The sequence below is a fragment of the Centroberyx gerrardi genome, chromosome 4, assembly GCF_048128805.1.
Source record: "Centroberyx gerrardi isolate f3 chromosome 4, fCenGer3.hap1.cur.20231027, whole genome shotgun sequence".
Classification (NCBI taxonomy): domain Eukaryota; kingdom Metazoa; phylum Chordata; class Actinopteri; order Beryciformes; family Berycidae; genus Centroberyx; species Centroberyx gerrardi.
In genome coordinates this window covers 14,307,913-14,449,116 of record NC_136000.1, presented here as the reverse complement: position 1 = coordinate 14,449,116, position 141,204 = coordinate 14,307,913, and the positions used below count along the sequence as shown (strand labels likewise).

The following is a 141,204-nucleotide window of genomic DNA, read 5'->3' as shown; positions in this document are numbered from 1 at the left end:
GTTATTGTTTCATATCATCCACCTTTAAACAGTCTAAGCCAAGACATCAAACCCTAGGATTAATTTTACATGCAAAACCTGAACCACCTTCTAACAAAGTCTGTCAATGAAGACAATTCACATGCAGCGTGTTAAATGGCCGTATTGATTGTTATTGATTATTTTTTGTTCTTTTTCTGTGGACACAGTGACGGTAAAGGCATGACTCACAGGGCCTGTGTTTGGCTGCCTGAGAGGCTGAGTGCAGAAGGCTCTGGTGGGAAGCCAGACGAGGATTCGGAGCCTGGAGCCAGTGAGTCACAAACCCCTTCACAGCAAACGTGATCACATGCATTTGGGAGACGCCCACTCAAAACATCCAGCCCATGCTCCCCGTCTCCCTCAATTGACAATCATAATTAGCCAAGTCAAACAGAATTAAAAGCAACATGTTTCCCCTTCTTCTTCACCTCTCTCCCAACTCCCCTCCTCTTTCCTTCTGTTTTCCCCTCTGTCTGCAGAATGGATAGGTTGCATGTGAAAATGCACTTTGGGATGTTTACAGAGCCAAAGACGCCGCCCAGACAGTTTAACAACTGGGTGCAAATCTGTCTGGCTTTAAATGTAGAAGGACTTCTTGGAGTGTCCTCTGCGCTTGCTAAAATGAGCATGTTCCGTACAATTTATAAAAACCTTACTTAATTGCAGCTGGGTAAGTAGATTCTAAGGGCATTCTGCGGTCAAGCGATCATAGAGGCGCACATGTGGTTTTATGCTCTGCTGTCAAAGTGAGGAGCAGGCAGGAGAGGGGCAACAGCAGCCCAGTGTCCAGGCCTAAAGAGAGATGGGTTTACTTCTCGCTGCTGTGCATTTAATCACATCCCGCTGTGAAGAATGCGCACCGCAGACCCCAGTGTTCCCATAAAGCCGGTGGAGGTGACACGCCTGCTGGGACAGCGAGCCGCTCATGTAGAATTAAAATCGTGCTGTTTGCCACTGCAATCCTTTAAACATCCCATGAGCAGTCTCCTGTCGTCTCGCTCCCCAGACCCACATCCTTCGTGACCCCGGCCTCTGAGACGACCATGCACTTCCTACAGTTTCCCGGCAACTCTCATTTCCCTTTTTTGTCTCCAAGGCTCCCCTGTCACTATGGTGTACGTCACATCAAAGGATAGGAAACAAACATCTACATTTTTTCTTCGATCAAAGAGATATTTCAGGCACATGTAGTGCTTAGAATAACGGCAAAAGCCTGCACAGATATTAGTCTAAAATGGAATCAAAATCTCCACAAAATTCAGATTTCTAGTGTCTACATTTATATCAGTAGTAAATGTTCAGAAATACCTAAATGTCTTTTCTTATTGCTCTTTGAGCCCTATTTTCCTGAACATCCTGACATCCTTTTTGTCTTTGTTGCACAAACACAAAGCGTTTTTGAGTGTTAAATCACAGATTGCTGTGGATTTGTTAAACGCGTCTTCTGTGTGAACTTGAGGAACATTTCTGCACTGAGAAGAATCCAACTCCAATTCTTTTGCAGTTGGCATTCACATAAAGGACAACAGCGAGCAATTTTCATTCTCCTCACAAAGGGGATGTTTTCACACGCACAAACACACACATACATACACGGCTCTTTTGTTGACGCATTCTTCTGTCAGATGAGTCACACGCACAAAAACTGGCACTGTGATTTACAATTTGTCAGAGAGGCTGGCTGATTCTGTGCCCGACAGAGACTGGATGTCTCCCACTCTCATTCATAAAAAATAAAAGCCAAATCAGAGGCACATACCCATTTCATTATAGGGGCATACGCTAAACATTGGTCCCAACCCTCCCTCTAAGAAAAGCACAGCACGTGTGCGTGGGTGAAGATCAGCGCCCCACCTCACCCTAAGGACTGAGGAACTTTGGAGGCGTTGTGCCTTTTGAGGGTTTCATGGATGTGAGAGAGATGATTAGATAAGGTTTTTCCAGGGTATTGTTTTTGTTAATTAGATGTGACGAGTTTGATGGTTATGTAAGAGGGGAGGGGGGGTGCAGGTGTCCAGCCGGGCGGAAACCGATCCTACTCTTTTTTTTTTTAATTGTAGGCCTCCCAAGACACCCACATACACACACACACTAAAAAGAGCACAATTTTCTTGAATGACACACGGGAGGCCAAAGTTTGAAAACACATCAGTCACATTTTATTCAGAACTTCTATACTGAAGAATTTGCTGGAGAAACTTCACGGTGCATAGAAAAGATGACATAAACTTAAGTATGCAAATCATCATTCAAACTTTTTCATTAAAGCAACTACAATACATGGAGTAGTAGACATTTAGACATTTAGACAGACACAATCGTGACAATATCAGTCCATCACTGCCAGACAATGCACCATAACTCTCTGCTCATTTTTCCTGTCAAATGTATTTTTCACTCCAGCAAACAAATCACTCGATGTCCAAAAGTCATCTTGATTCAGACAGAATTGAGGTCTGAAATGCAACTGCTTTTCCATGACATTCACAGGCATTCCTCCAGCACCGTTCAGAAGGAGAGTGTTAGCACAGAATCTCACTATCAGGCAGTAAAGACTCAGTAGAGACTGTTACAATCCACCATAAAACTTTGCGGTGCTGGACATCGACCTAGTGCACGGAATCGTTCGCTCTTGCTTCTCATGTCCTCCATCATTTTGATGCAACAGGATGCCTGATGAAGGTCCTTGACCAAAATGTTGCTTCCTGTTTGAGATACTGTGTGCGTCAGACTGTGGTCGGTCAGTGTGACTACCGCTGTATCCTTATCCTCGGCTAGAAGGATCAGAACAACTGACTGTAGCGTCAGGTGGTTTTCTACACATCCTAATAAATGTATGTTTTGATATGCAAGTGCAGACGGTGTGTGGGCGTTTTCTCTATTTTTGTGGACTGTAAGTCTTCTCCTCCGCACCCGTCACTAAGACCTCTCACGTGCGCAAAAGCTTTCTTTATTCAGCAAGAAGATCACCAAGATACACAACCTCAGATGAGTCTTTGATATTTCTCAGTCGCTTTAATGAGCCTCCAAGATGTAGTGTAAAACGATACCTACACACTCATAATGCCAATCCCAATCCCAGTGCCGACTGAATGCTCGAGATGTGCGCACGTGTGGAACCCACAATATCTTTTTTTATATAATTTTACAAATTGTCTTTTTTTCCCCCCTAACTACTAAAGCGACCCTAATCCCTCCAACCCCTCATTCATCACATAATACACAATAAGACACAGCAGAACACCTAAAAGCTACAATCTGTCATCTCTCTCACATGTGTACAATTTACGAGCTATTGCAAAACCTGTTTCTCATTTTCAAATCATGTGGCACGTCTAATGCAATAACTAACTAATGAAAATATGAATCCAGTTGCAAGAGTGTCACCAACGCAGACAGCCTTAGTTTACCCCTGCTTCACATGACATGCTGTACAGTAGGTGAACGTGTCCATACCTGCATGTGTGTGGCTGCCAGTGGATATGTGTGTGTATGTGAGAATGCTTGTGTGCTGGCAGGGGAATATGTTTGTGTGTGTCTTGTCTTACTAGCAGCTGTCCCTTGCTATGAGCTGTGCATATGACTCAGCTCTGTCTACCCTGGCTTTGGTCCATATGCCTTTCAATACCCACACTGGGACCCATACTGGTGTGTGTGTGTGTGAGTGTGTCATTGTATGGGTTTGTGCATGCTGTGTACGGTGCAGTATGTCTCTAAATGGGGACACCAATCAGTAGCCTTTCCAGAGTGTAGCTCATACTGTGACCATTCACCACTAATAGCTCAAGCATTACCCAGACACAGGTTGCGGCTTGGAGAGAGGAAGACCGACTGGAATGTTCATTACTGTGTTAACAGCAACCGAAGCGGCTACAGGGAACGTAATTATAAACACAAACAGTATGAGCCATGACAAACGTGGATAAGACCTTAAAGACGCATGCAGTGGATGTGGCTGGTCACAACTGGATTATACAACTGGATGATAGAATATTCAGCACTTCCAGTAAGTCACAACCTTGTAATCACAAGATTACACAATAGTTCCCTGCTGATTTTGTAAGGCCTTGGAGTTTTGACCAGTCATAGCGCTGCTTCAAACCCCTCTGGTCTTATGAAATTAATGACAAGGACGTCAGTTTTTACAAATTCAAATTTCAGTGCAATCAACAATCTAAATAAAACAGATCTTTGCAACTTTGTACTCAGACTCGTAGTTTTTACCAATGCTTAAACTTTTCTAAGCCCAGAAAACATAGCAAATTCTGTTGCAGTGTTTTGTGAAACTCCCCACAGATGTTTTTCACGACATTAATCACAGGAAGCTTGGTGGCTGAATCTTGCTTTTAACCTTTACAACCTAAACAAGTGTGTTCCTTGCATAATTCCTTGCATAATCGGGCAGAAATCTTTTTAATCTTCTCTCTGTGGTTAGAATGTGTCTTCCATTTCTCACTAGTCTGCCTACACCTCCAGAGATGTCATCCTGTTACTGTAAATGCTAGTTTCGCTCAGTTAACCCCGCCCACACACAAGAAATGTGACTGCATGCAGTGTGGGCACGCTGCAGCAGTGTGGAGAAAAAAAAGTGCCAGTTGTGTGTGGCAAGGTTCAACCAATAGCGTTTTGGGCTGGTGTTAGAGGTTATGTAGTCAGAGAAGAAGCGATACCGGGCTCGTTTCCAAGAAGCCTGTGCTGTGACTTTAAAGGGTTGGTCCTCCGGCGCCCCGTCATGTACACTCCCTCTGTTTTTGTGGCTTCTCCCCGGTCCAACTCCAGTCAGTCACATGTGCTTCACTCAGAGAGAAAAGCTCCCTGACCATTTTCCACTGACAGTTCACATGCAGGCAGTTTAGAATGTCTGGCAGCGAATCACGATCGAAACTTTAATGGCTCTGCGTGTGTGTGTGTGTGTGTGTGTTTGTGTGTGTTTATACTCTCTCCAATGTCTGAACGGCTGCCAGAGCAGCTCAAGCGACAGTGGGATATCTATCTGCAGGGCTGAACGTTACATGTGACTGGGGGTATATTTTAACTGGGTTATGTAAGTGCTCCAGCCTGCGCTCCACGCACGGATGAGGAGGGCTACGCATGATGCAGAGGACTGTGAGCTCACCACAAGCATTGCCTTCACAGCACATTGAATAATTCCTTCACTAGGCTGGGACTTTGAAAAGCCAATACGCACAACATAGAAACTGGCTTTTCAGTGTTGGACTCTGTTCACATTCACTCCTGGTTATTACAGCTGAAATATGCCATCAGCAAGTGTGTCATTCTCAGTAATGTCAGATAACATTTTCAGCTGGTAGTAGTATAATGTAATCTTTACATCATTCTGGTAAGCAGCAGAAGAGGTCAGACTGTGGAGGAACTACAGTATGGCTCCTGCAGCAGACACAACCTCTGATAGGATTTGGATTTGGATAGAAACAAAAAGTCCAAAGTCCAAAAAGTGAGCCTCTTGTTCACATAAGCAATGACTGTTCTACACACAACTTTCTGCCATTATCAAATAGAGATTCATCAGTGCATTGCGGTCATATGGCATAGAATAATTCAAAGTCATTGGGGAGTGATTGGCTGTAGCCTTTGTGTGAATGTGAAGCACACCATGCAGACACTTCTTGGTAGGTTGACTGAACCTTTACTTCAGGTTCCCTGTGGAGAAGATGAGCTGGCTGACAACAGGCTATCTGCCAAATCTAGGTCCAATGTAGAACTGCCCACGCTCCCTCTGCTAGCACTTTTATGGAATCATTATGTGGGCGTTTTAGTGTGAGCTCCTATCTAGATGCGATGTGATATGGACCGATAATTTTTTACAGGCTTGCAGCCACACTTGGAGAGGAGCTGATGATCATAACTCTATCACAGCACTGTGTTTTGACCCAAAACCACATCGCAGGACTGTTCTGACAGCATCATGGACATGTGTCCATTCAAAGATCTGAAGAGATTTTTAAGTGGTAACAGACATCAGCCACCCAAACCAACTGTATAAATATTTTTAGGACAATTATAAGCCTCCAATACACAAGATCAACTTGTGATTGTAGTTGATTAAGAAAGCCCTTGTTCATTCTGTGTATGTTACTTTAAGAAACTGGGTTGCAATTTCATGGACAAGGTCAAATTTGGGTCCTGGTGCAATTCCTGTTGAGAACCAGTGTTCTACAGCAGTGGTTCTTAACCTGTTTGGGTCCCCCCCAAAATGAAGCACTGCCTACTCTCGCCTCTCTTTTGCAGGCATAAACATGCAGAATACAGAAATTTGGCACCAGATGATGATTTTTGTTTTCCCTTCTCAGGCAGTTTTACTGGATTAATTATTAGGAGAAGCCTAGCGGCTGCAAATGTTCATTATCTCACAAGAAAAACACATTAATTGCTTTGATAAAAAATACATTATACTGTAGTTTTGTTTAGTGGAAATATATTTTTTCAGATTCAATGAGTCATCTTGCATCCCCCTGAGAGGTCCCAGGCCCAAGTTTGACAACCACTCTTCTACAGTATATGGCAATAAGGATGGTGAACACTTTATAAGACACAGGTGCTGTGCAATGTAAATTAAATTCAGCCGTAAGTATGCCTGCTAATTCACAATTTAAACTGCAGACATAGTTTTGAAAAAGTGCGGAATGAAGCATGTGTTAAAATCAGCTTAATTGCGCGTCGAACAGCATCAACTGAGATCTTATCACATTTCTCATGAGACAAAACATTATCTCATGAAAACAGGGAAGCAGCATGGATATGTAAGATTGGTAGCTATTCAAGGATATATCAATGGTGTTATTATGGACTGAACAACAGGGTTCTGCATAATAGAGACACATGAGAATATTTGATCAGGCCATGCAAAATCATTTTCATCGAACCTATTTTTTACCGCCAGTGAAGCCAAGTGATGTCACTAATGTTTGGCAGGGTTGCTTTGTGAACCTGGAGAGTGGCAGAATGTAAGGAGTGCAAATTCACCTTGAGTTCACCCTACAGTCACACCTCACCTCTGTAGCAGAGCGGCCAGGCATTAGCCGCCCATTCGGAGTTACATTACAGGACAGTTCACATAAAGAGTCAGAGCTCAGAAAGTTCCATCCAGAAAAGATCACTGTCTTTAATAGAGATGTGGTTTCATGGTGGGTAACACATGTCCTCGGCCCTGCCCCAGGTGTGAGGTTTCTACTTCCTCACCAATAGGAACAGAAGAGCAGAAACGTGGGCTTTATGTAATTTTTTTTTTTTTTTTTTTTTTTTTTTTTTTTTTATTGGGCTGCCGCGCTCATGCACTTGCATAACATTGGGAGGCCCACATTAGGACTATAATTCTTTGTTTGGAAATCATCCCAACCTTTAGAAGTGAAAAAGTACCTGGCACCACTCCATCAGCTCTCTTCTGAGGAGCAGCGCTGGGACTTGGACTTGGGGGGGGGGGGGGGGGGGGGGGGGGGGGGGGACAGCGAGGGCCGTGGCGGAGTTTGTCTCCCCACCCCACCCCCCCATCCCCCCACCCCAACCACCCCCACCATCACCTCCTTTGAAATAGAAATACGAAGATGCCACTTTAAATGAGTGACTAAGCGAGCCCTATACTTAGCCATAGGGCGCACACTGGAGCTGCTCTTACACACGGGCTCCAATGAGGCAGTACATGTGTAATGGCTTTTAAATGTCAACACACATTTACAGTAAAGCCTTCCTGGCGAAAGAGCATGCGCGCACAGATTAATGTCTGTATAGAGATCATTCTGAATCCTCTTCTTTCACAGGAGGAAACATCCCGGTACTGGAGCGGGAATAGGAGTAAATGATTACAACAAGGTGGTTCTGACGAGGTGGGCGATGCTCAAGAGAGAGCTGGGGACAGAAAGACAGAGAGAGAGAGAGAGAGACACAGAGAAAGAGAGAGATAGAGCCTGCCTGGGGGGCATGGTTAGATAAGGCGAGGGGGAGGACAGGTGTCAGAGCTTTGTGTGATTGCTAGAGAAAGTACATGTGGAAGGAACATGAGGGACCTGAGGGACGTGAGGGTCTGTGCTGCTGCTGCTGCTGCTGCTGCTGTGTCCAGAGATTGCCCTAGTGCAGCTCTGTGCTTATTCTGGGATACACGTGACACTCTCTCACTACCCTGCCCCCCCCTCTCTCTCTCTCTCTCTCTCTCTGACACACACACACACACTTCCTGTCTCTCTATATGTCCTATTCTTGTTCCTGCTCCCTCTCTGCCCTCTCTCACTTTCTCACACACCCTTTCCCTCCTCCTTTCAATCAGTGCCCGCCCCCCCTCCTCTCCACACACACACACACACACACACACACACACACACGCACGCGTTCTTGTATCGTGCCCCCCACCCACCCCCATCTCTCTCTCACATTATCCCATCTTGGCTACAGAGTACACACATGTGCAAACACCAGCATCCTTCCCCTGTGTGATCTTCAGCATGATGGAGTTAAAAGAAATAAAGCATGTGCTCTTTTAACATAGTTTTAAACAATAATTAAAAAACGGGTTCATGCAAAGTCCTACATAACAATAATACATAATAATACATAATTCACAGTGTTTCTTACTTTTTGGTACTTTGGATTTTTGGATACTTTGGATACACTTGGATCACTTGTACAGTGTGAATCTTCTGCTGTTATCAAATGTATACAGACACCATGGGGCCCATGAAAAGAATGAATACAAAGCGAACTGCAGTGTGCCGCAGCAGGGTGTTTTCTGTCGCCCATGGAGTATGTGCTTCAGGAAATAGCCATAGACAAAACAAAAAAGGCCGGATGACTCAAACAGCAACAATTTTACAATTTGTACTTCCACAGGCATTACCTGAAGCCGATACAGCAATAAGACTATACTCGTCTGATTTTATTTTATGTTTGGAATATGATCTAAAAAACAAACAAACAAACAGGATTTTAGGTGTCTATTTATCTATGTCATAATGTCATTGTTGGAGGACTACACATTGAAAGTGCAACATACTATTTAGACCTGTTGCAGAAAATGATGCAATTTCATTAATGATCATAATGATTCCAACATTTATGTTTATTAATACTGAACAACTAAACAACGCTTAACTAATCATGGAATTGAAAATCTTCCTGTCTCATGATAATGTAAATATTTGAGCAGATATGAGTTATTATATTCATAATACACAGCATACCCCATTCATAAACATCACAAAATTATAAACAAGAGAAAGAAAGAGACAGAGAGAGAGATAAAGAGAAAGGATTATTCTAAAGAGTTTCCAATTCAATTTAGTCTTATTTGTATAAGACTTCACAAACCACTTAATAGGTACTTTTAAAAGAGAGGGTAAGAGTAAGAGGGCACTTTTAAAGATATAAAAGCTGCTGTTGATGTTTTGCGTCCATTAACTGCCCTCAATATGTTAATTGAAAGACTATTTGCTGATATAAAGCACTTTAAACTATTAATCTGGGTATGTTTTATTTGCAGTCAGTACTCTACACTGAGTGGCTTATAGTACCATTATACATGTTCACATGTGCATTGGAAGCAGGACCAAAGGGAAGGACATGCCCACTTGTCATCCATGATCTTAAATTTGATTTCACCCCATAGTATGTTGAGCCGCAGAACATGGAGGCTCTAAACAGCAAACACTGTGCAGGAGGCCATAGGGGATAAACCTAACATTTGGATAAATCCTTCTCCTTCTCCTTATCCTTCTCCTAAATCCTTCTCAAACTTGTTTCTCAACAAATGTCTTCCTTCATTTCATAAAGGTCACAAACCTATAGGCTGGCCTGTTACAATGTCAGTGTTGCAAAACTGTAAAGCTATAGGGATTTTCCCCAACAGAGATCACATGCCAAAAATGCTCCTCCCATTCACCTTAGTGTGGACACTAGCCTGGCCTGTGAAGTGGGCGTGTAAAGTGTGGAAAATTCCAGGTTTCCAGGTTGCGTGTGTTTACTTCTCCATCTCTCCAGAGACACTAACTAGGTCAAGCACAAACGAATCTGCCAACAGTCAAGACTAGTGGTGACAGAGGGGGGAGGGGGGAATTCTGAGGACTTTGGGTACAAATCTCATAGTCAGGATGAAGCTCCTTTGCCTAATTTTAGCTCAAGTCTCCCCCATGGCCCATTAACTTTCCAAGGAGGTCTGAATTCCAGCAGCATCCAGTGGAGCCCAGCTCAGCAGGATCCTGGTTAAACAGTTTAATGGTCACACAGCTAATTACGTAGCCACAAACTAAGCCAGTCAAGGACACACAACATTACAGCCATTTATCCGGCACTAAATCTTGCTTTGCTGTAAGCTCCCGAGCTTTTGAATGATATGTTTTTCCGCTCCCATAAAGGTCCGGATCTGTGATTTTCTCTGTTTAAGCATGTGGATCCCATTCTACTTCTCCGTATGATTTCATAGCGAGTTGGACGGAACTCACCCCAGTTAAGCCCATCCTCTCTGTGGTATTTTCATTTAGTCAATAAAACGTGACCATCTAGCGAGGTTGTGGGTTATTTTTCCAGAGACTGGTTCTCAATTTCCTCCTTGATAAATAGTCGTTATCTGCGTTCGTGACTGTATTTCCCCTCTGTTAATTGCAAGACTACGAAAGTGCAAAACACATTTTAACACAAATGAAAAACAAAGCAGCCTTGTGTTTTACATTATAGTGTAATTTTGACAATGGACAACGGCAGTATGTTACATGCTTAATAATGCAACAAAATATTAACAGCAGGTAAAAAAAACCATGTGATTATGTAAGCAGGATCCATGGAGCAGTGGGATCTTAAAGATATTTTGCCTCTGAGCAGTGGAATGACCTTCTCAAACACATGTGCCTAAGCCAGCCAGGTATGGCGTGAATGTGTGAATGCAAAGAGAAATAGTCTCAAAACACAGCTAAAAGACCAGTGACTGTGACAACTGATCCTCTGGGTGACAGGCTTCAGGCAAATGTTTTAGGCTAATTGAGGGGGTCTGCTTCTCCACAGGGTCAGTAGGTTCAGAGTGTCACAGATGGCTGAGCCCAGGAGCTGAATAGCCAGCATTTCTTAGCAAAGAGAGAGAAGGGGGATGGGCCTTCAGCAGGTCAATGAGTTTGCGTACCTTTTGTGTGTGTGTGTGTGTGTGTGTGTGTGTGTGTGTGTGTGTGTGTGTGTGTGTGTGTGTTTGTGTGTGTGTCTTTCCATGTGAACATATGTGTCGAGCCACGTGCATTAGTGTGTGTTTGTGTGTACATCCCAAAGTTTTAAGAGTAACCAGTTTATATTTTTAAGGGAAAATTTGGATTTGAAAGTTACTTTTGTAACAAAGAAATTGTAATTTTCAAATTACCGGTATTGAAATTGAGATGATACAATCTCAATTTAAAGGCATTCTTAATTACACTGGTGGATTTACAGTAAATCCTCTGGTTGTAATGTGGTGAGAGTATGAGGTTCAACAAACCAAAGAGCAAAATGCAGGAAATACTGTCAGCCCACACTTCTGTGCCGTTGTGCATTTTGACTATTTATCTCTGGCATTTGACGCTGAAACACTTAAGTACCAAAGATAAGTGATTGTCCACTGAAGTGACCTCTCGTTGTCCTTGGCCTCAGCAGAGCTTTTCTTCTTCAGCAGAGCTCCAGTCCTCTTGTCCATGGAAAGATTTACATTCCTTGTAAATTATCTCCTTGTACCTACTCAAAAAAAACTCATAGTGCAATTAAGTGAAATCGACTGACCTTTAATCATTAGCCTAACTCAATAGATGTTTCATGTTTGTCAATTTCAATGTGCAATTGCTTGTTATCAGCTTCAGAACTTAAAATCATGTTAATGTCTCTTGATTTGAGTTAAAAGAACATCTTACCAAGCATTCAGTAAACTGATCATATTAAAGAGACACATACTTCCCAACATGCATTGCATTTGAGTTAATTCAACAGAAACCCCTCCTGATTCTAGTTTGGATAAAGTTACAGGATAGAGACTTTTTATGTGTCTAAGGTGAATCATGAGTACATTTCTGATTAAAATTGAAAATTGTGATAACCATGATGAAAATTAGTATCCAGTTCAATGCTTACACCCATTACTCTTTTTTCAATTTACTTGACATGGCAAACAGTGTCCACCTCTTGCACTTGCATTAGTGCAGAGTCAGCTGCTTACTTGTTGCCACAATTGTGACACATGAACAGCTGACCCTAAAACCTCACTAGTCAAAGAGTAAGTAACACTGGGATGCAATTCATCAGTTAGTGGATTCAACTAACAACTTGTCAACAAGACTAGACACTTACTGATTGAACTTTTTTTATATATATATATTTTGCAGTGTATACCCTTGAGCATGTGACTTTGTTTTTGTCATTGGCCCACAAATATAGAATCTTGCAATACAATAGGATAACACAGAAATAGGGCGAAAGTGGGTCCCCATTCATTCTCTTGAGTTTCTATAGGAAGCTTTTGACACGAACAGCTCATAGCTATTCTTACCGCACCTGACCCGACCTTTGGCATTGCCTTTTGAGTAGAATGTAACAAGACACAATGTGAAATGTGAGGTCTGGCCTGACCTCTCCGGGAGTTCATTTTCTAAAACATTCATGGACAGTCAGCTAAAATGTCACGGCTGAACCATATGTCAACCAGGAAGTCATTTGAATGAGGTCAGAGTTCGGAAGGTTCACTACGAAATGTGTCAGGTTGCGCCGTCGTACAGTGAGCATGACCAGAATAATGATGCTGCACACAGTGAAGATAATGATGGAGGCTGTCTGATGACATGATCTGGCATAGCGGCCAAGTGGGGCTAAACCTAAGCTATCTAGACCAGGAGAGAGAGAACAGCTGATTCCTCAGACCTTCAGCTCTACATGTGCACAGCCGGGGCAGCGGGTCTGTCTAAAGGATAAGGCTGGTGTTTTTTAATGCATTGCTTACCGTCAACGAATCCTATGAAAATAACAAAATCAGCAATGATTTTGTTTTGCCAACAAGTCTCGTCCATGTAGTCGGTGCCCAATGCAGCCATGTCCCAGCAGCCATAGAACTCCATTGTATTAAAAAAACTATTAAAAACACATCAAAGAGCCATGCCGTTGCTCTGGGCAACATATTTCATCATCGAGATGCACCGGGCCGGCCGACTTTTTCCTCAAACAACTTAATAAGCCGGCTGTAAACACTTTGCAATCTCAGGAAAGTAGTTCCGTAGCACCGAAAATAGTCCCCAGCGTAATGAAGAATTTGTTCCCATTTGAATTTGATTTGGTAATAACTACAACAGCCTGACTTTTCGTGGTAACAGTTAGCGATTTTTAAAATTGAAACTATGTCTTTGTGAGCTGTACTTCAAGGTTTTTAGCTTACAGTTGGAGCCAATTACTTCCGGGTTGAAGGCTGAAAAGGGTACGTGGGAAGTCAGAAAGTAACGGGAGTAGAGCAAACGCATTGTTGATTTTATTTTCTTAGGATTTGTTGACGGTAAGCAATGCATTAAAAAACACCAGCCTTATCCTTTAATCATGGTCAGACTGGAGGATTGCTGCATGGCGGATCACCATACTGGGACAGAGATTTATGTGGACACTCTCCCAGCTATGCCTCTAATTCTAAAAGCTGGCTTGCTGTCTTAAATACTTAAGCCGGTCAAACAGTGTGCATGCGTCTGGATCATTGTTTCTTGCGTTTTCTGACACCCGGTGGTCGGTCTTGTGCTAAAGCAAGTGGGGTGATTGACCTTCCCCACTTAACACTGAGCACAGATGTTGAAATGTGGCCTGTCCCAGAACATATGAGAGAGGATCAAGTTAGTCTGCTTTTGCTGCTATATCTGCTTTTTCCCTGTTCACCAAGGTCAGAAACCTAGCCTCACTCTGTTCATAATCCATTAAAATCAAGTAGAAGCTGAGCCAAACATTCATTTTACAAGAGAAATGATTTGTACTCCCTTGAAGGAATTCTCCCATACAATCTGAGTACCACCAACAATACAGTTAATGCCGTCTGAACTCACAATGAAAGCCTGTCATTATAAGTAGGGCTCCCATGTGCCCATGCTGTGACTAACTAGCATGCTTCATTCAGCCTCCCACTCCTATTTGCACATGTCATCTGCTGCTCTGTCCTCTATCCATGCTCACGTCAGAAGAGGCTGGCTGTCCTCCTCCATCCCCTGCAGAGTGCGACCAGTTGGATAGGCAGTCTGGTCCAAGTATCCAGCCTCTCTGTGGAAGCTCTGACTGACAGCAGAAACAGAGGGCCCTCATACTGCCTGTCTAATTACCAGGCCACATGGGAGCCATGCAAACAGCACAGGGTGTACAATATCAGCTCTGTGCCTGCTTCACATCCTGCATGGCGTAAACATTGATTGATTTTGTCCTCGCCTGAAGCCAGGCCAAGGAGCATTGTCAGTGTCCATCCAACCTCTTCGCTTTTCTTCCTCTTAGTGCTCCAGTTACTCCCTCACATGCGCTCTGGCCGAAGCTCAGCCTTTATGGATGCTCTGACAGACAGAAACAGAAATAGCTCCACAAATAGACCCATCCTCCGGCCCACAGGGGAGCAGTAGCCCCACTTCTGTGCGCTCTTGCCTCCTATTTCGTGTGTGCCTCGGGCCAAAACAAGTTAGCTAAGAACCACAGGGAAATCAAATTTGGAATTATTAGATCATACCCAAAGTATCCAGGGAGAAAGAGAAATGTGTGCATAAATACGTATTGTTATGAAAATAGGTTGGTCTGGAGCTTTCTGCAGTCTGTCAATAACAGAGTACAATCTAGAGCAGCTCAGTGTGAAACTGCAGGACAAAATAACAGTGAAACTAGGCAGCTGCATTTATTTCACATGAAACTTCTTAACAAAGTTGCAATAACCTGTAGGTCTGCTTCAGTCTGCAGTGCTCCAAGCCTATGAGAGACTGGCTGAATATAGACAATGGAAAGATAAAAGGAGCCTTCTATCTCTATCTGCAGGGTGCTACTAGTGTGGCGATTGGATTACTCAAGCTCACGACCTCCTGTCTGTCAGTCAGCTGCATGTTATATGATGCTCTGCAGGCGATGAGAAGGCAGTGGCACTCAACCTGGGGGTCGGGATAGGAATAAAACATTTTTTCTACACAAATTTGTTATATGGTCTATTTGTGATTTTTCTCTTTCTCTTTTGCTTTTTGCTTGTAAAATAGTTTTCAACCTCTAGGCAAATTGAAACAACCTGAAAAGAGAAAATAATTCTGTGGTTGAACTGTTCACCGCTGTGCATATGCAGCCTGTGGCGGGAGGTTGCAAGTAGGCATTGCTTAATTTTAAGCGGTCACAAGCCAAAAAGGTTGAGAACCTCTGCTCTAAGGCTGTGTGGTACAGAAGTCTGGAGAGAGGCAGTAGTGTGCTGAGCTAGCACAATGCCAGTGTAATATGGAAGAAAACATTAGAATCCATTAGAATCCAATTGGGCGAAAAAGATTCACGATTGAAATTAAGCATGCACATGTTTCACTCTTTCACTCGTTCCAAATTTAACTTTAGGATAGAATGTACAAAGGGTTCAATCTGAGGAAGTATTACTGGAGTTTCCTGTGCAAAAAAAGTCTCCATATAAAATCAGGGTGACATCTTGATGCGTCTTCACAGAGTGTGAAAGTGGGAGGTGAGAGACTGCCAACGAGTGAGTCAAACCTCCGTCTGTGTTGCCCATGGAAGTATTATATTATGTTGCCCCTTCTGCTCCATTTTTTGGCTGCCGTGCTGTAGCAGACAGACATCGTCTCTGCGCTGGACGCCACCGCTGCCCCGTCCCGTCCTTGAGCCGGCCTTCCACTGACCCCTGCATCTTTCCCCTCCCTCTTTCTCCTACACCGCTATGTGAGCCGTTTCATTTCAACACCTTATACAATATCTGTATCATGGTTATGGTTATGGTCCAGGAAAATACATGCCACAGCTGCTGGATAAACAATTCTTAGCCAATTCTTGGTTTAGTTATGATGGCCACCAATTTCGCTCCAGATTTAGGGTCTTTGAAAGTAAAGTATGGCTGGAAAGGTATTGATTTTTATTTCAATATTATTGTCATTTCCAAGTTTGTGCACTACCAGTCAAAAGTTTGGACACACCTGATTGAATGTACTATGTTTTTCATTATCTTAAAGCCATTTTGATCTAAAGGCTTATGCTTAAATGTTTGAAATTTGTTTCTTAGACAAATATAAATAGTGAAGTTGATGCCTATGTATGAATGTCTTTACAAAGCCTTTGCCTTTCCATCAAGGCAAAGGGCGGCTACTTTAAAGAATCTAAAATATAAGATAGTTTTGATTTGTTTAACACCTTTTTAGTCACTGCATAATACCATTTGTGTTATTTCATAGTTTTGATGTCTTTACTATTATTCTTAATGTGAAAAATAGTAAAAAATAAAGAAAAATGCGTGTGTTCAAACTTTTGACTGGTAGTGTATATCCTAGATTTGAATTATTGTGAATACAGGGATTACAGCTGTCTACACATGGCTACCAAAGACTACAACTCTGTAAATAATTCACAGCTACGGCCTCCGCTACGAGGCTCACTCCAGAGTGCTATCCAAGGAGCTTGGCCTCAGGCAAGGAGCCTATGAGTTACTCCAGTGGGAAATATGGTGAATAAAGTATACTAAGACAAGAAAGGGGCTTCAAAGCAGTGCTACATTATTAAAACGGTCTCTCCATCTGCAGACTGGGCCCTGAGGACACACTCACACCTACCTGAGCAGGTGTAAGGTATGGCACATATAAGCAGTGAAGAACAAAGATGCAACACGCACAGCACTGGAATGTCAATTCAAATGAGACTTGGGAGGCAGTTTTTATAATGAAAGTCTGATAAAGAGCTCTGAACAGGCTTTTCAGAGTAGACACATCGCTTGCATGCGTATTTACACGAGATAATAGAGGGGGGAATTGTGCGTCTATACAAAGGATGTTGACACATGTTCCCACTGTCTAGACTGTATTAAACATCACATTGTAGAATGTACAATCTGGAAAAGAGGGTTTTAGGTAACAGCCTGCCCCAGACTCTTATGACATAAAGCTAAGGGTTGTGAAAAGTAGCACAGTTATTGATGTGTTAGTTAGTCCCTGAAGCCAACTGGCTCCGCATCTGATATCACACTGAGGCTCAGATGTCCTCTGTAGTGAATAAGATGGAGATCAACGGAGCCCCTCCCTGCCTTGGGCCCTGATCCATACTTGGACACACACACACACACACACACACACACACACATACACACACTCGGTCACAGACTTGCAGACACAAAGTACTCCAAAAAAAAAAAGAAAAAAAAAAGCCAACCCCTCCCCCATTCCTTTTCCCTCCTTCCGCTCAAACCTCTAACACCCCCCCCCCCCCCCCCACACACACACACACACACACACACCCCGACCCATGGCTGAGAGTAATCAGTGGGTGGATACTGATATACTGGAAATGCCTCCCATGGCCGGCCTTATAAGGCTGTCAGGAAACTGCTGATTTCAGGTTTCAGGGCTCGAATGGCTGCCCCCTTCCCTTATACCTCCGCGGCTTCAGCTCCCCCTCCCTCTATTACCACCAACATCCTGCCTTTATCATCTCATATTTCACATGGGGGAAAGGCCCGTGCTACCAGCTCCACAAAGGCTTTCTGGCAGCATAAATCCTTGAGATAATGCATCTGATTCTTTCTCTGCTCCCATTCAATGAATATCCACATATTATTTGTAGAAACAACGCTCTCTGCTCTGCTAATGGCAGGATGCAGGATGTAGTGCTTTTTCCCCATCAAAAGCCAAATGTTTCCCACAGTGTGTATAGCATTTGTGGTGGTATTTTATCACATTTATTGATTTAGGGTCAATCCTAACAACACTGACTCTGAGTGGCACTGAGTTGATTAATGAGACAAATGTTTCTGAAGCTGTTGAAAACCGCATCTCATTGAATGGGATCATTTCCACCAGCTTAACATTCCAGTCCTGTCTAAAGTATGGCTTTTAGAAGTCATTTGGAGAAAGTTGAGGAACCAAAATAAACAGTGCAATTGCATGGCAAAGGAGTCAAGAGAGCAAACTTTCCATAATGGATTCATAGAATTACAAAATAGACCATCTAACTTATCTGGAAGGCTGCACATCAATGGTCTTGACTGAATTTTGAACTGTTGCTTTCAGTATAATTCTGCTAATAGTGAGGCAGCTTGATACTATAACCTGTTATAAAGTACAAATTGAAATAGACAAACAACAAAAGGACACAACAAAGGATACAAGCATATTAATCAAATATAGACTCCTTATCTTTTCACTTTTTGTGATTCATAAAAAATATAATCTGTACATGCGTCTTCCTTACTAAATACACAATGCCACATTGCTAGTCTCACATAGTCCACATCTCTGTGTGGCACCACTTGAAGAGAGCAGAGCAGCTAATTAAAATGATTACAGTTAATCGCTTCCTTTGGTTGACAAATTTTTAATGAAATTTGTTATTATAATCGGGCAGGGGAAACAAATTGAATCAATCCCTTGGAATGAGCCTTTTGTATTATTTTCTGTCAGGACTACAAAATTTAAATCAAATCATTTTGATCAGTGGTGTCCAATCATGTGCCATGGAGGACCGGGAGTATGCAGATTTCCTTCCAACCAATCATGACAAAAGGGGATTTCACTAATTGCTTCCTCCTCTCTTGTTGAAAGTGTGCTAATCAGGGAAATCAGCTGCTGTAGTGTTTGGTTGGAAGGGAAACCTGCAGACCCTGAAGCTGATCCAATTTCTACTTAAAAGGCTCTTACAAGCTTTCTCCCATAAGACACACCACTTCCAGAGTCCTGTACCTGTTTTGGGTGGATTATTGGACTGAAGCTTCATGGAAAGCATATCAGCAAACAACCAGATGCGAAATCTAAACAACCATGTGTCCCCAATGGAAGAGTAACATAGGAAACTGAAAAGGAAAAGCTGGCAATACAACATCCACTAATGTTCCAACTGAAACACCATTCAGGGAATGCCAGGTTCTGGGGCAAACAAAGCTGTTGTTTGTTGTTTTTGCTGCGACCAGCAGCTAGTATAAATATAATATACATCATTGTCGGTCGGTTCCAAAATTTTCAAAAAACTTTTCTGTGCATGTGCCATTGTGATACAGGTATGAAGACTGTATTAGCCTGACTGCTGTATCACTTTGAGTTTAGCTAGGTTGGTAAAGCATAGGTGTGCTAAAAAGACAATCTTTGCACAACCGTATGTATGTGTCAAGACTCAGGTGCATCGGAGGGGAAAGATAAAATCTAAGTCAGTGATACCTGACGAAGGTCACTTGACCAAAACTTTGTGTCTTGAAATAAAACCCTTGTAAGTGAAGACGTGTGCAGGAGTCTACAGATTTTGAAAGCATAGCTGTGGAAGTAACTAATTACATTTACTCACATTACTGTTCATTGAGTAGCTTTTTTGTGTAATTGTACTTTGAGTATTTGTTAAAGTCAGTAATTTTACTTTTATTGAAGTATATTTTTTATCATCTAACAAACTTCTCTTTTCTAAAAAGTAACTCTTACTTTTACTGTTAGTATGTTTTAAATTAGCTGCTTTTTACTTTTACTTAAGTAGATTTTACCACCAGTACCTTTAGTTCTAGTAAAATATCAGCACAGTCACAGTCACAGTACTTCTACTTGAGTAGGACATTCCTATTCTTTCCACCACTGAGTGAGTCAATTTAGCACCAAACTGGTCGCAGCTTATCACGAATTACTTGCTTGTTTTAGAAACATCCAGGATAACATATCTTGTCTTCTAGGTAGTGAAAATGAAATGGTTCATCTTGATAACAGCTCTAACTAGTAATCTGTTGGCATAAAATTCCACACAGGCGCTTTTGAACATGAACTTTTTAGCAGACTGTTCTCATAAAGAAAGTCTAATTGCAAAGTGTGGTCTGTTTGAAGACGCAGTTAGCCCCAACCCCCAAAGCCACACGTTGTGTCTCTCCCACCCCTGGCTGGGTTCCTTCAACCAGTTTTAGCTCCCTCACACTCCCTTGTGGAGCCAGGCACACATGTGGGGGTCCTCATTTGATCTTGGTGGTTTATATTACACTGCAGACTGAACTGAACACTATCATAATAAAGTGAACCGTCCTTTGAACAGCGAAATAAAACCAACTGAGGCCAAGAATACAGAAATGAAACCAACCAACACAAGAACACAACTCTACTGAATCTTCCACTAGAAATCCATGAAAAAAGGACATTCATGCTAATAGAAATGTGGAAGGCCTGAATAACAGATACTAACAGATCTTTAGTGTGTATATTAGGGTTCTGGGCAATCATTCAATTTTTGAATCACACACACAGAAAGATAGTTGTTCAGCTCACAATGTTACTTCCTCCCACAGTTTAATGAAATGAGATTCCACATGGTATTCACTCCTCCTTCCAGACACAAACTGCCTATTTGTCTATTGTTACAAATCATTACATTTTATCAAATTGTACGAGAGTGTAGGCTGGGCTGGGATACCTTATTCACAATTAAGAAGGGATTGAAAGAGCTGCTCAAATGAGGAGTCAGACAATACATTGTCTAGTATTAACAGTATCAGCAAGTATAACAGTATCAGCAAGTATAACAGTATTAGGAAGGTGACACAAGGTTTCAGCAGCCTCAGAGTGGAAAGCTCACAGCAAAGTTCAGTGCTTTTAAGGACACACATCTGGGCAACAGGTCTTTCCAGACTGTCGTCTTTTGAAATCATACAGCTATAAAAAAATATAAATATATATATATATATATATTTGCCCCATGGGGAAACTACAGAGGAGTGACGCTTTGATACAGTCTGTTACATGTCTATGGCTCATTCCTGTTATTGTGCTGGAGTGCTGCAGGCGGGCGGATGTGCCTCAGGAGTCTCCCCACCTGGAACTCATAACTCCAAACGATCTCTCCTGGCAAGCACAGTACTATTGAGGCCAAATTCTAATCTAGATGGTGAATAATATGTTATTTGTTGTCTGGCCTCTAAACAGTGAGTCCCTGTATCAGTGCTATAACACAGCTATATTTATCTAGTTGTTGGTTTGGGGCTCTTTGTTGGAAAACAACACAACGTTCACATTATTATAAGAGTACATGCTATGCTATCATCGCCCTCCCATGGGGGCTGTCTTGCGTCACCATGATATGTGGTATTCACACTTCTCAGTTCAACTGCCAGAGTGTTACATCAGTGTAGCTATGGAGAAGATGCAAGATCAGTGTTAAAGGTCATGGCAAGAAATAAACTTAAGGCATTATAAATGTGTCAGCAGCTGCCATGGAGGCCATCCATTCACAGAGAGCCAAGAGGGGAAAAATTGATCTTGTGATTCTATATGATTTTACATAGATGTTTATATTTCTGAAATGAACCCGATTTGGCATCATTGGAAAGATAAACTTCTAATTGCATTTGAATATAATTGCATGCTTGTTCAATGAATACTCAGCCAATGGGACTCTTGAAATTGATCCTCACATACAATATATTCACCTATTCTAGTCTAACCCACTCTAACAACATTTCTCATTCTGCCCTCTGGAAATATCACAGCTGAAGAAATTAGAGCTGTCAAATAATTCCAAGACCATGTTGGCCAAGGAGTAATACCACCAAACAATCAACATGTTAGGGAGTGTTAGGGGCCTTCAAGAATTATTTCAAATATAAATTCTGACCATTTTTGTCATTAAATATCACAAATCAAATCATGTTGAATAAATTAGTGTTGGGATACAATCTATTCCTTGTCTAAGTAGCCTACAGTGTTATTAAATACAATTTAAATTGCTTGCCAACGGCCAGAAACATTTCATGGTGATGCTGATAACAAGTGCCTCTACTTTATATGCAGGAAAGATCGCTCTTTGCAATCACTAGTGCTATAATTCTGCAATACTGGATCAATATAGAACTGTTAATGGCTCTTTTTGGCTGTGCAGGGGTTCTGCACATAATCATATTTATATGTATCAATTTGTTTTTGAGTTGGTGCATTATAGCACCATGTGAAAAGTGATTTTTATGGCACTTTTAAAAAAAACAAACACGTGTTAGGCAACTGTTAAACACCTTCTTAGAATATCAGTCTTTAATAGTTTCACAGATCATACAAATTTAAACAATGTAACAGCTCTTATTTCCATTGGGTCATCATTATAGAATAGTAGCCTAACCCTTCTTGAGCAAGAAAAGGAAACAGTTGTGTAATTTTGCAACATAACCTCTTCAGAACAGTGTCTGAAAAGCACAGGAGGAACAGGAGGGGCGAAAAAAAAGCTCTTTTTTCATTAAGTTGACCTTCTGTAAGAAAATATGGCCACGCTTCAGAGACGCAGTCACAGGACAGGGAGCGCCCCGCCGCAGTAGCAGCAGCCTACAATAAATTTGTCACATGGATTTTACAGACAGACACACTTGCCTAATCAACCTACTTTCATGTGTCTCACAGTCTTATATAACATGCTTCCGATCACAGCTCAGGCGGACGGCCGCCTAACACATCAATAACTGTGCTACTTTTCACAACCCTTAGCTTTATGTCATAAGAGTCTAAACACACAGTTGAACCTCACTTCTCTTATAGTCTGGGCAATTGTGTTTTGTAGGTGTGCATGGCTCCTCTGGGGGAGATGTGTGTGTGTGTGTGTGTGTGTGTGTGTGTGGTTGTTGTTTTAATCAAACTATTAACAACGGAATCAATACAACCATTTCAATAAAATGTATTGTTTGAAACATATTGATAAGGCCATCTGTCTTGATAAGACTTAATTGCAATGAATGTGCATGGCATGCTATCTGATTAGGACAACATGGAATATAAATATAGACGAAGCAGCATGGCTTTGTAGTCAACACTGATATACAACATGTGCATATAAAAAAAGTCTAAGTATCAAAAAGTGTTTGTAAAAACAGTTCTATTAAATTAAATACAAAAGCTAAACCAATCCAGGCAATCCAGTGGTCCTGAAATGTTTCGTTCAGAAGGTGAAGCGCTGAGCTGACCCTGTAGTGCTCCTCCTTGTGGTCCCTTGTTGAGTTGTGGTCCATGAGAGAGGACAGACATCAGGAGAACTGCAGGACCTTCTGCAGGGTCCTCCTGAGCTGCAGCCTCTCATCAGGCATGCTGTCTGGGATCATCCCGGCGCTCCTCTCTGCGCTCAGCCGAACGGCCGGCCTCCTCTCTCTGACCAGCTGCAGCCCCGCCTGGGTGACGTTCCGGCAGAAGTCCACCTGGAGCTCCACCAGGCTGCTGCCGTGGGCCGCCACAGCCTCCAGGACACAGTCGGTGATGCGGACGCAGTTCTCCAGCCGGAGGCAGCGCAGCCTCCTGCAGCCCTGCAGCACGGCCGTCACATCCTGGTCAGTGATGTGCGCACAGCCAGACAGGGTCAGGGAGAGCAGGTTGGGGCACCTGTGAGAGAGACAGCAGTCAGTCAGGTTTGAACATCAACTGTGGCGACAGGTTTAGACACACAATAATTAGAAGTCCTGTTCTGCGTCATCTTTACTCGTCGTGCCTTAGGGCATACAATAGAGTAACAAGGGATTAGTTTGTTTGGAGAAAGACTTGTCTAAAGTAAACAAAGCTGTTTGGCGTGTGTGCTGATTTTAAGATGAATACACTTCAAGTCCTTTGAATGGAATCAGATAACAGAAGACACCGTATAGATTGGGGCCTGATCCGAGCCATATGTCAACAGGCTGTAAACAACACCATTGAGAGGCAGCAACCTGATCTGTCTGACAATAGAGCAGTTTAATGCCTAGACCAAGCTATCTTTTCTTTACACACTGTCCCACTGGGAATATACGTTTCTGTCCTCTAAAAATCGAGCTTTTGTGAAAAAACTGTGTCTGCGCTACAGGACAATTGCAGGATGTCTGACTGGAAATTGGAACACGGCATACAATGACAGTTTTTCATGCTTAATTTTACCAATATCTGAAATGAGAGTGAGTTGTTGCAGTAAATGGTGTTTATGTTGCCCCCCAGTATCAGGAGAGCGCTGCAGCCTACTGGCAGGCCCACAGCAAAGAGCTGGCAGACAGACACACTGATGGCAGTGGCTCGGGGATGTCATTCACGTTCACTGATGCAGATTACATAAAGACTTACATAATCTTACCACTTTACCACATGTGAGGCAAACACATTCCAGTTGCCTGTGAGTGTTGTGGGTACTGTCCCAATAACCTCTGTACATGGGATAGCACAGTGAATACACGTGCCCCGCTGCATTGTTGCATGGGGCCAATGCGGGGCTTTATCAGCGGATGTGATTGCACGGTATTGACATTAACAGAAAGGGGGGCTTTGGAATGACGTGAGCTCAAAGCCGGTGGCATTTAGAGAGATTCAGTCGCTCTGTGTTGACTGCAGTTAGTATAACGCAGGAGAGACGTGTATCAGAGCAGTGAATGGAGGTAAACACGACGGGAATAAAAACTTCATCAGCCCTCGTTACATAATCCGCCCTGCTCTCATGGCACCTCCCCTGCCTTTGTGCAGATGTTTTTTTTTTTTTTTGCGAAAGCATAACTGTCTACACAACAGACTGTCTCTCATGCTTTAATCTCTCCTCCTCCCCAAATTCCTCTCTCTCTCTCTCTCTCTCTCTCTCTCTCTCTCTCTCTCTCTCATACACACACACACACACACACACACACACACACACACACACACACACGTTAACTAATATTTTCCTCTTTAAGACATAATTTGGAAGTGCCTCATAGCACCTCCTGTGGTGCCACACTCACCCTACTGATGCCTTTGTTTGTGTGTTCTGATGTAAAACAGTTTTCACTCTCAAAATGATTTAGATTTTGACACAGGGACTGCACCTATATTGTTTTCCCAGCTTTCAAGACTGTATGTATGCACATTTTTTCAAAGCAATAAAAGTATTTTTTGATAAATTGTAAGTACAAGTTGTTAGCTATCAGTATATAAGAGATTCTCTGGCAGTATCAGTGTGTGGCAAAGGCACCTCGGACTTTGGGAATCATCAAACTAATCCTACTAGAGACTAATACTAGAATCCCACCACCACCATTGTCAATCACATCTACAGTATGTGCACTCAGTTTCAAATTGATCCGGAGGGAGAGGCGAGGGAAGAAGAGGTAGGTATCTGTGTTTTTGTTAGTGTATTATCCTGTATTGTGTGTTGTATTATTATGCTTTTTAATCTTGCCCTGTGGCAGGTTTATTCCACTGATGCCTTTTTTGGTTTTGTGCCTTCTTTGCATGGGAATATGTGAATTATAGTTGAATCTCTTGTGAATGCAAGATGAAATACAGCAAACCATGATGTGGGATTTGTAAAGGCATCTGTTTTCTGGTCTACTATAATAAAAAAAAAAAGTGAAGAAAAATAAGTTACATCATCCAGTTTGTCTTCAAAGTACTTAAAATAATCAGTCATATCTTTGACCATGGTATATCTGTGAACAGCTTGTATTTTTCATAAAAAATACAAGCTCATATGCTATCATATGCTGCAAAAATGTCAACAGCATTTCCCCTTCTCATTTATGTTTGAGGCATTTCTTGTGATATGGTTTACACTAAAACAAACTACAGGGAGGGCAGTTTAGTTTGAGCTGAAGACAGCTCACTGCAAAGGCCACAGCAGAACTCCACACCACCGTTTAAACCTGTAATCGTCTCTCTAATGACCTGTTTGGTTTCCTTACAGTTATTTTGTCCGGTCAAGTCGTCCAGTGAACTCCAGAGGGAACTAAGACATACATTTAGTGTTCAAATCCTCTGGCCTCTTCAGTTGAAGGGTTTGTTTTGGAAACGCTAAATCGATTTTGGAAATCTTTTACTATCTAAATTCAGCAGTGAATATTTCAAAAACACAGCTGCCCCTATGCTCGAAGTGTAAATACTTTGTAAGCAAAGTTCATGACTCATAAACAGTAACACATAATGCGCTTGCTTTCGTGCCAGCACTCATATTGTAAGATAAGATAGAAGCTTTTCAACTACAGGAATGTGTCATTTTCACCTCATGCCAAGGCTTATTGTTTCACCCACTGTACCCTCCACCCACAAAACATTGCGCTTTGAGTACATGTCATTTTATGTTGTAAAATTCTGATACTGTGACTCACTTGCAAAATCAAAATAATTGAGTCCTTGATGCCCAAAATTGATGCACTGTAGTCAACTGGCATTAGAATAGCATTAAATTGGAAACTAGATGAAATTATACCATGTAAAGAGTCCCAAAGACATTGTGTTTTATAGTTTTTCCGTTAGAGAGAGAGAGAGAGAGAGAGAGAGAGAAAAAAAAAACGGATCTGAGCTTGGCGTCAGAGTGTGTGTGGAGCCTTATCCAGGAAGAGGCAGGCAGAGGCAGACGCACATGTTCATTCCTCTGACAGCAACAAAGAGCCAATTGTAGGCTCCACCTGCCTGTGTAAATCTCCAGTCTGCAGCAGACTGGGAGGGTCTGCGGCCAAATCACTCTTTATCTCCCCCACAGCCTCTCTCCTCCTCCTCCCACTTTGTCACGTGCCCTTGTTTTCTTTTCCTTTAACCATTTTGGAGGGTTTATCAGTATGCCATTTCACGGCGGCTCGAGGGGATGAGATAGGGAACTCAGACAAAGTCGGCGGTTCTAGTTTTGACTGGTCTTATAGCTGTGGCTTGCGTCTCAAGTTTCACAATACAGGAAATCCTCACGGGGTTACACACTGAGCTCTTTGCAAATGAGCCAGCCCCTCTCCCCTCCTCTTGTCCCAGACAGCTGTGGTGGCCAGGCTCCCTCGCGTCAACGGTTATTACTGGCTGCCTTGAAGAAATTGTCCAGAGACCTCATTATGCCTCTCAAGGCTGATTCTTCTGTGCAGCCGGCTATGCAGAAGGCCAAAAGTCAATAGAATTGGCAAGTTCTACGTTTCAGTAACCTATCAAATTCAACTGTCGCATAATTCACTTAGCTAAATATTATTTGACATCTGACCATAGTTATTTAGTATTAGTTAATAGATCTATCATAGCTTTATGCCTTACAGATGTGTCATTTTTCTGTCTCTGTAGCCAATCTGGATACACTGTCTCTAATGAGAACACAGTGGAAAGTAATGCAGGATGTTAAATGAATGTGTTCTTATCTCCCCTTTCCCTGTGTTATCACAGTGACATGTTAGTCCAAGAGCAGCTGATTGATTGAGGTAAACACTATTTTCCCTCAACATTATCTCCACTTAGAGGCAGATCATGGAGGTGATGTTGACACACTGGCGTTTGTTTGAAACCATTTTAGGTTAGAGCAGGTCTGTGTCTCCTAGTGCTTACAGCTGAACATAATGGATTTTAGTAAGTCGTATGCTACTGAATGACAACAGTTTGGTGGGTCTGAACGACAAAGTCCCTGGCAGACTAAGTCACTGAAGTTTCTTCTTTCATATATGGTTATGCAAAACACAAAACTAAAACTAAGGCTCCGGTAAATTCCCCTACTACATTCTAGCACAATGTTGTGACAAGCAGCTATGTCTAATGTTTGTATTTCATCATTGATTGTTAAGATTAGTAATCTTCAGCAGAATCCCAGTACAATTCAAATTGCATGTGGCAGAGCAGGGGAAAATCACACAAACACTCACATATGGCAGACATGGGCCAGGAAAGTGCTGACCAGACTTTCGTGTTTACTGCAGATGTCCCTCTGAAACGAGCTCTTCAGCCAGTCCTCGATGTTGCACACTTGCTGGACCCTGCTGGAGTACCAGCAGATTGTCAGGAAGCGCAGTGAGGGTCCCAGCACAAAGTTGTCCCATCTCAGCTGGCATGGGGAGCTGAAGTGGAGCAGCGACCAGAGGCAGGGATCCAGGAAGACCTCGCGGAGCCGCTGACAGGTAAGAGACAGACTCTTCCGGCTGTCCTTGTCCAAGAAGGAGAAGAGGTGGAGCAGACACTCGCGGTTGAGCTGGGTGAGATGCATGGTGAGCCGTCCGAGAGAGAGAGAAAGGCAGGCCTCGTCCCCGGGGCAGTGAAAGGCCCGCTGATACACAGCAACAATGAGCCTGCAGTCCGTATTGTGTGGCCTAGATACATGATGCCTCCTTAGGCGCACGCTGGAGGCCTGCACATATAAGGCCGTGGAGTGAAGGCTATTTTGGGAAGACAACTGCCGGCGCAGTCAAAGATGGAAATGTGTGAGCCATACACTCCCTTTCCATCTGTCATATGGCTCTCAACAGGCGGCAAGCAGCCCGCTGGACTGAGCCAGATGTTTACACTGTCCTGGCCTAATTCTCAAACCGAAATGTATCCGAGGCCTTACATATACAACTTTAATGACCCATTTTAGGACCAGAACTTTCCTCCATTCTCTCTGCTCCTCACTTAAGATAATAAATTAATTACGAAACCTATTCCAATTACACAACTTAAACCTAACACGCCCTCCATGTGAATGAAAATGACAGCCGCAATAGTGTTGCATAGCTTTTGCCTGAAGGAACACAGTGAACTATGACTCAGTGCATGTGCGTTTGAAATGGCACATGTGCAGCGCTGAGAGGACATACTGAGACGACAGGAATGAACGGTAGAATGCTGCTGTATCCGTTTCATCAGTCCACTCTACACAAAATGTACCCATCACCAGCCATTTCCTGTTCTACTTGATATCACCAGTCTATTAAACCCACAGGACATTGGGAAATACCACTGTAGGGAAGGTGGTTACAGCCTGTATCGTGACTCACTGCGAGTCATGACGTCCTATCCCACAGCTCTCATCTAAAGCATTACAAACACCAGGCAACGTGAGCTCATTAGCAGCTGCGACCTAAACTCCAAAAGGAAAGAAGAAGATTAAAAAAAAAAAGGCCACTTGTGCCTTTAATGGGGACAGAGTAGCGAGCCCACAGACAGCCACCTGTGAGAGGGCTAGGAAGAGCAGCTGTTCCTTTTTAACATACAGGAGTGCTTGTTCCTAAGCGAGAAGGCTGACTGGCTGGCACGTGTCCTGAGGGGAGCTCCTATGTGTGTTTGTGTGGGCGGAGATGTTCGCTAGAGGGAAAAGAAAAACAACACAAAGCCTTGCTGAAACATTTGCGCTCGCTCCTCCGAGGTTGTTGGACATATCAAAGGCTCTTTTCTATTACAAGCCATAATAAGAGGGTTGGATAATTACACAGGGCATATCAGCAGAATGTAGAATGGTGAGCGTGTTTCCAGCTTACGTAATCACACGACACCCTAGGTGCAAGAACATTTCCTCACTTATAGAGTCAGGAAATTTAAAGCCCTGTCTACATACTTTTGATGTCAGTATTTTTTTCTTTGTAAGTGCCTCAAAGAACATTATGAAACAGTATAAAACACAGCTAGCTGCAGAGAGAAGTTTATAAAGACATTTTTTGGATCTAGTAGTCCTGCTGCACTTTAACTATGTCCTTCCCTTTGTCCTTAAAAGGTTTCATCTCATCTTACTTCCGGGAAATTAAATTCCTACTAAAATACTAATCAATTGTGCAACAGTTTCCAAAGTGCCAGTGTTTTTCAACTACACTTCATGACTATGTATCATACTGAGGGAATGAAAGAAACTGAGTCACTAATAAACATCATCTGTATCTCTTTATTTGAGGATGGATTTTGCCTTATTATGAGACAGTTCATGGGCCCTATTCATTTCAACTCAAGTACTTCAATAATGGGTGCTTCTGCCATTTAAAACATCACTAAAATAATCATTAGCACCTGCTAAATGAACAAGATTTCAACTGCTTAAAAAGACTATTGTAGGATGTAATAAATTGTCTTTTTGTCTTGTCCCAAATGCTACAGGTTGTCTGGGTGTGGTGCGGCAGATGGAAGGTTGGGCTCGATGAAAGAGGGGGGCCACAGTTTTGGGTTTGGGCAGTGGATGGGTTAGGGTTTCAAATTTGCTTAAATGCAAAATATCATAAACATTTAAAGAAAAGGTTGTTTCTCCCACCTAATTTGTCATTTTCACACTGCCTGATACATGTTTGAAAAAAGACAAGGTGTTTCTTTAGGTCTATTTTTCCAGCCCAATTCAGATTAACTTAAGATGTTACAGTGAAGACTAGCAAGCCAATACAGACAAATATAACAAAACAAAATTTCAGAATGATCATTTTTGTTCACATTGGTTCTGGTCAAGAGGTTACAACAACTTTCAGCAGTTGTCAATCAATAAATCTGTTGCATTCTAATGCCTACAATCTCCCCTACTAATTGGAAAAGAGTACTACTAGTTTGTTTAGAGGTGGTAAATATAAAAGTCAACTAGGAACTTTAAAAACAATAGACAATCAAAATATTATCACAATGACACAAAGTGTCTTGACACAATGTGAATCTCTTCAGTCTAGACTTAACATTGGACCAACTGAGGTTTTCCAAGGCTAAAGCTTTCTTCATTATTTTAAACGATCACCTTTGGAATCTATTACATTAGGAGAAGTCTACCTCAATCGAGGAATGTGACATCGAGGAAACAAATGCAACAAATTCATACTAAACAAAAAAAATCAAGCAGCAAGTTATACAAGACGCTGTCATACACAAAACGTCATAAAAACAAAATACTTGCACATACATCAAATGTGAAATGTACTAGTTAAAATCAAGCACTGTGAGAAATGTGATTCAGGTGAGGCAGAAGTGGAGTGAGGAGCTGGTCTGAGGCTGTGACAGTCTCAAGGCATCATTGTGCAGCAGCTTGTATAGCTTGGCTAGCATTCTCTGCGGCGGCCCGGTCCGAGGCACCCTGATCTGAGGTATCCCTATCTGTTTGGACTTTCTGTGGAGCCATCTCCTCCAAGTCAGCTTCATCCAACGCAGCCACGTCGTCACCCACCTTTTCCAGTGCAGCCTCATCTGGGGCTACCGTGCTCAGAGTGCCCATGTGAGAGGCTGGCACGTCCAGCAAAGCCCCGTCTGTAGCTACCGTATCCACCGCAACCTTGTCCTGAGCAACTATTTCTCGGGCAGCCCTGTCCGCGGCTGCCATGTCCAGAGCCTCCCTGTCTGTGGCCGTCTTGTCAGGCCTCGCCACATAGAAGAGGATGTAGGCCTTGGCCTTCCTCACTGTGTCCTCGTTCGTCAGAGTCACCGTGCTGTCGTTGAAGTGGTACCAGCGGCCCTCGTGGCTGCCATATGCCGTATAATGCCCTGATCCAACCCTGCGAACACAGACGGATATATCACATTATGCTGCCCGGCTTCATGCAACACGTCGCTCGCAGCAATGCAAGTGAGAGGAACACGTTCAGCTTGACCGCTGTGGCAGTGCAATATCACCACTTAGTGGCCAGTGGGAGAATAGCAGCGGATTGATGGATAACAGCTCTTCTTAGCATGTTTAAACACATTTTCAGTACCTTTCAGTCTGATGCCTTTCAATATCTAGCGGCTACACAAGGTTTTAATATGCAGCTGTCCACAAGGCTTTCCTACAAAACTGGATCCAAATGATTTTGAGCAGAGATTGGGTGAGATTTACTCATTATGCCGTTGTGATTGACAGCCAACTGCAGTAGGCAGAGCTGGCAGGCAGATGACAATTTAGAGATTCATCACCAAGTTTTGTTTTGGCAATGTAGGTGACCAGCTGTTCATTTTGTTACCATGGTGACAGAAGCTGTTCTCGCCTGCTCCAGAGCACATGAACACGTGTCAGCTAGAACAAACTCATGGAGTGAGCGACAGATTGACTCAAAACAAGGCTGAGATAAGCAATATGCTGCTGTAAGAGATTGTAAAACCACAAAATCATCAGCAAAGATTATACAAATCGTAAATTCTAATTTAAGAGGTGATACTTTATCACAAAAACCAGGCATGAATATCAAGTACTATTCATGGCTCAGGTGATAAAACAGCACTTTCTAGTCCATTTGAATGCTTAAACCATGGGATACTTGGATACTTGGGTAAGAAAATTAGGTGACTATTTCTTGTCATTCTCCACTATAAACATTCAAATACACCCATACACATTAATGCCCGAAAGATGCTCAAACAGTTATCTACTCACCCAGATCCATGATGCACTACCACAGCAACAAGGTCATACAGGCAGCTCCCTGGTAAGGAATTCTCTGGCTGTAAACACAAAACAGCAGGATGACAATTCTTCCTCTGGAGTCAGCACTACTACTGCCAAAATCACAGTCTTTCAAACTGTCTGACCATACATGAGCCTGTAACTAATCAAGTGTCAGATTAAGTATAAAACTAAACAAGAATCAAACTAAACAAGAATCAAATCGGTTCCCCACAAGCTGTGAGGTTCCCAACACCTCGAAGTGTGCAAAAGTCACTTATTTAACATGAATATAACATGATACCTGAGGTCATCATAAATGAGGGTGTCTGCAAGATTCATCACGTTAAATCTAAGACTTTTTAAGACCATTTTAATGTCACGTGAAATATATAATATATATATATATATATATATATATATATATATATATATATATATATATATATATATATATATATATATATATATATATATATGACCAATTTTGCCACTGGAATGAATGTGAAAATGAAAAAATAAAACCTTATCCTATCAGTGTAAAGGTCTGTGTGACTGGGCTGATTTCTTGATAGAAACCTCTAAGAACTCTAAACTGAATTTAAGACTTACAAGGCTGTATATTACAGTATGAATTTAGATAATCATATTCAAGACATTTTAAGGCTTTTTCAGGACCTGCAGACACCATGATAAATTTTGTTAAGTATCATCACTACTGTTGCACTGTTCCAGTTGTCAAAAAATATCATTGCAGCTTATTTTGACAATACTATAGCAGAATTTCCAAAAAAAAAAATTCATAAAGCTTTAATGAACATTTATTCAAATGCAGGTGTTTTTCACCTGTAAGGATGCATAAGGGCAGTGAGCAGATTACTATAATCAAAATAGCTCTGGCAACACATGGGTATGCTTTACACTATGTGGAAAGAGAATGAAAAAAGTCTAACTTATCAATAACCAGGGGGGAAAACCAAATCTGGTATTTCAATGTGAGCAAATGATAGTCAAGTCCACCCACACTATTTTTAAGTTTTGCAGTCAGCGATAGATGATTTTAAGTCCCAATGGAACGGCATTTTGAGAGAAACTTGCTTCTTTAATTTGATGCATTTAGTATAAACCAATGGGATATCAGTTGGGGAGAGAAAAGCAGATTTATTTGATGGGAAGGGTGGAGGGGCAGGATTGTTAAAAAATCTGTGATGGTAGTATTGGTTGGAATTTGTATTTATGCCTACTGGTACACCATGAGGTAAACATTGAAAAATATTATTTATTGATAAATAGGTGAGGTGTATATTATGACATGAAAAATTAGCTAACAAGGTGAAAAAGTCTAACTTTAAGTGAGACATATCCAAAGCATCCATCTGCACATGTTTGCATGTCAGAGGTATGACTTTCAAACTGTCTGGCAGACACATAAAAATGGGAAATGGTTCGCATGAAACATTATGGTTTGAGATTTCAAAGACCTGGGTGATTATGGCTGTTAAAGGCAGCATATTACAGGACTCATAGGCCCTTTTATACAAGCATTAGAACAAATGCCAATTCAAACACCGAGTAAAAAGAGTGTGAAAATACATATTACTTTGAGTTCCAGCCTGCAAACTGTCAAGTGTTGCTGATAGACTCAACTACAGTTGAGAATAATTTTCCAGAAAATTCTGGAAGTTCTCCCAGTCAAATGCAGTCGGAGATATACAGTGCATGTACAGATGGTAGCAAGTTAATATTAAGACTGAAAAGTATGTGCCATGTGTATGTACTAACGTACCAACTTTATAAAAATAAATATATAAAAATAAATAAATAAAACTAAGTAAATAAATAAGTGGAGAAAACAGCTTTCCTAAACACAATCTGGCCTGGATACAGCTTTATGTGCCGAGCTACAAAAAATTGAACTAAAAAAAAGTGATAATAGAGTGCAGTGAAATCCTCTTTTTGCTTGTGCCCCCCTTCAGGAAGGCAGAGGGCAGTCGGCTAGAGAACAGCGCCCCCTGGAGCTAGAAGACATTCAGACACTTTAGAGAGTGAGAGGATTATTGGCACAAGGGCTTGAACCTTGATCCTCTGGTTGAAGAATGATCTTTCTAACCACTACATTACGTTATATTTAAGGCATTTAGCTGACACTCTAATCCAGAGCAACTTGCATTGAATGCAGGCCACTGCCGTCCAAAACAGATGTTCCATGACCGGCAGAAATCAAACGCTGCGCTGCATCGGCTACAGCGGTGAGAGCGTACTGCATTGGCCGGGAATCAAACCCAGTCTTCCCACATGGCAGGCAGGAGATCTGCAACTGAGCCACCACTGCAGGCATCACCCAATGATACAAATACCTATCAATATTTAATTCAATCCAAGTATTCTGCCAATGCCTGCCAATTACAGTTTATCATGAATTTAACATTTATGATTTTTTTGTTACTTTACAAACATCAAAAGTAATTTGCGTGTGTAGGATAAGACATTGTAATTTTAAGACTATCATTTAAATTTCCACATTTAGCTTATCTTCGGTCAGGCAGAGGCCATCTGCTGTGGTTGCAGACGAACCAACATTTTTTTCCCCTCACTGGCTATGAAGCTATCATCGGCTATAATAATGGTAATTTTCTGCATATAAACAGACCTCCTACCATAACATACACATTTCAAATTGTCTCTTTTTCATGCTGTCTGTCGTTGCCCTGCTTGAGTCCAACTCGCAATGTAGTCCTTATCGTTCGCCGTCATATTTCATGTGCTTGACCATGTCAAATGTCATTCTGCGTACTATCATTCCATGTTGAGAGATCTCTTGCTTAAAAAGACACTGCATGAGAAATCAAGTCAATCAAGTAAAACTGAGACATTCCTCATCGCAAACTATATTTTTGTATGACAAAACTTAAAAGCTTTGTAAAAGAATTAAGACTATTCAGTTTAAGAGTGGATACCCTGGCCTGAATGTAAAATATGGCAGTTTTTTTATAGCATTTGGTTCCCAAGTCAAAATTTTAGTATTGCGGCGAGCAACACACTTTTGCCATTGGGTTTCTTACAATACCGTTTTCAGCTCACCTCCAGTAAGTAGCCCCTCATGTCGAGGCTTCGCAGTGGGAACTCCACATAGGTATCCACCTTATTTCTCAGAAAGGCTGTCCAGTGGAACCTTTTCAGGTGCAGACACAAAACCTACCATTGGAAACAAAACCTCCCATCATACAAAAGAAAAAAAACTGTATTTTTTCCACTATATATATATATATCTTCAATAAATTAAAAAGTTACATTTATATTTCATATTGTGCAGTGTGTGTATGAAATGTGGTGATGTGACTAGATGTGATTTTTTGTACTTCAACATGTACTTTGTAATTTATTGTATTGTTCGTGCTGTATTTTATGTCGACCTGCCCTGGGACTGCAGATGGAAATTAGCAAATAGCTATAATCTGGTGCAAAGCATCTTTTCTCTTTTCTGAGATCAATGTTCTCTTTTGCACATGGTCCCTGACAAATAAACTTAATACACTAAAAAAAAAAAAAATGTAATGCATTTCCAAATGAGTAAATTGTGTTTAGATTCATAGCAAAATAATGGGAATGATTCATCTCCAACCTTTGGCAGCTTCTGGATCCAGAACTTCTTGGTGGATTTCTGTCGCTTTTTACACTTGTGACACAAGTAGAGCTCGGTTTCATCAAGCTCTTCCAGGTCCGTGAAGCTATGCAAGCAGTCTAAAAAGAGACCAACCGCACATTAAATGCTCACGCTGAACACTGGCACACATTTAGAGGGTAACACTGCCAAAAAAAAAAATCTACCAAGTCATTATCCCAACCACTGGGCAACAGAATTTACCACGTAAGGTGCAAGTAGGTCCAGGCTCCTGGTCCTTACTTCTCTTCTGTCTGAACTGGCTGGGAATGTCCAAAGACAGGTCTAGATGGGAAAAGAAAGGAGATGAATCCTCCTCCTCAGTACCACATCACCCAGTGGGCTCTGTCTAAGAGGAACAGCAATGCATCTTACCAAGGAATGGGTCAAACTTCCGAGATTCTGTCCCACATATCAGGCAGTTGACTTCATTCTGAAGTATGCCGCCAAATATAGATGTGACAACAGTGGCGGTCCCATTTCTGAAAATAACGAAAGGCAAACACGGTTTTACAACACAATCAATTAATGTACTCAACCCAAAAAGTTTCAGTTACACCACTCACAAGCAAAAGAATCTTTAAAGAACGCAGTATATTCTGTGTGTGTGGTAGTTGTGGACCAGTGGACGCTTACTGACTCGTAACTGGCACACTCACACCATTTCACCAGCCTGACCCAGTAGCAGTCTATTTATTTCCTACATGGTGATGTTCCCAGCAGGTTTTGCTACTGCTATCCCTCCCACACAAACCACCAAACCGGTCTCAACAGAGCCATCATTGCAGTCTCAACATAGAGGCATCACTGCATTTGCCCAAACACACTTAGTGAGAAGGCTGCCTATCAAACAAATATGAGCTTCCTTTGCCGAGCCAAATGCACGGAGATCTTTTGTAACCACCATGGGGCGGCACTTCATATCGCACCATATCGCAAAATGGAAACAGCCACTGGTGTGAGCAATGTCAAGGAGTGGTGACAACATGACTCGTACAATGCTATTGCTAATGTTGTCTAGTGTGTTTTTCCCTTCTAAATCATCTGTACACCTTTGCATACGTGTACAGTATAAAGACACTTAAAATACGAAAACGCATACTGACAAAAAAAAATCATATTGCGATTGACAGAATATTGCAATTGCAATTTAAACTGTGATTCATATCATCACAAGTTTTTCCTTGTCATAACATTTTTGAGAACTTTAAAATTGTTTAAAGAAAAGTGATTTTGTAAAAAAAAAAAAAATAGATGTCAGTGTGCAGGATTTACTGAGTTTGAGTATGATGAAAGGTTTTCACCAATACTGTACTTGATTCATGAAGTACAGTATTGGTGAAAACCTTTCATCATACTCAAACTCAGTAAATTTCAAAGCTTACCAAAGGTTACCCAGAGCTCTAAATCACCTTGTTCAGAAATCCATTTTGGACACCCCTCTCTCTTAAGCAATTAATTGCATTAGTTCATATTGCGATTTTGATTTTTTTTTTCGATGAATTGTTCAGCTCTAACGCGCACACACAAACTGGCACAAATAACAGAAACAATTAGTAAGGTTAGGGTGTCGTACATGCAGCATTTGCCCCCTGAGGTGGAGAGTCTGACCCCATCCTGAGGTGAGACTGGGTGGGCTGCCCCGTTGCAGCTGCCCTGGAGCTCCCTGTGGAGGTGGTCCAGCAGGTAACGCATGAACTCATGGGCATCCTGCTGCTGGTAGCCCCTGGACACACAAAACACAGGTTTCACAGGTCAGCAAGGGTGAAACAATATGCGCAGCTCAGAGTGAGCTTTGCAGTCAGCTGGGTGGTAGTTACTTAAATGACATCAAATAGAGATGCACTGATGCCGGCGCCGATTCTGAGCATTAAACTTCAAGTCAGCTGATACAGAGTACCAATGTGTTCCATTACGTTTACTGAAAACTATATACTTTGGGGTTACTGGACAAAAATGATGAAACATAATTCACTTTTCAAGCAAGATCTAACATTCCTCTGTGTAAGAAAAAGCGAGAAAAGTAATTTTGCTTTGCTTTCCAAGATGTTCAATGTGGATGTGGATGTGGATTTTAAGATTGGGGAACTTCTTTGATACCACTTCATATTTTAGCCTGGTTTTGGCTTAAAACAGGGAAAAACAGGATTTCAGCTCAGTATAAGGAACTTAATCATGGTAATCTAATTCAAAGGAGACAGCATCAAACCACAATTACAGACTCTATACAATGTTGATGTACCTGAAACTTGGCATGATTTTCCATATGGCATAAAATAAGGAGTCTGGACTGAAGGCGGTCTGGCTCCCTTGCCACAGGGAGCATAACGTTTTCCTGAACTCCTCCACCAAAGACCTGTTCAACACAGAGCAACACAATCCACATCAACAGCACATCTCATCATCACAGTCTACTGAGCAAGGGTAAAAAATAATTACAAGACACTCAGACAAACTGACATTGATGAACCCGCTCACATTTACTAGTATCTAAAAGTCAAACTCAACTTCCCAAGACATTCTTAAAATGCTGCAAAGCGTGCACATCCAACAAGGTCGAAATAAGAGAATAACAGAATTAGAGCAATGAACAGAATAGGAGAGTGCACTGTACTGAAATGATCGAAGAGAGCATTTTCCCACTGAGCTTCTCATCTTTGTTGCTGCACTCTTGTGCTCCCACTCCACTTTTGACCCCAACCGCACCGAACATTGAATCCCAAGCCTTGGGGATATGTAATCTCCCATACACAGCAGAGCCTCCTGTCATCAGCACACAGGTCAGTTAAAAGTCATATCTGTGAAGTGTGAAGCATAACTGCTCTTCACACTCAGTGTGCAAATTGCGGGTAAAGTTTTGTCTTATGTTTGCCTCTTAATTTGAGGAAATCAATCAGGAGTGGATTGGATGCCCATAAAACTATTTCTGGACTACTCTCCAGCCTGTCATATATACATAACATTTGTTGTTATGTATATAACAAGCATGTTTTCTAGAACATTCTCTTCATTTTATGCTTGCTGTAAAGTAGCAATTCATTTCAGACCAATGCACTCAGGCCCATAACTCCTCCCTCCTCCGGAAGAGGACCTTACACACTGGTGTCCCCTTGGCTGCGGGTGTGGTACATCCTCCTTCCTGCCGTCTTACCACTGCGCAGCGCCACCGCAGGCAACTCCTTGAAATAACAGCTGAACTGCTCAATATTGCTGTCAAAGAAAAACACATATTTTCTGGTGACATATATGACAACTGAGAACAAAATGATCAAAACATGTAATAACAGTAATAATGTAATAATAATAAAACTAATAATGACTGCCCATGACTATGCTGAAGGTTAGTTGGTGGAGTTAGCTTGTGTTTGCAATGGACGGGTTGAAATTTAAATACACTAATTTCCCATCCCATTAATACAGGGTGGAGTTAACTGTAAAAGCCTAAGTTGCCCTCTTCTTAATACCCTTAAAATCTGGCCTTCGACTGCCTCTGGTTTCCAAGCAGCCTGCGTAATCCCCCTGGCTTTGCCCCAGACTGTATTACTGAAGGATGACTGGCCATGGGGCCCTCTGTCTGCAAGGCCACAGCTACTGAACCACGATGCAAACCCAGCGGGCCACCCGCATACCTCATCGTCAGCGCAGAGCCTTACCTGAGCGACTGAAGAATGGCATTCATGAAGCATGTGTTGCCCAGGTTGCGCAGGCCTGTGGCGCACAGAGCCGTCCCATCCTGTCAGAGACAAATGAAAAGCACAACAACATATTCTTAAAAACTCCAAAGGACTACTGAAATAAGATTAATTTATTGACAATATATATAACTGATGAACTATTCAAAACATGAAATGCATGTATAAAAGCTACAGCTTGTCTGATCACTTGACATAAGTGCTAATGCATCCTTTTATTCTACCTCCTTCGACTGAGAATACTGCCCCGAGTCATGACTGTGTGTGGAAAGACACACAATCATGGACAGTAGGACAGTAAATCAAGTGCTCCACTCATCAGTATGGACTCCATAAAGCTATTACTTGAAGACACTTTCAGACATGCCCTGCAGGGTGGATTTTGAATTGTAAAAGGAAAATTTGTGACAGAATGTGAGCAGCCTGCTCCTTTGATTGTACTGAAGGGTGTAACTAAAGTGATAGCACTTTTCTTGCTGTTAAAATGAAAAAATAATCATGATGTTTTGGCACACTTACATTGTCTTTTAACATCTTGCTGTTCAGAGATGGACTTTCCTGAAGTTTCCTTTTCCTTTGTCTGTCACCAATCAATGCTGAGCTGCAAGAGGGAAAATTGTTTTATCTGAACACTTTTATCTAGCCTTAGCATGCTGTGAAGAATTTTGTTACTTATAACTCCCAGAGTATGCAGCTATTCTTTGGCAGAGATGTCTTATCTTGGCTTTTTATAAAGATTTAGGTCAAGAACTGTGAAACTATCAAAAAATAATGCTACTTTTGAATGACTGTTATTCACATTTGATATAGCTAATTATGAGAGATTAAAAATCAAGAAGTAATTATTAAAACAAACATGATATGTGATATTGTTAAAGACTATTGTAAAGTACTTACTTTTCCAAACTCTGAAGATGTTCCCTCACCTTCTGCACCTGCCCAAGTTTGGTGTCATTGACAACAAAGTCATCACATCTGTAACTATAAATCCACATCAAATCAACTTCAAGACATATTTAGCATTTCTTAAAACATAACGAACTTGAGACTTTGACCACATTTACACCTGGCTTTATAGCCACAGTAATTGTTTAAAAAAGCATCTGCATTTTGTCTCAATGGAGGAGCAAGCCACATTTAAACACAGATGTGAATGCACCCAAGAGGGACTGATAGTTTGGAAAAATCCCAGTGATTCTTGTGTGTAGTTTACACCTGTATTCAAATGTAGCGTGTTGCCTTACAGAGACAAAATCTTGAGGCAAAGGGAGAGAAAAATGTAGGATCACTAGCAAAGTAATGGATTTCAGCTAACAAAAAACATTTGGTTCCTATGACCACAGTAGAACAAGCCTCTGACTGTTACATTTTTATGACTGTACCTTTTGCAGTGCCCCAAGCTGAGTCACAGATCATAGACTGAGATAAGTTAGTTAGGAAGGACACTCACCAAAATATGCTGTAGTTGCTGCAGTCCATGCAGACACAATGATGAGCTTTCTCCTTCTCCTGTTTCTCACCCTTCTTCTGGTTATTGACATGGACTTGGCTCTCTTCAAAGTGTTTCTTTGCATGTCCATTGACATATCTGTACAGAAAGAGATTACTTTAAAACACACTACATCTGCAATTTTTTGTAATCGAATTTACAAAAGGTAAAGGGCAAAAGGCCTGAATAATGGTAATAAATGTTATCAAAGAGTTGGGCAGCAGAGTGAGAGACACTGCCCCATAAGTGAGAGGTTGCAGTTTTGATCTCCACAGAAATTTGTCCATCAACTGCCAGAGGTCCTGTCTAAGTGTCTTTGAGCAAAACAAGGATGCTTGGATAAGCACATCAGCCAAATACCCAATTTGTAGTTTCTCAAACTCAGGTTTGAGGGCCAGTGCTAGTCCACGGAAGTTGCTCGACAGTCACCTTGTTGGTTATTTATACAGTATACTAATCTCCATCTGACTCAATGTGAAAATGTTTTATCATAATGGCAGCAGCTCCTGAACATGCTGCTGGCATTGACTTGCTGTTTCCTGAGTCAAAAGGGCCACTGTCTCCCAATCCCCAAAATCAAAAGGTTTGAGAAACACTTTAGTGTATTATTTCAGTTACTAACATGGCATGTTTGAGTATAACTTTAGTTACAAACAAAAAAAACAGTCAATACTTACCTTCCACAATGCACAATCAGACAGGTAAGGCAAACCCATGGACTTTTGTTAGATCTGCAAACTGGACATGAAAGGAGAAGGTAAACATTACCTGCTGTTTCAATCGTGTACTCCATTAACTGTAGACTGTTAATGTTGTGATTTGTTTTTGAAGGCAGTCTTCTCTCTAATGAGTTAGGTGTATTATGATCCCTGCGAGCAACAGCCGGGGGTTTGACTTGTAACCATCTAGCAACCCCAGATAACAACAATCAATGTAAATCGCCTGACCTGAAGCTGGGATCCAAAACATGTATTAGATAACAAATATTTTTCACTTTTAAATTAATTTCAGCAAACCCTAGGCAGAGAGCCATTTCTCTCACCGTTGCAGCACCAGGAGGACGGAGTACCATTGGGGAACCTGGAGGAATCGACGGCGAAGCACACGTTTGAGTTCAGATGAGGGCACTCCATCAATTTCTAATTGGCAGCTAAGTTAGCTAGCCTGCACAACAACATCAACGGTAACACAAAACAAGATAGCTAACAATAGTTAGCTAATTAACCTAAAGTAGCTAGCTAGCTGGCCAACTACTTAGCACGTTTACCCAACTTAGCTAACGCTAACACGCTAACATAACTTCAAAGTATAGCTGTTTATAGAAAATACAAGTGATAGTATTTCCTCCTTGTCATTTTGTAAAATAGGAGGAAATGCTTGGTTATTCCTACGCTCACGTTATCTATGCTGTATAAGGAAACAAATAACTGTTGGCGTTAGCTACAAACAAATGGAAATAACTTGAGGAAGTGACGTAGCGTCTGCCGGCTTGGCCGTTCTCCAAACGGAGAGCAAAGAAGCAAACATAATGGAGAAAGTATCCAGCAAGGAGGTTGGCGGAGCGATTATTTTTGCCTACTTCCTTGTTCGCTTAACTCCCGCAGACCGCTTCATCTTTGTCTGCGAGGTGATAAGTGTCTCTCATTCGGGCCACCATCGTTTTCCTGCGAGAGGCTTATTTGATTAGCCAAACAGCGTGTACATTAAATGTCTTATTATGCCATTAGTGTTGTTGTGAGACCTGGGCATGTCTTTCAATTCTTAGTGAAAAACATGTTTGTTAGCAGGTGCTCCTGTGTTACGCATGCGTAGTATGTCGATGCCCCCCTACACTGTTCTTGTGTGTTTCCATCAGTTGGAACCATTGTTGGAACTTGATAGTTGAAGGATTATTAATGTGTTAATATCAAGTAATATTAAAGCTAGGCTATGTGATTTTATTAAATGTAATGTTTTGCTTGATATTAATATTGATTATAATAATGTTAAGAAAAATATTAAGCAATCCATCACCTGTATCGGCGACTAGTAGGAACTGCAACATAACTTTTCTTCAAGGTAGGTAATTAGAGCAGAAATCCAGCAGAAATGTCTAGTGAAGAAGTATTTGTTTAATCCCAATGTGGAACCATATGTTTTGTTTGTTCCCCATGGTAGTTATGAAGACATTCATACATTTGTCAGGCTGTTTTTTTGTTTTTGTTTTAGGCCATCTCATAATGTAGCATATTTCAACCCAGCCAAAGGCAACAGCATTGATTAATTTTGTTATGATTCTATGATGCTGAAAATCGTCATTTGTAGTTGCAATGAATAATCCTTTGAAAAGAAGCATCCAGTTTGTAGTTTCCACTTCTTTCCACTTGAGGGATCTGTTCATCACATGTTGAATTCGATAGCATTAGAATCAGCCAATAACTTATTTATAACTAAGGATACACTACAAATTAGGACACAGAAACTTTCCAATGCAGGTGTTTACACATGTAGATATGCAGACATTACTAAGGAGATAACTATCAAAGTTGTGACATCTTCTAATGCGTAAACACATTAACATGTACAGAATAAATAAAATGTAGGTGTAGTCCCATACATTTACGCTACATGTTTAATACTTGTGTCTCCATTGTTAGTTTTCTATCACATATGATGTTTGGTCAGACCTTACAAATCTTGACGGACACAGTCTCCTGTTCTCACCTCTCACTTCCCTGCGGCACAACCTGCTGATGTGAAGACTCAAGCACTTCTTATCAATCCAGACCGCTATAGAGAGTGATGCATGTAGGAGTGGATTTCCTCTCTACTGTGGGAAATGAATGCCTCTCACACAGGTGCTGTCCCATTCACAGGGAGACATGATCGAGGTGCAGCCCTTTTCTCCAAGTCGTTACAGTATGATAATGTATATTCTCTTTCCCATACACTGTGTCCAACTGAGCCAACTGAAAGGAAACTTAAAGTTGTATAACTCCCTACTCTAAAGGATGGAAAGGAGGCAAAGGCAGCTGCCCTCTGACACCAAAGACTCAGTGAAGTGCAGGATGAATTAAGGGAATAAGCACCTTATAGCCTGATGTGTGTATACACTCCCCTTTTTATACACTGTGTCTTGCTTCCCTCCTTCAGGGAACAAGGAGTTACAGTGATATGCTAACATTTTTGATTATTGGTACATAACATTGATGTGCTTTTGTTGGCTTGTCTTTGCAGTGTTGACGAAAGCATAACTGAATACCAACTGCAAAATACAAGAAATCAGTCATTTAAAACTACTGGCTGCATGGCATGTCTTGCTTATCTTTAAAAAATAATGTGGCTAAATAACTAACGGTATTTCCGCAGTGATAGCCACATAATGTTTGTGTTGACAAATATATTTAATAAAATCAATGATGTAAGTTTCACTAACAGTGCAAAACCTCTCATATTCCCTATTATATTCCTTTTATTTCACTGTGTTTATGAGCAGGCTGCAACAGGTACCCAGGTTAGGTCTGGTAGCCCTGCTTTGCTGTGATTTTTTTTTTGAGTTGGTATGAACACACAGGCATAGAGGCTGTCTTGTATCTTATTAAAAGAGATGTTAATGTTATACTTATTGTCAAACGCTTCACCTGGCCAGGCCTATTGTTCATATTTTAGATTGAGGACGTAACCTTTAATCCAAATACTGAAAGCTAAACCTTTTCCAGAAAGTCAAACACAACTTTGGAAACATTCCTTTAATTAGCAAATCAATTCTCTGAACACTGCAAGTACTGTGGCTGTATAACTGATAACTGAACATGAGTTTTAAGTGCGTTTCAAAGCTCTAAAATCATTGTTTACATTCATGTTTGTAAATATTAGACTTATGTAGATAGTATGATTAAATAGATGTAAAATCCTATTTTCCATCAAGCCTATAGGCTTACTACATTCAATTAAAGTTAAACTTAGCACCTTCATGGGTTCTTGTAGCACCTTTCTAAGTTTCTTCAAGGGAGCCGTGTTTTAGAGTCTCATATGCAAGGTGAGACCAGGCATGGTTCTTCCTGAAACCCTTCTTGGATGCTTTATTATGGCTTTGAACCCAGGATCTTCCAGTCACATTTGTATTTGACAACAGAGCAAATTGACCGACAAGTTGACCGTTGGATCAGTGATGGTGTTAGACTTAACATCAACATGAAGTGTCAACAGCATGTTCTGATGAATTAATCAAACCACCTAACTTAGAAAAACCCTTTTGCAACTCAAACAGCACATAGACAGCTATAAAACAAAGCCTTGTGATGATTAGTTTGCTAATCAACACTGTCTCACATCAGAATGCTTTTAGACCACAAGTACTAAAACATATTAAACAATAATCAAAATGTTTTAAGGATAATGATACCACCTAAATAATAAAAACCCTTTTGGAACTCAAACAGCACATTCTCTATAAAACAAGACATTTTGATGATTAGTCTGCAAAACATCACACATCAAACATAATACATTTAAATCCCAAAAAACAAAGTATGAACATGTTATCACCTCTCGGTCATGAATTTAAAAAAGCATGTGGAAAAAGAACGTAAAAGCTTGCGTTTTGAAACTTTACACCAGAATCTTCAAAACCTAAAACAAAAGATTCACAAATTCTGAGCAGGAAGCTGACAGTTTCTGTTATACTGTGTCCATCATACCAGTTATTATAGTGGGGACTGAATATATGCACTATATGCATTTACCTAAATTCATGTGTTGGGTTTTAAATTGATACTTACATTCAAAAGACTTCAGATGGTGTTCAGCAAATAAGCTAGGTAATGTATAATAATGCAGTTGCATTTTGAAAACTGAAATAATTCTAAGGTTCCTGACATCAAGGTTAAAACAATTTTAGACAATTGCACCTATCTCTGCACACAGCGGATAGTAATTGGTCGACTAAATTCGGCAGACTAAATTAAAGAGCCATTTCTTGTTAAATGTTGACTGATAATCTCTGTCACTAAACGTCATGCTTTCAACTTTATCACAATAAGATGTTTCAGTAAGGAGAGTGTTGCAGAAACCTTCACTGATGATCGAGTCTCTGAAGGTTTAAGGATGCACTTCTGCTCCTATTTTGTTTGAGCATGAACATTCTTCTAAATCAATGAATTGCTTCTAAAAGCGGTATGTGGTAGTTTATCTTTTTAGGCTACACTGTGACAGATCTGAATAATTTTGAATTACTAAATTAAAATAAAGGACAACAAAGAAAAATACTTTTGGATCTCATATTTTTTAGTCTCTGATAGTCATCTAGACCAAAGCACATGTAATAGAGATGGACAAACCCTGATACTCTTTTGGATGTTTAGTATCAAGACTAGTGGTGTTACTACACACAGCCCAGCCCATAGAAACCCCAGATGTGGCCACAGAAGTCTCTGTTCAATCTTCTATTCCAGTTCGATCCCCTTATCCTGAAGAGGAGATTCAGCCTGGGCTTCCTTAGTTTTCCTCGGTGCATTTTTTGGTTTATCCCTAGAAAATACAATTAGCAATATAACAAATTAACGTAAACATTATCCTAACATTAGCCTAACATAAATATTCTTGAGAAATAAAATGAGGAGAAAATAAAGATCTAGACTATTACTTTTTTAGTTGCACTCAACAATTCTTTTGTCCACCAAGACTAAAACGAAGAGAGGAAAAACAAATATTGCCTTACTTTGACTTGACAGTCAAGACGACTACAACTATGATGATGACGGCACCAATGATCCCAAACAAAACTCCACAGATGATTGCTGTTACGATAAAGAGGACAATATTTTCACAACAGAGAAGGGATTCACATACGTCCACTGAGTAGATTATTCACCACATAATATACATCTATTTGTTATGCAGGGAGTTGGAACCTGTTACAATGTGTCAGAACCAGGTAACAGGCAACAAAGACAAATGTTTGATAAAAGTGAAGATTTATGATGGGCAAATAGCCTTTAATGCATTGCACATGGCAGAAGGCTCTGTGTAAACTATACTGAAAACACGGATCTGTATCAGTGTCATTTTTTATTCGTAATATGTAAAAAGAAAATGCCATATGAAAAAAATACAAAATTAAACTGAAATGCATTCTGACTGTTTAGCTTGTCATTTCAGCTAAACATGAATTCAATGTGAAACAATTCATTATATACTGTATACACACTGCTTTATGTCTGTCTACTCACCAACTGGAGTGTCTGGCTCATCCTCCTCCGCTTCGTCACCATCGTCTTAGAAACAAAATAATTGATCCGTCCATGTTACAAAACAAGATCACTTGTATTATATGACACATGTCAGTTATAAAATTATTAAAATTATATATTATAATTATAAAAAATACAGTATTTTGAAAGAACATATATATATGTATGTAGAGATGTGTGCTCACCATGGATACCAGCACATGTAGCGTTGCAGCTTGCTTGGTCCTCAAATCTGTTTCCATTCCCAAGGCAGCCACTCCAATGGAATTTTTTGCATTTGTCATGAACAGAATCATAGTAGTACCTCAAATACTGACCATTGCATTCTCCATAATTCTTACGAAAGTGGCAAGCTTTGGTTTCTGTGAGGGAGGAAAAGCAGTACATTATTAGTAGTAGTATTAGTATTAGTAGTAAAAACAACTAATGCATTATGTGTAAACAACTCATTTGTTAAACTCAGTTGCTATGCTTTTTCACCACTTGGTGGCATATTGCTATTAGGCCTACTTGATGCTGAGAACTGTCCTTACAACAGCCTCTAAAGCAGTAATGACATGTCAAAGTACTTCAGGAAAAAAGTACATTTGAAAGTGATTTGATTCTATTATATGGCTGTTAATGAGATACATTTACTTTTTATAAAATAGCACAGCTCCTGATAAAGTAGGCTTTGCAGTCAGATAATGAACATGCTGCTCTCCAGACATAACAACGCAAGGATCCCTGCCTGAAATTTGGCTGAGATAGACCTCAAGAAACCCAGCATTAGATGACAATCTCTCTCTTTCTTCCTCTGTCTCCCCCTTGGCCTCTCTCTCTCTCTCTCTCTCTCTCTCTCTCTCCCTCTCTCTCTCTTAATATCATTATTGTCATTGTTATATTGGCTGACTCGTGTTTTTGATTGATCTGATTTTATCTGCTTGTTATTGTTTTTACCTGGACTTGTAGATATAAAGGTGTTTTGGAATTTGAATTCTCTCTCTCTCTCTTTCTCTCTCTCTCTCTCTCTCTCTCACTCTTTCACTTAATAATGAGTTGGGATCAGGGAGGCTTGGTGCTGTAGTGTTTCCTTTCATATTCCTTAAGGCCATAAAACTCTACCTCAGTAGTCAATTCATATTCCAAAGTCCTCACTTTACAGCCAGAATGGAGGACAGGTGCCAAACTATTTGGACTAAGTTCATCCTCATTTAAGCAGTCTTTGAAGATACATTGGACATTTTGCATATTCAAAACTGATAGTGTCATGGTTAATAAAGATGAATTAATAAATTCATATTTTTTTCACTTCAGCTGTATAAGGTCATCTCACCATCCATGGGGTAGACCTCCTCTGCCCTGGCAGAGCAATTCCTCATGCACTGTCTTTCATTCTCAAAACGATTGTCATTTCCTCCTGCTCCTTTGTATATGAAAGGAATGCACTTATCCTGAGTGGCGTCATAATATGAAGAGAATATGAAGCTTGTGCCTTCGCCTTCCACTTGGGGCAAGTTACAGAATGCTGTTGGATGACAAAGATATGAATAAGTTATTTGCAGAAGGATCAAGGCAATGCTCTGGTCTGCAAATGATTAATTCTGGTCAGAAAGCAGAGGAAAATGTTTGAATTTAAAAGTCAAAGTAGGCTAGATTTCCACTGTCGTGTACTATTGGTTTCAATTACAGAATAAGATGGCAAGATGAACAGTTACTACACTATGATTTGGTGAAAATCACCAGGCGCTATCTCTGTTCACATAAGTAATGTTTAACTAACCCCATCACCAGAGATCCACTCCTTCTTTTTATGGCTGCAATAAAATGTGTCATTTATGGTAAATTTTCAGCACTCCCGCCCTTCATAGATTTCACAGCAGGGAAGTAGTTTCAGACTCTCCCTCTAACAGTGAAAGATTACAAACTCTTAAACCAATATACACTTTAGTTTTGGAGGGAATCTAACAGAGAACTCCTGGCTATTCCTGGATTGTCACAATTTGGTGTGTTTCCAGTCATCTACACAGTAGTGAGATGAGATGAAGTTGCAGGCTGACATAGTCTCAAAACAATCAGGCTCAGACAGCAATGATCTCAGTGCTCAGAAGACTGGAATTAAAGAGGAAGGAATTATCGAGTCAGCTTAACACAATCATTACCACTGTGTAAATAGCATTTCCAAGACAGTAGACCTATATATACCATCTTATTTCTTTGGTCAAGCTTACACTGTCTAGAGGCAGTCATTTTCTGCTTCAGGTGCAAGTCACAACATGAAAATAAAGTAAGTGAAAAAGAAAAATACAATAATTACTTCCCTCTCAGAGATGCAGCCTGGATTTGCGTAATGGACCAAAACCCCCCCAAAAAACTTTTTTTCACCAAGTCTAACTTATATAATATAAATTGAATGGATTTTGTAAATTTGCCACATAAAAATGTATTATTCAGTCTACAGTTTATTTAGTCCACAGTTTGTTACAGAAAAAGTGAAGCCTAACTGCCAGTGTAACCGCCGTTTAGCCACGAGTAACAACGGCTCATAAAGGACTGAAGGTGAAGCTTTATCTCAAGCTTTATCTCACTGAAACTGAAATGTTACATACTGTATATGGTTGTTTAAATGAATGAAAGATGGTGAAAATGGTAGAAAACATATGAAAAACAATAGTTTTGTGTTATGCTCAAAACAGCAGTAATACATGAGGCTATACACCTGACTCATTTTTCAGTAAAGATGAGGCCATGTCTTGATAGCGAAGCGTATTCTGAAAGTTATTATTAACTGACTCATGGCTGTGGTTTTAAATTAACTGTAATTTAAGAAGAAAACTGTTTCACGTACCTGGAACGGCAGAATAGCTGATGCCGACTGATGCGAAAGCAATCCCCAAAACTAGAAGGTGTTTCATGTTGCTGCTTCTCTTTGTGCTCTCTTTCCTGGAGTGAGCGAGGGTTGTAAACTACAGTGGGAGTGGGTCATCGTTGTCATTATTGACCTTTGGACCGATGTTTCACTAATACGTCTCTCTGGCTAGGTGACACCCTCATTGAAACTAAAGTTTATGGCAGAGAATGACATCTTCCTCTCAGTGTTATTGGCTGCAACAGTAGTAGCCATTGATCACATTACTCTATATTAGTTTGATATTCACCAATAGTGTGGGAAAATATTGTGATTATCTTGAATTCTATATTTAATATTGCTTTGCTTGATCACCCAGATTGAAGTCTCACTTCAATCTTATTCACTCTAACCCTGGCAGTGAATTGACCAAGGCCTATCAACCTAGCTTGTGCTCTCGAGCCTAATGTGGGGGAGTCACCCCTATTTCAACTTGGTTCTTGTCCTGTAACTAGACACGGTAAATGAGCACCTTTAGAAAACTCATTCTACCTCATTCTAATTAGTCAGCTACTTCACTCTTCTTATTTCCAAGCCCCCCTAAAATCTGTTGATAGTTTTACACACAAGTAAGTTTGGTCTGGGGAATTAGCACCTAGACTCGGGATGATTTGACCAGACTCAGAGGTTGTAAATGAGATATTCTGCCCCCCTTTTTATCGTGTAGGGCAGAAACCATTTCACTTGCTATGCAGAGCTGAAGAGAGCTAACTCTATCTACAAAGGAAACTACACCTCCTGTAAGTTGGTATAGACCCACACAGGGGCTAGAGAGAAGAGTATAAACATTTTTTTTATTTACTCAGCCAACAAAACCAGCAAAATGTCAAAGGAACAATTATTTATTCTCTTTGTATTAACCTATCTACCTCTCACATTCAAAGTTCTGTTATAACTAACAGTAACAAGAATTATAGGAAAAAGTATTTTGACAGAGTGACAGAGTGCTCCGCTGCAAAAAGGACCCAAACAGCCATTTCTAACCCTTCTTATACTGTCCTGGCTCTGAATGTTACACACAAAAGTTCACCTCAAACTGTCTTCACACAAATATTATGCAAAAGAGTTACACACATTACAAACCACAAGATTCATGTGCTTCACACTCACACATTATTGACCTTTTGTTTTTCAGCTACAAGTGTGTTTCCTCCCACAGTGTGTTCTTTCAGTTCATGTTTATTACAGTTCAGTCTAATGTTGATTTTCTCTTATTCTCACTTTGTCAGCTGTATTGAAGAGGAGTATTGCGCATGACAGAAGGCTCTGTGTAAACTATACAGAAAATATGGATCTGTACCAGGATGTGTCATTTTTTTTGTAATATGTAAAAAAAAAAATGCAATATGAAAAAAATTCAAAATTAAACTGAAAGGCATTCTAACTCCAGTCTGTTTAGCTTGTCATTTCAGCTAAACTGAATTCAATGTGAAACAACGCATTATACATATATATATATATATATATAGACACTGCTTTATTGTTTATTTTTTATTGTTTATTAAGAACCTCATTAGCTGATGACAGAGCCACCGCTAGTCTTCTTGGGGTCCATACAACAGGAGGACAAAAAGAAAAACAAAGTAAAATGCAAGAGGGAATATCATATAAAAGGAATATCAGTCAAACACACATACAAATGCACCTACATACAACCAGAAATCAACAATTATTCACCCTTTTATCACCAGAAAAGTAATTTTTCAACCTCTTTTTAAAAGACAATTTACCATTTGCAGAGCGTATATACAAATTGGCAGCTTATTCCATTGAGTTACAGCCCTGTATAACACAGTTCTTTTTAAGAAGTTTAATCTCGGTCTAGGGGCAACTAATAGATTCATACTTACACTTCTTGTATAGTAACCATGTAAATCAACACTGTATTCTAACTGATTATAAAAAATGACAGGATTCCAGGTAATAGTGGCATTTCTAATTAGAAGTAGGCTAGATAATAGCCTCTCCTTTAATGGGAGCCATGAAAGGCTCGAGTGCAACTGGTTTACACTAGTCCATATAGGGCAGCCAAGAGCAAGTCTAGCAGCCCTATTTTGCGCAAGCTGTAATTGTTTAATTTCTCTTTTAGACATCTGAGACCCAAATATCATCTGAGACCCAAATATCATGGTCTTAGTTTTCAAAATATTCAGAGCAAATTTGTTCCTACACACCCAGTCATTCACTCTGGTCAACTCCAAGGACAGGACTTTGTTTAAATCTTGACAACTAGATGCACCATAATACAGGGTAGCATCATCAGCATATAAGGCTATATTTGCATCTTTGATAGCACAAGGAAGATCATTTGTAAAAATAATAAAAGAGAGTGATCCCAGGCAGCTTCCTTGGGGAACCCCAGATTCAAGATACTGACCGTTAGAAAAATGCCCATTAAGTTGTTGTTTTTTTCTCTTTCTCTATCTCTTTTTCTCTTCCTTTGGCAATTGCTTGGGCTGCTTCGCTCTTCAGTTCACACAGTTTAGATGGCTGATAATGATGTGAGTCCAGATAGGCCTACTCCCACAAAGTTTTTATCTTGGAATGTAAAAGCAATGAACAGCCCTGTCAAGAGGTCAAGAGTCTTCTCCCATCTGAGAAAAATGCCCATTAAAATAAACTTTTTGAGATCTCATGTGTAAATAACTTTCCATCCATGAAGCTGCAGATGGCATAAACCCGTAACATTTTAATTTTTCTATCAAAAATACATGATCAATTAGGTCAAAAGCAGCACTAAAATCTAACATTACTGCTCCAACCAAATTAGAGTTATCCAATTCCTTAAGCCAATCATCTGTCATTTGAACCAAGGCTGTACTACTCAAATCATTAATTATAAAATAATCTTGAATTTGCAAAAACACAAGTTTTTCCAGCACCTTGCTAAGGACAGGGAGTATACTTATAGGCCTGCTGTTAGGGCCATTAAAATTTGATGTGGAATACATAGGTATTGGAATGACTTTAGCTTGTTTCCACATTTTGGGACATATCCCACTTATCAAGCATCTATTAAATATATGACAAATTGGAGTAGAAACAACGCTAGCAGTAATTTTCAGTAGCCTATTATCAAGTGTATCTAACCCCAAGGATGAATCATCAGGTAGAGATTTCAACAACCTCTCAACATCTTCAACTCTCAATTGTTGAAATTCAAATTTATAACTCTTTCCCTTCATAATATCATCCATAATGAATACACACAAATTTGAGACATCAACAGAGAGTTAGTTAAAAAAAAAAACATCAGCCTCAACAAAGGAGGCACCACCATCTGATTTCGTACCCATGATTTCATTGAAAACCCTCCAAAGTTTTTTACTATCATGTTTGGCATCACATATTCATTGTCAATAAAAAAATCTTCTTTTTGCTCTTATTCAAATTTGTTACTCTATTTCTTAATTTACAATACATTTTATCATTTAAAAGACCATACTTGTCAGACAATTTCTTAGCATTATCTCTCTCTACCATTACATATTTTAAAGTAGAATCAATCCATGGAGCACCCTTAGTTCTGACTTTAAATCTTTTACATGGTGCATATGAGTCTGCAATTCCAATAAAAATGTTCATGAATGTATCTAAAGGATCTCAGGATCATTCAAAGAACAAACAACAGACCATTTAACATTATTATGTCTGTCTACCAACCAACTGGAGTGTCTGGCTCATCCTCCTCCTCTTCGTCACCATTGTCTTAGAAACAAAATAATTGATCGGTCCATGTTAAAAAGCAAGATCATTTGTATCATAGATACATTTGTAACTATGTGCTGTCACTGACTTACTATGTCAGTTATAAAATTATATATTGAAAGAATATATGAAATATGAAAAAATGCAATATACATATATATATACTGTACATAATGTAGAGATGTGTGCTCACCATGGATACCAGGACATGTAGCGTCGCAGCTTGCTTGGTCATCAAATCTGTTTCCATTCCCATGGCAGCCAGTCCAAAAGAATTTTTTGCATTTGGCATGAACAGAATCATAGTAGTACCTCAAATACTGACCATTGCATTCTCCACTATTCTTATGAAAGTGGCAAGCTTTGGTTTCTGTGAGGGAGGAAAAGCAATAATTATTATTGGTATTAGTTGTATTAGTACTAGTAGTAAAAACAACTAATGCATTATGTGTAATTGTGTGTAAACGACTCATCTTCAGACAGCTACGTATAATGACATGATCAAAACTTTATCAAGCTGTTTGTAAAAGTTGACCTTGAGTGTTTTCTCTCACACGCTCGTCTGTCTTGAGTTGTTATGCTTTTTCACCACTTGGTGGCATATTGCTATTAGGCCTACTTGATGCTGAGAACTGTCCTTACAACAGCCTCTAAAGCAGTAATGACATGTCAAAGTACTTCAGGAAAAAAGTACATTTGAAAGTGATTTGATTCTATTATATAGCTGTTAATGAGACACATTTACTTTTTATAAAATAGCACAGCCCCTGATAAAGTAGGCTTTGCAGTCAGATAATGAACATGCTGCTCTCCAGACATAACAACGCAAGGATCCCTGCCTGAAATTTGGCTGAGATAGACCTCAAGAAACCCAGCATTAGATGACAATCTCTCTCTCTCTCTCTCTCTCTCTCTCTCTCTCTCTCTCTCTCTCTCTCTTTCACTTAATAATGAGTTGGGATCAGGGAGGCTTGGTGCTGTAGTGTTTCCTTTCCTATTCCTTAAGGCCATAAAACTCTACCTCGGTAGTCAATATATATTCCAAAGTCCTCACTTTACAGCCAGAATGGAGGACAGGTGCCAAACTATTTGGACTAAGTTCATCCTCATTTAAGCAGTCTTTGAAGATACATTGGACATTTTGCATATTCAAAACTGACAGTGTCATGGTTAATAAAGATTAATTAATAAATTATTTTTTTCACTTCAGCTGTATAAGGTCATCTCACCATCCATGGGGTAGACGTCCTCTGCCCTGGCAGAGCAATTCCTCATGCACTGTCTTTCATTCTCAAAACGATTGTCATTTCCTCCTGCTCCTTTGTATATGAAAGGAATGCACTTATCCTGAGTGGCGTCATAATATACAGAGAATATGAAGTTTGTGCCTTCGCCTTCATCATGGGGCAAGTTACAGAATGCTGTTGGATGACAAAGATATAAATAAGTTATTTGCAGAAGGATCAGGGCAATGCTCTGGTCTGCAAACGATTAATTCTGGTCAGAAAGCAGAGGAAAATGTTTGAATTTAAAAGTCAAAGTAGGCTAGATTTCCACTGTCATGTACTATTGGTTTCAATTACAGAATAAGATGGCAAGATGAACACATACTACACTATGATTTGGTGCAAATCACCAGGCGCTATCTCTGTTCACATAAGTAATGTTTAACTAACCCCATTATATAATACATATATACATATATATATATATACTGTACATAATGTAGAGATGTGTGCTCACCATGGATACCAGGACATGTAGCGTCGCAGCTTGCTTGGTCATCAAATCTGTTTCCATTCCCATGGCAGCCAGTCCAAAGGAATTTTTTGCATTTGGCATCAACAGAATCATAGTAGTACCTCAAATACTGACCACTGCATTCTCCACTATTCTTATGAAAGTGGCAAGCTTTGGTTTCTGTGAGGGAGGAAAAGCAGTACATTATTAGTGGTATTAGTTGTATTAGTACTAGTAGTAAAAACAACTAATGCATTATGTGTAATTGTGTGTAAACGACTCATCTTCAGACAGCTACGTATAATGACATGATCAAAACTTTATCCAGCTGTTTGTAAAAGTTGACCTTGAGTGTTTTCTCTCACACGCTCTTCTGTCTTGAGTTGTTATGCTTTTTCACCACTTGGTGGCATATTGCTATTAGGCCTACTTGATGCTGAGAACTGTCCTTACAACAGCCTCTAAAGCAGTAATGACATGTCAAAGTACTTTAGGAAAAAAGTACATTTGAAAGTGATTTGATTCTATTATATAGCTGTTAATGAGACACATTTACTTTTTATAAAATAGCACAGCCCCTGATAAAGTAGGCTTTGCAGTCAGATAATGAACATGCTGCTCTCCAGACATAACAACGCAAGGATCCCTGCCTGAAATTTGGCTGAGATAGACCTCAAGAAACCCAGCATTAGATGACAATCTCTCTCTCTCTTCCTCTGTCTCCCCCTCGGTCTCTCTCTCTCTCTCTCTCTCTTTCACTCAATAATGAGTTGGGATCAGGGAGGCTTGGTGCTGTAGTGTTTCCTTTCCTATTCCTTAAGGCCATAAAACTCTACCTCGGTAGTCAATATATATTCCAAAGTCCTCACTTTACAGCCAGAATGGAGGACAGGTGCCAAACTATTTGGACTAAGTTCATCCTCATTTAAGCAGTCTTTGAAGATACATTGGACATTTTGCATATTCAAAGCTGACAGTGTCATGGTTAATAAAGATGAATTAATAAATTCATATTTTTTTCACTTCAGCTGTATAAGGTCATCTCACCATCCATGGGGTAGACGTCCTCTGCCCTGGCAGAGCAATTCCTCATGCACTGTCTTTCATTCTCAAAACGATTGTCATTTCCTCCTGCTCCTTTGTATATGAAAGGAATGCACTTATCCTGAGTGGCGTTATAATATACAGAGAATATGAAGCTTGTGCCTTCGCCTTCGTCATGGGGCAAGTTACAGAATGCTGTTGGATGACAAAGATATAAATAAGTTATTTGCAGAAGGATCAAGGCAATGATCTGGTCTGCAAACGATTAATTCTGGTCAGAAAGCAGAGGAAAATGTTTGAATTTTAGTCAAAGTAGGCTAGATTTCCACTGTCGTGTACTATTGGTTTCAATTACAGAATAAGATGGCAAGATGAACACATACTACACTATGATTTGGTGCAAATCACCAGGCGCTATCTCTGTTCACATAAGTAATGTTTAACTAACCCCATTATATAATACATATATACATATATATATATATACTGTACATAATGTAGAGATGTGTGCTCACCATGGATACCAGGACATGTAGCGTCGCAGCTTGCTTGGTCATCAAATCTGTTTCCATTCCCATGGCAGCCAGTCCAAAAGAATTTTTTGCATTTGGCATGAACAGAATCATAGTAGTACCTCAAATACTGACCACTGCATTCTCCACTATTCTTACGAAAGTGGCAAGCTTTGGTTTCTGTGAGGGAGGAAAAGCAGTACATTATTATTGGTATTAGTTGTATTAGTACTAGTAGTAAAAACAACTAATGCATTATGTGTAATTGTGTGTAAACGACTCATCTTCAGACAGCTACATATAATGACATGATCAAAACTTTATCAAGCTGTTTGTAAAAGTTGACCTTGAGTGTTTTCTCTCACACGCTCGTCTGTCTTGAGTTGTTATGCTTTTTCACCACTTGGTGGCATATTGCTATTAGGCCTACTTGATGCTGAGAACTGTCCTTACAACAGCCTCTAAAGCAGTAATGACATGTCAAAGTACTTCAGGAAAAAAGTACATTTGAAAGTGATTTGATTCTATTATATAGCTGTTAATGAGACACATTTACTTTTTATAAAATAGCACAGCCCCTGATAAAGTAGGCTTTGCAGTCAGATAATGAACATGCTGCTCTCCAGACATAACAACGCAAGGATCCCTGCCTGAAATTTGGCTGAGATAGACCTCAAGAAACCCAGCATTAGATGACAATCTCTCTCTCTCTCTCTCTCTCTCTCTCTCTCTCTCTCTCTCTCTCTCTTTCACTTAATAATGAGTTGGGATCAGGGAGGCTTGGTGCTGTAGTGTTTCCTTTCCTATTCCTTAAGGCCATAAAACTCTACCTCGGTAGTCAATATATATTCCAAAGTCCTCACTTTACAGCCAGAATGGAGGACAGGTGCCAAACTATTTGGACTAAGTTCATCCTCATTTAAGCAGTCTTTGAAGATACATTGGACATTTTGCATATTCAAAACTGACAGTGTCATGGTTAATAAAGATTAATTAATAAATTATTTTTTTCACTTCAGCTGTATAAGGTCATCTCACCATCCATGGGGTAGACGTCCTCTGCCCTGGCAGAGCAATTCCTCATGCACTGTCTTTCATTCTCAAAACGATTGTCATTTCCTCCTGCTCCTTTGTATATGAAAGGAATGCACTTATCCTGAGTGGCGTCATAATATACAGAGAATATGAAGTTTGTGCCTTCGCCTTCATCATGGGGCAAGTTACAGAATGCTGTTGGATGACAAAGATATAAATAAGTTATTTGCAGAAGGATCAGGGCAATGCTCTGGTCTGCAAACGATTAATTCTGGTCAGAAAGCAGAGGAAAATGTTTGAATTTAAAAGTCAAAGTAGGCTAGATTTCCACTGTCATGTACTATTGGTTTCAATTACAGAATAAGATGGCAAGATGAACACATACTACACTATGATTTGGTGCAAATCACCAGGCGCTATCTCTGTTCACATAAGTAATGTTTAACTAACCCCATTATATAATACATATATACATATATATATATATATACTGTACATAATGTAGAGATGTGTGCTCACCATGGATACCAGGACATGTAGCGTCGCAGCTTGCTTGGTCATCAAATCTGTTTCCATTCCCATGGCAGCCAGTCCAAAGGAATTTTTTGCATTTGGCATCAACAGAATCATAGTAGTACCTCAAATACTGACCATTGCATTCTCCACTATTCTTACGAAAGTGGCAAGCTTTGGTTTCTGTGAGGGAGGAAAAGCAGTACATTATTAGTGGTATTAGTTGTATTAGTACTAGTAGTAAAAACAACTAATGCATTATGTGTAATTGTGTGTAAACGACTCATCTTCAGACAGCTACGTATAATGACATGATCAAAACTTTATCCAGCTGTTTGTAAAAGTTGACCTTGAGTGTTTTCTCTCACACGCTCTTCTGTCTTGAGTTGTTATGCTTTTTCACCACTTGGTGGCATATTGCTATTAGGCCTACTTGATGCTGAGAACTGTCCTTACAACAGCCTCTAAAGCAGTAATGACATGTCAAAGTACTTCAGGAAAAAAGTACATTTGAAAGTGATTTGATTCTATTATATAGCTGTTAATGAGACACATTTACTTTTTATAAAATAGCACAGCCCCTGATAAAGTAGGCTTTGCAGTCAGATAATGAACATGCTGCTCTCCAGACATAACAACGCAAGGATCCCTGCCTGAAATTTGGCTGAGATAGACCTCAAGAAACCCAGCATTAGATGACAATCTCTCTCTCTCTCTCTCTCTCTCTCTCTCTCTCTCTCTCTCTCTCTCTCTCTCTCTCTCTCTCTCTCTTTCACTTAATAATGAGTTGGGATCAGGGAGGCTTGGTGCTGTAGTGTTTCCTTTCATATTCCTTAAGGCCATAAAACTCTACCTCAGTAGTCAATATATATTCCAAAGTCCTCACTTTACAGCCAGAATGGAGGACAGGTGCCAAACTATTTGGACTAAGTTCATCCTCATTTAAGCAGTCTTTGAAGATACACTGGACATTTTGCATATTCAAAACTGACAGTGTCATGGTTAATAAAGATGAATTAATAAATTATTTTTTTCACTTCAGCTGTATAAGGTCATCTCACCATCCATGGGGTAGACGTCCTCTGCCCTGGCAGAGCAATTCCTCATGCACTGTCTTTCATTCTCAAAACGATTGTCATTTCCTCCTGCTCCTTTGTATATGAAAGGAATGCACTTATCCTCAGTGGCGTTATAATATACAGAGAATATGAAGTTTGTGCCTTCGCCTTCATCATGGGGCAAGTTACAGAATGCTGTTGGATGACAAAGATATAAATAAGTTATTTGCAGAAGGATCAAGGCAATGCTCTGGTCTGCAAACAATTAATTCTGGTCAGAAAGCAGAGGAAAATGTTTGAATTTTAGTCAAAGTAGGCTAGATTTCCACTGTTGTGTACTATTGGTTTCAATTACAGAATAAGATGGCAAGATGAACACATACTACACTATGATTTGGTGTAAATCACCAGGCGCTATCTCTGTTCACATAAGTAATGTTTAACTAACCCCATTATATAATACATATATACATATATATATATATACTGTACATAATGTAGAGATGTGTGCTCACCATGGATACCAGGACATGTAGCGTCGCAGCTTGCTTGGTCATCAAATCTGTTTCCATTCCCATGGCAGCCAGTCCAAAGGAATTTTTTGCATTTGGCATCAACAGAATCATAGTAGTACCTCAAATACCGACCACTGCATTCTCCACTATTCTTACGAAAGTGGCAAGCTTTGGTTTCTGTGAGGGAGGAAAAGCAGTACATTATTAGTGGTATTAGTTGTATTAGTAGTAAAAACAACTAATGCATTATGTGTAATTGTGTGTAAACGACTCATCTTCAGACAGCTACGTATAATGACATGATCAAAACTTTATCCAGCTGTTTGTAAAAGTTGACCTTGAGTGTTTTCTCTCACACGCTCTTCTGTCTTGAGTTGTTATGCTTTTTCACCACTTGGTGGCATATTGCTATTAGGCCTACTTGATGCTGAGAACTGTCCTTATAACAGCCTCTAAAGCAGTAATGACATGTCAAAGTACTTCAGGAAAAAAGTACATTTGAAAGTGATTTGATTCTATTATATGGCTGTTAATGAGACACATTTACTTTTTATAAAATAGCACAGCCCCTGATAAAGTAGGCTTTGCAGTCAGATAATGAACATGCTGCTCTCCAGACATAACAACGCAAGGATCCCTGCCTGAAATTTGGCTGAGATAGACCTCAAGAAACCCAGCATTAGATGACAATCTCTCTCTCTCTCTCTCTCTCTCTCTCTCTCTCTCTTTCACTCAATAATGAGTTGGGATCAGGGAGGCTTGGTGCTGTAGTGTTTCCTTTCATATTCCTTAAGGCCATAAAACTCTACCTCAGTAGTCAATTCATATTCCAAAGTCCTCACTTTACAGCCAGAATGGAGGACAGGTGCCAAACTATTTGGACTAAGTTCATCCTCATTTAAGCAGTCTTTGAAGGTACATTGGACATTTTGCATATTCAAAGCTGACAGTGTCATGGTTAATAAAGATGAATTAATAAATTCATATTTTTTTCACTTCAGCTGTATAAGGTCATCTCACCATCCATGGGGTAGACGTCCTCTGCCCTGGCAGAGCAATTCCTCATGCACTGTCTTTCATTCTCAAAACGATTGTCATTTCCTCCTGCTCCTGCTCCTTTGTATATGAAAGGAATGCACTTATCCTCAGTGGCGTTATAATATACAGAGAATATGAAGTTTGTGCCTTCGCCTTCGTCATGGGGCAAGTTACAGAATGCTGTTGGATGACAAAGATACAAATAAGTTATTTGCAGAAGGATCAAGGCAATGCTCTGGTCTGCAAACGATTAATTCTGGTCAGAAAGCAGAGGAAAATGTTTGAATTTTAGTCAAAGTAGGCTAGATTTCCACTGTCGTGTACTATTGGTTTCAATTACAGAATAAGATGGCAAGATGAACACATACTACACTATGATTTGGTGCAAATCACCAGGCGCTATCTCTGTTCACATAAGTAATGTTTAACTAACCCCATCACCAGAGATCCACTCCTTTTCATGGCTGCAATAAAATGTGTCATTTATGGTAAATTTTCAGCACTCCCGCCCTTCATAGATTTCACAGCAGGGAAGTAGTTTCAAACACTCCCTCTAACAAGATTACAAACGTTTAAACCAATGTATATATACTTTCATTTTGGAGGGAATCTAACAGAATCTAACTCCTGGCTACTCCTGGATTGCCACAATTTGGTGTGTTTCCAGCCATCTACACAGTAGTGAGATGAGATGAAGTTGCAGGCTGACATAGTCTCAAAACAATCAGGCTCAAACAGCACAGTGGCATGTCCAGGATATTTTGACTGGGGTGGCCAAGATGGGGCACAGAGCTAGTGTTGGGTGGCCATGGCATAGCGAGCCTTTATGAATGGCAGGTGATCAAAATGTGTAAATACAGAAGTTCAATGCATCGCATTGCTTCAACCTATGCTCAGATAAATCATAAATTAATTCCAAATCTCATGTTAGTATCCATTGTAATGTTTGTACTCAAGGCCAGGTTGTTGTTTTTACATTTATATATGTATGAATGTAACATACTATATATAATACTTTACTATATGTAATATACTATATATATTTACATAATACAGCACTAAATTAAACTAAAGGTGCCATGCTGACCACCCACAACAACTAAAGTTGATTACAACCTAGAACAGTACCAATATGCAGCTATCATTCTATTGTGTTTTCTATTCCATGTACATTAGGTTTTCTATTTCCACCTATCACAGTCTCTGGGAAGCAATGGTTATTTAAACATGTCTATTTTCTATCAGTAATTATGTTAAGGATAGGCTACACCTTTTTTAAGAGCCTTTTCCCTGTAGTGGAGTAAAGCCCTCATCTCTCTACAAGTTAGTTAGATTAAGGTAGCAACATTCATCTGTTTTTAACATGAGGTATACTGTATAATCATTAGAAAAAATGATAAATGTCAAACTAATGATTCATTTGACTGTTTATTAAACAAAATATATAAGGCCATTACAATATGAACATAAATTACATTCATGAACATAATGATAATAATAAGGTTAACCTTAACAAGGTTACAAAGTGCTTTAAGATACTCATACAGTCACATAGCCCATAATTTAAAATTGTAAACAAATAATTGGAACATAAACCAAACAAACCCTAACTTCAAAGAAAGTATGTAAAGTAATATATGTTCTGTGAACTTTTAAACTCTGAAGTTCAATAGAGGTAGCTTAACTCAACTGTATGTGGCAATGCTGCCTGCAAGCTCTTGCTTTCATCTTACACTAGGATTAATGACTGCACCTTTAAATCTTTATGAGCCTTTATGAGCAAAAGTGGACCATCCTTTTTAAATGAAATCATATGTCAGAGTACATGGCAACTTCAGGTAAATGTTCATGGAAGACGCATCTGGAAGTAGCAGAACTTGACATATGATGTTCAGGTGGAGCTGCAGACACTGCTGGATCACGCTCATCACAACTAACCTCCTCTTCTGGGAGTGGCTGGTCAGCCCTGGGTGAAGTATCTGAAGACACAGATAAAATCTGTCACGGAGACAGCAGTAGGCTGGACTCAAATCTTTTGCTTTGTGTTATGCTATGCTTTGTTGTGCTGTTTTGAATAGGGGAAAACAGGTTGGTGATCTGCTATATGTTTGTCTACTCACCAACTGGAGTGTCTGGCTCATCCTCCTCTTCATCACCATCGTCTTAGAAACAAAATAATTGATCCGTCCATGTTACAAAACAAGATCATTTGTATCATAGATACATTTGTACATTTGCTGTCACTGACTTATGTCAGTTATAAAATGATATATTGAAAGAATATATGCAATATGAAAAAATGCAATATACATATAGACAAAATCTGTTACTGAGACATCAGTAGGCTGGACTCAAATCTTTTGCTTTGTGTTATGCTTTGTTGTGCTGTATTGAATAGGGGGAAACAGGTTGGTGATCTATCCCTGCTTATTAACATTAAATGTGAGAGTACATGGCAAATTCAAACACGTTCATGGAGGACACATCTGGAACTGCCAGTCATCACTACTGCTGTGCGTAATCCTAGGCTGACTTGACTGGGCTTCTCTCTCACTGCTGGCAGTGGCCGTGGCTGGCTCTGAATCTTTTTTTTTTTTTTTTTTTTTTTTTTTAGTGACGAAGCTCTGTATATCTCAGCTTCTTTTCATTCTGACTATTCTCTTAATATCTTAATATCCCTGGGGGAAATGTAATGCAATTCCTTTAATCGATCAATTCACTATAAAGCAATAGTTATAGCTAGCTAGCTATAATGCCCAGCAGGATCATTGTCATAATGGGTTAGCATAGGCTAGCTCTATTGAACACACACACATCTGCAAAAAGCTTTTAGACACTCTCAGTCTTCAATTAAGAATACACAGCGTTTCATATTTCATGGCAGTGTCCAGATAACGGTAGCAAACAAAATACAACTGCTGGTTGGTTTGCAGTCCGGTTACCGTGTAGGTCGCCTACATTTAGCTGGCTGCTAAGTGCTAGATAAAGTTTTCACTAGTGTTGTAGTACTCGAGATCAGTCTTGGTCTTGAGACCAGTCTTAAGACCACATTTTGAAGGTCTCGGTCTCGTCTCGGAATCGACTGCATTTTTACTCGGTCTTGACTCGGTCTCGGACAAAGAGGACTCATAATTTTATTTCAAGACCAGTCGAGACCACAACTGCAGTACCATCATTACCTGCCAGTGCATTGTCTGATTTATTTATTCTTACTGTGACTGGATGTAAAACTTCCCCCTTCAAATTGCAACCAATAACTTGGCTTATTTTAAATTTGAAAGTTTATTAACCATTAACCGCTGCCACCCTCACCCACCCCCATCAGCTGCGCCAAGAAAGAGAACGCAGGATACAGGGGGAGAGCATGCAGTGCACCCTGTGCAGGTGAAGAGAAGATAATTAGAGAGGCTGCTCACTGCAGACAGAGCCAATGTCCAGCTCCACCTCTCTGGACCTAGTCCAGCTCCACCCCTCTCATTAATGCAAGTCTGGACCTAGTCAAGCGCCACCCACTAGCTGTTAACGTTAATGTAAGCCCTTCGACAGATCGTACTTTAACCTAATGGAAAAAAATCAGTTTATTGTTGATGCGCAAAGGTTAGGTCAAAGTAACCATAAGACTTGCATGGAACTTTAGATGCTGGCATAGCTAATTACCTTACTTTTCTCTAATATTTTTCATGACACCACCAGCATGTTCAGCATCGTTTCTGTGACAAACGGCATGACTAGACTTACAAGTAGGCAATGTGAGAGATTACTATGTGTGCACCCCTGCCTTCTTTTTTCCACCGCATTAAGATGTAGGCTATTTGTGAATTAATCTCAATCATATCTGATTAATTAATGTAATAACGTTTGACCTAGGTTACCAATTTGGCTCTGCAGTGAGCACCACTTGCATCTTTCCAAGTGGTGCTCACTGAACTAGCGCTACCAAGTTGTATGAGTGACTTGGGGTGGGGCTGGACCTGACCTGGGGTGCGGCTGGACCTAGCTCCACCCATTTGGCTCTGCAGTGAGCACCACTTGGATAATTAAGCCGCTTTTCCACCACATGGTACTGACTCAACTCGCCTCGACTTAGATAATACAATTTGCCTACAGAAATCACAAAGAGTTTTGCAAGACAAGTTCTAAGAACAAGCATCGATTATACAGGCCCACGGCGCGTTCAATTCAATGCGCTGCGTTAAAGCATTGCAGCACGGTCATCAGTTAAATTATAATTTCACTAAAGTTACTTAAATTCCACAAGGTAATAAAGTCTGCAGAGCAGCAGAAGGCGTGTTATCAGGTTAGCTGTTTATACCGTTACACAGGCGAGCAAATTGTGGAATTTTAAGTTTCACTTTTGTGTGCACAACGCTCTGGCAGATTGAGTCGGGGAGAGCGGGGCAAGTTGTCACATTGGTAAGTTGTCTCAGTGGCTTTATTTCTGAAACTAAATATTTTACAGCCAAAAGTCCAATTGATTAAAATGTTTACTAATGTTTACGAGGTTAACTGTTGTTGATTACAACAGTCTAAGTCAAAATACTATAACATAAAAACAATTTGTAGCCTATACATGAAAGTAAATAATGAAAATCTTAGTGTTTTTCTTCTCATTTCAGGAATCAAAATAATTATACATTGTGACACATAAAAGCAAGGGTCAGTTATAACCTGATAATAATTTTGAATGTTTTAGTGAAGGGTGTTTTATTTTAGCAGAGAAATGGTGTAAATGTTGAGCCATCACTATAATTACAATCATGGTCTTGAAAATGGACTCGCATTGGTCTGGTCTCAGTCTTGACTCGGTCTCGCCCGTCTTGACTCGGACTTGATACACTCTAGTCTTGGTCTTGACTCGGTCTCAGTTTAGGTGGTGTCGACTCAAGGCCGGCGGTAGCTAAGCGCAGGGGTGGGCTCAGTCCACCCAAACGTGCATCTTGCCCACCCAATCAAAAGTTAAGAAAACATTTTTTTTTTGTTCAGCCAATAGAAAAATAGCACAGAAAATACCAGTACTGTTTCTAACTTCTGATTGGGTGGGCAGCCTACAGCCCGCCTCCAAAGTTGCCCACTGCCCACACCCCTTCTCGTTGTGTTCAGGCACAAACACACAGAGCTCTGAAGCAGACCCGTCCGCTGCACAGTGTGGCCGTATTCACACCAAATCAGGCGTTGCGGCACTTCCCGTAGGGTTGTGCGGGGGTGTGCGGAGGTGTGCGGGGGTGTGCGGAGGTGTGCGGGGGTGTGCGGGGGTGTGGGCGTGTTTATTTGTGCTTTAGAACGTAACCGCTGTGAAACAATCAGAAAATAACGTTTTATTTCTCTGATTCACCGGCTTTCTCGCTACCACCGCTCCCTTTCTTCATTCACTCTCTAGCTCGCTCGACCACCGCTGCTCTCTCTCTCTCTCTCTCTCTCTCTCTCTCTCTCTCTCTCTCTCTCTCTCTCTCTCTCTCTCTCTCTTTTATGTTAAAATATGGATGAAGGTATTTTTTTATTTTAGGGTAAGTCAATCTGCTTTCAAAGTTGTTTTCTTTGTCACTATTCAGTTTGAGTTTGAATAAGACTACCTTCTATTTTTGTAAATATTGGCTATGGTGAGAAGTCTCACTGGATTAGGTTTTAATTTTATTTGAGAACTAAGCTCATCCAATGAAAAGAAATGTTATGAAGTTGATTATGTTAATTTTTTTATTTTACGGTAAATCAGTCTGCCCTCCACTGACTCAAATCATAGAGTAGCAGCAAACTTAGAAATGCTGCTTCACTACCTCCCAATTTGTCTGCTTCAAATTGTTTTTTATAAATTAGAATAGAATACTACTTTATTAATCCCCACGGGGAAATTAATCTTCTGCATTTAACCCATCCAAACACCCCATACACAAACACACAGCCATAAGCTGGAGAGGCCTGAGGGCACAATGGCAGGAGCTTGCATCTGATCTTGACTCTGACCCTCCAGTTGCCAGCTGTCATTTTGCCAGATTTTTGTGCCATCTGGCCAGGGATTCAAACCGGCAACCTTCAGACTACTAGTCTGCTTCTCTAACCTCTGGGCTACCTACCACCCAAGTTGCCCACCTATTATTTCTGCCAGTCCACCCTAATATAGCAGGCTAAAACCGGCCCTGTCTCGACTACAACACTAGTTTTCACGCATTCAGATGGAAAGTCGACATAAAAAGCTAAACATGAAATGACCATACCTCTTATTCTGCTTTCACCTTCAATCGATTAGATGTCAGCTTTTGGCCATGATTCGTCGTCACCGGAGTCCGGAGTCCTGAGGGCCAGCAGGTACAGCTACAACTTGCGTGTCTCAGTCAGGTTCTAGTACTTTAACTTTCGACGTTTTAGACCTGCTTTTTTCTGGCTCGTGGTCAAAAGTACGCTGACTAGGGATCAGCTCTCACTGCCCCAGTTCTGGCATTACTGTAGTAGTTGGAAATGGCAAACTGGCCCTATATCAGCTGATCAGCTGTCATCATTGATTGACCAGCGCTTGTCCCGATTTATTGAGTTGATGAACTTTACCAACGACCTATCAGATCTGGGGTCACTGGTGGCCACTGAGATTTCAGGGTTGGCTGTGGCCACCCCAGGCCACCCCCTAAAATCGAGAGAGTGAGACAGCAATGATCTCAGTGCTCAGAAGGCTGGAATTATAGAGGAAGGAATTATTGAGTCAGCTTAACACAATCATTACCACTGTGTAAATAGCATTTCCAGGACAGTAGACCTATATATACCATCTTATTTCTTTGGTCAAGCTTACACTGTCTAGAGGCAGTCATTTTCTGCTTCAGGTGCAAGTCACAACATGAAAATAAAGTAAGTGAAAAAGAAAAATACAATAATTACTTCCATCTCAGAGATGCAGCCTGGATTTGCATAATGGACCAAAACCCCCCCAAAAAACTTTTTTTTTTTCACCAAGTCTAACTTAAATAATAGATTCTTTATAACTTGAATGGATTTTGTAAATTTGCCACATAAAAATATGCTGACATCATTCCTATTTATGATTCAGTCTACAGTTTATTTAGTCTGTGGCCGTTTAGCCACGAGTAACAACGGCTCATAAAGGACTGAAGGTGAAGCTTTATCTCACTGCTGTAGATTCAGTGAAACAAATGTTACATACTGTATATGGTTGTTTAAATTAATGAAAGATGGTGAAAATGGTAGAAAACATATGAAAAACAATAGTTTTGTGTTATGCTCAAAACAGCAGTAATACATGAGGCTATACACCTGACTCATTTTTCAGTAAAGATGAGGCCATGTCTTGATAGCGAAGCGTATTCTGAAAGTTATTATTAACTGACTCATGGCTGTGGTTTTAAATTAACTGTAATTTAAGAAGAAAACTGTTTCACGTACCTGGAACGGCAGAATAGCTGATGCCGACTGATGCAAAAGCAATCCCCAAAACTAGAAGGTGTTTCATGTTGCTGCTTCTCTTTGTGCTCTCTTTCCTAGAGTGAGCGAGGGTTGTAAACTACAGTGGGAGTGGGTCATCATTATCATTATTGACCTTTGGACCGATGTTTCACTAATACGTCTCTCTGGCTAGGTGACACCCTCATTTGAAACTAAAGTTTATGGCAGAGAATGACATCTTCCTCTCAGTGTTATTGGCGGCAACAGTAGTAGCCATTGATCACATTACTCTATATTAGTTTGATATTCACCAATAGTGTGGGAAAATATTGTGATTATTTGAATCCTACATGTAGCCTAATATCCATCCAAGGAAGAGTCATTAGTGGGTTCAGCAGTTTTTTATGGCATATATTACTCTATGTATTCATTGCCACTAAGTATAGTTTTGAAAGCCTCATTCAGGGAACATTCAGGGCCCCAGCTGCACATAATCCCAGCTACACAGCAGCACAGATACACAGCTAGACTGAGGCACAGGTCAGCGTATTGCAGAACTGTTTTCTGTGCCACTTCATGAAGCACGTTGAGACATGATGCAACAAAATGTTAATTACCTGGAGCGATTTAAATGACTGCAACTGTAGCTTAACCTTTTTGCAGAGGGTTTGATTAAAGAACAGTTTCAGAAAGTTCAAATCCCCCTTCATGGAGTAGACCTCATGGAGTTCATATGGGAAGCTATCTGCCATGTCAGCTTTCTATTTGCACAGCATGAGAGATTCATCTTTTAATATGTGATAATCCTCATCACGAGCCAAGGTAAAAAAATAAAAAATAAAAAAAAAGCATCTTTCCTAAAAATTTACAAGTTATGTCTTCATCCTGTAAGGAGTAGAAAGTAAGCAAGACGCACATAGTAAAGACAGACAGACAGACAGACAGACAAACAGATAGATAGATAGATAGATAGATAGATAGAAATATGGTAGTAACATTTTATAGTTTCCCTGCACAGTATCTATAGAGTCTCCGGGCGCACTTGAGGACATGGACATCGGGAGGTTGGCGTGGCGTCACCCTCAGAAGCCCTCCAGCTCTCCGGTACCGGTACTTGCACGGTGCTCACTGCGCAACATTTCCCGTATCCTGCAGCGGCAGGTTTGAGGCTGCGCCCTAAAATGAGTAACTCCGCATGGATGCGGTCGACGCTGTTGAGCTGTCACTCTCCGGTGACCAGATGACTGTGGAGGCTGGTTTTGTTATTGCTCTGACGTCAGTGCGAGCTACAATGGAGCTGGCAACATTACTATAAAAGCCGGTTGGAAAGCTGGTGCTCCGCTCCAAGCTCCTGCTCTCCACTCATTTACAGTATCACACAGAGAGCAGAAGGGACCAAGATGCAGAGTTTCACACCCACTGTTTTCCTCCAAGCGACTTTCTTCGCCGTCTTGCATGGTAAGAACATAAGAACATTCTTACTGGAGGAGGAAAAAAGTATTTGGATGGACTTAAGATTGTAGCCTACTAGTAGCCTAGATCAGTGGCAAGTGCTCAAGTGCTCAAAGTGAGAAGTGACTCTTGGAGACAACGAGTATTAAATAGAAGGTAGGCTAATACATCTGAGCGTGGAAAAATTGATTTTTGAACGTCGTGAAGAAGAAGAAGAAGAAGTAGAAGAAGAAGAAGAAGAAGAAAGTAGGATTAAATTGACAATAGGCTATTTGTTTAGCGGTTGGTCCAGAGCAGAGAGGATGCTTCGTGGCAGGTGTTTCATCCAGCTCCATCCACCCACAGGCTATTTCTGACACTGAAAAAGACTGAGAGAGGAGAGGGCGACACGAGACATGACCACTTGGCACTGAGATTACTGCTGATGACTGTTCAAATTAAATTGTTGCCACTTTGTCTTTTTTTTTTTTTTTCTCCATATAGAAAGCAATTGTCCTGTATCCCTTTTGCAAAGTTGATAGTTTAATAATATGAGGTGGAAGCAGATGAAGATGATCATTTGCTTAAGTGTAACATAAAAACTTGATCTTTCCCCTTTGGGACATCTTTCAAAAGTGTGAAAATGAACTGTTATGAGCTGAAGTTATACTCCATAAAAAAAAAAAAATTTTGCTCAAAGTTGATATGTTATGATAGTGTGGTATGGAAGTATATTGTATGTGTGGGGTAGGTGTTAGTGTTATGTATGAATGAATATAACAAACAGGAGCTGGTATGTGTTCCATACTTGGCCAATAAAGCCTGATTCTGATTCTAAAGCCTGGTTCAAATTGTATTTTGGGGACAAACAGATTTTTCTTGTATCTCTTTCAGGTGCCAAATGGACATACAATGGTAAGTCTGATAATATATTTTTGTCATTATTTTCTTATGGCTGACACAAATGGCTTTTTTTTTCATCTATTTTCTCCCCATGGCTGCATGTGTAATCCCAGTCAATATGCATTTATTTACATGTCTCAATAGTATTCTACCCTTAACCCAGCATTAATTAATTGAGTGTTAAATTTCATTTTGATGTAGCCTAATCCTCTAATAGGCCATAACTGAGTCAGAGTCTATTTTTTTCTTGTGCAAACTCCTTACATGTTTCCCTCCCATAGCAACGCTTTGTACTAGCATACAGCATGGCAAATATGATAACAGTTTCAAATACAATGCTTCTGGATCAAAAGGAAACCATTATGTGACCTTTCTTTGACTCCTGATGCAAACCAATACTGAAAACCCTTCTGTCACATCTCTTTTTCACTGCACTGCAACGAACTCTGCAATTACCACATTTCATAAGTGGCTGGCTGCCTTTGGCTCAAGCCTTCAGGTCCAAGTGAAGCAGCTTCTTGAACCATGACTATCTCTTACATAAACTCAGCTCACAGAGTGACCTTGTTGTCAATGTGTCACTGCTTTTCAATAGTCTGTTGCATTCAGGGACTGAATGTTAAAACAACAAGTAGGCAGGTGGATGAAATCATTATATCGCCATTTTTCTTAATGAAATATTTACACAAATATTAATCTTAATTTTGACTACCAAATGCACTGGACTAAATGATTATTTTTAAGATGAGTTTATAGCCTACAAATTCTTTTGTGCAAGCACATCTGGTGTGAATAAGAAAGATTTTCTTTTTTGAGGATGATCTCATGTTTCTGCACAGTAATTTATGGTCAAATGGTTATAGTTAGAGCAAATGATACTTGCTTAATTTAGAGCACTGAGAAAAGATGATTCACCATGTTATTAATATTATTATAGCCATGGTTTGGCATTAATGAGAGCAAATACCTTTGATTCTATTTGCAAAGCTGTTGGTCCCCTACCCCATGGGTATTCAGAAAAAAAGAAGAAAACATGAAAAAAATGTAGGAAAAAAATGCAATCAATTCTGGGAATATCATAACAGTTTGGCTATATGAAATATCTTGGTGATTCACCCAGCGCTGATTACTTTGCTTGGCCAAAAGCGTGTACACAAAAGATAGGATAAAGATAGGTATTAACAAAAGAAACCATTATCCACACTACTTCCAAAATAGATTTTAGACTTGGATACTTCAAAAAATGCATACCTTGTATTACACTTAAATAAAACAAATAACCATCAACTGTTGTTGTTTTAATTCTAACAAACTAACTAGTAGCCAGAGTGGAAGAGTTTGTGATGACTTCTGTAAAAAGAGATTCAAAAAGAGTTCAAAATAAATAAATAAATAAATAAACCTCAGGCTTATTCCTAAGTGCAGCGTGGTGGATTTCATCCTCAGTTACAGTCAAACCCTGGAGAAGCCTTGTCACAGTAGTCAGTAGTCTGGAGGGTGGTAGCGCTTTCTGTTGATGGGGGCATCGCTGAGTCATGTGGTGCATCTTCACCTCAACACTTCAACCTCTGGCTGGGTGGTGGAGCAGGGAATCTTAAAACCTGGGGTTACATAAATGATGATGATGATGATGACTGTTGTAGTTTTCTCACCCTACTCCATTATTCTGGTTTTGTTTTTATTTACTCTGACCAGTGATATCATGCAGTTCAAGGCTTTCCTCTACAGAAAGCCCCAATAGAAATCTTAAGGAATTGTTCCAATTTACATAACAGAAGGCCAAGATTTTAAATAATTACAAGCAGTCATGTTCTGCTAAGGAACACTGGAGGGCTACCACAGGCCACTAATGTGATTATGAGAGGGCAAGCCGGCTCTAATTAAAACAGCAAATGAACTGGACACTGAGTAATTATAGCCATAAGAGTAACTTTCTTTCTTATTATAGGAATACTTTGCCTTGCCTGAACTTTGAGTTTTCCCTCAAACAAGTATTCAGTGATTTCACAGATTTCTCTTGATGCCTTTTGGCATGTCATGTAGCATCAATTCACATTTCTCTGAGTGACAGCTGTGATGGGGTCAGGCTTCATGCTGCATCATTCATGTTTAATGACGGTCATCTGGCATATGTTGAATGGCAAACTCTCTAAATGAATTCTGAATGGATAATGAATGGGTGTAAAAATGCGACAGTGATGTTGGCGCTGCTACATTCAGGGCCTTTCACCACGTTGTGTGATTAGCTACCAGTGAGTTTTGTCACTGTTTTGAAAGAGTCATTCATTGTAAATTATGAATGAATTTTATACTGAGCATCACAGTCAAAAAGCTCAGCGTGGAGCCTTAATCTTCGGTCAACAAACTGAATGAAATTATCACAGGAACTTCTCGATTTTTTTTTTCTTCGACATCAATTTGTGATTAACATTTCTCTCTCTCATGTGTGTTATTTCCAAGGCCAGTGTGCTTCCAGTGCTTCCTCACACACACACTTGAGAGACACCCTCAGCTAAGGTCACATAGCAAACTGCATGACTTGAACTGCAAGAGTGGCCATTTTTGGTGTTCTGTGCTTTACAGTAACCTCTCATTTGGAAAGAGACAGCATTCTCACTGCGTTCTCCCAGCTAACAACAGCCTGGTTCTCACTCTCACTGCCTTCAATAGGGCCAAGAGCGAGCAGGGAATAAGCCGCAGGCCGCTCCCACGCCGCTCTCTGCGTAGATAATAGTACTTCACTTTGATTACAGATAAAATGTTCAGTAGGCCAGGACAAGCCCTGGCACTGTTGGAAGTCATCCTCTCTTGCACTTCACACTGGGGCATGCTGAGCTTGTTTGCCCTTTAAGATTGAACAGTTTAACATTTGAAAAGCCATGTAATGTATCCCAACCACTGTGGTCCTTATTTGAAAAAAAAAATCAGGGTTTAAAGTGATGCCATTATCTTTTCATTGGAGAAACACACTTTTTTGAAGCTTTACAATAAGTGGTAGAAAAAGCATTCAGGGACTGCATGTTAAAGCCAGTAAGTAGGCAGGTGGATGAAATCCTTTAAGTAAACGTAGCAATACCATAATGGAAAAATACTCCATTAAAAGTAATGGTAATTGCATTCAAAAGATTACTTAAGTAAAATCCTACTATAAAATGAGGAAAACTCTGTCCATCTGTCTGCATCCATTTTGCTCCTCAATGGGTTGGCCAATCAATCTGAAACTGCACATGACCATTGAGCATTGGCATAGGCAGGGACTGACGAAGCTGATTTTTCCATTTTCCCAAATTTACGCTGTTTATGCGCATTTTTGGCAAGTCTGCATGTAGTTGTGGCGCGCGCATCCCCGGGTATGGACTAGTTAGAAGTATTAGCAGTATTCTATATATATGAGAATATCTATGTATTTAAGTGTCAAAAGTAAAAGTAGTCATTTTGAGTGTTTAATCTCACAAAATGGAAATACTCAAGTACAGTGCCCGTACCCCAAAAACGACTTTACTTGAGTAAATGTACTTAGTTACTTTCCACCTCTGCTTACAATGCAATAGTACTGTATATAGTAACAATTACATTTGGGCTGCAAGTCGTGTAGGTGTTTTATTGCTAATGATTTATATTGATGCTGTTGCAGGACCGGAGGGACAGCACCACTGGCATAAGAATTATCCTTATTGCGGTGGGGCTTTCCAGTCTCCAATAGACATCAAGTCAGACCTGCTAAGGTTCGACCCTACTTTACATCCAATTGAGGTTCAGAACTACAACCTGTCAGCCAATGAGCAGCTTACTCTTGGAAACAATGGACATTCTGGTGAGTATAAATCATCAATGTTAACCATGAAATGCATGATAATGTAGAATAGGTATATCAAGCTGTTTTGTTTTGTTTGTTTTTTTTGTTTTTTTTTTACTTTATTTTAAACTCAACCCATCACAATTAGCAAAACTATTTAACAAAGATAACAAAGATTTAACAAAGATCGAGTTAATGTTACTGTACGATGTGAGCCATCTTGAAACTAAAGAGATGTACTTTTCCATGCATTCATTAGAAATTGTCTCAGATAAATGTGGAATAGTCTCTTCTTGCCTTAAAGAGCTAATTTATTGGCAAACTTGAAAGAAAATGATAGGAGGATCTTCTTTCTATATCAACCACGGCAATTTTCCATAATCACTCTCTTATTATCTTAGCTGTCACCCAAAGAAAGCGCTCCACGTTTAGTCTGGGAAAATATGAGCGGAGATTAGTCATCTGGCCTACTGGGTCTGGTGCATCATAACAAAAGAAACCAGCATCAGTTTTATTTCCTACAATTATGTTCGCCATCTATTCATAACACTCTCTTAAATTGAATTGCTGGATCTCAATATAGCATTCAGAAAGTAGACAACAATACCCATGTGCCACAGAGACACTAATTATTTTGATTACTTAAGCAGATGATTGTGATTATTCCACAAAATTACAGTTTTTTGTTGAATGATTCCGCTTTGTTTGAAGAGAAGATATACAGTTTCAGTCAAGGAGAAGTGGGGTAAGCTGTGGCACTGAACAGCAAGCTGCAGAACTGGTCAGATTAGTTTCTTACATGTTTCTTGAAGCATGATGTAGAAAATTGTTACATATGAGAAATTACAATGACAGCATCTACTACACATGTAATGTCCGCTCTGTGTTGGCCACAACATTACAATGGCTGTTACGTCGGCATAAATAAATTGGTACCCAGCAGCCACTGCTTCACCACCTGCCATCAAGTGGTAGGATGAGGTTGAGATAAGACCAGACAAATGCTTATGTGTGCATGCCTGATGGGCTACAATGCCACTAACTAAGGAGCATCATCGGCATGACGTGTGTCTGAAATATGCTGACAGAGGTCTTTCACTTTTAAGCATCCATTCGTCACACAGTGGCTAAATGATAAACATCCGGACAGTGGCAGGTGACTGCGTCACTCCACTGAATCTCAAACACAGTTACAAAGAGAGGAACTCTGACTACACAGAGCCATGTTGGATTCTGCAGTTTAGGTCTTGGACAGTTCAAGATGATGTTGATGTTACTGGTACTTAACATGCATATATTATATTACAATATTTTCTATAGATATTGTCTTTTTTGATTAGATATGTACAGTAAATTGATATCAGCATGCTTATTCCTGACCACAATTCAATTTGGTTATTATGCAGGTCAAAGTGGAACCAAACAGAAATTAGTATATATGCAAATCAATTAATGCACTATCACAAAATGTATTAAATAAATGATTAACTGAAGTAACCCCCTGCCCCGCTCTGCTATGTGTGTGTCTTTTTGTCCACAGTGCAACTATCACTGCCCTCCAAGATGCACATCTCCAGCCTGCCTCATCGCTACACTGCCGCTCAGCTCCACTTCCACTGGGGCTCCTCCAGCAGGCCCACCGGCTCTGAACACGTGGTGAACAGCAAGCAGTATGCAGCAGAGGTAAACAGAGCAAAGAGCACTTCTGTCTCTATCGATGCTTCTATTTTTTGGGCCTGTGTGCAAAAAGTAAATTAAGTTATGAAGTTATCAGTGTTTGAGGGCAGCTTAGTCCAAGGCTTGAATACGTCTTTCACTGGTCTTAGCATCATGCGACAGCATCTCTGAGTCCAGACAAATGATTTAATTCTGTGTGACTTAGACGTGTGACATTTGACTGGCAGAGGAGCCAGTGCCACTGACACCCTTCAAGGCTTGCAGACGCTGCTGCTCAAGCTGAAGAAAGTCTTAAGAGCTGCCTATCTGCATATTCCTGTCCCAGTTCCTCAGCACTGTGGCAGACATGCAGTTTGTACAGTAGCATCCACCCTTGAGACAGTTTCAGAAGCAGCTTATTGTGCATCTTTATCATATAATTGACTTTAATGTATAATTGAATGCTTGTATAAAAAGAAACCATGCTTCATTCTAATTAAAGAGGCTTACATCATTGTAACATTAAACAAGCAGTTGTGAGGCAGGCCACTGTAAGAAAGACATGATAAACTGCATGTGTTTTTTTAATGTTTATGACTTTTAAGTCTAGCCAGCCAATGAGATTAGAAAGAGCTCACTGTTGTGCTCACTAGTCTTTTTTAAATGACTGCATCAAATTGCCAAATTGCAGTGTACACAATAAATAGAAATGAGACATTCTGTGCGAGATTAGTAGGCCTAACTTCAGATCAAAATATACAGTATGCCCTAACGTTTGTAAATTTGCACATTTTGTCACATAGAAAATACCAGAAGGCGAAGATAGTTCTAATTAGAACCGTCTTCATCTACCATATATCATCTTCTGATACACATCCCAAATGGCAATGACATAATTTCAGTCAACCTCAGTATGATGCCAGCCCCTCTTATTTCTCCAGGGTTTTAGGGGATTAGAGTACTAGACTATTATGTGCTTTGGTTTTCAACCACCTCTGGAAAGTGTCTGTCTGTGCCATTAAATGTGTCAAGCCCAGTAAGCAGTTTTTGCACATTAGGAAGAGTCAAGCAGTTTGCTGTAGTTTTTTTTTTTTTTTTTTTTTTTTGATACTTGGAAGTAGGACAGAAAATACAGATTTGACTGCAGAGTTTAGAAGGAACATTCGACTACCGGTATATAACAGACAAAAAATAGGTGACTTTTTATGTCACTTGGCATTAGCTTGAAAGACTGTGGGTAGAAGCTGAAATGCAAGTTACAACCTGTGTCCTTTTATTGGACCATTCCCCTGCTGCAACAGAACCACATTTAAGGTGCTGTGGTTTGACCTGAGTTTGTGAGCGGACACATCAAGAGCATGCATCTTTTCAAGTGTCTCCAGACTCCAGAACCACAGTCTCTTACTTTAACTTGGTGACGTGTTGTTTTGGAAGGATGGAATGATGGAAAATTGAACATTTCCCAGAAATAGAGGAATTTTCCCCCTTTTTTCCCAGGACAGACTATAGTCCATAAATACAATTCTAACATATTTGGCTTGCACAACTCGTATGCCTTTGTGGTACGCAGAACATAGAATACATGAAAAATGACTACTCCTGTGCTGTAATACCACACACTGTAATACATCTCCACTGTTTCTTGTATGTTCTTCTTGTAATACAGTATGCCATCAGCTGAACATTACAAGCTATTTCCAATCCAATTAACACCTAAAAATGGTCTGTGTTTAGCGACTACAGTTTGCAAAAAAAATTCTACTTATAAAAAGGAAGAACTACAAAGAGGAGAGAAATGTAAGATAAAGATAGAGCATGGTATTGTACGGTAGTCAACCACTTTAAGAAAATGACACACTAGTTTTTTTTTGTTTTTTTTAAAGGTCTGCCCTTCTGAAATGATGTAACTCGAGTGTCAGATGATGTTAGTTGCTCCCGCATTCCCCTCAACATTTCATTGTGTTTACAGAAAGAAACTTCAAACATGTTAAACAAAAGATAACGATAGAGCAGAAGACAGACGGGTCAACATATCTTGCAATAAGGCTTTGACTGATTAGATATATCTTTATGGAGCATAGGATCTTGACTTGTTTCTCTTTACTTTCACAGATGCATGTTGTGCACTACAATTCAGACAAATACCCCAACCTTTCCACAGCTATCGACAAATCTGACGGCCTGGCTGTGCTGGGTGTGCTGATTGAGGTGAGGCACTGTGGAGAGGCTCTGTGGATGGGGAAGGTGACCTGTTAATGTGAGCTGACTCTTCTAACTATTCTTCTCATACAGGTTGGGGAGTTCAATCCAGCCTTCGAACAGTTTCTGAAATTCATCAATGGCATCAAATACAGGGGTGAGTTTAAAGTGATATTTCATTTAGCAGAAGATTACTATATATTACACTATATATTATATTCTTTTGCGTGACACTTCATCCACTTGCATTCATTTTGACAACCTAGTCCTAAAGCTAGACTTGTAACACATAAACAAACTATGGCAACAAGGGTTTTGGTATCATAATTTTTTCTGTGTCCAGGGTCCTAATTTCCAAGCTTTTCATTAGCTCTTTAACATAGAGTTTACGGCCACTTACATTGGTGTTTAATGCTGAAATGAACTGTGTTGTGCATCTCAACCGGCAGATCAGAGAGTGCAGATTCCAGGTTTCAACATGAGAGCGCTGCTGCCTGCACGCTTGGATGAGTATTACCGCTACGATGGCTCACTGACAACTCCTCCATGCTATCCTAGTGTGCTGTGGACAGTGTTCAGGAATCATGTCACAATTTCCCGCAAACAGGTGCTTCATCACTGTTAACCTCTCCAAGTAGGTTCGCAATCACACTAAAATAGGCCTGTAGGCCTTTAGTTCGGGACTTAAAGCAATATTCCACTTAGTTTCAACATGGGGGTTATTTGGCACTTGACCGCCATGAAAACCAGAATATAAACTACTCACCAAGATCGGATGCAGCTGGGAGGAGTTTGTAGCGTTTGGATTTTTACTTCCTTCCTTACTTATTTTTACCTGAAAACTTACATTTAACATGTTAGTGAACATATTCAACAACAGATCCTGCTATTGTGACTTTCAATTGACTTTGGGTCCAATGTTGTAGAACATAATTTCCAATGTGTTTAATGTAAGTTTTCAGGCTGTTTCTGTGGCCTCATTCAAATGAATTGGAAGTAAAAATGCGAACGCTACAAACTCGTCCCAGCTCTATCCGATCTTGATGAGTAGTTTATATTCTGGGCGGTCAAGTGTCAAATAACCCCCATGTTAAAATTAAGTGGAACATTGCTTTAACATAAATGTTCCAGACATTTTCTTATTGGCTGCAGAGTTTAACCTTAATATCAACTTAATTTAATACTCAAATTAGTCTGCAAATGAAATGATCATGGCCTTTAGGGTATGGAAAATCTCTATATCTAACATGTTTTGTTTTGTTGTGTCTCCCCAGTTTCTGGCCTTAGCAACTTCCATCTACTCCTCCCATGCCCAGGAGTCGGCCCCTGTGCCTATGAATGGCAACTACAGGAAACCACAGCACACTGACAACCGAGTAGTCCTGGTATCTTTTAAGGAGGGTAAGTATGGTCTTCAAAATGAGCTTTCGTTATTGCATGAGGGCAAAGTTCACCTTAAGTGTTTAAACGGCATAGCCACTGCGCTGCTTTAAAAATGGCTTGAGGACTGGTTTGAGTGAAGTGTGGGTGTTTTTTCTCTTCTGAGAGGTACGGGGCTGTCAAGCTGGCTTTTGCTCGTATGGTATCACCTGCTTGTGGTTAAGCTGTTACCTTGATGCTATTCATAATCGTCTTTAAAGTTGATTGAGAGGAATGAGCTTGTTGGAAAATAGGTCATCCTTCAAGTCACTACAAATGAACCATTCCTTTTACATAATGAGACACTCCACAACCCGTAAATCTGTCTTCAAAGACGTACTTTTAGTGGTGGTTTACCGCACCGTATGGAGCCAAATACCATACAGTGCGGTATGATAAGAATCTGCATGTTTACCTCATTTTCAGAACTTCTCTCTCAGGCTGTGCTTTTCTAATGGCAGATCTGTTTTGACATGGCAGTGTGGCATCCCCTGTTGTTGGTTTTCATAGTGGCACTCAGCAGAGGATGGCTTGTGCTTTCAGTTAGTCACTACAGGCAACGCTGGTGCATGCTGAGCCTGTAGGCCAAAGTCGTTCCAAGGGATATCCTTGAGCTGGTTTGTTTAACAAGTTATGATTGGCTCTGTGTCTGATGCAGGCAGAGGACTGCAAGGTACTCTTACAGTCACTTCTCCACTCATGAGGAAGCAAATCATTCAGCAGCTGCTGGTTGGAGACCTAGCGGACCTGGCTGATGAAGGGCTCTACCAGCTCCTACCAAGCGGCTCAGAGAATCCCCATGCTGGCAAGAAGTGGAAAGACCTCAAGAATGAGCACAGCGGGACTCTGGCCAACCCCAAACAACAATGGCTGAAACCCTCGCTGTGGAAGAAGAGCCAGACCAACCGCTCTGTGGGAAAGTCAGGGCTGACCGAGGGCACGTTGTGCTACGTCTCACTGGAGCAGAGAGTTATCCACCAGCTCAAACGGTCCCACTCTGAGAGCCAGCTGGTTCAGGCTCTCAGAGACGTAGTTTTCCCCGAGCTCAACCTCAGGAGCTACCTGGACTGTAAGTCGGACCTAGCCCTCCCCACCATCAGACATATCCTCCGCGGGCGGCCGTCAGATGAGGCTTTTGAGTTGGATCGCTCTCTGACCAAAGCCTCCATGCCTCAGAAGATTTCCACAGCAATGAAGCAAAGCACTCCTCCGACTAAGTACGGAGGTCTCTCCCCTGCCACTGTGCCCAAGAAACCCCAGACCCAGGGTCATCCACATCCTTGGCTTATGCCAATGGAGTGGGAAGACTAGCGAGATTCTTGACAAGATACTGTAGATAGTTGAGACTCAGCTTATGTCACTTTCCCTAGCAGACATCAGTTGTGTGTCCCAGAATTAAAGACTAATTTTTCAACACATTGTAGCCACAAGTTCTCCTAACCACTAAACTGTCATCTCCTGATGACTTCTTCACAAAAGTATTTAATATTAAATTATTCTTTCTAGTATGTGCACATAATAATTATATAAGAAAAAGATTGTAGTTTTACTTTATTTACTGTAGCTACTGTTACCTTATAATAAGCACTCTGGCTGAATAATTTGAAGAGGTATGGTCATCACCAATGACTTTGCTCAGTATAGTAAAATATGATGGATAGATACTATGCAAATTAGAATTGCAAAAGCATTATGTACATTTGTGTCAGGGAGATTCTTTTTGTCAAAATGATGAATGAGGCTACTATCTCACAATGGACATTTGTTCTCCTTGGAGAGTTTTGCCCAGCTGAAAACTGCTTTCCTATAAACTTACCATGATGCCTACGACAAAGGCAGAATTCTTTTAAGCATTAGCATCTTGTGCCTGGAAATTTATATGCGTAGAGCTACATGAAACACAAAGACAAGAGACTGCCTGGCAAGGAAATATTTAGAGTTTTATTTGGAAAGTTTAGGCCTATAGTATGGTAATTGTAGTCCTATGCTGTAGCAATTGTGGTTATTGTCTTGCACAGTGGAGAAAGCTACAGCTAAACCAGAAGACTTTGTGAGAGCTTAAGCATTTAAACATCCCTGGTGCTGTTACAATTTGTGCTGCTTTTCTAAACGCCATTTGAAATAAGTCAGGAAATCGCTAGACATGGCACTGTTTTGAATAAAAGCATTACACATGAAGCATACATGGCAGATTTTTTTCAATCCTCGATCTATACCTTTTACTCTGAACTTGTATAACGCTTATTATTATTAATTCATTAATTTCCTTTCCCCATTTAATCCTTTTCAGGGTCACAGTGGGCTGGAGCCTATCCCAGCATGCATTGGGAAACACCCTGGACAGGTTGCCAGTCCATCATAGGACTAACACAAATAGACAGACACTCACTCGCACATTCAAGTATTATCTAAGAATAAGGAATTATTATATGTGTAGAAGCAGTGGGGTGTTGAGCTTGAAGTTTTGAAAATAAAGGGGAGGATTTTGATGGTTAACTTCTAAAAAAGCATCAGGTGAAGAGGTTGGAGGTGCTTGGTGGTGATGCGCCGGCAAGAGGTGGTGAATATGAGGAGCAGAATTGAAAATGACAGTAACCTGCTCCATAATTGTAAGGAACCGTGGAGCATGAAGCTGCAATTATCTAGACAAAAGGTAATTAATAGGTGGATAAGGCATTTGGCATCAGAAATGAAGAAGAAAGGACAAATGAAAGCAATGTTCCTGAGGTGAAAGGAGGGCAGTTGAAGACATGGTGCTGATGGGGAGTAATCCCAAGTTTGGAGCATGAAGGGAGGCAGCTACCAATACTGCATCATCAGATTTGTTTCAGACTACGGAGGACAAACTCTTTGGTTTGTTAGGGATGATGGGAGCTTTGGACTGTGGCTCTTATATGGCCATAAGGGAGCAGATACAGAACAGAAGGAAGCAAAGGACCAAGCCTTGGGGGAAACCAAAGGCAGCAGTTGATGTGGTGGATATGATCCTGTTTATGGTTTCCACTTGGTGAAAATTGGCTTTGAAAGTTGGACTCTGGGGTAAATAGATGAAAATACTCATGTAATGAGAGACACCAACCATCAGGAGGTTATTTATCACACCAGCTGGCACGTGCTCTGTGCCGTGTTGTTTGTTAAACCTAAGCTGAAAACGGTGCAGGAGTGAGAAGGAGCAATTTGAGGAGGAAGTGGAGGTTGTTTGTTTGGGTGTCTGGAGGTATGGAGTTAGTTAGGACTTCGTGACAAGCGGTGATGTACTGGTAAATAAAACAGTGGAAAAACAGTGACCTTCAGCTGGTGATCATCATAAGGAAACAACAACGACAATTATACGCAAAAAGTACTATATTTTAAGTTATTTTTTTCTGGAAAGTCTGTCTCCCTGTCACTTACATCAGTTTAATACTATATTGCATGATGTGTACTACAAATGTGTGTCATGAAGATCTATTTCAGCCTAACAAGGTGGGTAAACTCCATTAAAAGGTGGGTGGTGAACTGAGTTGAGGTGGGTTTTCCCTTCTCTACATCACTGGTGAAAAGTGTTTGTTTTTTTTTGAGAACAGGTGTGATGGTTTCTGTGTAATAGTAAACATGAGCAGGTCCAGGGATGACTGGACAACTCTCTCTGTGAGGAGGCAGTTAGGGATGAGGATGCTGTTTGGATTCATACAGGGAGCAGAACCTGCACCACCAAATACAGCTGTGTAACCATTCATACAATATTGGTTCTAACTTCATGATGAGAGTGTTAACCGTGAAATCTGACAGCTGGTGTTATTTAAAGAACTGTCTGTCGTAAAGAAGACCTTGCAGTTATTAACAGTAATTAATTTTTTTGTCTTTTTTTTGCCTGTGATGATCCTTTTCCTTTTCACTCTTCCTCCTATGATGGAACCGTATCTGAGGTGTCTTTTCCTCTATGACTTTCATTTTCACTTTGTTTTTCCTCTCTTTTTCTTCTTTACTAAGCTGACCAATCTTGGATGACCCTCGGTATGTTGCTTTTGAGTATTTTGTACATTTACAGCTTACCTGTTGTTGCATGTTGTCCTCTCCATGACAGCTTCATGTCATATTTTTCCAGCATCATGTGATTCTCACTTTCTGCATAGTAGTCTGTAGGCTACTAACACTTTGTTTACCTTTGTGGGGTTTTAACAAGTTAAAATGACCTTTTCTATCTCTGTGTGCCTCCATGTTGACTCAGTGGAATCAGAAAACTAGATTTTAAATGTAAAGGAAAAGAAAAATAAGTACAATGTCTAAAATCATTGGCCTCAAAATATCAAGCCTATCAATTAGCAAACTAAACTATCAATGGATACATGTGTGTATCTAATGGAGTATGACACAATGTTGGTAAATATTTTAGAATATAAATGAGGTCAGATATTAGTGTAAAAAGTTCACACTGGGAAGACCCAGCAAGTATTTCTAAAACCACTGAAATATTTTAACCATGGCTTAACATTTGGATTTTTCTGGGTTTGCATCACTGTTTTGTTGATTGTTCTTCTCTCTAATCAACTGACATAATTGTTCCCACACTCAAAATTTGAAACCACACACACACACACACACACACACACACACACACACACACACACACACACACACACATGCACTACACTATAACTTTATATATTATGCTTCTATTGCTCCCATGCTTTGCAGGTGTACTGGTTTCCATAGTGGCGGCCTCTGCACTGGGACTTGTTCTCATTGTCTCTTTAATATGCTGTCTATTAAAGCAAAAAAGGTAGGTAAAGGGAAAAAACAACACAAGTTCACATTTGTGCTTGTTGAATCACACTGTGCCCATAATATTAAAAGGATTGTTAAAATAAGTAAAATTGTTTAAAAAAAAACTCACAGCTGATAAACCGGATGGATTTCATCATCAAGACTTAAGTTAAAAGTTAACTGGCACTTGAGAATTGACTGAGGACTGGAACCTGACGTGTTTACCTACTATTTGTAAACTTCTGTTATTATTTTGTATGTGTGGGGATTTCCCAGAAATGAAGTCATTGAAGTTTAGAGGACAACACTGATGAAGCCATATGTTTCAGTGGTAGTGCGAACTGAGAGCTGTCCATGATGTATTTTGGGGGGCAAGATATATATAAAGTGGACAATTGCAGAGGGTATTTCAAGAAAATGTCCAGACGTAAGTGAACCATAAATCTGACATTCAGACTGTTGGAAAAAGAATGATGAAGTTTATGGGGATGGTGTCCTCATTAGCTGGGTTTGGTGGGAATGTACAGTCACTCGTCCCACTCAGTCCCACTAGACAGTGTGACATCGTTTAAATCAAAAGCACATCTTGTGTAATTGTGGTTTTCTATAAAAGAGCAGCTCTATATTTTCTGTGGTTTGGATTGTTGTGTGACTAACACAGATTTTATATAGTATACAGTCAAGAATAGATTTAGAGAATTTACTTTTTGAGGGAACAAACTTTCAAGGAGGGTGTAATAGATAATGATCATAATCATAATTTTATTTGTGTATTTTCAAACAAAGTAATAGTGTGTTAGCCTTTTTAAACCAAAGCAATGTAAATCAGCAGGCATGAACTATTGATGAAAAGGGATGACTGATCATGCTGGGCTCCATTCAGGCCTGCTAAGCAGCTCAGCTCAGAAATCAATCAAGAAAATTATGCACAACATACATAACACATGCTATATGGTGGACATTTTTATCCAAACCACACAGCTATATTTTTGTACAGTTTTTAGTATGGGTGGCCCCAGTAGGAATCAAACACGTAAAGGAATCTCCAGTGGTAGTTCTATGCTCTACCAACTAAATTACTCCTAAATTCAACTGGAAGCCAATGTGGAGAGGATGAAAATGTATGTACAGTATATAATCTCCATGTATAGTGTGTAGTTATGTGTAGTTATGATTCTAAAGGTCTAACTGCTAAAAGCTAGAAGAAATGAAAGTTTTAAAATAGTTAAGGCAAGATAAAAGAAAGGCATGACTGACATTCTCTAAATGGGGAAAATAATAATTTTAAAAAATGTAATAGTTATTAAAAAAAAAAAAAAAAAGTTTTAAAAAACAGTTTAACAAATTCTAAAAGAGGCCTTTTAAAATATTTTTCATGGAACAAAAAAAAACAACACCCACATTTCCACCAGTAGGTTTTATATTTTCAGGTTACTAAGATGACCAAAGGCCCAATCTCAGATTTACTGTCATTAAGTTTAAGACATTTTCAGACATCCAACCTTCAGTTTCTGCCATACAATGTTTAGGAATGCAAAGGCTTCATAAATGGTTGCATTCAACAAATAAATGCAGCTAAATGTCATCTGATGAAAAGAAAAATAATGTCTATTAGATACAATCTATGAATAAGAGGGAGCATATAAACAGAGACCACAGCCACAAGGGTCGGACCTGGATGCACTCCACTGGTAAAATGTGCTGAAGTGGACATCACTTCCCCTCTCATGTCCTCATGGTAATGATGCACAAACCACTTTCAGAGGTGAGAGGCTGAGCTGCTGTCTCATCTTCTCTCCTTCCCAACCTCCTTTTTTAGAAAATTATATCAAATATTATATGCTACAATTTCAGGGAGAAGACTTCATTTCAGATTGAAAATTGTAAGAAAAAAAGAAAGAATTCAATTATGAATGCATATGCAAACCTTTTACTCCTTAGATCTGGTGCCAACCAGGACAAGAGTAAAGGTGTTGGATACAACATTGGAGAGACAGACGAGTACGGCTCAAGAGTATAGCTCATCATGCTGCACCTCGTTTCAAAGGAACTCCAACAGAAGAGAGACTATAATGAACCTTCAACATCCTACTGAGACCAGTGTCTTTAGGCATAACTCATCCTGTATTTGTGTTTCTGAACTTGTCATATACTGTAGGTCAGTTTGGACATCTATGGAGGCATGGGGATTAACTAGATCACAAGATAAAGTTTGCATGCAGCTCTGATGTTTTGGGAAGCCGGCTATTTTTCTCCAGCCACAATACGGTTGGACTTCCTTTTCATTTTGCTGTTGTGGCAGGCAGAACATGCTAGGCCTCCATGTTGGATGTTGAAAAGGGTGTTTTCATGCTGTGTGACTATTTCCTTTGAGCAAGAGGAGCAGCTGTCCTCTCTTAAGTCCCCCTCATTTATCTGACATGGTGTGTTGAGTTTCACATGGACAGCAGCTCCACGCAGAAGCTTCTAGGCATGCACAGTATGGCCAGAGCTGAGCTGGTGAGACGCTCAGGTCAAGTCTGACCGTGGCATCTGTTCCCTCAGGCTGTCCAGACATGGTGGAAAGCACAACCGCAGTCCAAACAATAGGGGGATAGGAGTCGACAGACATCCACTGATGGTAGGGTGGCCTGAGAGGGATGGGCTATACCACAGCTTTGCCAACCCTGTACTTAGAGCTGCTCTATGGATTTTATAATAAAAGGGCGCTTAGCTCCATTCAAACACAGAACCACACAGTTCCTTCCCTGTGAATAATGCTGAGAAAAAGGCTTTTGTTTCTCCGGGCTGCACGTGGGCTGACCCCTAACCCCTCGGCCACTCCGATCACAAGACTAACTCCCCAGCACTCCTGTCAGCCGCTCAGATAGACTCTAGCCTATACAGTCGACCACAGGACCGCTGTGCAGTGAACATATCACTTTATCCTCATGGGGTTCACCATGAGGATGGACATTAATAACTATTTCTTCTGTTGTCGATGTATTCATACAGACTTCTTGGATCATATTTTGATGTTACTTGATTCATTTTCCATGTGACTGCATGCACATGGTGTAGCAGAGGATAACACCTTTAAGACCTCGCTTATAGACTCTCTAAAGTGATTAAACCGGCTATCTAGCAAAATGAGGAAATGCCAATGTTTGTTTTTTTATGAGAGCATACCTGGTCAGGAGAAGTACAGGCTGAGTGTTTCCCTACAATTAAGTCTTGGCTGTAGCGCTTATTCCTCTACAAAGTGTTATCTACCATATCCCCCAACATTAACAGCATTTTGCCTAGTCATTGCTGCTTGTGGCCTCAATTTACTGCTAATATCACGTTGCCATATGTAGTGTCACAATAAAAAAAACAAAATCCCAGTAGGCATGTGTTACAATATGATGGCCTTGAGAACTGTATTTGTGTGGACTGACTTTTTGCTTTGTAAATGCAGTTATTTGTGAGATTGTAGACCCATTGTACTGTTTCTCAAATGTCACTTTGTGTAAAATGACTGTAAATAACTGCTTTCATGCAGAATCGAACATTAAAGTATTAAGGTGTTATAAAAAGAATCTCTGTTTTGATTGTATTTTTTTTTTCTAATTCTAAGAGCATCTGTGAAAAGTAAACACTTCTAAATGGCTTCACCTTTTTGTCCAGCACGTAACAGAATTGCTTAACAGTCCAGTTGGTATAACTGGTAGTCATACTTTAGCAGACCTTTTGGTTATCACAGCTTCTTCTCTTGATTGAACAATAATAATACATATAATAAAAGGAATGTATCACCTATTACATCGTTACATTTTCAGTCCTACCCACTGAACAGCATCTTCTTTCTTCTCTTCTCCTCTGCTGGGGACGGTTGCCATTTAGCAACACTGACATCTAGCGGCCATATTCTGTAAGTACAATAACAGTAAGTTCTGCTTCCGGGTCTCTCTGCAGGGTCGTGTAGGTTTGAGTGTCGCCGGTATAAAAGAAGTCTTGCAGACCGCCAGGTGTTGTTTGTCAGGTGTAGCGTTAAGTTGTCATGTATCACCAGCCCGTGCTGAAGAACAGGCGGACTCTTCTGGAGAGAGCAGAGAAATTCATATCAGATATTTATTTTACAGACTGCAATCTCAGAGGACGGTAAGGCTTCTGTCATTCACAAAACTGGATGGTGATGCAGGCCTTGAAAAGATGTATTTCTGGTGCAGTCCGCCTGTTTAAGTTACTATATAATACTGTATCACGCTTGAACATCATGCTGTTCACATAGATGCTCTGCAGAGTTGAGAGCTGGACACCAATCTGCTATCAAGGAAGTGTGAATGAAAACCCCAACAAAAATCACTGTAATATTCCTATAGGGAGTTGTAGTGTCTCTATGGGTAGATAATGGTATTTTCTATCTCCTGTGGTATCACTATAGTCTATTCCTATAGGGATTTATTTTATGTAGTATTCCTAAAATTGATTATAGGATTACTCTAGTTCTTTTTCATAAGGGCTAACAGACTGTTCATATCACACAGAGTATTTGCTCATCTGCTCATATAGTTTATTTGCAGACACTGTGACTTGGACATTGGTCTGCTCTGAGCGCAGTCAGTGTGAGTGGTACTTTGCAGTGTTAAGACAGTTTTTGGGTGATTATTCCTTGCAGACTGTATGGAGACTCTTATCCACTTGAATCCCTCACCTCATTCCTGTCCTCCAAACGGATCCCATTCGCCGAGGCTGCCGAGCAGAACTTTGCGCCTTATAAAGTCGGTGATACCTTTGGACCGACGTAAGTAATAACATCATATATTTTATAGCCCTCTCTTTGAAAAATCATTCCCTCAGATCTGGCCAATAACCTAACTAAGGGCTCGATGCTTATTCAGATGGTGGACTTCCTGGTTCAAAGTGGCCCTGGAAATCCCCGAGTCCTGGAGAGGGAAGGAGGTTCATCTCCTGTGGGAGAGCGATGGGGAAGCAATGGTTTGGCGAGACGAGCAGCCGGTGCAGGTAACATCTGCTGACATGGCCTTAGTGTCAACTCCTACTGCGTCATGCTGACTCTTTTTTCCCCCTCATGCTAGATCAAGGGCGTCACTTTGTGTTGAAAAGTGGTGGGGACACAAGGGCTCAGATGAAAAAACATTTTTTAAACGGTCTTCAACATATGCGATTTTAGGCAATGTAATGGGGGGGATCAGTATGGTCATAGTAGATAATAACAGCGCATCAAAAGGGCATAGCCTAGGGTACTACAGAGTCGACAATACGAAAATACTCGAAAATACAGTCATCCATATGCATCACATCCACAGCTGCAACACCATGTCAATCGAACAATGCCAATATCACATCTACTGTAGAAAGCACCAGTGCATGAAGACCTGGCTTCGCTCTTCAATGTCACAAACCCGACTCAACAGCGTGGCTGTTTGTCAGGTTCACAGAGAGAGAACGGAAAACTTGGACAAGAAGAAACTGTGTCTGTGAATTTGTTAAAGTTACTGATCGGCGCATGCACGTTTTTGGGTCATTTTAGAATCGGTGTCCCCAGTGTAAATGACACCTATGCCCTCTCCTGCTCTTCAATCTCCTTTTTTCCTCCAGTGGCTCTCTCCCTCTTCCTCTTCCCTGTAAAAACTGTTCACCTCAACAAATAATTTCATCTCTAAGTAAAGTGTCCACCACACGTGAGCGGAATGAAATGCTGGTATGTTTAATAGAGACTTTGCAATTGCAGCCACAGCAGGTGCCATGGAGGTCCATTTGAGAACTGGCTGTGTGCAAATAATGTGAAATGTAGAACAAACTACATGGATTTTTTTTTTTTAAGCTTACGTTACTTTTTTTGGACAATGCGCATTTGTTTCTTCTATATTTACATTGCATTGTATGTTTTCTTATTGTGCAAATAAACTTTTCTCAAAGCGTTCTCATTTGTTAGTTAACATTTCTTGGTGCAAGCTATTTTTCAGAACATTTTTAACAAATTATGCTTTTAAAAAGTGATGGGGACAAAATCGGCCATTTCAAAAAGTGTCCCTAGCGTCCCCAGTGTCCCCAGTGTAAATGACACCTATGTGCTAGATTGAAATCACTTGCGTTCTATGCTGCTACGAAGTGTTTTCCATCTCTAGATTTCACTGGGATGTATAATATTTACTTGTAGGGGCTGACTAAAGAGGGTGAAAAGACCAGTTACATCCTGACCGACAGTCTGAAAGATGAGGAGCCACATAGGTCAGTCAACTATGAGCATGAGTACTTTGCTGCTTTACTGTAACCATCTTAGCTTATCGAACTTTTGGCCCAGCTTGCAACTGCTCAAATATGCATTTCATTTATTTATTGTCCCTTGGTCTTCAGTGTCACCCTTTATGTGGAGCTGGCCTGTAATGGACTTTTTGGAGCTGGTCAAGGGTCCATGATTGCAGCCCCAGATCCTAGCAGGAAGTATTCTGTGCAGAAGGCTGAGCTGGTGGTGTTCAACCGGGACGTAAGGGAGCTGCTGACTGATTTCGAGATGCTGATTGACATTGTAAAGGTACGCTCATAAGAGAATGACGTATGTTGATACATTATTTTACTGTGCAAATGGAAAGCTGCTAAAGGCGAACGTTCAGCTTATGTTAATTATATCTTCCTTCTTCACAGCAACTGGGGGAGGGAGAGCAGCGAGGCTACCAGGCTCTCTTCACTGTCAATGAGATGGTGAACCTCTGTGACCCAGCCAATCCCAGCTCTTTTCCCAAAGCGCGCAGTCTGGCTCACAAGTTCTTCAGCCAGCGGAATGGACAAAGCCAGCACATCGTCCACGCCATGGGCCACTGCCACATAGACTCAGGTCTCAGGTTTATCATTGAAATGGGAAACCAACAGACAGTGCACATACAGTCTTGTGATATTCCCATGTTTGACAAATGAGTAAATAATTCTGATCCTGTATCCCCAGCCTGGCTGTGGCCCTATGAAGAGACCATTCGCAAATGTGGTCGAAGCTGGGTGACAGTGATCCGTCTGATGGAGAAGAACCCAGAGTTTGTGTTCACTTGCTCTCAGGTAATTCCCCACAAATACAGTTCATCTGATCAGTGTACGATTTTAGTTTCTGCAGACCAGAAGAGTCCAGTTCAAATTTGACCCCTTTGGTCTTTGTGCAGGCCCAACAGTTCCAGTGGGTAAAAAGCTGGTACCCAGGACTCTTCTCCCAGATTCAGCATTACGTCAAGAAGGGCCAGTTCATTCCAGTTGGAGGCACATGGGTGGAAATGGCAAGCATGATCTGTCTTATTTCTTGTACCTCATGATTTGAACTGCATATTGTGCCCTATAATGGGCCTGTTGCCATACAATCCTTTTTAGAAACATGTGATGTGCCAATTTTGTGCATGTTAAGATGAACTAACTTAATGTTTGCCTATCAGGATGGAAATCTGCCTTCAGGTGAGTCCATGGTCAGGCAGTTTCTGGAAGGCCAGCGCTTCTTTCACAAAGAGTTCGGAATCTATTGCAAAGAGGTAGGGATTCATAAAACACTAGATCTCCCTAACGTGTGTTGACTTCCATATGATATGTCTGCTACATTTGTAGCAACTTTGTTTTTATGAATGTATTGTGTAAGGATCTTTTCTCTGTGCTCATTAGTTCTGGCTGCCAGATACCTTTGGCTACTCTGCCCAACTTCCTCAAATAATGCAGGGCAGTGGTATTTCCCAATTCCTGACACAAAAACTCAGCTGGAACCTGGTGAACACATTCCCTGTAAGTAACTGCCCCCACACCAGCCACAGTAGATCTACGTAAAAATTAACAATTTTGATTTTCTATTGACTATTTCTCTTTCCTGAAGCACAACAGAGAGAGTCTGCACACTGTTTAATGCTTTGGGAGTTTTTGTACAGTGTGCAGACTCTGTTGTGCTTCATTATTTGGATTTCATTCAGCACCTGTTTTTTGAGGATTGAGAAGTGCATGTTTTTGTTCTTTTCTCTCCTGAAGCACAACACATTTTTCTGGGAGGGTCTGGACGGCTCCCAGGTCCTAACTCATTTCCCGCCCGGAAATTCATACGAGATGAAGGGCAAGGTTGAAGATGTGAGTTTGCTTTCTAATACGCATATTATGTAAAGGATTACGTAAATGTAAAGTCTGCGAGGGAATCGTTTACAACGCTCTCATTCCTCTGGCTTTTTCCTCTGCCCCCAGTTGGTCAACACTGTGAAGAACAACAAAGACAAAGGCAGAGCCAATCACAGTGCAGCTTTGTTTGGTTTCGGTGATGGCGGCGGTGGACCCACACAGCTGATGCTAGACAGACTTAAGAGAGTCCAGGACACAGATGGACTTCCCAAGTCAGTTCCTGTCTCACAGTTTGAATCAGCAACCATCAGTAACACTGACCATGCCCAATCTAAACATAAAAACTACACCGGAAAGACTTCCCTGCAATGAATTAGTCAAGACTGTTATCTTATGACTGTTATATTTACTTTGTCCTACACAGTGTGATTCCCCTATGACGCACGTTTCAAACAAGCATAGTAGCACGTATGTTGTAGACTACTATGCGTTTGTTAAATACAAGAGGATATGAGTGATGCCTAGTCATGTCATTGTGGCATTGTTTTATTATGCTACTTATTACAGTCATACTGCAGTCAAACTGAAGGACGTCATTGGTCACCTCCCTTCCATCTTTGTCCATGTTTCCCAGGGTCCAAATGTCTGTTCCTGACAGGCTTTTCTCTCAGCTTCACACTGACTCAGCTTTGCTGTGTACCTGGACTGGAGAGCTCTTCCTAGAGCTGCACAACGGCACGTACACCACACAGGCACAGGTGGGCTTCAGTTCTCTAAATTAAAGATAAGATAAGATTAAACTGTATTGATCCCTGTGCTGAAATTAGGCCTTTGCAGCAGAACAAGTAATAGGATTCAGCAGGAAAATGAAAAAAAAAAGAATATAAGCACACACAGAGAATATAAACTAGGCAATAAATACAGTAGAAATGATAGGAATAGTACAAATAATAAGACAATAACAGCAATAAAACAGAATGTAAACAATTGTAGGTTTATGTAAACATATACTGCTGACAATTTCAACACAAATAAACACTTACTGCTCAGGTAAATGGGTTTCATTTGAATTTTTCATTTGAATTTTTCAGAGTGGCCTAAGTACTGTAAATATAAGTTAGTATAAACACACATGACAGGAAAAATCTCATATATGTTGACTCGTGCAGACATATGTCCACAGAAAAAACTGTGCAGAAAATAGATATGAAATATGCGCAGTATATATAGGTATATATAGATATATATAAAAATATGAGTATAACCACTCACCCATAATCACTCAAACTGAATGATAAAGAACTTTTGATGCCAGTAGAAGATGACTGTTAAAACGAAAATGTGTGTAGCTACTTGTTGCTGTCAAAACTATGTTCACAGTTTGGTCTGTTTGCAGATAAAGCGTGGGAACCGCCAGTGTGAGACACTGCTTCATGACATTGAGATAGCCAGCAGCCTGGCACTGTGGCAGGACAAGGCCTTTCAGTATCCTGTGAAACAGCTGCAGGAGCTCTGGAGGTACCCATACACTAATCAACTTTGATAAGATACAGGAGGGATGGAGGAGGGGTGGATGGTCTCTGTGTTGCAGTTGGAGATGGATTTGTTTTTTCCCTTGCAGGCTGCTGCTTCTGAACCAGTTCCATGATGTGATCCCTGGGAGCTGTATAGAGATGGTTGTGGAGGATGCACTCCGGTATTATGAAGGTACGTTATGAAGAAAGAGATATGTATTCACTACAGCAGCTGTCCATTAAAATTACAGCCATATTGAGGGTTTCAAAATAAAAGCGTATCACTCTGTGTCTTAGACATTCGCAGTGCTGGTGGCAGGCTGCTGCATGATGCCTGTAAAGCTGTGGGGTCAAAGGGGCAGAAGGGCAACGCCACTGCTGTGTTCAATTCCCTGCCGTGGGAGCGCAATGAAGTCATCCAGCTCCAAGATGGCGCTGGTCAACCTGGTCTAGGTATATTAGACATTTACAGTAGTGATTCACGTTGTCGCCTTCCGAACTACATCTCAATGTCTGATGTTCTGTATCTGTGGTGTTTCAGCTCTGGTGAGAGTTCCCAGCGTTGGATTGGCTACTGTCAAAGACACACAGCCTGTGACTCCAGTCTCTGTCACTGTTCAGGTACGCTGCATGAAGAGGGCATTCTACATTATTACATTACATTATGTCAATTAGCAGACCCTTTTGTCCAAAGCGACTTACAATAAGTACATTTTGTCAACAGTAGTCAAACCGACCGTATATCACAGTCTTCATCAGCAAAGCCTTCAATAGGAATATAAGTAGCATTCGTAGAATCAGAGAGGTTTTCCTTTTGTTTGTTTTTTTATTAAGAGTAGAAGGGGAAGAAGATTGTTACATGATAGGCTAATTCTACTATAATTAGTTGTAGTGTAAAGCTCTAGTATAATTTAATTGGACTGACCAAGGCTTTGTCTAACATTACAGGCCGACGGTACTGTCCTTATGGAGAATGGGATTTTACGAACTATCATAAACAAGGACGGCAGTTTGGCATCGCTGTATCTGGTCAACACAAACAGGTAGGACCACATGAAGAAACACCTGTGTATTGCGTGCTACAGCATTATCAGTGCTGAATTAACACTAACCACTCTGTCGGTTTCAGAGAAGCCATCTCTGATGGCTGCCATGGAAACCAGTTTGTCATGTTTGATGATGTCCCGCTGTACTGGGATGCTTGGGATGTAATGGACTACCATCTTCAGACAAGGTGTCAGTCATTACTGTTGCGTCCATCTTGTGGCAAATATTTAACTTTATCTCCTTGAAATCCATTGCAGTATTTTTAGCCGATTTAGATAGGAATACCATGAACTCAGCTGAAGTTCTGACCCCATAGGAAGCCAGTGCTGGAGGTGGTGCAGCCTGTTCAGGTGGTGTCGTCAGGTGGGCTGCGGGGCAGCGTCAGCTTCACACTCAGGATCAGTGACAAGAGCACCATCACACAGGAGATTGTGGTGGATGCCATGTGTCCTTACATCAAGTTCAACACACAGGTACACTATATTGCTGTTGTTGAACAAAGTACATAAATACAGATTAAAAACAAGAAATAGACATTTAAAGTCCAAATGTTGCGATTTTCCGAATTCCAGGTGGAGTGGGCCGAGTCACATAAGTTCCTCAAGGTGGAAATTACCAGTGCGAGTGCGCAGCCCCAACGCTACGTTTGAGATCCAGTTCGGCCACCTGCAGAGACCCACACACAGGAATACCTCCTGGGACTGGGCCAGATTTGAGGTATAGCACAGTGTAATCCACTGTATGTATGTATGTATGTATGTATCCACTGTATGTATGTATGTATGTATGTATGTATGTATGTATGTACTAACCTTACTACACATTGACTTTGCTGAGGCTAATCCACTTTCCTGACTTTTTGGTCAGTGACACCTTGTTTGATGTTTTGGCCCTGTACACTGAATACTTTGTCATTACTTTGTCATCACTCAATCAATGTCAATCGTACTGTTATAACAAAACACCACATGTATTGCTGTCCAAAAACCTATGGAGCTCACAGCACACACATACTGTGTATCTTTTTTGCCATTTTTCATCATGTTGTTTTAATTCTCAGGTTTGGGGTCACAAATGGGCCGACTTGTCAGAGCACAACTTCGGAGTTGCACTGCTGAATGACTGCAAATACGGCTATTCAGTTCACAGGAACACCATGACATTATCTCTGTAAGCTTTCCCAATGTTCATGCACAACACCACCACAAATAATAATACAATCCGATAACACTGAATAATATAAATCCTAATAGTAGATGTCTCTGTCTCAGACTTAGAGCACCCAAGGCCCCAGATGCCGATGCTGATATGGGAACTCATCATTTCACCTATGCAATCATGCCACACACAGGTGGGTTTGAATTGTCTTTTTGACTTTCCAAAATATCAAACTGTATTTTCTGAGAACTTGTGGAACTTTGTGCAGCATAAACAGTGAAACCAAGATTCAACATGTAATAGCATTGTTTGTGTGTGCTGTAATGCAGGATCCTTCCAAGATGCGTCTGTCATCCAGTCCGCATACAACCTCAACTTCCCTCTGAGGCCAATCCAGTGCTGCCCTGACACCGTGCCATGGAGTGCCTTTACTGTCAGCACCGCAGCAGTCATCCTTGAGACAGTCAAACAGGTATCCCATCAAACGCTCAGCTTGAACTCACTCGACTTAATCCGCTCAGCCCATTAATGAGGCTTTAACCCCTATCGTCATCATTATACCATCACAGGCCGAGGACAGGAAGGGTGCACTTGTTGTCCGCCTGTATGAGTCATACGGGAGCAGCGTGACTGCAACCCTCTGCACCACCCTCCCAGTCCGAGAAGCGTGGCAGTAAGTATATATTTAGACTTTATACCAGTAACTATGGATTGACATCTTGCATGTTGCATTGCGTGCTGAGAATAAAACTTGTTTTTCCCCCCTCCCAGTTGTGATCTTCTGGAGCGGCCAGACTCGACTCAGCCAGCTCAAATTACATCTGATGGAATTACTTTAAACTTCAGTCCCTTTCAAATTGTGTCGCTCCTCCTGTTCCTGTAATCAGTATACATCTTGCCAAGTCTCAGGGTAATCACATTCAGAGTATTGATTACATTAAATGGAGTACGATTCAGTTCAGGAATTCACACATAATGGTCAATACAATAAATTCAAATTTCAACATGAACTGTGCTAAGACTAAAAGCTAGTTAACTCTAGACTATATTTTGTATTGTTCTATCAAATGTACAGCAGTGCAGCCTGGAGCTGCTCTTTTGATAATTAATGGGGAGACTTACAATGTAGATTCAAGTGATGTTTTTTAACTTTTGCATCTATATGACCTTTATATTTTAGTATTGCCAGAAGTTCCATTATACCTGATGTTTTCAAATAAAACATGACACGTTGCCCTAATTATATGTACTACTTATAACTGACAAGTTGAATGAGTGTGATGTAATGTTATTAGTTGACGTGCTTTTTATCAGTCCAATGAACAGGTGCGGATCTTTTGTAAAAACATTTTATTTGTTTTTTAAAAAATAGTTAATTGTATAAAAGCATAAAATGGTCCCATACAGTAGTGTCAATCCCTTTGTCATGAGCTTGTGTCTATTTGCTGCTCAGTCTGGTCACTCTCCCACTCCGCCTCTGTGGAACTGCGGCGGAAAGGACTCTGGTTACACATCTACAAATTAATTACAGTACACATACACTACTAAATCTGAAAAATGCTGTTTAAAGCCTGTTTTCGGACATTTTCTACCAAGAAAGAAAGACTAAGAATGTGGCCCCATCAAGAAAAAAAAAGTACATATGCTTCCACTTAAGTATTTGGCTCATTTGATTTCCGGTGAAATTGTAAATGTTGTGCGATCAGATTCTCACCTGCGGCTGCCTCTGCAGTACTGCCCTTCCTCCCACGTGCAGTCGGTCTTTTTTTATCCTGAGGTGTGTTCACTTCCTGGCCTTTTTGCTCAGACTTCTGTCTCTTGGATCCCGTCTCCTGAAATCCGTCCTTTTCTTTCTTTGGCTTTTTTGTCACAGTTTCCCGTTTGACCACCTTTTCCTTTGTCGTGCTTTCAGGGCGACTCCTGGCCACCTAATGAAATCACATCATCGGGCGTTAACTGTCTGTAGAGTTTATCATGAGTAAAGGGAGAAAAGTGCTGGTTTATACCTTTTTCTTGCCGGTGTAATCATGGTCACCTTCTTTCTTTGCTCTCTTTTTTGCCTTGGGTGATTTTGAATCTACGGGGTGAGAAGACACCAGACATTTGTTCAGTCTGATGCATTATAGTATTCTCAGATACATTTCAGCAGAAGTGAGCTAGGTTTCATTTATCCAAAGTCTTCCATACCTTTAGGAGCCATGGGGCCTGGATCTCCCTGAAATGAGAACAGTAGTTACTGGTACCAATGACGCATAAAACCTTCTACCAGAGAAAAAAGGGCTTATACTTTTTCCACAACTCACTCTGAACCACATTGTTCTGCCGTTGTGGTCCCTGACGGATTTCATTCCATCCACATAGTAACACTGCAGCCAAGCCTCAAAGTCGGAGTAGTCTGCCTTCTCAGGGTCGTAGCCCTTTCCGCCTTAAGGTTAAAAGGAACCACAAAATTGAATGTGTCAGAATATGCATTTTATGGGAAACAAAACTGTATCTGCCCTAAATTTCAGGAGAAAAAAAACTACCAGTGTCATCGTGTTTGGGTTGTGGAATTTATAAACAGACAAGACAGCAAACACACAGTGGCCTACCAAGGTTCACCACCTCCAGAGGAACTGTGTGACACAATCTTAGAAGGTCAGCAGCCTCCACTTTCTCTTTCTTCTTTATAGTTCTGTCTAAGATCTTTTACAAACAAAACAGAGCGGTGGTGTTAGAAAATGAAAAGTGAAGGGAGAGCATTTGGTGATGTGTGAACTGTGTCCTTTGTTCTTTCACCTTTGTGGCTGAGCTCTCCTCTTTCACAGGCTTCTCATTCTCACATAAATCTTCTGACTCAAGGCCTTCCAACACGGTCCTTGCCTGCGCAAATGGTGGGATGTTCAACCTGAAACGAAAGAGACTTTGTTTGATAAGAAAAGGCTCTTTTGTTCTCAAAATGCGCCTGAATCATTGTGGCTCCCACAGGATGTAAGAATTCATGGAAGTGGAAGAAAGAAAGAAAGCCATTCATTTCATATCTGACGGAAACGGTTGTGAGGTCTTATTGTTTTTGGTTCATAATCTAAACAATGCAAAACTTTCAGTAAGTCCGCCTTTTCAACCAGAGCCTCACGAGAATGAAACTCTGTGCCAGTAGATATCAGGGAACATAACATATACTAGTCTTTTTCAAGTCAGTTCAGATCTTGGCTCATTAATGATCAAAATATACCAACACTAAATTAGGGCTGCTCTGCCATTTTGCCAATCCATCACCGTTCACCTACTCATTATGCGCTGTTTGTTTACTGATGCGCTTCTGAAGCTTTAATAAATCGTTGATGTTGCACATGTAAGATGCTTCCAATCCTTCTGCTGCCAATCTTTCACTGTCTTTTAACTTGTGTCCATGTTTTTGCTAACTGCTTGTGTTCATAGTATTCTGTCACATCACCACATGGCCATCTTTGTAGGAAAATAACAGGTGATTGTAATAAATTAACGGGTGATTACAATCAAATGAGAAACACAGCCAATGAGCTGAGTGTATTGTAAAGCACCAGATTGGTAGGAAATGCATGTGACATCATGGGAATACTATGAATATACTGCTTGTATCTTGCTAATCAAGGTCTGTGTGCTTTGTAAATGTTGTCCTGCGGCTTTTTCAGTACTGTTCATCATGGACTTTGTGCTCGCTCTGTTTGAGCCTGCCTTTATGTATTTTTAATATCTGCTTAAATGTTGTCCTGTCGGCAGTGGTCTCCTATACTTATCAGTTTTGTGTATAATGTTATCATATTGCTGATAGGTTTAACCCTGTGTATGCATGTCTGTGTTTGTTTGTGCTTTTAATTCTAGGCAGCCACTGACGACATCTGGCCTGGGACTGCAGATGGAAAGTAGCCTTTTGGGCCAACTGTGGCACATCTGCAGAAATATTTACTAATGTGCACTATCCCTGTCAAATAAACAGATAAAATAAATAATTCCAATATAATAATATACTAGATTATTCCTGAGGGTTGTGTATGTTTACCAAAATCACCTGAAAAGAATTTCAGCTCTCAGGTAGTTCCCGATGCCATTGAAGTATTTCTGATTCAGCAGAACTTCACAGATGGGCCGGTCGAAGGCGCGGTCGGACAGGTGAGACAAGACTTTCTCTCTGCAAAATGACAAACTGGTCAGTGCAACAATCACATGGGTAAACCTTTTGGTTGAGCAAGTGACTGAAGTTACACAATCATTGCACCAATCATTACTCCCTAACCTAAAGCTCTGGTAGTCAAACATGATGCAGGGCCCTCTGTCAGGCTGCCAGGTCCCGCCGGGCTGCCAGCTGCCGAACCTGCGTGCGTCCACGAAGCTCAGCACTCTGCACGGCGTCTCAGCAGAATAGAAACGCAGATGGGCATGCTTGGGCAGCTCATCCTGCGTGGTGAAGCGGAAAAAGCCTGACATCCCAAAGCGGAAAACAATGTCCATGGGCCCTGCCGTGATTCCCAGCTTTTTATCATCGTCGCTCTTCATGGGCGTCAGTGTGAGCTTCACTTCCTTCCCTCTGGAGGCGGCCGTGATGCGGTAGGCCTCGCAGGTGAAGGGCACATCAGGACTCTTGCTGACCTCCGACTTTCTGACTGCTCCTGTGAACACTACGCCGTCGCACATCCTGTTCACAAAAAGACTGGCCAGGTGGAGCTCTGGCCCTTCAGGCATTTTGTCTTAACAGATGAGTCCGTGCTGCAACTGCAGAGAACACACAGAGCTGTAAGAGCTGAACAAAGATTATATCACTCAAAGTATCAGTTCAAGCACCAATGCACAGCTTCAGACTGAAAGAATAAAAACACATGCCTGCTTCTTGAGTATAACATGTTAATTTTCACTGTTTTCTTTTTTGGGCAAATGCCAGCTTCTTGGAAACCCGGCATTTCTAGGCAATGATTCACTCAGGGTGCATTATTAGCTAAAAACCTCAAACGTAAGCATTATGTTTCTGCATTACACAGGCCATAAGGGAAATAAGCAACATCGGTAAGAACACTGCTGATTACTCTCAGGACTGAAAGGTAAAGGCTGACGCTTTCATGTAGTTGCGTAGTACAGCAGAATTGAGTTGCAAAGGTAATCAGTTCAGGCAACTTACCCAGACAAGGAAATGGACCAGACACTTGCTAAATTAGAAGATAATGATACAGCGTTAAATTGTAGATAACATAGCATAGACGGAATTTATCAAGTCACGTTGCTCTCTGCAAGGCTGTTACAAAGAGGAAATGGCATGAACCAGAGGGCTTTAACAGCATGCAAGTGTGACTGTTACCAAACAAGTTGTGTAACATCAGCGTGCGCGTGAAGCTACTAGTACTCATTCATTCGCAAATGTCGCGAGACAAACTCCAAGCTTTTGACTCTCATTACTTGAAAATAGATGTTTGCGCTGAGTAGATGTTGCATGTTCTGTAATAATTCATAGAAAAACGGACTGATTAACCGTGGCTTTTTCAGAAACTGCACTGTAGAGAACGCAAGCAGCAGATAACAGGAACAAACACCACAACCCAATGCATGATGGGATTTGTAGGCATTGCGGAAATTGTAGGCAAAGAAGAAAGGATCTCAGTATTTTAAAATTGATTTATTTTTAGCACATGACGTTGGTAAAAATGAAAGCCTATCAACATAATTCAACTTAAAATGTGTGAAATAATATATTTTACAATATTTTACAAAAATGGTCCATTCAACATTTTTGCTTCAGTTCTGTTACTTTGTGTGAAAAATCACGCAGTCCAGAATATAAGTCATAACCATGAATTAATATTAGTTTGGTAGCCATTTCAGAGGAAAATCAATCAAAAAGAGATGGGTACTGCCATTCACCATGGCCATCCTTAAAGATTAACAGTACATACAAAAAAGCTATACTATTCATGATGTCAGTATGGCACTTCTGGCAGTCAGCTTCACTGGTTGTGTCCATCGAACGCCGCTGTTTATCAGACATCATCAAGGACCGAATGTCTAACTCTAGATAGCTGAAGTTCATGTTTCATTGTAGTGCATTCATCATAGCCTGGGCTTGTTTTAGCTCTGTAGAAATACACAGAGAAAAGAATGATCAGAAACGTAAAATTGGTTAGAAAAAAATAACTTAAGAGAAAAGGATTGTTATTTGACAGCATGCAGAACTAACCTGTGAGCAAAACTCTGAACTTGTCAGCAGAAACAGAGACAACAGTGGTCTCTGTTGAGCCTGACTCTGCTCCTTGTGCCTGCAGTTTAAGCTGAACCGTCGGTTCATTGACCTCCCTCAACTCACTGGAGCTCAGAGTGTAATCCACTCGCCAGGACACAGCCTCCAGGCGTCCCACTGAAACACATTACGCAGTATAATTGACACCTAACCTTTATGTACTGTCTGCACACCTCACAGAAGACATCACTCATCATCTGTTATTTTTGTCTTCCTCCATGAAATGACACGGTAAATGGGAATACTTACATCTCAGGCTTGTCTCTCTTAGCTTGTCTTGCAGTGTGGAGTGCTTGTCCTCATATGATTTACACAGCCCCGTTGTATGTTCTAAAAGAATAGGTGCATGTCATTAATAACCACACAGTAGTTGATAAGGAGTTATATCTAATAATCAAAATGGATCATCTATACAACATAATTTTAGAGAATATACAGTCTCAAGCTGGCAGAAAGTCAGTTGTGATTGTTTTATATATGTCAATTCACTGTTCTCACAATGTGCTCCTTGCATATTGTCCACTTTGATTTCTATGTCCCACCTGGGCACAACAGCAAACCGGCTCTAACAGAGTATTGCGAGTGGTTGAAGAAATACACTCTAGGGTTGTTTTTCAGCCTTTATGACGCTTTGACAAATGGCTGAGACTGGCCTTTCTCCTGGCACCGGAACAGTGATAAACCCAATTAACTTACCTTTAGGGAGACCAAGTTGCTGCAGTTCGCTCGACAGGGATTCACTGTCAACGTCATGCTTTGCTGCGCTGGAGAAAATGAAGCTCAGTACTGCAACACTAGCTTTGATGTCTCCACTCTCTGCAAGATGGATTGACAACATGAAAGAAAGTTATGGAACACAAAGATGCATTGGTAGCGTGACAGTGTTTAGTATGACAGTGTAGGTTTGTGTGTAAAGCAATTAAACAAGTCAGTTTCAAATGTGGGCATTAGTGAACATTGGTGACTTACCAAACTTTGCATCTGCAGTAAGTTTTGCAACTTTGTCATACTGAAAGAGACAAGACAGCACTGATCAATGTGAATGCGGTGTGTATATTAATGATATTTAACTATTTGCAACTCTCACTTGCAACACTTACATCAATGCCCTCCCCAAGCAAATCTTTCAGCACTTGAGCACAGAGGAGTTTCATCTTGACACTTGACTATTATGTTAGTAAGGAGAAGGGAAACATGTTAGTTTTTCATCAAATCAACTGTAATTGAAATTGAGGAAAGTAGTTGTTATCACTGATGTTTATCATCTATACTACTCACAATTTTCGCCAATGTGCTGATTTCGGCAAGTACCCAGTCTGGGCAGTCCAGATCCCCACAGAAACGGAACCGCTACGACAGACAAGACATAACTTAAGTGGTGTGTGCTGTACATACACAGTAACAACAGCCTGAGTACTGTAACGCTAGCATTAACGTTATTCATCACTGGACATTGCTAGCTTAGTCCGCTAGCTAGCTAGAGGCAGAATGAATACCTCTATCAAGTGATGAGGTAAATTAACACTTAATATATATTTACATTACGCGGCTGAAATGTCTACTGTATCAAATCAGCTAAATAAACAGATTAATAAATTAATGTGTGTACCATAGCTGTAACTTGTCAGCTGAGCAGTGGCAGAAGGGAGTGCGGAAGTTGGTAGCTTATTAGCCTTTTTATGCGCGATTTCTAAACGGCTGCTCCGTGGTGGCTCAAACCTTCATCCTTTCTCCTAGGTCTTAGTATCATGTAGAAGGTGCCATCAAAGTCACAATAAAACCTTTAGTTTTCCCCTAAAAACGCAGCTTTCGGGAGCTGGGAGCTACAGCCAGTGCTATCTCGCTGATGACGTTGATTCTACGCTGCTGCACGCGCAGTTCATGTAGCCCTTCAGAATAAAAGTCCCTCGGCAATATACCAAACCTGCGAGAGAGAAGGAGTCTGCACGGTATTTGTGGGGCAAGAAGTCGTAAATGTCGTTTGGAAACCGCACACTTATGAAGGAGTTGGTGGGTCGTTTTGTATAGACATGTTTGGGACGCTAGAAAATTCAGCCTTCCTTTTGGACCATGTGGAAAAGGGGACTGGGGCGTCTTAATACACCGACAAAAATTAGTAGAACACAGAAAAAGCAACCACCTTTGCTCATAGAAACTGAACAGGCTTTCGCACTTGTACCGCAGTAGGCGTGGTCTTTTACGCGTCATCGCCATTCTTCTTTACACACAAGTCAACAGTGCATCCCCAGCAGTCTCGCAGACTGGCTTGGAAGTCCACAGAGATTCTATGGACATCTTTGCCGTCATGGCAACACTTACAAAACTAGCACAACATGCTCATTAGCAAAAAACAGCAAAATGTTTCTTTTAATTTATCTTTGGTTTGCTTGGGATTTTCAATTAGTGCTTAGTCTTGGATTGAGAGACATACCAAATCTTGGATTGAAAGATATACCTAGACTTATCCTGAGCCAAGGTAAGATTTTGGCTTGTCATTTCTCTATTAATCTAACGTTAACCTATCTTGCAATGGGTTGTAGGTTATTTAAAAATCATCAGTGAATCAAATAACTAATATGTGAGCAAACATAGCAAAGGTAATCTAGCAAAGAGCAATAAGACTATTACAGTGTTAAAATCCTCTGCTTAAATCCTCCTGAGTCCTCTGAGATCCAGTTCACGCTAAATGACCCAGGAGAATCAGAATCTGATATTCTCTATATAACACTACTTTCCAAAGTAAATTACCAGCTCACACTGACAATACAGTAGAAATGCAATATTTGCTGTTCACACACACTACAATTATTGCCACTGTTCAGTTTATCCTTGACTATCATCATGTTTTAGACCTTTATGCGTCTGGAAATATGTCACTGTCCCATTTACTACTTTGCTATTCACTTCACTTCATCTTGTAACCTTGGTGACTATTGGTACTAATAGGCTGACCCTTCCTTTTTCCAGACATCATCAATGGTCGACTAGAATACGCTGTCCATCAGAACCACACAGTCTTCTTTCATCATGATGATTCAAATGAACTGTATGTTGGAGGGACTGACTTTGTGATAAAAGTTGATGTGGATAACAATCGTATTATAGAGGTAGGTCTTTTGGGAGAACTGTGTTAGATTTTGAACACCTGTTTTTATTCTCTTTATATTGTTTATGTTATTAACTGCAGTGCTTTGTCATGCACTTGATATTCCTTTTAGTATACCTCTTAGCTTGGGGTTATTGATGTGCTTCTGGCTTGATTTTTGTGTGGTTCATGTGTCTGCCAATGCAGTTTGTAATGCAGCCGCTCTGACAATAAGTAGCTGTACTGTAGCAGATGGCGGTCACACTATTGTGTTAAATACAATGGGTTGTCTGGGATAAAGCTACTGTGGCAGTGGCACTTAAATACCCACTGACAGGCACGGCCTTTCAATGCCAGCTGATGACTTTCATGTCTGGAACTGATGATGAACAACTGGTGAACAAAAGACACACACAGACGATGGGGACACATAATATACTAGAGTTTCCATAATTTAATATTCCAGAAAATTAGCAGAAGTCAGCCATTTTCATCAGTAATAAATTCCAAACTTTTCTATTTAGAAATAATGAGTAAAGGCCCCCTGAGCTGCATCTCAATTGTTTTCCAAGAAGTTATGGACAAACTTTACCCTCTTGCTTCTGACAACATGAGACAGTCGTGGATCTTCACTAACACAAACCAGGCTGTGCTAGAAACAGCTAAAGCTATTTGAGCAGAATACATTATCTGGATTGACCAAAGAATTTTGTCGGTCCTGAAAAAGAAAACCTGAAAAGTGGTTTTCTGCTTCTTCATTTTGATCCAACTATTTCAAAAATGTCATGTAATGTCCAAAAACTCTGGGGTTCTGGGCAGAGATAAAGTGCAACATTCCACGTTGGTTAGCAAATGATATGGACTCTAGAAAATATTCATTCTTTTATTCCAAATTGATCATTTAAAACTATCCATCAGATTATCCTGATTTGGGTGAAAACTGGAAATGTGGTTGATTTCTTTACCCAATTATGTCTTCTGCAGGAGTTCCCACTGAAAACAACGGGCGGTCAGGAGTGCCTAGAGGTTGGTGAATGGAAAATGATGACGACCGGTCCGCAAATTTGCTCATTAATGGGATTTCTAAATGACAAACTATAGAAGCAGGATAACAGACTCTGTATTGCAGGGCCCCTGTGAAAATGTCATCACTGCCATTGAGAAGTTCCAGGACAGCTTGTTTGTCTGTGGAACAAACAGACACAAGCCACAGTGTTGGAAGCTGGTGAGTTTTCACAAATGTCTTGCACACATTATAAAATATGTGTTACACTTAATGTGACATCTGTCTTACATGTGACTGCCATTTTCCTCCACACTGACTTGTGGTGGCATATTCATCATACTGGCAATCACAGCTAAGGGCTCATTACAGGATGTGGTTGTTTAGTTGTCTGATTAAACTGCCCTAGCTACAATTAAGCAACTTGGGTGTTGATGTTTTTTGGGACTGTGGTTGGGCTTTTTTTTTGCCATCAAATACTGTATGTCTAGACTCTCTCTGTCACAGTATGCTTCTTGTGTGATTCATTATTGTTTTCCTCATCAAACCTTTCATGTTTTCCCTTTGATCTTCAGTGTAATAAGTGTTTACTGTTCATTCTATAGTATTCTCAGGTGAACAATCAATCACGTGAGATAGTGGAGAGTTACGAAGGGATTGGCATATCTCCGCATGTTTACACACAGAACTCACTGTCTCTCACAGTAGGTATGTAAAATATAGCTGCTCGCATAACCACAGACCATGTTTTCTAGTTTTTCAAAAAATTTGATTCAGGGTTGTGCTGGCACACTTATGTAACCGAATCAAGTCGTGTAGCAGAGCCAGCAAGCCAGTGCATTTTCACAGAAATATGCTAAATAATTGAACATCTGTGCTTCTTTTCATGTGATGTTGCTCTGTTCTCTCTATTTTTAGAGGGGGACTTGTATGCAGCTGCGCCTTTGGATAGTGATGGAAGTTCATTACAATTCAGGAGGAAAGTCGGCAGTAGAACCAGTGTCTGGATGTATGACAAGTGGGTTTCAGGTCAGTAAACCTCACTGGAGTTTGTTAATGTAGAATGAATATTGCTGTTTAAATGGCATGCACATGATGCACATGGTCAGTATTATTGGATCTGTATCTGGGCAGTTTGTCTTGAAGCTGTCTCACCCTTCTCCCAGACTGTTATGTCTGTGCCACAGTACAGATTGATTGCCCAATTTAGCTTTCTGTCCCATGCCAAGGTTGCTGCGTCACGTATCGTTTGCAGGCACCAAGCTGTACTGTAAATAAAGGAACAGTTTGGAGCTTGGTTCAGTAAACATCCCCCCCCCCCCCCACTCTTCCCACAGAGCCCACATTCATCTCTGCATCCTGGGTAAGGCAGAAGGAAGACCCCGATAATGAGAAGATCTACGTGTTTTTTCGCGAGAAGAACTCTGACAACAGTCCTGAAGCCGAGCCTTGGATTTCCCGTGTGGCCAGAGTTTGCAAGGTATACTGAAACTGGAGTGGAATCATTGACGTCAGGAGGAAGTTCTCACCTTACTGGAGTGTGAAATCCCCTAACAAAAGATTTGTCTCCTTAGGTCAGCTTAAGTAGTCTGGCTAATAGCAGTCCAAAGTAACATGGAAGGTCAGTTCTTCTCATATGGAGTAGGTAAATCATATAAAAAAAGAGCATTTGTAGTTATTAGGAAGTTAATGTGAAATGTCAAAATTTCATACATTTGAGTATAAAAGGCCATAGATTTTCATTGTATTAAACAGGCAATCCTTTTGAAATTTAACACAAATCTGTTTCTTTTAATGAAATATAAAAAATTCTGAAAGCTATGAAATATACCATTCAATAGATCTTGAACTAATATAGGATTTGGTAGTATACTATTATCCTGAGGGTGTTACACAGGTATGGAAAAAGGAAAAATCCAACAAAAGAAGAATGTACTTCACACCTCAAAAAAATCTTTTGATTAAAAACATTACAATCTACTTAGTATTTATTTAATTTCACATTTAGGACACGCTAAAATATGCATCAGGTCAGTGAAATACAATAGTGCAGCTTTGCATGATATTTTCACACACCATTACTTTTCATTCCTGCTGTCCACTTCAGTTTCTGAAGTTAAACTGAAATTGAGGCCGGTTTTCCTGCTGTCAGCAGAGTCAGTGTCTATCTGATGTGTCCTTTGTGCGTGTTTCTCCTATTGTAACATTTCCTGGATTTACAAGACAAGGGAAGTCAAGAGATGAGTTGTCATCATTTATCTGTCAAACTGGTGTTAAATATAACCTCCTACAACAGTCTTTAAGGTCAACCACCATTCATCTGTGCTTTTATGTCTTGTAGACAGTAGACTTTATTGTTTACTGCATGTGTTTTTGATATGCTCATACTGAGGGTTCAGTTTGTCATCATGGGTTAAAATAACATGACTACCTAGTTGGAAATGAATTATTTATTAGCTTGTGCTGAAAAATAAAAGGAGACGGGAAATGAAGCAGGTAAATTGATATCCTTAGGTGATGTGAACATAATACCAGGCTACAAGGTAACATGCAACTCTAGCATTTATCCAGGCCAAGTTCAATTTAGCAGCTCAGCCTTGCAGTGTGGTTCCATTCCTACCACCTGTACTAACAGAGCAGACCTCCCATAGTCTTTTGAACAGCTAACATAGCAAATTACCTATTTATTTAGTTGAAATAACATTTCTTCTGAAGGCGTTTTAACAGCCTTGCTATGTTTGTTATTTGACATCATCTGGTAACAATACTCTGAGCCGTCTGTGCATACCAAGACCTGCCTTAAAAGTTGTTAGATGTTTTGTTCCAGATTTTCACATGTAATGTTGATCCTATCCAATTGTAGCCTGGTAAGACCATCCTGATCAGGTCTTACCAGGCTAATCCAATTGCTCAGAATTGCTGACTGTCAGTTTGTATGAGAAGTGGAAGATTGACCTTTCACAGCTTTCTCAAGTTTCATTTATTAATATCACTGTGCAGGTGGATGAGGGCGGGTCAAAAAGGTTCTTCCAGAACATGTGGACGTCTTTCCTCAAGGCCCGGCTTGTGTGTGGGTTTCCTGAGGAGTCGCTCTATTTTAACCGTCTTCAAGACGTCTATGTGCTGCACGCTGAGGACTGGCATGACACCAGAGTCTACGCTCTTTTCACAAGCAGCTGGTTAGACACTTTCCCTTCCTGTATTATCAGCAGCCGAGCATCAACATGAGCAACACACTTACAGAGTTATACTTTACATTCCACTTGACTCTCACTGGAAATTAAAAGCCCAGCATTTCTTCCAAGAATAAAAACATTTAAAAACATTCTAAAATCAGTTTCAAAGAAATTATGTAGTCAGTGGCTAAAGCTCTTGCCTCTGGAAACACAAGTACCACTGGTCTAGGATTAGGTTCCACCAGTTTACTGTAAACTTAATGCCCATATTGCCTTAGTAAATAACAAACAAGTGCCAAGGGGAGTGGATTGGCCACTTGGCCAATCTGAATTGGTAAACTTCCTGAGGAAGTAGTTCAACTTGTGAACATTCCATTTTCCCTCTTATCCATGGGTCCAGTTTTTCATGCTTGATACCAGTTAGCCTGCATTCCTAGCTAATAAACAGAGATAAACACTGTAGTTGTGATGGCAGTTATGGAAAATGCTGTGCTGACCTGTTATCTCACTCCTCTTCTAGGAACTCCACAGCAGTTTGCATCTATTCCATTGCAAAGATTGATGAAATATTTGAGAAATCGACCTTCAAGGGCTACAATAAAGACATTCCCAACCCGAGGCCAGGAACTGTAAGGATTTTTTACTTTGTTGTTGTGTATCTTTACATAGCATCTGACAAAGAACTTCCTCTTTTGGGTTTTTATTTTATTACTTTAGTTCAGCCAGATTTATTGTGGAGAATCTGTATCACATGTGACAGAGTTAGAAGGGTGGTCCAAAATAACAACTGGAAAAGAATTGTAAATATGGGTGGAAATGCGGAAAATGTGTCTCTGCTTGATGAGAACATCTGTATCCCAGCGACTGCATAAAACAAATCAATTTTGGCTCAGTGTTTCCATCTCTAGTCTGACATATTGTGGTTTTCTGCACAATGTTTATTCAAGGTCAGTCCGTAGTTGAGGAACTTAAGGGGTACAAAAAGTTAGAATGTGTGTAAAGATATTTCTCTCCACAGAGGCTTAGGCTTTATTCCTGCTGACAAATGTTGCAGTCATTACAACTTCTTCAGCTCTTCCTTTAAGGAGCTGGGCTGCAGATCATCATGCTGCTCTGTTGCCATGTCTTGTTGAAAGCATTGCCTTTCACAGATTCAGCTTTTATGGCTTGAGGAAACATTTATAGGTTGTTTTTATACAACTTAAAGATCTTTCGGTTTTGTATACCAGTACTGAAACATTTAGAATTGCTCACTCAGAGTAGCCTAATAGTATACAGTTTATGTTCCCACTTTAGAGTTAAACTGTAATATTTACGTTCCCGCACTGTTTGAGTAACTGGATACCTACAGTATGTTTTGAGTGAAAACCAGTCTGTGTTCATGTGTCTTCCAGTGTATGAAAAACAGCAGAAGTGTGCCATTGGCCACTGTGAGCGTAGTGAAGGACCACCCAGAAATGAGTGAGTGGGTCCGCTCAGTTCACCATCTCGCTCCGTTCTATGTAAGCAACAGCAACTACACCAAGATCGCTGTGGACAGAGTGCAGGCTGCAGACCAGCACGTGTACAACATCCTGCTCCTTGCTACTGGTATGTTATGGTTATGGAAATTACAAACCCGCCACAATGTGCTATTTTAGTCTGAAAGCTTGCACTGTTGTTGATGTTTTTTTGCACATTTCCCTGTTAATTTGGCTTGTAAACATCTATTGTCTATAATCACCACTAAACAATGGGTGCTAAAAATATTTAGCCCATCAATTCTGTCACACAAAAAACATTTTGGCTCTCAGATGCAACCTTGAATTGCTCTTTGTGTGCTCTTCTAACAGACTCTGGAAAGATCCATAAAGTCTTAGAGGCCGGCTCTGACCCTTTCATCATCTCTGAGACTCAACTCTCCAACAGTTCAGCCATACAATCAATGAAACTTGACTCCAAAAAGGTACTGCTCATCCAAAGTGCCATTTATAAAGGTTATACACTGAACACTGCAGCATCGTCAGTGGTGTTTTGTCAGCCACTGCTTAGAAGTGAAAAAACATTTAAAAAATAGTGACGTTTTGATGTGAAATCATAGTAAGTGCTTGAATTGTGATTGTTAAATTTGATTTTTTTTATTTTCCTTCTTCCTCTTGTGGTCAGAGAAAGTTAATAGTGGGTTTCTCGGAGCAAATCTCGAGCGTGGACCTCCAGAGGTGTCAAGATTATAACAAGTCCTGTGCAGACTGTGTTCTGGCCCGTGACCCGTACTGTGCCTGGACCCAGTTTGGATGCACCCCGACTGTCCCGTAAGTTACACAGTGTCTGTTTGGACTGTGTTCATACAAAGAAGGATATGTGCCTTTTAAAAATTCTATCCATAGGCTGTTCACTAAATCGATCACAGGTTCTGTAGCTCCTATGAATTTATGCTGTTGTTCACTTTTACCTTTAGAGTATCACCTACCTGCCTAACTGATTGATTAACAAAGAAATGTTGAGTAACTCAGTAAACTCCAAAGCTTTTCCCCAAATTAAAGCAGATTACTGGGGCTGTTTGTAGCATCAAAAGTCACCATTTTCTTATCATTAGCATGTGACACAGTGATAAAACTGAAACCTTACTTGGTTGGGTTTTAAAAACTGTTGTTTTTGTTCACAGAGGGGGCATTCAAAATATCATTGGAGGACAAACAACTGTGTGCCCTAGAGAGGTAGAAGGTAAATTATGATGACCCTATAGTGTATCAGCATATTCATATTACACACGAGCAAAACATTCAGATCACTTTGTCACATCTCCATTTCATTCTCTTCTTTCCCCCTAGAACCAAAGAAACTGAACAGGACCAAACGGGAGACCCATTCAGCCTCACCTGTGGACTTGAGGACGGTTCACTCTGTCCCCCTGGAAGTCCCTTTCTATCTGTCCTGTCCTATAGACTCTTACCACGCCGTCTACACATGGGTCCACCGAGGCCAGAGCAAGCCTTGTCTGCAAATGCAGTCCAACTGTCTGCACCTGATCCCTGCCATGGCAGAGGAGAGCTATGGGGACTACAAGTGTGTATCCAAGGAGAGAGACTACACCAAAGTGCTGAAAGAATATCATCTCACTAAGCAAACTATCCTGGAGACAAACAGAGACATTAACAGGAACGTCGACATTGACAGCAGTCACAATGCAGCAGCGTTTCTGATGCAGGTGGCGTGGGTCAGGACTGTAGCTGCTGTAGCTATTGTGTTGGAGCTTTTCAAATAGAATCCGACCTATCGAAACCATGGCACTTTCCATTCCTTTCTCTCTGTAAAGTCTCTCTGTTGCATTTCACCTCATTAACTGCGTTATTCCTGAGGGCCTGAGGCAAAACGAAAGTTTGAGGGAAACCAAAAGTCACGTTTTTCAGGCCCTTTGTCCTTGCAAGTGCTATTCAGGGACAGGACATGGGCAGCAGCAGAGGAAGCCCACCCTGAGATCAGAGAAGCCTGCAGCTCGAGCAGTTCGGTCGGGAACACTATTGTTATGAAGTCCAAACCATTATTGTAGGAATGGTTATACAGCTGTATTTGGCGGGACAGGTTCTGCTCTCTAAGCTGCTCCCCGTACGAATCCAAGCAGCATGCTAAAGATTCAGCGGGGAGAGAAAATCAAACACCCCCCCCCCCCCCCCCCCCAGGGATATACAGAACAGAACCCAGCTGACACTTATCATCGAGATATGGAATAAACATCTCAAAGAGACAAGCCCACAGAAACATGTCATCGCAAGTGTAGTTGATTAATAAGGACCCAGAACAGGAGGAGGAGGCTGGGGCGGTGGAGGGAGAGAGCAGTACAGCCAGTCAGCAGCAGCGTGAGGCAGCGAGGAAAGAGGAACTGACCGCTTAACTGGACAGCCTCGTTTGATTGGTCTTCGTTGGGATCAGCTGACGATTAGCTGATGTGGCGCTCGTGACTTTACGTGTCCTGCCTGACTTCCTTTAGAGACGAGGAGAGAAAGTTAGAATTATTAATCATCGCAAAAAGAGCTTTTACCAACAAGGCCCGGTCTGTATTTGAGTGCTCAAACCAGGTCAAAACGGTGAGATTGTGAATGAGATCGCTTTCGGACAGAGAACCACCAACATATAGTAAGTAAGTTTGAGAGTTTTGAGTTTGAGTGTTTTGAAGTTATACAGCATGAATACAGTATGTTGAAGCCAGCTCTTGGTCATTTGGAAACTGGGTGTTTGGTCCATAGAGGTTAGGAGAGTGTGAACCCACCCCAGTCCCCACATAACATAGATGGTATCAGAATGTTTAGGGAAGGGTGGAGTAAAAACACAAGGAAGGAGTGGTCACTTATGTCATTTCCATGTCCTGTTATAACTGGCCTAGTGCCATAACAGTCAGTACCCAGAAAGGAGTTTGGGAAAACATGTTTTGCTGCAAAATAGGCAATATCTAACATCTAAAAACATGGCACGCATGTTTGAGTTTTGGCCAAACATTTCAGTGTAACAACACATAAACATCACATAAACATGTTTGATCATGTTGACCCAAATGAAGGAAATTGAAGTCAACAAAACACATCTGCAATACCAATATTTCTCAGGAATGATGCTTTAGTCATGAGTTGTGTTTTAAGTAGAATAGATTGCCGATGGTTAGTAAAGATGAAAAATGCTGACTTTGTGTTTAAATTTGAAATGTGTGCACACTTTTGCCCTGCAAGCCTTGAAGTAGCCTGTTTTTGTGAGTGATAGAGTTTACTACAGTTAACTGTCAAAAGTTAATCTCTGCTGGCTATACAATAGCTTATTTGTATTAAACAAGCACTGATCTTTTCAAACGTTTTAAAAACGACTAAATTAAAGATATTTATATGATGATTTTTTATGGTACGATCCTAGCTTATTTAATCAACTTGTGTAAAGTCCTGAGGTTTCACTGTTAATCACCGTTTTTTCTTACTCAAGTATTTATTTTCCAAACTGGAAATGTATTTTGATATTCCTACAGTATGATTTGTTATCTATTGCATATACGTATATTTTTGCTTGACCAATGCTTTACCAAATTGAAAGAGACTTACGAAGCCAGAGATGAATTAAACAGTTCTTTTATTAACCATACACTGACTCAACACTCTTCATGATCTCTCTTTACACCAACTAAGTGACAACATCTTATTCTGGAGAAAACTTCAGAGTACAGGAATCAATTTTGCCGTAGCTTCAGTATCAGTTGGGTGGAAATATTGGATTCTCGGGAGATTTTCAATACAGGCCAACTTTCCTTCAGATGAACTAGTTGTGATTTTGAAGCTCCAAGTAATTCCTGAATATTCAATTTACACCACTAATGTGAAAGCACTGACATCTGAACCACACAGCAGAATTTGAGCCCCTTTCTTCAGATATTGAACACTACTGAACTCAGCAACCTGTCACAAAATGCACTGGTGCATCATGGTCTGTGTTAGTGAAGTATAAGTCCACCATCTAGCTTTGTTAGCTCTCACATGTCTGTGGCAAAAACATCCTGTTGCTATGTCTGTCCTTTGTTTATTTCGGGTTGGGTCGTTTTTAGTGGTACTTCCTCGACCAAACCTTAAGGGCAGTGGAAAAAAAGCAGCAAAATACAACATTACAATGATTTATCTAAGAAGTGAAACATGTCCACCCCCCATACCCCACCCAACACCACACACCCTTCCTTTTTTTTTTTTTTTTCATTTATTTGTTTCAGCCTGCAGATAGAAAACAGACTTTGCTTGTGCTGCACTATGGCTCCATTACAGTAAAGGAAGAGTAGATTCTGCATGCTGTTTTAAACAGTCTGTGCCCGTCCCGTCAGTCTCCCAGCAGTGTCATGACCGCCGGAGGCCCTCCCACATGTCTTGTCCTCAGGTCACTTTAATGCAGATCATGGTGTCTCAGCCTTAAGCCGGAGCTGACACGACACAGCACCCGACGACTCGCTTCCTACCCCTAAGTGGCCTGATTCTGTGGTCTGCTAAGAAGGTTAATAGCAGCCTACAGTTCAGATAGTGATAAAAAAAAAAAGTGGATGATGATTCTATGTGTGGTTATCCTGTGTGTATCTTCCATGACTCATTTGCCCCCGTCACCCTGCTTAGTCATGTTGGAGTTACATTACATCAAAGCCCTAGTCTGCTCAGCAAGTGAAATGAGTGTTGAAGGATAAAACCAAAAACGTGTTAACTAAGGTCTCATGGCGGCCTTGTGGTTTAACCTAAAATACCCCCGTCCATTATGCTCGGCAATATCAATAGCTTTTTCTTCAGGTCTAATTTAAGAAGCACTTTTGGTGTTTCAGGAACCCGACTTTCTCACTATCAACAGCACTGAGGGCCAAGTCTGGACGGCGCCACTGTGAGTCAGTTTACATGTAGTCTAGTCTCAGCTGTCTGATACGGTGACCATGAGCTTCTTCCTGCCCCACCGGGCTCTGATACCAGCGCATCAGACCTTGAGCCCACAAGGTTTTTAGATAGGAGTCTGCAGCACTAACTTTAGCATTGCTTTTCCTGTTATGTTGCTTTCCAAATTATTTTTAAAAAAATCCTGTGTTGTGTTGTTGTGCTGTATATTAAATAAGGTGCCAATGTATCATATAGACTTTGATATTTTTGGTTTACTATTCTAAATAATAATAATAATAGCTACATAGAGATTAGAGTAGTTTTTTTTTTCAATCTAGAGGGAAATGTGACCCCAGCCAAGACCCCATGACTGAAAGGAAAGAAAAGGAAAGATCATTGGAAGGAAGCCAAAATAAAATGTGCTATTAAAAAATAAAAAAAACTCAAACCATTATTATATTATGAAACTATTAGTATATTTTAATGAGTCATGGGTTCTTGGCTGGGGTCACATTTCTCTCTCGATTGAAAAAAAAAACTACTCTAATCTCTATGTAGTTATTTTTTGTTATGTTTAAATCAAATATTTAGAATAGTAAACCAAAAAATATCAAAGTCTATATGATACATTGGTACTTTATTTAATGTACAGCACAACAGAACACAGGATTTTATATATATATATATATATATATATATATATATATATATATATATATATTGCCTACAAGCGTGTGTCAAAACAGTTACAGATTCTGTCTGTAATTACAGTCTCTGGACAGCAGGGGTCACTCTCATCTAAGAGGACTTCTTAGATTTTCTATTTTTAAAGCGCTTACATGAATCAGGAATCATGCCTTTAAAAACAAATAGCCTACGTTAAGACGGAGACACACACAGAGAGAGAGAGAGAGAGAGAGAGAGAGAGAGAGAGAGAGAGAGAGAGAGAGAGAGAAAGAGAGAGAGAGAGAGAGATGCTTAACAGGCCTACCAGAGGATGGCAGTATTTGAATAGAAAATCAAGCATTATGAAACACAAGTCTCAATCTCAAAAGCACCCCGGTTCTAACACTAATATTAACATTATAAGACGAATACCAATTCTAATCCATATGACTTAAACCTTTAAGGAACAAGAATGATTACTGATGTTCATTTAAAAGATATAAAGCCTAATTGTGATTCATTAAATGACTTAATTAACGGTATATATTTATTACAAACAACCAGGGAAATAAAAGCATTTTAAAAATCAAATTAATTAAGCTTGTTAAGAGTAACACATTTGTCGTCCTTTGTTCATCACGGTTCAACCTTCAGCTGTTTCCCTCAGCTGTCTCTGCCACTTGTAGCTATAACATATTCTTATAGGCTAAGCCACCAAATTAATTAATTCGGTGTCTTTGGTGTAAAGCAGAATATTCAGATTCACACAATCCTGATGTGTTGTAATCAAATGTCGAGACTCGGGATGACTGAAACCATATCCGAAATGTTCAGCCAATGGCTCAAGGACTTGAAGATTTTCTCTCGTTGACTTCTATTTAATTCAGTCTTTAATTTCTTTCATTTTGGATCAAATGCAAATAATGAAGCACTGCTGGACACTGTGCCCGACTGCCTGTCTGGCCTGACTGATGCTACTCAGACATCTAAACTTAAAATCTGTTTCACCGCGTTTGAAAACTCTCGGCTGAGTCTCTTCAGCATTAAAGACAATGGGCTACCAGACCCAATGAGGTCAAAGATTAGGCTTGGGTCGACGGAGTAATAAATTAAACATCAGATTCTAAATTATGAATTGTCTTTGAGGGTGGAGGACCCGGAGCTTCTGTATCTTTAATACTGAGGAGCGAGATGGGAGAGGCTGCGCGTTCACAATCCCCCCCTCTTGCTCCGCGGCTGCGGGAGCGCGCAGCGGATCTCACACTCGCTGGAGAGGAAAAGCGCCGTCGGACTGCACAGCATCTCACCGGGAGAAAAATGTTCCCTCCACCGCCCATCATCAGTGCCGCCGCGGTCTCCAAAAGTCATGTAAAAGGATCCACAACATACGAGGACACTAGTTTTTTCGACCATTAAACTTGTTTTAGAAGATTTTGAACTCCAAGCGTGATTTATACCGGAATTGGAAGTTAACATTGGACAGGTAAGACGATGCAGTAGGTAGTTAATTAAGCAGTTAAAATGAAAAAACAGACCTCAAAGACCATCCAGATCAGATTTAGGGGGGAAAAAACAGCCTATAGGTCTGTTGCAACTCTGAAGACTCTACAAAAGGGGATCTTGTCCTGAGTGCCGACTTGCACTCAAATTTGTATATGGGAATATCACAAAACCCTCGCTGAAGTGAAATGTTTTTGATTACCAGCAAACTCAACGAATTCAGCACCACGGACAGCGTCGCTGTGTCCGCACCGGTTTTTCATAACGCGCTCAGAGCAGGAGAGACCACCTGGCCCTGAATTTATTATAAATGCTGACATATGTGTGCACATGTAATATAAAGAGCATAGGTGTCCAAAAATCCTAAAAACTTTCTAAACTAAACGTTGTTTTTGTGCCGTGCTTTGGACGAAACGGCCAGTGAAAAAGAGGAAAACTTTGCGAATATGGCAGTGAAAATGAGAATCTGATGTCTCCAATCAACAATGGCAGCAGCAGCAGCAGCAGCAGTATTGACCCAGCGTTTTTATTTTTTCTGTTTTATTCTAATGCAGTGTTGCATTGTGTTGTACACCCATGCTTCCCGAGGCTTTACCTACTCCTACTTTCTACTCAAACTGCCATAAATATGAAGTGCATCAAGGTGTCACATTACATTACTGCTGGTGTATTCAACATGTTGGTCGTTATTTAAACCCCTTGATTGAGAATATGGCTATAACAACTTAGCTAACATCTGGTAATTGAATTCTTGCAGGTGCTGAAAATGGCGACAAGGCTCCTGCAGCTCCTTGCCTTGTGGACGACTGTGATTGGCATTGTGCAGTGCTGCCCAGAGTCCTGCAGCTGCCTGGACAAATATGCCCATCAGTTTGCTGACTGTGCTTACAAAGACCTGCTATTGGTACCTGTGGGTCTGCCCTCCAATGTCACCACCCTAAGTCTTTCTGCCAATAAGATCAAATTGCTGAAAAGTAAAAGCTTCATCAATGTCACTCAGGTGACCTCTCTCTGGCTGGCCCACAATGAGATAGTCACCATAGAGACGGACACCTTGGCCCCGCTGATCCAGCTCCGCAACCTGGACATCAGCTACAACAAAATTGTTAATTTTCCATGGGAGGACCTGCAAAACCTCACAGCCCTGCAGCTTCTGAAAATGAATAACAATGAAATGGTTAACCTTCCCAAGGATGCCTTCTCCACTCTCAAAGAACTGAGGTCGCTGCGCATCAACAACAATAAGTTCACCACCATTGTGCAGGGAACCTTCAGCGCCCTCTCCTCCATGTCCCACCTCCAGATCTTTAACAACCCCTTCACCTGCTCCTGTAGCCTGGAGTGGCTGAGGGATTGGATCGCAACGACCAAGATTTCTGTCCCTGATCAGAACTCCATTTCATGTGAAGCCCCTGAACACCTGAACGGTACAATGGTTACAAAGATTCCCAAACTGGACTGTAAGGCCCCTGTTGTCACTATCACCTACCAGCCCAACATTGAGAACACGGAGCTCTATGAGGGCTTCATGGTTATCTTAAACTGTGAGACCAAAGGGAGCCCAAAACCAGAAGTCAGTTGGGAGGTGAACGCAGGAAATCAACAGTTTCAATTCACCTTGCCTTCCATTGGTGAGATAAATGATTTGCCCATCAATGATAAAACAACCAACAATCGATTCCTTGTTTTTCAAAACGGCACCCTCATTATTCCCCGTATGAGTAAAAAGGAAGATGGAAATTATAGCTGCTCTGCAGTCAATGATTTAGGTAAGGCAGAGAGCAGTGTTAAAGTGGTGCTGGCAGGCACCCAAAAACATGCCACCAATTCAATGCTTGATTCTACAGTGGACAAGATCCATCCATCTGTCAACAAACCTGTAGGGCCTAAGACCTCCAAGAACAATGTGATCAACAGGCCCAAGTCTGAAGAAAAGGCCATGAGCATTTCACCTGGTTCGTCAGTCAAACACGATGCCACAAAGCAGGCTGGTGATGTTTCAGAGGACCTGCCATTTGCGAGCAAGTGTGGCGTAAGTGATGGCAATGAATACATCTCCAACCATGCCTTCAACCTGAGCCTGGATGACCTCAAGCAATATACATTTGATTTTGGTGTCATTGCATTGGAAGTGTCAGAGACGGAGGCCAAAGTACAGCTCAATCCACTTCAGCTTCCCAGCAGCAAGTCTAACCTTCACCTCAGTCACACTCAAAACCTGGAAACAGTGGACAAAGAGCTTTTCAGTCTATACCAGTCCTCAACCAAAAAAGCCCCTCTGGACATGCTATACCTTTGTGTAAATACTGGCAATGGGCACTCTATGGTTCAGTGGTCCAAGATAGAGGAGGGGGTTAATGCCTATCGCTTCCATGGTTTACTGCCTGGCACCAATTACACACTCTGTCTCACCTATGGGGGGCAGGACTGCCAGGTTCAAGTTGTCTTCACAACCAGGAAGAAAATCCCCTCTCTCCTGATCATCGTGGTTGTCAGCACTTTCCTTCTGGCTCTGGCCACCGTTCCCTTGCTGGGGGCCACCTGCTGCCATTTGTTATACAAGTATCAAGGAAAGACCTACAAGCTGATTATGAAGGCTCAGAATCCGGATCAGATGGAGAAACAAATGGCTGGAGATTTTGATCCCAGGGCGTCTTTTGTGGAATCAGAGAAAACCTTCAACCCCAGTGAGTTAGGTGAGGGAGAGGGAGAGGGGGAGGCCGACGGAGAAGACGCAGACGGAGAGGGAGAGGCTGAGGGCAGCGTGGTCACAGAGTCCATCCCCGGATCTTCATCCAAAACCAACCAGGAGGAATTTGAAGTGGGCTCGGAGTACAGTGACAGGTTACCGCTGGGAGCCGAGGCAGTCAACATCTCTGAGGAAATCAACGGCAACTACAAGCAGCCGAGTCGCTGAGCGCCCTTTGATTCCAGCGAGTATATTGTAAAATATTTACTTTTAAGTAGCCTACATTTAAGCAGGTAACTCACCTATCATTACCACACGTGAAAATGATGGCCCCTGAAAAAAGGTGGATCGTTTATTTTACCTCAGAAAGTACTCCGTCAATCACTGGGATTGTGAAATGATTCATGTGACATTAGTAGTCGGTTTTAACATTAAAACAAGCAACCACTCCTCAAAATGCGTTTACAATGCAAGCACAAATTTCTGCAATTTATCAGACCTCAAAACTGACAGTAAAGCATCGAAATGTCCCCTTTACGCAGGACGTATAGGCACGGGCGTCAACTGGGCATGTGGCGAGATATGGACACTCGCCACATGAGTGAATCCAAAATTGATGCTGTAGTTTTTAATCATCATATTGGAGAGCAAAGATCAAGCAAAAAAAAACAAAAAACTGCCAGAAATGTATCTGGAAGCCATATCTAACAAACAAAACAAAAAAAAAATCACACCAGGGACCAATGGTCTAAGCTGTGTGCGTCTGTGCAAGATAGTTGGTGAGCGGCGTCTATAAATCTTTCACACTGACCAAACAACATCTTCTCAGGAATCAGTGATCCGCCTCCACTTGTCGCTATAAGCGGGTGTGGAAGTTTTGGTGGAAATGAAATTAGACGCGCAGGTTTAGTGAGTCGTGCTGGACAGCGCCCACAGCGATGCCCTGCTGCCTATTGTCCTGTGAGACCAAAAGGGAAATTCACTCTAACTGTTGTAAAGGCGTGTGCTGTGCTTGGTGGGGAATCCCAGGTTATTTACCAACACATGTTGTTAAATGTAATGTAGGGCTTTAAGATGTGTGACTTTAACCTCTTACTCAACGGGTGCTTGCTATACTATCGCTTTTTACAATGGTTCTTAAACGTGTCCATGGCATGTCACACGTATTTCCTTGTGTGGTTTTTATTAGTGTAGTCTATAGGACTTTAGATATTACTGTCAATCTGTGATGTAAACCATGTGGATTGAAATTATTCTCTTTTTTACCGAGGTAAATGCGTTCCTATGAAGTAGCCATATCAACAAAAGGACGCAGGTGAGCGTCCGGCGGCTTCACTGTCTTGTAATTTTATGCATAGTGAGTTTTTGTGAACTGTTGTAAAAATAAAAAAATCCCGTGATCTTTCAAGATTTTTTTGATATAATTTTATGTAAGTGGAATTAATAAAACATCTGAAACCATTTTCTGTATTTCTCTTTGACCAGCGGTCACATATTAATTATTATATTAAGAAAAATACGCGTCGGCTGTTGAGAGAATTATTTAAAACAAAAATAAATGTATCATAAAAAAAACCTTAAAAATTTGAAATTTACTACGTTTGAAATCGCACTTTTTTATTATTATTTTTGAAATATTGTCCATAATGGATAGTCCTACTTCTTTCCTTTTGTTTATTATATATTCTGATAAAAGATGAGGAAAAAAATGAATAAGCTCTTTTTATTACTTTGTTACTGATAAACGGTAGGACGATTTCTAAGCTTATTTACGGGCAAGGTAAAAAACAACAAAAACCTCAAGACGACGGACGCTACGTCTGAAAGCTTTGATCAACACAGCCTCCTTTTGTCTTCATGTTCTTTTCGATCTAATCCAATTAATTTCGCTCAAACCAACAGCGCTAACATCATGCATTTGGAGACCAAAATGAACCAAAACAAGGAAGGATAATTTATATTTGTATTTCGTTTCAGTTTTATTTTCACAGTAATCACAATGAAAAATTAAGGTATTCATATTTAACTTAAAGCAGGCACTTTTTAAATGTAATGCAGAAACAAAAGATGTGATGGTGGTGGATAACAAAATTAAGAAACCAGAACACTCACGGATCTTGAAGAGTTTGAGAGTAAAAATTTTCACAACTAGAAAAGAAAAAGAAACTGCCTTTATGCCCAAAAACACATCAAAGCGTTTTTGGACGTGAAGGCCTACAGCTGAAACAGACAAAGACGATACAAACATTTTCATTTGCCTGGTATTTGGATAAGATGGGTGTTAAGATGGGTGTTAATTACACTGAACAAGTGTAAAATTGAACAAATTGAAAATTATTTACTCTACGAAAACAGTTAATTCTGTAAATTCATAAATAGTCACACATTCTAACCTTATATAAATACACTCTTCAAAAGAATGTCTGTTTCAGCACATCCATGTGTCTGGTTTGGGAAACCACAAATGTGTATAACTCTTTAATCCTATAAGTTAATAACATCATATTGGCAAAACATATGTTATTAACATGCAGTATATTGTGTTGAAAAGTATCACAAATGTTTGTTGTCTCAAAACACACACACACAAATGTGTTGAAAATGACACATCCTATAGGAGTGTGGTTAGACAGCAGTTCAGTGCCACACAGCTTTCCTGCCAGACTCGAGACTCCGGCCCTCACACACAAAACAACAAACAGTGAAACATGGACGGAACGAACTGGATACAGAATCTCCAGACAGACAGCAAAACGCTTAGTGAATAGCTCCACCTGACGCACAGAGCTATAAGTGCACTTATTTCAGAGTTAGGTGCAGGCACATCTATGCATGGACAAATAACACTATATAATTTGCCCAAAAACCAAGAGAGACTTTGCAGCCGATCCTCAACGGGGGTCACATTCACTCTCAGTTGCCGTCAGCAGCCTCTGCCTCCTTGGTTCCTGCCTTCTTGTTGCTGCCGTCCTTGGCGGTGCGGTTGAGGCTCCCGTTCAGAAAGCTCTCTGCGGTCTGACGCTGGAAGTGCTTCCTGGTGCCCACCAGGGAGGGGTTGTTGACCAGGGTGTAGAGGAGCTGCCAGTGCCCGCGAGCCCTCTTGGCACTGGACACTTTGTGCTGTTTCTTCTCCTGTTGGACCAGCTGGATCCCTGAGAACATTCAGACACCATGTTAGCACTGAGGCTACGTCCGCTCTGCTAGCAGACACAGCTACACACCAGTCCTCGTCACAGGCCTAGACAGCCTTTCCTAATCTAAATTGGAATGGGAAAAGAGTCTTTTGAAATGCAGTGTTTGGAGGATAGCCACCCAGGACCAGCTAGATACTACAGAAAGAGTAATAATAGAAGTAATCATATTCTAATCCTCTGAGCATGGTTGGAGCATATTGAGCTTGCCATTAACACACTGAAAGCTTAAGCCCCTTGGGCTGCATGAATATGAAACAGGCAATTAGAGTAGCTCATCTGTGTAATCAGCTACTCGAGAATTAATCTTTGTAAAACAATAGATTATTACTGATAATGCATTGTTCTCTGGATGCAAACAAGCAGCATCACCACCATTCATGTGTAATAGGACCCAGCCAGGCCCAGATACCACAGAGTTGGATTCCACGACAATGGAAGAATCCTGATTTGCCTGCTAATTGCTCACTATAATGTGCATCCTCTAGTGACCACATGTAGCATATTATCACTCACCTCCTATTTGAATACATAATATCACTGTCACTGCTAATGATCAACCACCAGCCTCAAATTACCTGTTAATATTTTTGGATAAAATACACAAAGAATAAATAATATGTGTGATGGTGAACTACAGAGCCACACTGTCTCTTTGTCTCTACACTCTCAGAGGCTGAGAGCTCAGGCGAGCGTGGGCACACCATAAGGATGACTGATTAGTTTATGACAGATCTGATGGAGACCAGCACCAGGACTGTAAATTATTCCACATTGAGACTCAATTTGCTCTTGACATATTAAATCAGAACCGCTAAGCTTTCATTCCTCCTGTACGTGCAAGACAGTGTTATGATCCAATTATGTTTTAGAGTGACCTGCCAGAGTCTGCGCCTGAATTCTAAATATCTCTGGAGAAATTAAACATGCCACACTCCTTTTATTGTAGAGCTGAGTCTGTATCTTTAAATGTATAAACATGTTGAAGAGAAACACACGGCAGCTGTTTTGTGGACTTCCAAGTCTGCCTGTGCTTGCAAAATGGTGCAGTGTGAATTGCATCATAAGTATTCTGTATCATATAATAAATGAACAATGAGCATGTAGTCTCTCATGGCATCGCGTTTTGTGCTACGGACCTTCCTCGGCATCCCGCGCCCTCTGTGCAGCATTTCCCTCCTGACCCACAGACTGGAGCAGCATCCCACAGAAGGCCTTCATCACAGGGTGAGACTGGCTCACCTCAATCTTCAGATAATGAGCATAGCAGCGGTAGGCTGCAGAAAGACGGAGGGAGGGGTGTCACTCTGACTGGGCAAAAGCAATAAACACATAGGATTGCACCCCGGGTTGGCTCTGAGGCAATCACACATAATGGCCATACAATCACAGTTTTTTTTACCCACCTGCTTTTCCTCACAACAGATGTCTCATGTCTGCAGCCATTGCTGAGATCGGTGCGCAATTAGATTCCCTTGCGTTGCACAGAATACAGATATCATACGAGTTGCACTGAGCTTCTAGCATGGCAAAGTGGATAGGATACGCATTTCTGGCCTCTAAGTGGGATCACTAGAAGTGCATTTGCTCATGGGAAAATTGGTTCTCTTTATATTATACTGTGGAAGCATCAAGCGCAAGAGTGGAAAAAAGCCCGCTGGCAACTACAAAGGTAAAAGACTTTGCATGTTGTTAATACTAATGAATATGTTAACATCGTGTGTCTGAAATTCAGCAGTGTACTCTCCATAGCACAGCAGGACTTGGAGAAAATATGTAAAATATAATAAAGCAATTAAATCTAAGAGATGGAATTAGCGAGCACTGCCTTGTTGATTTTATTGTTCTTTGAATGCAAGTATAATGCACCAAGCACTTTATTTTTCATGTGTATCTGCACTATTTTTAAGGGGAGAGAGCCAGGGCACAAGCTTTGCATTGAAATATGCTGTATTTTTTTTTAATGCACAGGGCAGTTGACTTGAACTCGGGGGTCGGCATAATGGCCACTGACAGTATGGCTGCACTGATCACCATCTGTGCATCATCGGTACAGAATGTCTGGCTCACCTGGGTCAAACGCCTCCACATTGCGGTTAAGAAGACTGATATCCATGCGTCCCAAATGGACAATGTTGAACAGGGCTGTGATGACCATGCGCCACAGTCCCAGCAGTACCCCAATCAAAACATTGACTGGAAACAGCAGGTAGGTCAGCAGGAACAGACTACCTCTGGAAAATAGATTAGATTGTATTAACCATACAATACTATGCTGCAGGTCTGATGCAGTAAAAAGCTTAGAAAATGGCAAATAACTGAATACATACACAATACATAGCAATAAATACAGTGAATCAGTGTGCGAAATGTAGTTCTACCTGTTGTCAAGGTCTCGTGTGCCTGCCGTTTTTTTGATAAAGCAAAACCTGGCTGTAATATGTTGAATCAACACAGCCAAGAGAAGCATCAACCAGAAGGGCCTGAAAGGACAAATCAACAATCATACATCTCCTGTAGTGATACGAGGAAGACAGATGGCAAATACCATTTCATGACTGACAGGACAATATGGAGGACAGAAATATTACTGTACAGCATACATGGAGCATGCCGTCGCTGCTGAGTGAAAACCTTGTATCTCTCAAATGTCCACTTTTCAGAAACTAAGAAAAACAGCCTTACTTTCAGATCGACCACCATGCATTTTTGAGTTTATCCAGTGGGTTTTGAAAAGGTTTCATAAGGCCAAGGGGTTGCAGAATTTTCTCAACCCAAAGAAGTCCTCCAGTTGAAGTTAAAACACAAAAAATCACCTGAATTCGAGTTACAAGGTTTTCACATGACAACAGCGATGTTATGGCAGGGAATGATGTCTTAGTCAAACAGCCCATGGACCGAGGTAGAGTGTAATGTGTGAGATGAGATGTGAGGACTCTCACCACATGCTCCACAGGATTTTAAAGAGTATCAGATTCTCTCCATGCAAGACAGGCATGATAATGAGGAAGACAGCAATCAGAAGGCAGAGGAAGAACACCATGGTTTGGATGATCATGCCTGGAGGGGAGAGATCAGAGCTTCAGGGCTACAGCAGGCACCTTGTCTGGCATGTTGCTTTATAGACTGACAACAGCTTTAGACTACACACCCACTCTACTCTCATGTAATGGTGAAAGGAAATTGTAATCCAGCTATCTCAAGAGCACGACTTGAAAGACATCCATTAATGAACCGCATCTATAGCCACACTGCACATTTATTCTAATGGAGAGCCCACTTGATGGGCTCTCCTAAAATTTCATTTGGACACATAAGGGAAGTGAAATTAGATTTCCTAGCAACAAAGGTAAAGTTAGAGTAGAATATATCTTCAAAATTAAATACTACTTCTACAGAAGTAGTATTAATAACATCTTATATCTCTTATACAAACTATTTTGCCACTGTATAACATTTGATGGCAAACACTTCCCTCTATTCTAACAGATGGAATAGTATTTCATTGTTTCAAACTCAATGTTGTGATAATCAAAGGCTTAACAGCAGTTTGTAAGAAAGACAACAACATGTTTTCGGAAAAAAAATAAAATAAATCAAAACTCTTTGCCTATTGCCATTATCTCCCATCAAACCCAGAGGGCATGTGCAGCTATACCAAAGCAGAGGTGGGCTGCGGTGAAGCTGGTGTATCCCATCCAGCAGACCAGCGCCGGACGGGACGGCCTGATGCTTCTCTGGCAGTTGTACACATTATAGATATCTCCTCTGTACAGCCCCTTCAGGTTTGACCTGTGGAAGGAAAAACACAATCCAGACACTAAGACAATGGAGCCCTATGCAATACATAAACCAATTCATTATTAGATGCACAAATTACATAGGAAATTAAAGAGGTAATTTAGCGCGGGATACAGTTGAATTGCAATTCGATATTCGACTCGGAAACTAATTTATTTTAATACGGCATCATATATGGTAATAGCGAAGTATTTCATTTCTTATCTTAATAGCCGTTTTCAATTCTGCCAGCAGAGTGAATGCTGTTCAGTCTGTCTGGATGATTAGTACTCCATTATGTTATAATAACTCCAGTCTGAACCATTACTGTATAATGAAGGAACCAGAATGTGCGGCACGCTTTTCGGTGCAGACAACAAACTTTGGGCTGCACTGTTTTGTTCTCAAACTTACCGATGCAGAACCATGGACCTCATGAGCATAGCCAGGTTGACCAAGCAGGACAGGGTCATCGCACAGATATAGCACACTGCCAAAACACACACAGCACATGACACCCAGGTTGTTTATTGTGGCAGTTGTCTCATTCATTGACACTCAGCACTTTCTGACATCACTTTCTGCTGATACAGAGTCAGTCCTATGTGAAAAACATGCAGCGAATAAGACATTGCAGAGCGCAGCTGTTCCAGCTTGTATTTGGTGTTTTAAAGGGTTATTTAAAAAGTATGAGCAACTAAGCCAGCATAAGAGGAAGACCATGTTAACTGTAAGTGTTACTGTGAATTGCCTGCAGCCACATTGTCTCCAATATGATATAACCAAAGAAACACATTATGAATCCCACTCTATTCAGTAAGTGGTTATAATGCGTTCTGCATATTTCATATCACTAAATGGCAGCATGAATCTCTGCATCCGCTCACCTTCTACACACCACATGTAATAGACCACTATCCTGACCACTTCTGCTTTGTCTGGAGACAGATTTATCCTGAAGCCAGAGAGCATGTAGGCAACCTCTTCATTGACTCCCATGCGGGCGGCCTGGAGAGTTGGCACCACCGCCAAGACCAGCAGCAGCGACATCTAAGGAAGAGGAAGTTTATTCAACAAAACAAGAAAACAACCTCTTACCTCAGCATGGTGCTACAATGGGTTTTATAGTTTGGGAGCATAAAACTGCTTTTAAGGGGTGCACATAATACATTCAATAGGCACTTAACACAGTGTATACATGAATAAGCAATTAACTTTAGTGACTGCTTCACTACATGCTTATGTATTATGTTATAGTTTGACATAATAGACATGGATTAAGTCTACAGTAATAGATTAGGTAATTACCTGGTATAGGGAAATGAATGACACTACGCCAGATATCGCCAACTTCAGTGGAAAACGGAAAACTGATAAAACCAAAAAAGTGCAAAAGTGTTATTTTAAAGTGTTAATTTAATAGGAGACAAACAACACACCAAGACATGACCAGACACAAAACAAGACACAGATGTCATATTTACCATCCTCTGGTGTATAAATGTATGACTTGACAGCATCAATTATCCTTTGAGTGATTTTGGGCTTCTCTGTGCTCGATGTACTGAGGAGAAAGGTGCACAGAGTTAAAATCATTTGTTTTACCTCACACTGACATTGGAAATCATCATTCCAATTGAGCCATTCTACAGAAGGCAATTCAGCTTTACCATTTTCCTCTCAGTTATTATCTTTGAATACATCAAATTATAGACAATTTGTTTCCATGTATACTCATGCAATATCTGTGAAATCAGATCCAGATAAAGCCGAAGCTGGAGGAAATACTTTCTTCCCTGGCACTCATTCACCATGATGACCTCAGGAAAACTATTTTCAACGACCTTTGCATCTCCCATGGGTCATTTGCATTGCCCCGATGATCATCTGCAGTGTGTGAGGAGCCATTTACAAGCCTTTGTCCAGTGCCAGGACAGTAACCCAGGCCCTCTAGACCGTCTCCCTGCTCACTCTGCCACCCTACCGCTGAACATTTTATTGTAATGAATATACCTTACTCCCTCTCTCCATTAGGATTTCCCCAGATAAAATCAGCTTCCTCTTTCCAGTGGAATAAAGAGTGGAAGCAAAGTGGATGTTTTATATTTGCATGATATTCACACCATCAAGTGAGGCCATCTGTTGAATATATCTGGCAGGAACAGAGGATACTTTCCAGACCGGGAAGCCCCTACTCCCACTGATGTGATGTACTAGAAATTCCCTCTTCCTGTAACTTAGTGATAGAAGCTACACTGCAAAGATATTCATCCACATAACAAGTTTCATTAGGTAAGTTCATTTTGGAAATAGAACTCCCTCATCAGTTGTATTAATACTCAGAAATTGTGATGATAGGAGGCACAGACCAAGTTGTTTTGTATTTCTCAACATTACACTACATTATAACTTCTGCAAACCAAAGAGAAGCCAAACACATTATTATATAACACAACACAATATTATATGTTAATGTCACTGAAATCTGCATACTGACTTGACGTTAAACACCCAATACAAATGGATTACTCTGTGATCACTGTTTAAGTTGCAACAATGATTTTTTTTTTTTCAGTGTAAAGTTTTTCATTTAATCATAGGATTATGCAAACTCTGTAAAATCTGCACTGCAAAACTATGATAACGTGGTAGCACTGAGTCGGAGGTGTGGCAGCTCATCCTCACCTGACTTTGGTGGGCTTCTTCTTCTTGAGGATTCTCTTTACATAGTCTTTATAGTAGCTGCTGTTTAAATCCTAAAGCCAAAAGAATAGCAAGAATAGCACACCGTGTGAGAGACAGTTGAAAGGAAACCAAAAATAGCAAATAGGCTTAACATATTTCAAAATTTAGCATCATTAGCAAAAAGTCTGAAAGCTGAATAAATTGATTTGATTTTTGGGGATGACAGATGGCATCTCAGTCTGAGCCTTCAAATTCCAAGATTCTCGACCTCCTCTGGAAACGAGGGGCAGGTTATAGATCCCAGCATGGCTTTCTGGGTATAACGGCACATTTTATCTTTGCAAACTAATACCAATATAACTGAACAATCCAAAAATAAAAGTGTTAAGTATGTAACGCACATATCTTTACAGATTTGTGGCGTCAGGTGCAGTGGTGTGGGGTGCAGGAGGGGGGGATGAGTCAAACCCCAGGCAATCGCCTCACCCCGGCTTTGTCACAACCATGCAGAGATTAGCATCAAATAAACACAGCATTGTGTCTCCCGAGTGAGAAAACAACGCAACCTTTTCATAATCTGATCAAGAACATAACGTAAACCAATTACGTCAAATCTACTTAAAATGATTAGGCCACCGGCACGCTGCGTTGGACTCCACATTTCCCTCTGCCTACATTGTAAGAGCACGATAAGCCCCTTGATTAGCGAGTGGCTTATGATGGTTTTTCACGTGCACAGAATCAGAAGAAATGTGCTTCTTAGTGAGTTTCTTTCTCCTTTTTATAGTTTAGGCTTACTTGAACTTACACAAGAAAGCAACACACACAGTTCTATCCATTTTATTAAGCAAGCAGGTCGCATAATTAGTGCCAGGCCTGTACAACTGGATTATGTTTATTCTCAGACCAATCTTGAGAAAGACTGTCAGAGGAATTGCTCTCGGATCAAAAACTTACCTCAGTAGCATTGTTTTTTTCAGTGCCCTTTAAGCCCTTGAATAGGAGAAGGGGATACTGGAAACTAAGGAATGCCAAACAAGCTATTTGGGGCAGGCTGGAGAAAAGAGAGTAGTGCTTGTGGATCTGCAAAGAAAAAAGAATCTAAATCAGCAAGTAACCTGTTGTTGGAGTTTGTCACACACTAGGAATGCATCTTAAAACTTGTGTGTTGGTGGGGTCCCATCTGGCCATATTTTCCCCAGACTGAAATAGTATGATATAGTGCTTGGGAGACAATGCAGAAATATTTTCAATCTCCATACTTAGTTATACACCAAGTATATAGTGACTCATTATTTTCTTTTTCTTTAATTTGACTTGAAAGATGGAATAATCCCTTACCCCTGGGCTTAAGTCAGTAAAATGTAAATTAAATGCACTTGTATATAAAAAGCCAATAAAGGCCTTTCAGATTTTCTGTTTAGTGAACCTAATTTTCTAGATTATCATCATTGGGTGTTTTTTATTTTATAGCCCTGAAATGTAGCTAAAAAATACTGAGATTTTGCATCAAAACATTGATATAATCTGTTGGAGGAAAGTAGCACAATATCATTGATGGAGTTGAGCCACAGCTCATGCCACATTGTTGCATCTCCTCACTCGGGGATCCCAAAATGCATATTGATTCATATTATTAAATGCTGTATACAAGAATATAAGCTTTTGCCTTTATGGTGATTCTTAAGAGAACAAAGAGCTCAAACTATGCAGATCAGCTCCATGCTGTCTGCAGCTTTTGGTGTGTGCCAGCTCACTGATGGGATAAGCAGTGTGGCCACGGCATTATTATTAGGAGATGACTATTACACAATGTGAAGCTTGGGTGTCTCTCTTTTACTGACAAAGACTAAAATGATTAACTGTGACAAAGCCTCTTGATTAAGAGCAACAAACACTGGAACCAATTGTTTTGACTCCTGGCTATTCATCGCCCAGAATAGCCACACAATATGGCATCTGCACAAAATCTAGGGGCAGCTATGCAGGAGGGGATGAGGACTAAAGCTCAAACCATGTATCCATGAATCCAACTTACATTCATCTATTCAAATCACATCTCCCACTATAATACAGACAAGCTTTGTTCTGTTACCAATGGGTTTCCAGACTAGAACAAATCAGCAGTTGTCTTTGCAATAAACCCCTAAAGCTTGGACAGATGAGACACTACAGAGAACACAACACATTTAAGAAATACTGGGACAATCAAAGAAATATCAGCTATATCTAACTCTGTATCTGTTACAGATGCATGCACTGGAAAGCATTGGGGTATTCAGTGGGATGTTTGCTTACCTGAGGTGTTTTGGGGCAGTCAATTTTCTGCCAGACCAGAACACCGAAGTGTGTCCATGACAACAGGCTACCAAGTACATAGCCAACTTTGTTATGTAAGGTGCCACATGCCAGGAGAGGGTAGTATAGAGCGGGGTAATAGAACAGGGCCAGAATCATCCAGTTCTCTGCAAATGCAACAAAGGAAAGTGTGAAGACCCAAAACATCAAAAGAATACCATGGAGAGATCCAATATCAAATGGTTGGACAAGTGCTGCTTAGCGTCTGTCCATTCATGATTTACTGTACCACGAGACTGTCCAAACAATACTGTTACTATGACAACTAATTCCACTTTTTTCCAGACTAAAAGACAACTTGTTTTCTCAAAATAGCTTGTGACTGACTTTAAATCATGCAGTGTCGAATAGCCACTATATTTCCTACTCTGCTGAACCTTGTACTGTTTAGGGATTGTGTAGAGTAGCAGGGGACTGACTCCTTAAATTCTTATGTAATTTAATTTCAGAAAAAAAGATTATAAAAAAAGCTTCTTGCAAAGCTTACCATCCAACCCCTAAGTCGAAAATAATAGAGAAACATGGAAACAAAATAATCCAATTACATAACAGAAGTATTTTACAAATAGACTGTCTATTTATGGAGATACATCAATCAGTGTTTAGTGTGTGGATCCTATCTACTCCCATCAACCAAGCCTTACTTTTGGATACATGTCCTAACCCTTGTTCAAAAGGGGGGCAGTGAATCACTTTCATACAACATATTTTGAAGAGAAGAGTCTCAGAAAATGAGCAATGCCTCCCAAACTAGGAAAGACACTACAGACACAAGGCTTCAAAACAACTATATCATAAAATCAAAATATAGTTACTGTTTACATTGTCAAAACTAATTACCAAAGTTTGAGCTAAAAGCAAAAATACAAGCTAAAGGGAAAAAATTGAGGCAAAACACTGCATCTATTGAAGATTTCCCAGCCTGGGACAAATTGACTGCAGCAAGAGTGATGTTAGTGACTTCCTCACGTTTGTTCTCTAAGTCGGTGGAGAAGGGGAGGGGGTTTGGCGAGATCACCAGGCCACACAGTTTGCAGAAGAGCACTCCAAACACAGCTACTGCCAGGCCCTTGTGCTGGGTATGGTCCAGGAAGTTGACCGGACTGTGGAATCAAGCAGCAGGTATTTAGAGCCCGCATGTTACCAGCTCCACATCTGACAGAAACTGTTATTCAGCACAAATGATCACACTAAAGAGGAAGCAGCTATTTAATCACATATTTAAACCCGAGATCAAACAGGGCCTCACCTGAGCAAACCTGGGAGTCCTTTCTGTCCATCTCCCAGCTTCGTGCGCCTGGCTAAGATTGCGAGGATCAGCATGACAACAAGCTGGAAGAGGAGACAGCTCAGTTAGCCCCATCTGCCCCCTCCTGACCCACAACAGTGTGCCCTGTGCAGCTATGAACCCTGGTTTGGACTATAAACAAGGGGAGTCCATGCCACAAAAGGCCAAACCCCAGTCTCTCATTAGTGCTCCCCATGGATCTGATCTGAATGAATCTTCATCAGTCAGGATCACTGGCCAGTGTGAGTTCAGTGACCTGACATGACCTGTGACACATTTAGGAAACATGAAGGCTGGAAAAACGGCCTTGCTATGATTTGGGCAAACAAGGACTAATTACTAGGAGTCTTTTTAAACAGACATCAAAAGGTAGAGAAGGTAAAGTCCCAGTAAAACCACTATTCAAGCATTTGACATCTTAACAAATTAAGATTATGTGTAACACAAAGTGTAATGTTAATGATAGTGGATCAAATATTGGCTGAGTAGCACATGGTTTGACTACTATGCCTCAGAGGGCCAATTTGCTCAGAAATAGATCTTCTGCACTCAACGATTACACATTTATTTTCTACATTACTTTAATTGCATGACTTAATTGAAACAGAGCTGAGCGTGGCAGCCATGCACTGCAAAAGCCTATCAATAGAAAGGAAAGCATGATATCTTGGTGTATCATAAAACATGCTTTTCTTCTGACACCTAGGTGTGATATCATACACCCAATGAATGAATGACAGTGAATGACAGGATGGTGTGAACTGGTGTCACATTAATCCAACAGGAGAGGGGACTTACAGATATTGCAGTGATGCATATATGGTAGAGCCTGTCATCAGCAGTGGGGTCACATGGAGGGATTATTCTGAAAAAAGGGGGGGAAAAAAAAAATCACACAGCAAAACAATCAATCTGTTAGAGTCTTATAACTCGAGGCACTTGAGTCATACCTATACGTCACTAAATCTCTCACCAACGGTGTCAAGACCATTTGTGGCTGGGAGCTTGTGTGGCCCGCTGAAATCGCACAGCCGAGATTTGCATTTAAACGGATTGCTATCAGCGTGACACAGGAAAACAACAAATGTCTATGTTCACGTTCCCGTACACTTGAGGAGCAGGAATGCATGCTCATGGGGTAGTAATTACAAGTGTGAAGTAGATATTCAGAGAAGCCCACAGATATTGTATGACATACTCCAACTATTCCAGGGTGGGACACTTGTACCGTGGTGCCTCATTACAAAAAAACACTACATATATGGCTTGTGAGTTGGCAGCTTCCTGGATGGATGTCATTACATTTTTCAAAAGCGTCTCTTACCTGTCCAAACAATGTGAGAATTTGTAACTTGGCACTCAGGGAGCATACCCTGGCACCAAACCAGACCATTTGTAAATTTAAGGCACTGTCAAAATTCACGTTTCCAGAGAGTCATAATCTCAGAGCTCAGTGAACACACCGGCTGAGAAGGAGCTGCAGCAGGACATTTGACTGTTTACAACAGGAGCCAAATAGTATCAAACTAACCTGCTAAGCTTGCTTACGAGTTAGAGCAGTGGCCGGTCCACACAGTGAAAAAACCTTTTCCTCAGACCACAACTCACCACAGCCTGTTAATTTACATGACAGCCAGAGGGTTTATTAGCTAAACATGCGGCCGGTGATAAATGGACACTTGTTCCATCTTCCTTTTGTTATACTGTCCACCTGAACCCCTTATTTAATCTCTCAATGTTTATCTATTAGTCACTCTGTAACAATGAAAATGGGACGCTCATTTGTTTATACAGAGAAGCAACAAAAAGAACTAACTGGAAATACTGCATGTTTCCTGTTGCATTGTGGGATGGGTCAGGAGCACAGAATGATGTTATCCAAGGGACTGACATGTAATCTGAAATGGCTCACTGGCCTGTTTTGACTCTCTGTTTTGAGTCCAACCTTGTTTGGCACTACTTACTACATCTGATCTTCTATTGACTGAGACATTTGAGGAGTTTTCATTCTGACACATAAAAGCATTTCAGCTGTGGATTAGTTTGAATTGTGTACACATACTTGTTTCATACTTTGGACTCAACATTTCAGTTTTCCAAAACAACAGTCATTCCCAAAACATTAAGATAAAACAGGCTCTACTGTAGTATGACAAATGAACTGAAACCGATGCTAGGAGTGAACAGAACCAACAGTATGCACTGGCAAAAGATTGTACCAGTGTGCCAAGTGTCACCTAATACCTCTGTGAGACCATTATCTCACTGCAAAATTGTTCAGACGTAACAGAAGGTTGAACAACCACTGTTACACGTTAAAATAAACCATATACAGATTCAGCACATTATTTACCTGGTCGTGTTTCTTTACACAAAACAGTATTTTTAGAATTTTACAGATCTGTGGAAAACCTTTCGGACTGAACTAAGTGGATGTCATTTAGGAAGTTCAAAAGGGAGGGAGAGAGAGAGAGGGGGAGAGAGAGAGAGAGGGAGAGAGAGGGCAGCAAGTAGAACAACCTAAAAGCACTGCCTTTTAATCCCACCAAAGGAACACTATAAGATATGTACTTACTCAGGTTGGGCTTTGGGTGGCAAAGGATCTAGGACTGGGTACTCATAGTCCAGTAGAGCATCCTCATCCATTGTGCTGTCTCTTTTTCAAACAGATCCAATGTCTTACAAAAAGGGGCTAGAGCACTGTTCACCGTCCTGCCAATCTCTGGCGAGGTGCCGCTGTGATCCCCTCGACTGAAGAGGAAAAAGTGTCTCCCAAGTTGGGCTGTGCTGCTGCAGCTGAGTCCTGGTTCCCCTGTGTTTGGTCTCCTCTCTCTCTCTCTCACTCTGTTACCCTCCTTCTCAGCCTGTGTTCAGGTGCCCTGGTCCCACTGTGGAGCTGAGAGTAATGTGACAGTTCCTGGCTGCAGCGTGCCGCCTCCACACTTCAGGCCCTTTTTCAGAAGAGGGTTACCACCACACTGGGAGACTGGGGAGAGAGAGAGAGGAAGAGAGAGAGAGAGAGAGGGGGAGTGTGTGAAAGGAGGCAGAAATGTTCAGATCTGGGCAGCCAATCTGTAAGGCCACCTGCAGCTTACTGGGATTATATCTACTTCCGGGGTTGTGTTATTGGACCTGTGGCTGGTGGTGAGAGGGGTGAGGAGTGCCGACTTACAAAACTCAAGCTACGGCTGTGTGGGTAGCTGGAAGAGATGAGGCTCTCCTATCAGAGTAGAATTCCATCCGAGATAACAGGGAAATTCAACAGTTGTTCCCTTCAGTCATGTTGCAATTATCTTTGTGAAAGGTTACCAGCACTAAATCAGTCCGAGTAAATGTGTCCACTGGCAACACAACCTGGAACCAAACACAGCGAGGCGGGAGGAAAGGCACATGTGCAACGCAGCCGGACTATACCTATCCTCACCACATAACTCTGCACCTTCATCTTGATAAGGATCAGGGAAGGGAAGTTCATTCACCCCAGTACTTTGTCTTCAGCAGATAAAGCAATTAAGATAAAGGTTTCCAAGGGCAGATGCATATTTTTTTAAACCTGGTACCTGCATCTTAATTCTGCCCTGTTGGTGTTCAGTTAGTTTTACATCTTGTTTAGACTCAAACTACTTCAAGATGAAAGCTGAGATTACATCAGCATGGTGTCCCAAACTGCTGTCTTTGTTAAAGTTGAACCACTATATTGTACAGGGGTGGCAAGGGAAAACAATGACAGCAACAGAAAACAATTACTTCAGTAAGAAACTAGGACAAATCCATCGGAAAATAGTGGTGATCAGAAATGGACAAGTAATTTCCAAATAGTCACGAAAGTTGTCCTGTCAAGCTATTAATAAAGTTCCTACAGTTGTATTGGGGGAAAGGAGGGTTACTATATTTTCAATTGGGTACACAAGACATGAATGACATGGATTTAACAATGGGTAGATTCACACTGAGGCATAATATTAAACTCAAGACAATTAATGAATGCGACAACAGTTTTTGAGAGAGAAAATCTAGCCCCCAATTAAAGGGAAACACAGACAGGCCAAGGTCAAGGGTCAGGCCAACACCCCAGCTCCAATTAAATTATTTTGGCAACAAGTTGAGTAAAACCAAATGCACTTTTTTTTTTGCACTACTACAGGCTGAGCACTGCAAAAAGGATCTACAGTAGGGTGGAAGGTAGTGCAGCCTGTGCAACACAGAGACTTGTTTCTGCCTTCAGCTTCAGCGTGCTGAGACTAAGGCCGTTTTGCAATCCTACCTCCATGTCAGCGTACACTCATTATGCTGGGATTACAGTCACACAATGTTAAAAAGGAAACAAAAATACATTCCTAACACTCCTGAGAAAACATGGTTTCCCGAGGACAGCAAGCCACCAAATCAAATGCACTCCCAAAGAAAAAGTGGCCCAGCAAATAAAGGGGTCAATGAACAAAGAATGCTTTGAACAGTTATAATTACATCAGAGAGATGGCAGTTTGATTGTGCCAGACAGTTCACTTGTATCAGGTTTAGCTATGGTTGTTAGTTAGATGAGTTGCCTCAAAAGCTCTTTGATAGGAAGTATATCAAGCATGAGCCTTGTCAAAACAAACATAATTGGATTACTGATGGACCTACTTTTCTAATCCATTTTTAACAATCTAAACACTAACATCATCAACAATGAATTGGAAAGCAAACCATCCACACAATAATTAAATGTGAATCGTGTGCACAAGGACAGACAAATTTCCTCTTTAGCTAACACATACCAGTGCAAAAAAGATAATTGATACAACCCTTCACCAACACAAAAGGCTTACATGAGTAGAATAAAAATGCTACTTATTTCCATATTTTGCATGTATTTACTTTGTTGCCTTAAAATGGTTTTGGTTTCCCCTGAAGCCAGCTGAATACAATTCAACACAGTGGGATCAAGTGTTCCTGTGGACCAGCACTCTTCATTAGAAACACTTTGTCCGTGTAGGAAAGACTGATGCTCTTCCTAATGACTTTCATATCCACCATCATCACTCAGGGACTCTGGGGAGCCCAATAGTTTCCACGCTGTTATATCAAATTGATACAATAACTGAGCAGAAATTCATCTTCTGTATGGGACACTTGTGGCATTTATCATCTGGATGTCCGGCTTAAACACACCCATCTGACACTTTCTTGTTTTTAAACCTCTTCCATTGTTTAAGACAATGGATTTTGGGCAGGGAAGCAAACAGATTGTAGGCTACTCGAAAGCTTTAGCCAATATAAAATAAAAAAAAATAAAAAGCAAGTGTAAACTGTCGTGATATCCAGACAAATTCCCACAACTGAGTATGCTCCCGATTTTCTATGAAAGGCGCTCTTGGTTGAGATATTCCTGGATTGGATTTCATAGAGACATCATGTAGCCTACAAATTTCATCCCTTTGAAGTGGAGCTTGATCTTTTTTCTCTTCTGGCGACAACAATGAAGCTTTCAGCCAGGGAACCCCAACATGTAACTCAGTCACCTGTCTGTGCCTCTGCTCTCTCTGTGCTGGACTTCACGAATGGTATCTAAAGTAGCCCTATTTTTTTTCACTTCTAGCTAGGCTACTATGCCGTTTACAGCATTATTTGACAGAAGTGTAGTCGCACGTGCAACTACAACGAGGCTCATTTACCCCCCCCCCCCCAGCCTACAAGGGCAACGTTTTATCCTGGACTGGCACGGTTACTTTAAGAGAGAAGATATTTTTTGTGAAGAATACTGGCACGGTTATTTATATCAGTGAAATATAGGCTACAGCTAACACGTTTTAAAACGTGTAGATAAAGCTACTTACCGACCGCCTGCACGTGTGCAGTATCACCAGGTAGGCGTGGATGACCAATTTGTGTCAATGTAGGCCTACTGTCGGCTAGGCAAAATTTTGGAAAAGCGCAAAAATATGACTACTATAGTTTTGAAATAGGCTGCACGGTTTAATATGATTTGAGTAGTTGCTGTATGACATTTAAAAGCTAATTTCCCCTATACAATTCCAGCGTTGTTGACCAGAAACATGCACTAGCCTATAAAATCCGTTGAATTTCCCATGACAGCAGAAATGTATAGATATCCTACCTTCTATAAGCCTCTTCAGCTGTCTTTCTCTTGGTTTAACTTTAAATAATTGTCCCTTGATCTTACGTGGTGATTCTGTCGTGCATGGTGAACACCCACTTTGGAAAGGGTCAATAATTACATAAACAAAACAAAAATCTCATGAACAACTTTCCTTAGGTATTATCTGACCTGAACACCTCATGCAGTATGGTGGGGACTTTGAACTGCCTCTATCTTCTTATTCAGCAGCACATCATAAAACTGCTGCTGCATGCAAATTGAGAAAAGTAGTTGTGAAACACTGAGGGAACATGACAGTGAAGACAAGCTCAAGTCAGTGCCCATAGTGTGCAAATTTTGCAATATTTTGATTTATAAAATGACAAACAAATGTTACTCAGCCCTTTTCATTTGGCATGTTGACATAATGACAAACAAATGTTACTCAGCCCTTTTCATTTGGCATGTTGACAAAATGAATAATATTTTTTTTAAATCCCTCATCCCAAGGTAGAATTAAATCAAAA

General features: G+C 40.7%; 10 protein-coding genes across 11 annotated transcripts; 4 read left to right on the top strand and 6 right to left on the bottom strand.

Annotated features, from left to right (window-relative positions):
* Window positions 1-23,097: 23,097 nt before the first annotated feature.
* Window positions 23,098-28,065, bottom strand: fbxl22 (F-box and leucine-rich repeat protein 22). Its single transcript, XM_071896444.2, has 2 exons — window positions 27,728-28,065; window positions 23,098-23,516 (listed from the first exon to the last, which is right to left on the bottom strand). The coding sequence occupies exons 1-2, from the start codon at window positions 28,063-28,065 to the stop codon at window positions 23,168-23,170; spliced, it is 687 nt and encodes a 228-aa protein (XP_071752545.1). The 3' UTR covers window positions 23,098-23,167.
* Window positions 28,066-29,704: 1,639 nt separating this feature from the next.
* On the bottom strand, window positions 29,705-42,451 carry usp3 (ubiquitin specific peptidase 3). The gene is made up of 15 exons (XM_071896489.2): window positions 42,033-42,451; window positions 41,668-41,728; window positions 40,952-41,089; window positions 40,399-40,482; window positions 40,021-40,102; window positions 39,463-39,542; window positions 38,906-39,019; window positions 38,052-38,165; window positions 37,386-37,535; window positions 36,185-36,291; window positions 36,014-36,094; window positions 35,771-35,889; window positions 35,230-35,343; window positions 32,140-32,207; window positions 29,705-31,285 (listed from the first exon to the last, which is right to left on the bottom strand). The coding sequence occupies exons 1-15, from the start codon at window positions 42,121-42,123 to the stop codon at window positions 30,808-30,810; spliced, it is 1,881 nt and encodes a 626-aa protein (XP_071752590.1). The 5' UTR covers window positions 42,124-42,451; the 3' UTR covers window positions 29,705-30,807.
* A 4,233-nt stretch (window positions 42,452-46,684) lies between these two features.
* LOC139909398 (boophilin-G2) lies at window positions 46,685-50,114 on the bottom strand. Its single transcript, XM_071896457.2, has 5 exons — window positions 50,048-50,114; window positions 48,536-48,727; window positions 47,406-47,582; window positions 47,200-47,244; window positions 46,685-46,767 (listed from the first exon to the last, which is right to left on the bottom strand). Exons 1-5 carry the CDS (start codon window positions 50,112-50,114, stop codon window positions 46,685-46,687), a joined length of 564 nt encoding a protein of 187 aa, XP_071752558.2.
* A 19,909-nt stretch (window positions 50,115-70,023) lies between these two features.
* Window positions 70,024-82,221, top strand: ca12 (carbonic anhydrase XII). The gene is made up of 9 exons (XM_071896522.2): window positions 70,024-70,114; window positions 70,982-71,002; window positions 74,625-74,804; window positions 76,327-76,469; window positions 78,555-78,650; window positions 78,735-78,798; window positions 79,091-79,248; window positions 79,916-80,042; window positions 80,719-82,221. The coding sequence occupies exons 1-9, from the start codon at window positions 70,057-70,059 to the stop codon at window positions 81,369-81,371; spliced, it is 1,500 nt and encodes a 499-aa protein (XP_071752623.2). The 5' UTR covers window positions 70,024-70,056; the 3' UTR covers window positions 81,372-82,221.
* Window positions 82,222-88,777: 6,556 nt separating this feature from the next.
* Window positions 88,778-97,691, top strand: man2c1 (mannosidase, alpha, class 2C, member 1). Its single transcript, XM_071896463.2, is given in 27 exon segments — window positions 88,778-88,928; window positions 89,446-89,571; window positions 89,669-89,792; window positions 90,952-91,022; window positions 91,149-91,326; window positions 91,437-91,626; window positions 91,735-91,841; window positions 91,943-92,053; window positions 92,207-92,299; window positions 92,427-92,543; window positions 92,781-92,876; window positions 92,988-93,133; window positions 93,496-93,619; window positions 94,258-94,379; window positions 94,483-94,568; window positions 94,673-94,828; window positions 94,917-94,996; window positions 95,324-95,418; window positions 95,505-95,609; window positions 95,739-95,895; window positions 95,995-96,033; window positions 96,035-96,139; window positions 96,483-96,592; window positions 96,694-96,773; window positions 96,910-97,052; window positions 97,150-97,253; window positions 97,352-97,691. Coding segments are annotated over 27 exon segments (3,078 nt in total). The 5' UTR covers window positions 88,778-88,827; the 3' UTR covers window positions 97,464-97,691.
* neil1 (nei-like DNA glycosylase 1) lies at window positions 93,403-102,081 on the bottom strand. Of its 2 annotated transcripts, none has more exons than XM_078283161.1 (10): window positions 101,712-102,081; window positions 100,836-101,311; window positions 100,611-100,730; window positions 99,359-99,467; window positions 99,172-99,265; window positions 98,884-99,005; window positions 98,768-98,795; window positions 98,587-98,657; window positions 98,295-98,508; window positions 93,403-93,634 (listed from the first exon to the last, which is right to left on the bottom strand). In XM_078283161.1, the coding sequence occupies exons 2-10, from the start codon at window positions 101,279-101,281 to the stop codon at window positions 93,627-93,629; spliced, it is 1,212 nt and encodes a 403-aa protein (XP_078139287.1). In that variant the 5' UTR covers window positions 101,282-101,311; window positions 101,712-102,081; the 3' UTR covers window positions 93,403-93,626. The 2 variants fall into 2 exon arrangements, with proteins under 2 accessions (XP_078139287.1, XP_071752565.2); XM_071896464.2 differs by lacking the exon at window positions 93,403-93,634 and adding an exon at window positions 97,922-98,065 and having other exon boundaries at window positions 101,712-102,078.
* Window positions 102,082-102,188: 107 nt separating this feature from the next.
* commd4 (COMM domain containing 4) lies at window positions 102,189-104,668 on the bottom strand. Its single transcript, XM_071896520.2, has 8 exons — window positions 104,431-104,668; window positions 104,100-104,171; window positions 103,922-103,987; window positions 103,791-103,830; window positions 103,518-103,637; window positions 103,071-103,151; window positions 102,762-102,938; window positions 102,189-102,658 (listed from the first exon to the last, which is right to left on the bottom strand). Exons 1-8 carry the CDS (start codon window positions 104,431-104,433, stop codon window positions 102,618-102,620), a joined length of 600 nt encoding a protein of 199 aa, XP_071752621.1. The 5' UTR covers window positions 104,434-104,668; the 3' UTR covers window positions 102,189-102,617.
* Window positions 104,669-105,102: 434 nt separating this feature from the next.
* Window positions 105,103-115,185, top strand: sema7a (semaphorin 7A (JohnMiltonHagen blood group)). The gene is made up of 14 exons (XM_071896519.2): window positions 105,103-105,297; window positions 105,789-105,928; window positions 106,891-106,932; window positions 107,036-107,131; window positions 107,515-107,617; window positions 107,828-107,938; window positions 108,247-108,389; window positions 109,910-110,088; window positions 110,606-110,714; window positions 111,480-111,675; window positions 111,918-112,030; window positions 112,231-112,376; window positions 112,730-112,788; window positions 112,896-115,185. Exons 1-14 carry the CDS (start codon window positions 105,180-105,182, stop codon window positions 113,327-113,329), a joined length of 1,989 nt encoding a protein of 662 aa, XP_071752620.2. The 5' UTR covers window positions 105,103-105,179; the 3' UTR covers window positions 113,330-115,185.
* A 4,185-nt stretch (window positions 115,186-119,370) lies between these two features.
* Window positions 119,371-122,754, top strand: islr2 (immunoglobulin superfamily containing leucine-rich repeat 2). Its single transcript, XM_071896524.2, has one exon. It carries the CDS (start codon window positions 119,371-119,373, stop codon window positions 121,519-121,521), a length of 2,151 nt encoding a protein of 716 aa, XP_071752625.2. The 3' UTR covers window positions 121,522-122,754.
* Window positions 122,755-124,206: 1,452 nt separating this feature from the next.
* On the bottom strand, window positions 124,207-137,241 carry stra6 (signaling receptor and transporter of retinol STRA6). The gene is made up of 17 exons (XM_071896459.2): window positions 137,171-137,241; window positions 135,394-135,460; window positions 134,557-134,639; window positions 134,277-134,410; window positions 133,248-133,414; window positions 131,907-132,032; window positions 130,950-131,020; window positions 129,749-129,828; window positions 129,573-129,634; window positions 129,152-129,314; window positions 128,679-128,754; window positions 128,143-128,276; window positions 127,427-127,544; window positions 126,866-126,967; window positions 126,555-126,718; window positions 125,624-125,761; window positions 124,207-124,445 (listed from the first exon to the last, which is right to left on the bottom strand). Exons 1-17 carry the CDS (start codon window positions 137,239-137,241, stop codon window positions 124,207-124,209), a joined length of 1,995 nt encoding a protein of 664 aa, XP_071752560.1.
* Between the last annotated feature and the right edge of the window lie 3,963 nt (window positions 137,242-141,204).

Coding starts and splice junctions, on each gene's coding strand:
- stra6 (XM_071896459.2), bottom strand. CDS start 137,241: ATGGATGAGGATGCTCTACTGGACTATGAGTACCCAGTCCTAGATCCT. Junction 131,021..131,906: donor AAAAAAACAATGCTACTGAG/GTAAGTTTTTGA, acceptor TTTTGGCTTTAG/GATTTAAACAGCAGCTACTA. Junction 129,829..130,949: donor AAGAAGCCCACCAAAGTCAG/GTGAGGATGAGC, acceptor CTTTCTCCTCAG/TACATCGAGCACAGAGAAGC.
- LOC139909398 (XM_071896457.2), bottom strand. CDS start 50,114: ATGAAACACCTTCTAGTTTTGGGGATTGCTTTCGCATCAGTCGGCATC. Junction 47,583..48,535: donor GGAGGTCTACCCCATGGATG/GTGAGATGACCT, acceptor CCTCCCTCACAG/AAACCAAAGCTTGCCACTTT. Junction 47,245..47,405: donor TACATGTGCTGGTATCCATG/GTGAGCACACAT, acceptor TTTGTTTCTAAG/ACGATGGTGACGAAGCGGAG.
- usp3 (XM_071896489.2), bottom strand. CDS start 42,123: ATGGAGTGCCCTCATCTGAACTCAAACGTGTGCTTCGCCGTCGATTCC. Junction 39,543..40,020: donor GCAAGATGTTAAAAGACAAT/GTAAGTGTGCCA, acceptor TGTCTCTGACAG/GATGGGACGGCTCTGTGCGC. Junction 36,095..36,184: donor GAAGTTTGACCCATTCCTTG/GTAAGATGCATT, acceptor TTTCCCATCTAG/ACCTGTCTTTGGACATTCCC.
- neil1 (XM_071896464.2), bottom strand. CDS start 101,281: ATGCCTGAAGGGCCAGAGCTCCACCTGGCCAGTCTTTTTGTGAACAGG. Junction 99,468..100,610: donor AGAGCTGAAATTCTTTTCAG/GTGATTTTGGTA, acceptor CTTTCGTTTCAG/GTTGAACATCCCACCATTTG. Junction 98,796..98,883: donor GCAGAACAATGTGGTTCAGA/GTGAGTTGTGGA, acceptor TTCTCATTTCAG/GGAGATCCAGGCCCCATGGC.
- commd4 (XM_071896520.2), bottom strand. Junction 103,638..103,790: donor TACTGCAGATGCAAAGTTTG/GTAAGTCACCAA, acceptor TCCATCTTGCAG/AGAGTGGAGACATCAAAGCT. Junction 103,152..103,517: donor GCAACTTGGTCTCCCTAAAG/GTAAGTTAATTG, acceptor CTATTCTTTTAG/AACATACAACGGGGCTGTGT.
- islr2 (XM_071896524.2), top strand. CDS start 119,371: ATGGCGACAAGGCTCCTGCAGCTCCTTGCCTTGTGGACGACTGTGATT.
- ca12 (XM_071896522.2), top strand. CDS start 70,057: ATGCAGAGTTTCACACCCACTGTTTTCCTCCAAGCGACTTTCTTCGCC. Junction 76,470..78,554: donor GCAAGCAGTATGCAGCAGAG/GTAAACAGAGCA, acceptor TTACTTTCACAG/ATGCATGTTGTGCACTACAA. Junction 79,249..79,915: donor TCACAATTTCCCGCAAACAG/GTGCTTCATCAC, acceptor GTGTCTCCCCAG/TTTCTGGCCTTAGCAACTTC.
- sema7a (XM_071896519.2), top strand. CDS start 105,180: ATGTTTCTTTTAATTTATCTTTGGTTTGCTTGGGATTTTCAATTAGTG. Junction 111,676..111,917: donor CATCCTGCTCCTTGCTACTG/GTATGTTATGGT, acceptor CTCTTCTAACAG/ACTCTGGAAAGATCCATAAA. Junction 112,031..112,230: donor TGAAACTTGACTCCAAAAAG/GTACTGCTCATC, acceptor TCTTGTGGTCAG/AGAAAGTTAATAGTGGGTTT.
- fbxl22 (XM_071896444.2), bottom strand. CDS start 28,065: ATGCATCTCACCCAGCTCAACCGCGAGTGTCTGCTCCACCTCTTCTCC. Junction 23,517..27,727: donor CTGGCCCATGTCTGCCATAT/GTGAGTGTTTGT, acceptor TCTCTCTCACAG/GTGCCCCAACCTGCTCTCCC.